The sequence below is a fragment of the Oncorhynchus clarkii genome, chromosome 7, assembly GCF_045791955.1.
Source record: "Oncorhynchus clarkii lewisi isolate Uvic-CL-2024 chromosome 7, UVic_Ocla_1.0, whole genome shotgun sequence".
NCBI lineage: Eukaryota > Metazoa > Chordata > Actinopteri > Salmoniformes > Salmonidae > Oncorhynchus > Oncorhynchus clarkii.
The window spans coordinates 51,154,466-51,261,670 of NC_092153.1; the positions used below are offsets into that span (position 1 = coordinate 51,154,466).

The window sequence follows — 107,205 nt, forward strand, 5'->3', positions numbered from 1 at the left end:
AGGATAAACTGGAGGGGAGGGGTGTGTGAATTATTTTAATATCAGAGCCAGTTCGAATATATACATGTTTTTACTGCATTCTCTATATAGCGATGTAAATGTCACATTTCCCTTTAAAACACTGACATCTGTAGGTTCATTGCTGCAACCACACTTGTTCAATTAACTATTTCGCCTTGCTTCTAATCAGACTAGTAGAGAGCATCCAGAATATCTCTTTTGAAAGTGTACATAAACTACCCTCAGAGGCAATTTTGTGAATAAGATAACATTTCTTGTGTAGTTATTCTGCTATAGACACAGCCTAGGAGAGGACATAACCAAACAATATTAACCAAATAGAGAATAAGGACACATTTTGAGGTAAAATCAACCATGGTTTAATTAACAAACAGGCAGTGGGTGCCATTGTATACACTTCAAAGTCAAACCCAGAGTGTCTTGACCAGAGAACTGCTTACATTGCTGAAAAGCTCAGAATGCCTTTCGGACAGTTTTCCTTGAGGCAGTAGCAGAGACTGTCAGTCGGCCAGCTGTCTGGCCCTCATTACCCAGCGGTTGACGATAGAGATGTCAGGCCCTCCTGGTGATGCTGAGCGGCCCCTAGGTGTTGAGCGGCCCCTAAGTGCTGAGCGGCCCCTAGGTGGCCAGTGGGCAGGCTGGGCTCCCCCACAGCAGTACAGATGGCAGGTACTCCCCCACTGGCCCACTCCAGGTGAACTAGCCAAGAGCCCCAATTACACAGAGAAAAACAGACAGACAGAGCACTCTAAAAACACAAAGGTTTCAGAACAGGAAGGAGTTGAACATATAACGAGTTATTCAGTACAAAGCTGGTTGGCAGAGTAACAAGAGAGTGAATGTAGGGAATAGAGAGAATAATAATAATCAAATTCAACCGCATCAATTGTGTACTGTCTGCCTATTTAAAATAACGTGAATATGAGCTGGACAGGACTGGTACGTGAGTTATTTTAGTCATTGTGTCTGAATATTCCATTGTTGTATTAAAAAACCATCATGGTGATGTGAGAGGTCTTTGAATTCAAAGGGGAAAAACATGGACAACAAGAAGTACATCTTGCATTTTCATCATGCCAGTTGCCCAGCAAAGTGATCATGTTGGTCATTAATACTGTTATTATGTGTCCGCCATACAAAGCATTGTTCAGATGTCTTTTCTTATGACCCCATTCACGTGTAGTGCCAGAATTGAACAGCTAGGTGCAATCTACTGCATGGAAATATATTATCATAAAAGAGAAAAGCGAAGGGGGTACAATGGAATTGTATTGAACTGACTGGCTGCTCAATCAAGCTGTCATAACAGATGGATAATAACAAGACAAACCTGAGCTGTTAAAATGAGCAAGACTAAGAGGACTGCTAAACCAACACACTGAATTAGTTTCATACTTTGTTCACTTCACATCCATCATTTTAGGATTATAACAAGACATTTATAAAAATGATACTTGAATCTTGGAAAACTGGAAAACAGCTGGAAAACAATTATCTATGGTCACTCAAACGTGCTGAGACTTACTTGAAAAGTAATCTACTTTAATAAACTTGATAACCTAATGAAATGCATGTACCAAGCAGGAAGCTGTACTGTACTGCCATGTTTGAAAATATTTGTACTGCGGTCATTGTGAAGGCAATTACAGGTAACTGCCAAAATAAAGGAAACACCAAGAAAGTGTCTTAATAGGGCATGGGCCACCACGAGCCACCAGAACGGCTTCAATGTACCTTGGCATAGATTCTACAAGTGTCTGGAACGTTATTGGAGGGATGCGAAACCATTCTTCTATGGGAAATTATGTCCCTTGGGGTTTTGTTGATGGTGGTGGAAAACGCTGTTTAGGGCATCACTCCAGAATATCCCGTAAGTGTTCAATTTGGTTGAGATCTGGCGACTGAGACACACACACACACTTTTAAACCCCCTATGCTACTTTGAGACCTCTCTTTCAAAGTCACTGAGATCTCTTCTTGTAGCCAAAATAATGGGCAACTGTCATAAGCATGATGAGATGATAATTGCTTAATTAACTCAGGAACCACACCTCTGTGGAAGAACCTGCTTTCAATATACTTTGTATCGCTCATTTAAGTGTTTTCTTAATTTTGGCAGTTACCTGTACCTTAAGGGGACACAGCGTTTTACTGTTGGCTGCCTAGTAAATGTGCACTGTGTTTTTATTTGTTTGCATGTCACGTTCGTCGATAGAAGGATCGGACCAAGGCGCAGCGTGCGTAGAGTTCCACATTATATTTAATAGTGAAACTTACAACAAAAACATCAACGAATATAACAAACGTGCAGTATTGCAGTGCTCAAGGCAACTATACAAAAACAAGATCCCACAAACAACAGGTGGGAAAAGGCTGCCAAGATATGATCCCCAATCAGAGACAACGATAGACAGCTGCCTCTGATTGGGAATCATACCAGGCCAACATAGAAAACTAAAAACTAGAATGCCCACCCTAATCACACCCTGACCTAACCAAATAGAGAATTGGCATTCCTGCCAGTGTCTATTCCACAAGTTACCACCAGCTAAATCTATGACGTTACAATGCCTATATACTCTGTTCCATCTGACTGCACAATCCACTGTCTCATCAGCCCAGCCAGGCAAGTTATAAACTTGATCTCCACTATAAAAAGCATCTAGACATTATTTCACGTCTTTTAGACTAACATTTAGTTTTCAACAGCAGAGATTTGTATAAACTTTGCTGTCTGTCTCTCCAACATTTGCAACATGTTTCGATATTCAAATTCGATCTCCAGCTGTTCCATAGTAATGAACATGTCGGGTGTCGGGACGAGACAGAAAGGCAGGCAACCTTTCTCATTCAGTCGAAATCATGAATCAGCTGGCATAATGTTTATGGATATATGGATAAAAAAGTATGAATAAATTCATCAAAATAAAGTTTTTAATTAAAATATGTCAATCATTATTTGAATGGTTGGTAACCCGTTATATAAAATTGATAATGCCCTGAAAGAGACAAACCCGTGCCAATATATCCTCCAAACATTATCGGGCATTATCACGTAAATAATGACTACTAAGAAAACTGCAGCTTGAGAATAAGACATTCTCAAGATTATTGACACTTTGTGGGAAACATACTGTACCTGCAGTAATAAGGTATTTTAGGATCCAGCATCTAATCCATCTTCATGTTACTACCCCCATGTCACGGATTCCCCCGGTACTGCTGCTCATTCCATTCACCAGCTCCAGAGGTCTACGTCTCCGCCCTTCTAGGCGTCAATGAATTGGATCATTACCACCAACTCCGGACTGTCTTGTCTCATTATGCACACCTGGTTCCCATTCCCCCGAGTATGTGTATATATATATGTGCCCTCTGTTCCCCATTGTCCTTGTTGATTATTGTTCCATGTCTGTTGGTCTTGTGAGTATCTGTACGGATTTCGTGTTACCGTGTTAGTGTGCACTTGTTATTACGGGTCTCGCCCTGTGTATTTATTAGAGGTTTACACCTCGTGCTTTGTTTGGGTTACAGCCCTGTGTTATAAATATACTTGTTTGTTTTGGGATTCATCCCCGTCATGTTCATGATGTACTCTATTTTGGGTAGAGAAATTTTAAAAACTATTTCGTATTCCTGCACCTGTGTCCTATCATTATACAACGTGACAGAATAATCAACCCATCTAATGGAGACAACGGGAAAGGCCGAGCTGGTGACCATCGTAGGGACAGTCCAGCATCACAAGGACTGTCTCTCCTGACTCGGCAGCGCCATGGACAGCGTACTGGCAACCATCCCGCGTTTGGAGGTGAATGTGCAGTCCCCTCAGTCTCCAGCACCGGTTCCGGCACCAGCCCCCACACCACCACTACCTGCCTCCGTCCCATCTGAGCCGGTTTGCGGAATACCCCTGTCCCTCCCAGAGCGCTTTGACTGCACTCCAGCGAGATGCAAGGGATTCCTTCTGCAATGCGACCTGTACCTCGCTCACTATGCCGAGGCTGTCTCCAGGAGAGACAGGGTTGCCACCATCATCTCGGCACTGGACTAGGAAACAGGAGGACCCGAGATCGAGTCCTACGAGCACTTCACCATCCTCTTCCACTCAGTGTTTGGAGGGCCGAGAGGGGGGTAAGCACCTACTCTGACTAAGCCAGGGATCTAGGACTGTCTCGGGAATTCACCCTGGAGTTTCGGACCATCGCGGCCTCCACCGAATGGAACTAGTCGGCTTTGGTCACCGTTTTCCACAGCGGACTGCGGGAGGAGGTACAGATGGAGTTAACCTGCTGGGATGACAACCTGTCACTCGACCAGCTCATCAGCATGGCGATCCGGTTGGACAACCTCCTGTGGTCCAGACAAAGACTTGCCCGGAATCCGGGGCCCATGGCTAGACCTGCTACGTGGCCAGAGCCGATGAAGGTGGGTTCTGCACGTTTGCCCGAGGCAGCATGTAGGAGAAGGAGGAATCTGGGCCTCTGCTCCTACGGTGGGGAAAATTGTAATTTCTCCCCGACCTGCCCTCTATTCACTAATAGGCGAGGAGGTGGCAAGCCAGGGAATTCCCCTGTTCCAACCCAGGGGGGGTGTCTCGCGGTGTCTGTCAACAGCACTATGGTGGAAAGTCCGGACGACGCCCCTCAAGTGGATTTACCAGAGGAACACCAGGATCTGCAACGAGTTTTCTCTAAGACCCAGGCTAAATGCCTGCCTCCTCATCGCCCCTGGGACTGTGCCATTGACCTGCTGTCTGACGCAGCCCTCCCGAGAGGACAAGTCTACCCCCTCTCCTATGTGGAGACTGAGGCCATGGAGATCTACGTACAGTAGAGCCTCCAGCAGGGTTTTATCAGCCACCTCTATGTCACCAGGCTCCTCAGGCTTATTTTTTGTTAAGAAGAAAGATGGGGCACTGCACTCCTGCATTGACTATAGAAAACTGAATAAAGCCACTATTGAGTTCAGCTATCTTTTACCCCTCATCCCAACCATCATCTAATGTTCCTTCAGTCCTCCAATCCTTTATCAACGAAGTGTTCCGGGACATGCTGGGATGGGCCTTGTGGTTTATATTACAACATTCTGCTGACCACACCCAGCATGTCTCGTTGGCCAGGTCTGTGCTGGGAAGACTGTTGGAGCGTTGTCTACATTTGAAGTCGGAAGTTTACATACTTAAACAAATACATTTAAACTCAGTTTTTCACAATTCCTGACAGTTAGGATTCTTTTTTTAAGAATGTAAAATGTCAGAATAATAGTTGAGAGAATTATTTATTTCAGATTTTGTTTCTTTCATCACATTCCCAGTGGGTCAGGAGCTTACATACACTCAATTAGTATTTGGTAGCATTGCCTTTAAATTGTTTCACTTGGGTCAAAAGTTTTGGGTAGCCTTCAATAAGCTTCCCACAATAAGTTGGGGGAATTTTGGCCCATTCCTCCTGACAGAGCTGGTGTAACTGAGTCAGGTTTGTAGGCCTCCTTGCTCGCACAAGCTTTTTCAGTTCTGCCCACAAATTTTCTATGGGATTGAAGCCAGGGCTTTGTGATGGCCACTCCAATACCTTGACTTTGTTGTCCTTAAGCCCTTTTGCCACAACTTTGGAAGTATGCTTGGGGTCATTGTCCTTTTGGAAGACCCATTTGCGACCAAGCTTTAACTTCCTGACTGATGTCTTGAGATGTTGCTTCAATATATCGACATAATTTTCCTACCTCATGATGCCATCTATTTTGTGAAGTGCACCAGTCCCTCCTGCAGCAAAGCACACCCACAACATGATGCTGCCACCCCCGTGCTTCACGGTTGGGATGGTGTTCTTCAGCTTGCAAACCTCCCCCTTTTCCTCCGAACATAACAATGGTCACTATGGCCAAACAGTTCTATTTTGGTTTCATCAGACCAGAGGACATTTCTCCAAAAAAGTATGATCTTTGTCCCCACGTGCAGTTGCCAACCGTAGTCTAGTTTTTAATGTCGGTTTTGGATCACTGTCACGGATTCCCACGGTACTGCCGCTCATTCCGTTCACCTGCTCCAGAGGTCTACGTCACCGGCCTTCTAGGCGTCACTGAACTGGATCATTACCACCAACCCCGGACTGTCTTGTCTCATTATGCACACCTGGTTCCCATTCCCCCCAGTATGTGTATATATGTGCCCTCTGTTCCCCATTGTCCTTGTGGATTATTGTTCCATGTCCATTGGTCTTGTGAGTATCTGTGCTCTGTTGTATCGGCTTTCGTGTTACCGTGTTAGTGTGCACTTGTTATTACGGGTCTCGTCCTGTGTACTTATTAGAGGTTTGAACCTCGCACTTGGTTTGGGTTACAGCCCTGTGTTATATTTATATATATATATATATATATATATATATATATATATATATATACAAGTGTTTGTTTTGGGCTTCATGTTCATGACGTCCTCTATTTTGGGTAGAGAATGAAAACAACTATTTCTTATTCCTGCTCCTGTCTCCTATCATTATATAACATGACACCCCATTGGCTCCAGAGAGGAAATAGAAAGAGAACCAATGATCTGTGAATGTGATATTCAAACAGCCTTCTCTACCGTCACTTGTGCATTTTCAACAGCAGAAATGTAGCTGATATTTTGTGCCTAGCAAAGGAGTAAATACAGATCTGGAGGAAGGTAATGAAACAGCAGATGCATTCATTCTGTTGAAAGTGTTTCTGAATGGCTGGAGTACTGGCATCAATGTCCTCCTGCCTTCATAATCCATGTATGTTACACAAACGTTCATCATTTCAGTAAATGTTGGGCAAAGCTGGCAATAAGCTAAGGTTGACTTTATACTTTAGAATACTTCTCCAGACAATTTTCCCCCGCTTCAACCTGTCTTCTATCCTTTCATCATTATTTTATCAGATGTTTCCTTTCCCCTCCTCTCATCTGGAATAGGCTCAAGATGCTGATGAGTCCTCCTGTGATCTGCTACCTGGGTCTGGAGGTAATTCCCTGGTGAACAGGTGGACTAGAACAGAGCAGCCAAGTCAGCACATCCTGCAGAGTGGTTTGTGATCAGAAGCCAAATAGTTTTGGTGACCTGCCTAATGTACATGGTTTAGTTCTGCCCATTTCATGGAATGGCCTCAGGGAAGATGTTGAAAAAGGTTTTTGAATACTTTATCATGTGCTTTCAGATAATATAAACTTTGGGATAATAAAATTACCTTTTTCTGTTTGTATGTCATGAGTTAGGAAAACACTTTTAAAATGTCCTCTTCCATTATAAACTAGCAACATCCAGATCTTTTCAAATGGGACTTAAATGCGATTGACCTTCTTTCCTGGAACTCATTTGCATCTTGCTTATTGGTTAAAAGCAAATGCGTCTGCCTGGTAAATTTGCCTTTTTTAAAATAAAATAAGTGTATTCTATAGGACTGAGGGAAAGATAGTCTGGTTTATAGAATATTGCCATGTTGGAAAGTAATGGAAGGGAAGCTGCTTTCTGTAAAGACTCATTTAACCTCCATCTCCCTTCATTGAGACTATAAATTGCTCCAATGCAAATTGTGACAAAGGTCATCCAGAGAAATCTGAAAGCAGAAGAGTTGGAGGAGATTTTAATTGTGTGTTGAATAAAAAACCTACAGTTTGACAATGGCTCTCTGATTGAAATGCTGTCTGTTATCGCCCACCTTCAGCCTTTTTATTAGATTATTTCATTGCTCCATAACTGAAGTCTACCCAACAGTGTTGACTATGTCCTAAAATAATGGAGAGAGGGAGAGAGTGAAAGAGACAGAAAGAGGGATCCATGGTCACTCTAAAGTTTGGCTTTAATACACCTGATTTTCGGTTGTCTTGTTTTGGAAGACATACATACCAATGTGTCTGTCATGGTCACATTTCTGCCATGAGGTAGAGAGCCTGACTCGCTCTGTGGCTCTAATTGTGTTTTGGTGAGGGAAAACAGTGCACTTAGCACATGTTCCCTTTCAGCACCATGGACAGCAGCTCACTTTGTCTGCATAACTTCCTGTTACTTTTGCTCTGAAATTACCTGTCTGTTCACAGTAATAATTGTCTATATATAATACCGGTACAGTGGCCAGAAACGTGAAATGTTTCACACAACATGTATTCACACACATAATGCTGTAGAAAGCTGAAGAAAATCCTCACTCCAGGGGTGCAAACACATATTTCCATTTCCCAAAAAAACATTATAGGCCTGAAATGCCTGTTCACCCCTCATTCCAAATTGCCCACCTTTCGCTCAGCTTTTTGAACTGACGTTTGAATTAGGTGGCATGGATGACCAGTCTGCCTAGTGGTTAGAGCGTTGAACCAGTAACTGAAGGGTTGCTGGATCGAATCCCTTAGCTGACAAGGTAAAAATCTGTCTTTCTACCACTGAGCAAGGCAGTTAACTCACTGTTCCCTGGGAGCTGAAGACGTGGATGTTGATTAAGGCAACCCCCCGCACCTCTCTGATTCAGAGGGGTTGGGTTAAATGTGAAGGACACATTTCAGTTGAAGGCATTCAGTTTTACAACTGACTAGGTATTCCCCTTTCCTTTAAGAAAAGGATGTCAATTTTTCAAAGGCAGCCAGCTTGTTTGCTGTCATCAAGAGAAGTCGGGGAGGGATGGAGGGAGGAAAGATAACCTATAGAAGAGGTTGAGATTTTGCCAGGCCGCTGCACATCTATTGACAGGCCTATTACCAGCTTCCACCGTCAGCCAAGGGAGGATGTGCAATATCAGCCGTCTGATCACCAGGGCACCTGGGATTACAGCCTGGGCCCTGTCTGATAAATGAATCATTTCCTCTCATCTGTCATTCAAAACACAATCTGTCCAGAGGCGCGTCTGGAGGACGTCAGATATGGAGGACGATGGGAGGGAAAACATATACGCAGTGTTGTCATGAATTTATAAAACCTCCCTTCGGGGGGAGGAAAACAAAGTTATGTTGGATGTGTTTTTACTGCAGTGGGCTAAATCAGGTTCACACAGATTGGTTTTGGTAGTCTTAAACAAATCTACTTTGAAACAAAAGTATACACCTCACACACATGATTATGGGCTTAAAAAAAGAAGACACCTGTACCATGTCAGATATAGAGTTGAAATGTATTCCATTTTGAGTTTACATCCAAATATTACACTTTATATACATCACAAAAAACGGAAATATAGTAAAACCGTTTGACATATAAACACCGGATTTTCAGCGGGTTTTAAAAAAAGAATGTCTATTAATTATGAAATTATGAAAAATATTAATAACATTCAACCAATGAGGCCACTAGGTCATTTGACTGCAGGAAAGGGCTACATGCACTTTTCAAAGAGTGCTTCTGGTTTACAGCCAGGAGACGCATTGTGATATAAACTTGACAATTTTTTCAGCTTTGCAATACATTTTCAGAGTTGTGTCTGTTCAACTGAATATGCATTGATACTTTTTGGACTTTTTTGGGGGGGGCTGATATGATATGTAGTTGACATCATGTAAAATCTGTGCACATTCACAGTCTTTTGCTGTAGCTATGAAGCCTTGTTGTTGCCCTACTCAGATTATGGTGTCTGCATACATGACATTGTACAGTTGCAACAATGGTTGTAAGTTGTAATATGTATTATGGATGCCAGTCTCTAAATAGCTCTAAATTGGCAGTTTCTCTGAGACATAATGCAATTTGCACTCTTGTTAATAAACATATGTTGAAATTGAATCAGACTACTGTTCTTCAAGCTTTCATTTCTCATTTGTTTGGGCTTGTGCATTTGTTTAAATTCCCTAAATAATGACCATCCTCTGATAAAACCTTTCTTTTACAATGGCTTTCATGAATCAACTAATCCTTTTTATGCCCTGAGATCTGCCAGAGCCTAATCAAAGGTTAAGCCACCCAACAGCGAGGGAACCATTTCAATGCATTATTGAGAGTAGGGATCATTAGTGTCACCGGCTATACCCATGTCAGATGAAGAGATTGGGGCATTAGGGGCTGAATTACAGTCCGATGACGGTAGAGCTGTCGGTCTGGAGGAACGACAGAGGCCTTGTAGAGATCTGGAGGGAAACATTGCAGACATACAGCAGCAGAGAACCAGTATCACGTGCTACACTCTGGGCACTCTGGTAATGCCTGGAAAGGTCCCAGAGATACCAACATTAAGCCTGCCTCTCTGTCTCCTCAGAGCTGTCATCTGTCAGAAGTATTTTCCCCAAGGCTATTACTGCATGACCTCCCACCCCACTGGTTTCATCTCCTTCTGTTTAAATGCTCCACTTATTTCACCTCTTGGGGAGGATGAGCAGCAGAGGAGAATCTCGCAAGCACTTTCCTACATACAGTAGGTATGATGATTGGTTAGGGTGCACTATAGTTTTATAGTTGCTCAAAGGAAAATTCCCATAGCAAAGATGATATCAGGAATTCAATTGAACAGACAGAAAGAAGACACTGTGCTGAATATGAATAGCTTTCTGTGACCTGAGAAATATATTGGATCTATTATATTGTAGTAGTGTGATACAATGCTGAAGCAATGTGTCCAAATCCTTGTAAATTGGTGTGTCATGTACAATTGCTACAGAGATTAACCGAAAATGCCAGAGACCACATTACATTATGAATGATGGGAATTATATTAACATTTAAATGAGACAGTCATGCTCTGCCAGTGTTTACGAGATGTAATACGGCAATAAAATCACAATGACTTTGTTTACTTCCTTCATTATTGACATGCTTGGGGTAGTATTTTACACAGTCACATCCTCTTGAAAACTTGTATCCTTTAGCTAATCTGCTCTACAGGCTATTTGCAGTTTGTTCCTTTTGACTTTGAGGATTAAAGTAAACATCAGGAAGAAAGAATGCAGATATGACACAGAGACAGGCCACAGACAGCACAGCAACAGAGGAATATGTGAACCTTATTTCAAACATGATAATTAATTATGGCTAATATCCACAACATGCATATGCCTACTGTAGTTCAACGAAACCAAGTGATTTTGAGATGCATTTATTTCGTATAAAATAATTTAATCAGCAATCTCTTTACAGTGTCTTCGTTCTACAGTGACCTTTCATATGAACAGGCTCACATAGAGGTAATAGTATAGTATGTGTGTGTTGCTGGCACCTAATATCCTTTCCCAGTGCAATAAGCTATTACAGCAAAATATGTCTTGAGGGGAGGGGGAAAGAAATTGAAAGAAACTGCTGTGTGCAGTGAACTTTGCATCTCCCTAGCATGATAAAAAGTCAAAGGTTCTCTGTTCTTAATTTGTCAACGTTTACAGAGAAAACGTACCTAGCCCTTTTCTCAGCCATGGTATTCTCATCAAAGCAGTCAGTGGACTGGCACTGCTGCAGCTACTCTATTACGGTTCCCATTGCCAAGTCTAGTGTCACTGCCGTCAGAGCTACAAATTAGCCTATTTGTAACCTTTCATAATGGATTCCAGCAGGGAGCATCATTTTTCTCTGAAAGGATGATGTTAGATGCAATGACACATAGTGAGAATGTAATATTAGAGACATGGTACATACTTTATTTTGCAATTTTTTGGCTGTCATTTTAATCTTGCTGTGCTATCCATAACATGCTGTTTCCAGACAGTTGGGAGTTTCTCTGGTATCTCTCATTGGTCTCTGGGCAGATTTTGGGCAGCTTTGAGATTTAACCCAGTTTGTGGTATTTTCCAAGGAAATATACTTTCATCCCTCTCCATTAAATATTATTTCAAATGGGAGCGTTGAGGTCTTCATCAGTGCAAACATATGAAGCACAAGATAGTGACACAATCAAAAGCTTAGTATCTCCAGTGAAAGAATAATCATCTCTCAATGTATTGTCTGTAACCAGGTCTAAGTGCCTGATCAATTGATGGTTTGTGACAATGAGAATACCTTCCAATCGATTAGTCTTTACACTTTATTATTCTAGTTTCTGCCTCTACTCACTCAGAGTTATCAGACAGCATTATGTAGTTCTGGTTTAGATTAGAAAACAGTACCTTACCTCAGATGTTTAGAGATTGCTTTCTTCTGCTAGAGAACAGTCAGTAAAATGTGTTCCATAAAATGCTTGTTTTAGATAGGTACTGTACTCAGCATGCAGTGAATATACCGTATGTTGACCTTCTATGTTGACCTTTAGTCACTATCTCGATCCTGAGCTGTGAAGGGGTCCTGATCTCTGCCTTGGCTCATTTACCATAACAGTGTCTGCTGGTGATTGCTGGGTCCTTACGGTAAAATGTTCACACAAAATGAAATCGCCCTGACAGATACACAAGAGCATTTCCCAAGTTGAATGTGATAAAGACAAAGTTACCTTGCCTAATTACTTGTGATTAAGAGCCTGCCATCATATTGATTGGAGTAGGAGTTCGTGATAAGGGACATAAAGACTGACGACTCAGTGGAGGTCACAACGGGCATCTGGAAGGCAGACATTAGTGCTGGTCTAACTGGTCAATAAATGAAGTGCTGACAAGGATTATGTGGGCATGGATTGAGGGTGTAATGGTATATGTGTCAGGGGAGTGAGGGGAGGAAATAAGAAGAAAAGCACCACTGACCCAAGAGGACTTGGGTCAAGTTTATAATAAGCGACTGTTGTGACAGTGGGTATTGTCTGACTGGAACACCTGAACTTTTGCTGCTGCTCATTGGACACCACATGGGGAATGTTCTCAACCGTTATAATTTGTGGCCTCTCCTCTCCCTTCAGTGAAAGAAAACCGCAATGTATGGTAGAGATTCGAAGCTTCAGGCAATCAATGTACCCTCATTACCAATAAGCTACCTACTGTGATTGTATGTATTTGTTGTATTTGCTGTATGTAACATTTACTGCTATAGCATATCAAATTCGCCAGATGATTCGCCAGATGCATACACATTTCATTTAGAAATGTCCTTGTTTTTGAAAGAAAATCAAAAACAAATGTTCATTAAAATAACATCAGACTCCGAGATGCTGGCCTTCTAGGCAGAGTTGCAAAGAAAAAAAAACATCTCAGACTGGCCAATAAAAATAAAACGTTAAGATGGGTTAAAGAACACATACACTGGACACAGGAACTCTGCCTAGAAGGCCAGCATCCCGGAGTAGCCTCTTCACTGTTGAAGTTGAGACTGGTGTTTTGCGGGTATTATTTAGTGAAGCTGCCAGTTGAGGACTTGTAAGGCGTCTGTTTCTCAAACTAGACTATCTAATGTACTTGTCCTCTTGCTCAGTTGTGCACCGGGGCCTCCCACTCCTCTTTCTATTCTTTTTAGAGACAGTTTGTGCTGTTCTGTGAAGGGAGTAGTACACAGATCTTCAGTTTCTTGGCAATTTCTCGCATGGAATAGCCTTAATTTCTCAGAACAAGGATAGACTGATGAGATTCAGAAGAAAGGTCTTTGTTTCTGGCCATTTTGAGCCTGTAATCGAACCCACAAATGCTGATGCTCCAGATACTCAACTAGTCTAAAGAAGGCCCGTTTTATTGCTTATTTAATCAGTACAACAGTTTTCAGCTGTGCTAACATATTTGCCAAAGGGTTTTCTAATGATCAATTAGCCTTTTAAAATTATAAACTTGGATTCGCTAACACGACGTGCCATTGGAACACAGGAGTGATGGTTGCTGATAATGGGCCTCTGTACGCCTGTGTAGATATTCCATAAAAAAATCAGCCATTTCCAGCTACAATAGTCATTTACAACATTAAAAATGTCTACACTGTATTTCTGATCAATTTGATGTTATTTAAATGGACAAAAAAATTGCTTTTTCTTCAAAAACAAGGACATTTCTAAGTGAGCCCAAACTTTTGAACGGTAGTGTACATTGGAGAAATATGATGTATCTTTGATGAAGAATGCTGTAAAATCCACAAACATCTTCATCTTTCCTTCCATTTCAACTAATGGGGTCTCTGAACATCACATGAGGGAGCCAATTCTCAAATTTTCTTCTGTCATTCATTTGGACTAATTAATCCATGGCTACATTGCAGATAAATTATGTAATAGTAATATTACAAGAGAGTGATCCTACAGACAGTGACTATACATTTTTAAGACTTTGACTCCATGCAGAGGAGAGCCTTTTAAACCTACAGCATTTGCCATACTCAATATCCACCACCACATCACATGTCATAATGGTGCCAATGGAGATGGCCGCCGTTTCACAATCCCATAACCAATTGTGCTATTGTGTGTTTTTTTGCGTTATTTGTAAATGATTTTGTACATAATGTTTCTGCCACCGCGTCTTATGACCGAAAATAGCTTATTGATGTCAAGGCAGCGATTACTCACCCCGTACTGGAGGAATTCTTCTTCTTCAACGAGTCGGACGGGAAGGATTTACTCCAGACACCTGACAAGGCCCTCATCCCTGTCATTCGCAGGAGGAAAAGACGGAGGTATCGTAGACGACGGTCCGGGTGCCTTGTAAGAATTCTGTCACCGAGAGGGTAATCTACCTTTATCATCGGTCCTATTAGCCAACTTACAATCAATCGATAATAAAATAGACAAACTACGAGCACGTATATCCTACCAACGGGACATTAAAAACTGTAATATCTTATGTTTTACCGAGTCGTGGCTGAGCAACGATATGATTAACATAAAGCAGTTTTTTTAAAGCTTTTTCAGCAAGATAGAACAGCGGCCTCTTGTAAGACAAGGGGTAGCTGGTGCCCGAAATCTAAGGAAGTCTCAAGGTTTTGCTCGCCTGAGGTAGAGTATCTCATGATAAGCTGTAGACCACACTATTTACCAAGAGAGTTTACATCTATATTTTCCGTAGTTGTCCATGTACGACCACAGACTGATGCTGGCACTAAGAGCTGTATAAGGGCTTAAGCAAACAGGAAAACGCTCATCCAGAGGCGGCGTTCCTAGTGGCCGGGGACTTTAATGCACGGAAACAAATCATTTTTACCTCATTTCTATCAGCATGTTAAATGTGCAACCAGGGGGAAAATAACTCTAGACCACCTTTACTCCACACACAGAGGTGCATACAAAGCTTTCCCTCACCCTCCATTTGGCAAATCTGACTATAATTCTATCCTCCTGATTCCTGATTACAAGCAAAAACTAAAGCAGGAAGTACCAGTGACTCGGTCGATAAGAAAGTGGTCAGATGAAACAGATGCCAAGCTACAGGACTGTTTTGCTAGCACAGACTGGAACATGTTCCGGGATTCTTCCGATGGCATTGAGGACTACACCACATCAGTCACTGGCTTCATCAATAAGTGCATTGATGACGTTGTCCCCACAGTGACCATACGTACATACCCAACCAGAAGCCATGGATTACAAGCAACATCCTCACTGAGCTAAAGGGTAGAGCTGCCGCCTTCAAGGAGCGGGACTCTAACCCGGAAGCCTATAAGAAATCCAATGCCCTCCGACGAACCATCAAACAGGCAAAGCGTCAATACAGGACTAAGACTGAATCTTACTATGCTGGCTCCGATGCTCATCGGATGTGGCAGGGCTTGCAAACTATTACAGACTACAAAGGGAAGCACAGCCACAAGCTGCCCAGTGACACGAACCTACCAGACGAGCTAAATAACGTCTATGCGGACTTCGAGGCAAGTAACACTGAAACATGCATGAGAGCACCAGCTGTTCCAGACTACTGTGTGATTACGCTCTCCGTAGCCAATGTGAGTAAGATCTTTAAACAGGTCCGCGTTCACAAGGCCGCAGGGCCAGACGGATTACCAGGACGTGTACTCCGAGCATGCGCTGACTAGCTGGCAAATGTCTTCACTGACATTTTCAACCTGTCACAGACTGAGTCTAATTCCCAAAAGTTTTGGGACACTGTGAAGTCCATGGAGAATATTAGCTTCTCCTCCCAGCTGCCCACTGCACTGAAGGTTGGAAACACTGTCACCACCGATAAATCTACGATTATCAATAATTTCAACAAGCATTTTTCCACGGCTGGCCCAAAAAAAACAGCCTCCAAACAATCTTCAATGCCATACAACATTCCTTCCGTGGCCTCCAACTGCTTTTAAATGCTAGTAAAACTATGTGCATGCTCTTCAACCGATTGCTGCCCACACCTGCCCGCCCGACTAGCATTACTACTCTGAACGGTTCTGACTTAGAATATGTCGACAACTACAAATACCTAGGTGTCTGGTTAGACTGTAAACTCTCCTTCTCCCTCACATCAAGCATCTCCAATCCAAAATGAAATCTAGAATTGGCTTCCTATTTCGCAACAAAGCCTCCTTCACTCATGCCGCCAAACATACCCTTGTAAAACGGACTATCCTACCGATCCTTGACTTCGGCGATGTCATTTACCAAATAGCCCCCAACACTCTACTCAGAAAACTAGATCTAGTCTATCACAGTGCCATCCGTTTTGTCACCAAAGCCCCATATACTACCCATCACTGTGACCTTTATGTTCTCGTCAGGCTGGCCCTTAATACATATCCGTCGCCAACCCACTGGCTCCAGGTCATCTATAAGTCTTTGCTAGGTAAAGCCTTGCCTTATCTCAGCTCACTGGTTACCATAGCAACACCCACCCACTGGTCATCCCCAAAGCCAACACTTACTTTGGCCGCCTTTCCTTCCAGTTCTCTGCTGCCAATGACTGGAACGAATTGCAAAAATATCTGAAGCTGGAATCTTATATCTTCCTCTCTAACTTTAAGAATCAGCTGTCTGAGCAGCTTACCAATCACTGTACATGTACACAGCCAAGCTGTAAATAGCACACCCAACTACCTCATCCCCATATTACTTACCCTCTTGCTCTTTTGCACCCCAGTATCTCTACTTGCACATCATCATCTGCAAATCTATCACTCCAGTATTTATTGCCTACCTCCCTACTCTTCTACATTTGCACACACTGTACATAGATTTTTCAATTTTTCTTTTATATTGTGTTATTGACTGTACATTCGTTTATGTGTAACTCTGTGTTTTTGTTTTTGTCACACCGCTTTGCTTTATCTTGGCCAGGGCGCAGTTGTAAATCAGGACTTGTTCTCAACTGACCTACCTGGTTAAATAAAGGTTAAAAAATAATAATACAATAAAAAATAAAAAACCTAGACCCACTCCAATTTGCACACCGTCCCAACATATCCACAGATGATGCAATCTCTACTACTCTCCACACTGCCCTTTCCCACCTGGACAAAAGGAACACCTATGTGAGAATGCTGTTTATTGACTACAGCTCAGCGTTCAACACCATAAGGCCCTCAAAGCTCATCACTAAGCTAAGGACCCTGGGACTAAACACCTCTCTCTGCAACTGGATCCTGGACTTCCTGACAGGCCACCCCCAGCTGGTAAGGGTAGGGAACAAGACATCCGCCACGCTGATCCTCAACACAGGGGCCCCTCAGGGGTGCGTGCTCAGTCCCCTCTGTACTCCCTGTTCACTCATGACTACATGACCAGTCACGACTCCAACACCATCATCAAGTTTGCCGATGACACAACAGTGGTAGGCCTGATCACCGACAACGATGAGACAGCCTATAGGGAGGAGGTCAGAGACCTGGTCATGTGGTGCCAGGACAACAACCTCTCCCTCAACGTGATCAAGACAAAGGAGATGATTGTGGACTACAGGAAAAGGAGGACCGAGCACGCCCACATTCTCATCGAAGGGGCTGTAGTGGAGCAGGTTGAGAGCTTCAAGTTCCTTGGTGTCCACATCACCAACAAACTATCATGGTCCATAACATACTAACAGTCGTGAAGAGGGCACGACAAGGCCTAATCCCCTTCAGGAGACTGAAAAGGTTTGACATGGGTCCTCAGATCCTCAAAAGGTTCTACAGCTGCACCATCGAGAGCATCCTGACTGGTTGCATCACTGCCTGGTATGGCAACTGCTCGGCCTCCAAACGCAAGGCACTACAGAGGATAGAGCGTACGGCCCAGTACATCAATGGGGCCAAGCTTCCTGCCACCCAGGACCTCTATACCAGGCAATGTCAAAAGAAGGCCCTAAAAACTGTCAAAGACTCCAGCCACCCTAGTCATAGCCGCACGGCAAGCGGTACCGGAGCGCCAAGTCGAGTTCCCAAAAAGCTTCTTAACAGCTTCTACCCCCAAGCCATAAGACTCCTTAACAGCTAATCAAAGGGCCACCCAGACCCCTCTATTACGCTGCTGTACTCTCTGTTTATAGTCTATGCATAGTCACTTTAACTCTACCTACATGTACATATTACCTCAATTACCTCAGCTAAATTGTGCCCCGCACATTGACTCTACCGGTACCCCCTGTATATAGCCTTGCTTTTATTTTACTGCTGCTGTTTAATTATTTGTTACTTTTATTTTCTATTTTCTATTTTTTTTTACTTACATTTTTTTTACTGAACACTTTAAAAATATTTTTTTTTACTTAAAGCACTGTAGATTAGGGGCTTGTAAGTAAGCTTATCACTGTAAGGTCTACACCTGTTGTGTTAGGCGCATGTGACAAACCAAATGTGATTTGATTTGACATTCTAACAAGATTCCCTCAAGTGTGTTTTATCTCTTTGTCTGCTGGAGTTCCTAGAAGTGCTTATATGCGCAACAACAAAACAGCGTGCTCTAAGCTTGTGTGTGAGGCTTTGCCATCATAAGGGGTAAGGAAGAGTACAAGCATATCTGGCACATAAACTAGAATTAGAATAGCAGTCATTATTTCAAGATCTGTCAGTCAAGCTCAGGATCTTCAACCCCACGCTGTTCATGGCTAATAGTGTAGCGTCTTGGTGAAGAGCGATTAGTGGGCCATCAAGATTAGTTAGGTTAGACACGCAGCACAAAGACAACCAAAACCAGTTAATAGAATCTATTATGTGTGGCTTAGCTCAGTTGGGATGGGCAAACACTGTACATGTAGGCCTACATGTCTCTATAACATGTTATTGCAAAGGTATCTGGATAATGGCGTCCAACTCATAGTGTTCACAATGCTTGACTTCAACAGAACATGACTGAGGTGTTTCCTACTCAGGTGTGTCCTAAAGACCGGATTGCGAAGACTATTGGTAATGTTTAGTTGCTGCACTGTTCTCGTGTACTCTGTCTCTCTTTCTTTTGAGTTATAGTAGGGAAAAATCACCTTGAATAAATAAGGTTTAAAACTCTCCCTCCACTGGGCAAGGTAGTGAGGTGGCAACTTTGGGATACATTTACATGCCTAACACTCTTCACACAGTCAACAAACCTATGAAGTGTGCATAATCATCTTGGGTTTCAAAGAAAACCTTCTGTGAATGCTCCTGTGAGTTCAGCCTTGGACTGAGTCAGAATAAGCCTCTTATGTAGAGACGCTATCAGAATGAGTCTGTTTAATGAAGCTGGCAGCCTTGGAACGGTGCAGGCTCTTTAGCTTTGTGCTCTTGTTTTTGTCCTCTACTTAATCTCCTGTAAAGCCTATTGGCAGGGAAGGTGTTCAACTAGACAACCTACAGCACTGTTTCAAAGGCACAGTGCTTAAGCGGCACATGAAAGTCCGGGTATGAAAAGGGTAAACATTAAAACCTGTTTAGTGAATCTGATTGGTTCTGGTACCTGTTCTGACTAACATGTTTGCTTATTAATCCATCTGTGGACACCATAGATTGAAATGGCTTGCATTGAGCGGTAGCCATGATTCTCACGACACGGGAGTATGTCTATTCTGCCTGTATGAAGCAGGATGTGAAATCTGACACCACTTGAAGCTGAGATGTCCCTCCTACCATTTAATTTGCTCTTCTGACTGTCCATCAACTCCTAGCTGGACCCTACATCACAACCACTAACAACACATATGCCTGGAGTCCTTACATCGTAACGCAGTGGGAGAGGGTGGTTTTGTTGCTGTAGCACATTCAGAGATTGATTTATAGCCAGTAATCTGAAATATTTAATAGATTTTAAATGGAAAACATGAAAGTCCTTTCTGTTTGTCATAGACATAGTTTCTAACGAATTCAGGAAGCCAAGCAAGACTCTGTGAGACATTCACAGCGATGGGGGCAGACGTTTTGATCAAGAGAGACCTTTAGAAAATACTTTAGTATGTACATTGTCTCTAACACTAAATATACAAATATGTATTTTACAGTGATAAGGAAGGTGAAATCTTACAGTTAGTCATTTTATAAATTGATTATACTACTGTATATTTGGAAAAAAAAGTCATTTCAAGACTTATTCATGCAGTTTTGTTGAATATGAAATACATCATATAAAGTTTTTCATATTTTTATCATAGTTGTACTGTGCACCTCAAACGTGAATACACCTCAGCAATTTATAACTATTTTTACCAGAAAGGTGAAATTTTAAACTTTCTTGGAGTATGTAGCATTACTAGTTACTGTTTATGGCCCTCTCATAATAAATCATTTGTTTAGGGGATTACTTAGATTACATTTTCGATTACATTTACTTACATTTAAGATGTTTTAGGTAACGCCTCCAGAATCTCACAGTGCAGATTAAATTCAATCTCCAAAGAGATGGTGATGTATGAGATGTGTGTTTATAAATGTATAACTCTTGTGTATTGCTGGTAGAACAACCTGTATATTATTCTGTACGTAAAACTGGGACACTCCAATTAGAATGATATGTTACATTTCGTATCGTATGTAGTAATTTGTGAACCCCACTCTGAATTTGCAGACAGACCAAGCTTGTGCTTTGTAGTTTTGAGCCATGCAAGGCAAGCATCTACATTATATATACAAAAGTATGTGGACACCCCTTCAAATTAGTGGAGTCGGCTATTTCAGCCACACCCGTTGCTGACAGGTGCATAAAATCCAGCACACAGCCATGCAATCGCCATAGACAAACATTGGCAGAAGAATGGCCTTACTGAAGAGCTCAGTGACTTTCAACGTGGCACCGTCATAGGACACCATCCAACAAGTCAGTTTGTCAAATTTCTGCTCTGCTGGAGCGGCCCCGGTCAACTTTAAGTGCTGTTATTGTGAAGTGGAAACATCTATTAGTTACAAAAATAGCCTGTCCTCGGTTGCAACACTCACTAGCGAGTTCCAAACTGCCTCTGGAAGCAACGTCAGGACAATAACTGTTTATCACGGAGCTTCATGAAATGGCTTTCCATGGCGTTGGCTGGAGTGATGTAGGACTCTGGAGCAGTGGAAATGTGTTTTCTGGAGTGACGAATCACCCTTCACCATCTGGAAGTCTGATGGACAAATCTGTGTTGGGCAGATTCCAGGAGAACTCTACCTGTAGGAATGCATAGTGCCCGCTACAGAATTATAGACGGTTCTGTACTTCCAACTTTGTGGCAACAGTTTGGGGAAGAACCTTTCCTGTTTCAGCATGAAAATGTCCCGTGCACAAAGCGAGGTCAGTACAGAAATGGTTTGTCGAGATCGGTGTGGAAGAACTTGACTGGCCTGCACGGAACCCTGACCTCAACCCTGTCGAACACCTTTGGGATTATTTGGAACGCCAACTTTGAACCAAGCCTAATCGGCCAACATCAGTGCCCAATCTCACTAATACTCTTGTGGCTCAATGGAAGCAAGTTCCCACAGCAATGTTCCAACATTTAGTGGAAAGCCTTCTCAGAAGAGTGGAGGCTGTTATAGAAGCAAAGGGGGGACCAACTCCATATTAATGGCCATGATTTTGGAATGAGATGTTCAACGAGCAAGTGTCCACATACTTTTAGTCATGTAGTGTATTTATGTGAGGCACTCCCTGAAGTAAAGTGAACTCACCAGGCTTGTACGTTGTGAGGACGTTGTATTAGCATTCTGAGCTCCTCTTGCCTTGGGTGTGCTGTGCATTCATTCCCCTCTGTTTACCAGACTGAACACAGATGTCACTGGTTCTCTGTTAACCTCCAAGTTTCAAGTTACCGTTGCACCTTAGAAGCCATACCAATGTTGGTCAGCAGGTGGTGTGTTCTCCTACCCCTTCATTTTATATCTTTGAGCCTCACTGCACAATACAGTGGTACTAATACTAGTAACAAGCCAAACTTTCCAAACTAAAGGTCATGTCACACTTTACTCAATGAAGCTTCAATATGTAACTTTTTGGACGACCCAAATAAAATGCACATAGAAATGTGAGATATAGATCTGTAATTCTCATTGAAAGCAAGTCTAAGAAGCAGTAGATCTGTTCTATGTGCTTCATAAGTTTAGTTTTTGCATCTTTTACATTCGGTACATTCGGTTACATTCGGTGTACACCAGCTTAAAACAGCTTAAAATAATATATTTTTGGTTGTTGAAAATATATCTCACAGCTGTTCAGATGGTACAATGATTCTCTACACTTGTTTTGTCACATAAACTTAAATTAGTTGAACTATTCTAATTTTAGCATATTGCAGTGATTTCTGCATATTGCACCTTTACTCAACATTAGAGCACATGGCATGTATGTGCTACACATTAAACTGCTGTGTTGTCTTGAAAACTGATGCTGTTTCATTCTTATGCTCCAGGGGCTCACAGGAGGTTTGGTGGCACCTTTATTGGGGATAATGGGCTCGTGGTAATGACTGGAGTGGAATAAAGGGAATGGTATCAAATAGACCAAACACATGGTTTCCAGGTGTTTGATGCCATTCCATTTGCTCCTTTCTGACCGTTACTAGTAATGAGACGGTCACCCCTGAGCAGCTTCCTGTGCAGGGGATGTAATATAATGTGCGACTGAGGACCCATCAGATATCCATTATTCAGGTTTGAGTGGGCAGAGTTGGCTCCTCTTGCTCTGGGACAACACTAGCAGATTCACTTTTCCATAACATCTTCATGTAAAGCTGTGTGAGGCTCTTAATCTCACCAACTCCTGGTGTGTTAATGTAGCCTAAAGTACCTGTACCAGTGATTACTGTGTATTTGTGTTAGAGAGCTGTGATTTAAAACACTTTCTTTGAAGAATCAAAGCTTCATATTACTTATGCTGGTCTAGTTCCACACTGTGTGTATATGCAACAGTAATATCTGAGAGGCACAGCGGTCTAAGGCTCTGCATCTCAGTGCTTGAGAAGTCACTACAGACCCTGGTTCGTTTCCAGGCTGTATCACAACCAGCTGTGATTGCGAGTCCTCAATTGGCCCAGTGTTGTCCAGGTTAGGGTTTGGCCAGGGTAGGCTGTCATTGTAAATAAGAAGTTGTTCTTGATTAAGGATCCACCCCCTTTTTTTCAATTTTCACCTAAAATGACATACCCAAATCTAACCGCCTGAAGCTCAGGCCCAGAAGCAAGGATATGAATACTCTTGGTACCATTTGAAAGGAAACACTTTGAATTTAGTGTAAATGCAAGAGAAAGCCCAGGTGCAGTTTAGATTTTGGCCACTAGATGTCAGCAGTGTTTATGCAAAGTTTTAGACTGATTCAATGAACAATTGCATTTCTGTTCAAAATTTTGTTTTCAAGACTGTCCAAATGTGCCTACTTTGTTTATTAATAACTTTTCATGTTCAAAATTGTGAACTCTCCTCAAACAATAGCATGGTATTATTTCACTGTAATAGCTACTGTAAATTGGATAGTGCAGTTAGATTAACAAGAATGTAAGCTTTCTGCCAATATAAGATATGTCTATGTCCTGGGAAATGTTCTTGTTACTTACAACCTCATGCTAATCGCATTAGCCTACATTAGCTCAACTGTCCCATGGACACCTATGCCGAAGAAGTTTCAACTGACTTGCCTAGTTAAATAAAGGAGAAATAAAATCACCACCCCCATGGGAGCAGCCTTACGGATGTACCGCTATGCCATCCTGACAATGTATTCCCATGCTTTACATAAAGCACTTTTCCATTTCTGTCTGGCAGTGGTGGAAAAAGTACTCAATAGAAAATGAAAAAAGTGAAAGTCACCCAGTAAAATACTACTTAAGTAAAGTGTAAAGTATCTGGTTTTAAATGTACTTAAGTACAGTGGTGGAAAAACTACTCAATTGTCATACTTGGATAAAAGTTCAAAATAACATTAAATGCTAGACATCAAATTCCTTATTTTAAGCAAACCAAACTACACTATTCTCTTGTTTTTTAAAATTATTTACAGACAGCTAGGGGCACACTCCAACACTCATAATTTACAAACGCAGTATTTGTGTTTAGTGAGTCCGCAAGACCAGAGGCAGTAGGGATGACAGCGCGTTATATTGATGAGTGCGTGAAATAGACCATATTGCTGTCCTGCCTGAGTATTCGAAATGTAACAAATACTTTAGGGTGTATAGGAGTAAAATGTACATATTTTCTTAAGGAATGTAGTGAAGTAAACGTAAAAAATAAATTACAGATACTCCAAAAAACTACTTGAGTAGTTCTCAGAGTATCTAACTGGAGGAAAATGTAATAGTCAAGATAGATATTCCAGCTGCAGCATACTTTTAGTGCCTCATGTTTTACATTTTGGCAAGTATGGTCTTGTTGTGCCACATTTCAGTCTGTTTAGGGGAAATAGTTTAGAATCTTTGATTCTGCTGCTTCTTTAAGGTCTCGACCTTTCCTTAAGGTCTTCCCTTTATTTACCTATAGGGGTGGTAGAGGAGGGGAGAGAGCGATGTGGTTTTTAAATGTATTAAATGTATTATTCCAATCCATTTAGTATGACATGTATTAATTTGTGGATGTCGATCATCCATTTCATATGATATGTCACGAATTGCAATTTGTACAATATGTTATGAATTTTTCAAAAACTACAATATGTTACGAATTTGCAAAATGTATGACATGTTACAAATTCCAGTTTGGTGTGACTAATATTAGCTAGGGGTGGCTAATGCTAACATTAGCTAGCTTGCTAAACTTAGCTAGGCTAGGGGTTAGGGGATAAGGTTAGGGTGAAGGTTAGGGTTAGGATTGATTAGTTTAAGTAGTTAAGGTCAGGGGAAGCTTAAAAGGTTAAGGTTAGGGTTAAAGGGTTAAGGTTAACAGGCTTAGTAGTTGCAAAAAAATTGTAAGTAGTTGTAAAGTTGATAATTAGCTAAAATGCTAAGGTTGTCCGTGATGAGGTTCAAACACACAACCTTTGGGTTGCTAGACATTCACGTTATATACACCCACCCATCCACCCCGACCAACCACCTTCCTAACATTCTGTCTTATATAACCATACCAAACTTAACATATCATACTAATTTGAGTGTCCTGGAGTTACGTTTACTATGTCATGTCTAGTCTATGAGACCAGTCTGGAGAGAGATAGAGAGAGTTGTGAGGCTGTTGCTATGTCTGCACATGCCCTGCCCATGATGTATAACTTTACAAGTTCAGATTTTTTGCTCCAAGGCAAAGATTACCATCTCTGACTGTTCATAGCGGAATCGTAAATGTCTGTATCAGCCCTGTACGTCAGCATATGTGTAGTGTAAAGACATCCTCTCATCTGTGTTTTCATGGTATTTGCAAGACCAATTCCTTGTGGTAAAAAAATGCTCCTCAGCAACTTGTTTTAACTAATATGGTACAGTAGTTGACTGCTGTAAGACCCTCTGGGCAACGAGTTAGTAGCCCCAGTGACTAGTGGATGTAGCCTACATTCTGAGTAATTGACCACCCCTTTGGAAAAGGATTCCCCTTTATCAGGCACTGGATATGATGTGCACAAGTAAAGTACTACACTACAACACAAGACTACCAGAATTCAGGACAGGTGCAGCGTGTTCCATCTTGTCTACATTCCACACCGGTCTATGGAGCTCCCATGGTGGAAAATTCCACCTCGGTGGATTGAAAGAGAAGAAGGGGTGGCCAAGGGACCACAATAACTCAACCTAGTACTGTGTGGAATAACCTGTTTCTGTACAACTGGCCTCTATAAAAGTTTTAGTTTCAAGAACATGCTGTATTTTATGGCTATTCCTCTCTTCTCACCACATTTGTTGCCATGGTGAAACACTATGTAGCCAATGTTATACATTTTGAACTTTATTTTTGTATTTTTCCATCTTTTTTGATCGTGTCTCATCGCTGCAACTCCCCAACAGGCTCGGGAGGCAAAGGACGAGTCATGTTTCCTGCAAAACATGACACACCAAACCATGCTTCTTAACACCCACTTGCCCGCTTAACCCGGAAGCCAGCAGCACCAATGTGTCAGAGGAACACCGTTCACCTGTGACTGAGGTCAGCCTGCAAGCTCGCGATCTGCCACAAGGAGTCACTAGAGCGCGATGAGCCAAGTAAAGCCCCCCCGGCCAAACCCTCACGACGGTAGGCCAATTGTGCGCCGACTTATGGGACTCCCGATCACGGCCGGTTGTGATACAGCCCGGGATCGAACCCAGGTCTGCAGTGATGCCTCTTGCACTGCGACGGAGGGCCTTAGACCGCTGCGCCTTAGACCGATCCTACATTTTGAACTTCTGACCATGCTGCCAGGCTGTGTCTCTTCTATGTCATAGCTGGAAGACAGATGAGGTGACATCCTAATCCCAAATAAAATAAACTTCAAACAGGGCCAGACTCAGGGTCCCTCAGGAGTTACAATCAACCCTCCCCAAGCTTCAGCCCTTCAGCCTTCAGCTCTTAACCACAATCATTAAATGAGATTAGAATCTTGGAGCTAGGATTTTGTATTCAAGGAGCACACAGCACGCCACAGTCACCCCCAAGGGAGAACACTGGATTGGCTCATTGGTTTTCATCAAAATAATTGATCTCTGTAAACTGACACCCTAATGTAGATCAGCCCTTCCAGATATTGATTAATTTCACTTCCCGGTTCCAAATAAACTGACCAAAAATGTTCCATACTCACAAGAAGCTTATTTCTCTCAAATTTAGTGTACATCTGCTAAATATGTGTATGTGACCCCCAAAAAAATATTTGATTAAACAGCATGATCATTACATAGGTACACATTGTGCTGGGGCCAATAAATGGCCACTCCTCACAGGTGCAGTTTTGTCACACAAAACAATGCCACAGAAATCTCAAGTTTTGATGGAGAGTGCAATTGGCATGCTGACTGCAGGAATGTCCACCAGAGCTGTTGCCAGAGAATTGATTGTTAATTTCTCCGCCATAAGCTGCCTCCAACGTAGTTTTAGAGAATTTGTCAGTACGTCCAACCAGCCTCACAACCAGAGAGCTTGTGTAACCATGCCAGCTCAGGACCTCCATATCCGGCTTCTTCACCTGAGGGATCTGAGGAGTATTTCTGTCTGTAATAAGCCCTTTTATGGGGGAAAAGTCATTCTGATTGGCTGAGCCTGGCTCCCCAGTGGGTGGGCCTGGCTGCCGAGTGGGTGGGCCTATGCCCTCGAAGGCCCACCCATGGCTGCGCCCCTGCCCAGTCATGTGAAATCCATAGATTAGGGCCTAATTAATTAATTAAAATTAACTGATTTCCTTATATGGACTGTGTGTTCATCTACTATACTGCCAGGTGGGCTTGTCACAAATTTTCACAAAGTGTCTTCTTGCCTCGTGATTGGGTTCTGCTTTGCTTCCCTGCCTTCCCCTTCTATTTTGTCTCTGCTTGATATTCTGCTACAATATTTGTCATTGAGTAATGTGTTGGCTAAAGGTGAAACTCAGAGCTGCACTCTCTCTGATCCAAAGCGTTTCTGGGGAAGATTACAGCCAGCCTTGAATGTTGTGCAAGTCCAGACAGAGCAGCACATATCTCACCTGAAAGTATGGGCTGGGAGGAGACTGTGGCTGTGGCTGGCCCCGGGCCCTCAGAGGGCTCTTGCAACTCCACATCCCTCTATCGACTGTGTGGCCTGTTTCACCCAGGGGCTCATCTGATATTCAGTCTCCTCAACTGGATCAGAGTAATATGCTCTCATCACATGGTTGCATTAAGACATTTGTCAATATCACTATTGTTTAGAGAATCCTGCATGATAGACATCAATGCGTTATTCGGGACTCTGGAATAGTCCTGTTAATATATTCAAACAGGGCATGAAGTCAAGATAGAGACAGCAATTTCTTTACACATTGCATGAGAACACACCAAATATAATACACTGACATTGCAAAAACTGTGCATTCATGTTGATATGATATCTACTATCACAGAATTGAAACATGTTCTCATTCAGGCAGGAAGCAGAATATAGAGGTGTTGCTGTATTCCTTTCCCGCATTGCAGCATTCCAGGCATGTTGAAACATTGTCCTCTCCTCTCCCTCTGGAACTGGGGAAGTGGAAATAGAGCTATGGGCCACATACGTACATTGGGGTCCAAAATTGTTGACACTCTTGATTAAGATGAGCAAAAATGACTGTGTGAAATATTGTAAATAATTCAAACACTGAGCTATATTGTATGGTCAATATTTTTTATTTTTTTATTTTAGACTAATACAATTGCTCAGAGAAAGATATTTTGTTTAACAAGTGATACAATTTTTCTCAAAAATGTAGGGGTCAATGGCACTGAGCCTCTTTCTAAAATGTTTTATGAGTTGGACAATACATTGGGAGGGATCTTAGACCATTCCTCCATACTTGTATTTATTTTATTTAACCTTTATTTAACTAGGCAAGTCAGTTAAGAACAAATTCTTATTAACAATGACGGCCTATCCCAGCCAAACCCGGACAATGCTGGGCCAATTGTGCGCCACCCTATGGGATACCCAAATATACAGAATCCTTCCAGATCCTTGATATCCTTTGTCTGTGCATATGGACTGCCATCTTCAATTCAAACCACATGGCCATTGCAAAATGTTGATTTTATGGTCAATTAATTATTTATTGGTGGACTTTAATGTGTTTTTGAGGTTATTTTCTTGCTGGAAGATCCACTTGCGGCCAAAGCAACTAGGTTTTTGGCACAACATTTCCTGGTACTGGGTAAAGTTCATGATGCCGTTTACCTTAGCAAAGGCCCGAAAACCAGTGGATGCAAAAAAGCCCCACAACATTAAAGTTCCACCACCATATTTTGCAGTAGTTATGGGGTTATTTTCTGTTCATGCATTCTCATTTCGACGCCAAACCCACCACGGGTGTGAGTGGCCAAAGAGCTCTATTTTCATGTCATCTGATCAAAGCACCTATTCCAATCAAAGTACCAATGCCGTTTAGCAAACACCAGACAATTACAATTGTTGGATGACATGAAAAAAGAGCTCTTTGGCCACGCACTCTTTAAGGGGCTACCTGTGTCTATTAAATTACTGTTATTTTGCATACAAGTTTGATGCATGCAGTTTCATTTTTTATCTCCATGTTCTCTCCCCTAGTTGCAGTCCTTCAGTAAACCAGTAAATTCCATTGCCAACCTGTCCAGACAGGTTCCACTCTGGTGAGAAGGTAAGGAAGGTAAGGGAGGGGAGGAGGGGTAGTTGAGGGATGAGAGGGAGGAGTGACGGGCTGGGTAGATGATATCACACACATTTCCATAGAATTTCTGACCAAGGATGCACAACTTACATCTATAGATGCACTGTTGTCAAGCATAAACAGTCAAAGACAAAGCTATTGAACAATCTACTGTATTGACCTATAATAGTAATAGTATAAAGCCAAAATGGTCTATCCATTTCAACAGTTTATGATTGTTAATGCTTTGAGTATGATAATGTGTTATTATAATTTCTTATACTGTATTGTACAAATGGATGTGGAAGGAACAATACTATTAACTAATGTTAGGTGTTTGTTGGTGGGATAGTTTGTTTCTCAAGGGAGGGGATACATTTTATTCGGTCATTAGAATTTGTCCAGGAGGGCTATATTAGGGCATTGGCCAGATTTAAAATAAAGGGGGCGAGGCTTGCCCTTTTTGCTGTAATGCCATTGGTCCATGCTGTAAGCTAAAATGCCTCTACATAGGGCAGGTAAAAAGACAGTGAGACTGACATTAGGCACTGCAGAAAAAGGATTCATCTGGATTACTTAATTTTATTTATCTTTCAATGCAAATTTACAGAAAACTCTCAGACACATCTTGACTTTTTTTGTCTTCAATGATTACTCTTAAATCAGTCCTCAAATATTTGTAACAATCTTTTGATGAAACTTGCTCATAGTGTTTGATGACTGTTGTTTGATGTTTTGTATTTGTATTTGTATTGTGTTTTGTTTTTAGGTATGGATCAAACAAGAACCAAGAGTTGAAAAGTCAATCTCCAGTAAGGTGAGTCAGATTTGAGATGTACAGTATCGATGTAAAGGGAGAGTATGCAGTGACCCAGACATTCAACCCGTTGATTGACAGGTAGCAGTCTTGATATTGAAATGTTATATTCTACTCAGTATTGCAAAAATAAAAAGACAATGTTCCTAGTCCAGGATTACATACAAAACTAAGTGATTCTGAGCCACAGAAGCATCAGTGCTGTCTCTACATGTCTAGCAGGGCTAAGGCATTCACCTGGGCCTGGAACACACTGGAGGAATGGAACAGAACAGGAGCAGGTCTCATCTTGTGCAGGGAGAGGCTGGCACACCCTTTACACACGCACAATAAACAGATACATGGAGTGAACTGGCTCTTGCACCCTCTATAAGTATGTCATTCTTCTCTCCTCAGTGTTTCCTCAGGGTTTTATGTTCCATTTTGACTCATTTTGTGTTTTGTTTTCTGATAAGGTTCCAAGGAGTACTCAGCTATGAATTGGGGCAAAGGAAAGGACTCATAGGCTGACTGGAATTAGCCATGCATTCTATCCTTCATTCCACCGGAGTCTGTGTCATGAACCATTCAGATTTCAGTGGTGTGAAGAGTAAGAAACATGGACTTTATCGTCAATAGAAAAGATTGGAGAATTGGATTCTCTACTCTGTGACTATGGACTCAAATCAGTAACTGAATTTAGTATTGTTTTCAGCATTGTACTGCAGACATACTGTATATTAAAAAACATTAGGAGTATTTTTTTTTTACATAGATCAATAAAGAATCAAAGCCTGATGGAGCGGTGCAAACATGAATAAAGTGTTACTACCTGCATTAGATTTCATTTATATTTCTGTTTATGGTTTGGTGTATGACACAGTTGCAATCTCTACAAGAACATGGTGGGTCAGATTCTTGGTCATTAATATGCGCAATTCATGACCATTTCTGTGACCTATGACCTACCAGGTCATAGGTCAGTTCAGGTTCATCAAAGCTGGGCCTGAGAGACTGAAAAACAGCTTCTATCTCAAAGCGATCAGACTGTTAAATAGCCATCACTAGCCGGCTTCCACCTGGTTACGCAACCCTGCACCTTAGAGGCTGCTGCCCTATGTACATAGACTTGGAATTACTGGCCACTTTAACAGTGGAACACTAGTCACTTTAATAATGTTACATACTGCTTTACTCATCTCATATGTATATACTGTAGTCTATTCTACTGTATTTTAGTCAATGCCACTCCGACATTGCTCAATCTAATATTTACATATTTCTTTATTCCTTTCTTTTACTTCTAGATGTGTGTATTGTTGTGAATTGTTAGATACTACTGCACTGTTGGAGCTAGGAACACAAGCATATCGCTACACCCACAATAACATTTGCTAAATATGTGTATATGACCAATACAATTTCATTTGATTTGATTTTTGATTTGCCATGCAGTACCTCCACTGATATAATGCATCTAAAAAACAAGTTGCATCTAAAATGAAAATATATGTGGCCAGGCACATAATACAAAGTACTTTAAGAATACTACAAATGTTTGTTGTAATTGCCATATAAAACTAATCACTCACTCTTTGTACATAAATGAGGTTGTGAAATCACAAGTTGTCATTCAGACACTCTTAACCCCACCCCTCCAGGTCCCTTTTACTCAGCCCTGGATTTTCCTGAAGTAGAATACAACTACATGCACATGGGAATATCACCCATAGTGAATAACTTTATCAAGGGCATATCTTTCCTCATGCAACTTCTTCTAACTTGATATGGCTTCATCTAAGTAGATACAAATGTCTACATGTATAATATCAACCAATCAGATACTTGTATCTTAGCCTTTAGTCTTTAGTATTTGGCCTTAATTGAAAACCATCCCTCTCTCACATTTCCATCAGATATTTCTATTCAGAGATTGAATGTATCATTCTTGTTCTAAAGATAGCTGGTTTTCCCATGAGACCATACCTGGGTCTCTGTGGGGCAATTAACTATCTTCATTAGCAATGAGACATTTTGCAGACCCTATTCAAAGTGTTAATTGCTTCGAAAGAGACTGCTGGAAGTCATTTGACAGCTATTGTGTGCTTTAGTCATCCAGTTATAATTCTTCCACCCAATTAAGATGAAGGAGCATAATGAATGAACAAACAAAACAATAACAGGACAAATCTGGAATGATTAATATCCTGGTAATTTCACTAATTGGACCGTGTGACAAAAAAGTCTCAAACTCCGCTTCGATGCATCTTTTTTTATTTTCTACACACGTTCATTTCTAGCAACATATTGGTTTCATGACCTTCCAGTTCTGTAATTCCAAGCATGCCAGTCAAAACAGCTCAAACAATAATGTTCTATGCTGAAAAATATTAACCAGGATAAAAATGTAATTTAAAAACTAGAGTACATGAGTTCAAGATACTTTTGCCACACATTTCACATTGTACAATGTTAGCTCTATATGTTTTATGATCCATATTCTAATAGCAACATAATTCATTAATAATCAACATTCCTCATCTTTGTAACCATATCTGACCACAATAATGTCCCTCACTCACACAGTAGATGCAGTAGTGGCGCTGTCCTGAACAGGCCTCTCCTGCACCACACACCTCTGCCTGCTGTTCATCTTCCTGTTGGTGGTTATGATCAGCAGGGGGCTGAGTTCTGCATACAGCGACAAGAATAATATGTGCACAGTCCATTATCCACCCCATAGAGGAACATGTACAGGGTCACCAAGGCCACTACAGCCTTAGCTGTCCGCTGCTCTGCCCCACCACTGGCCCCAAATCTGCTGCAGAGTCCCTTCACCTGCTGGCTGTGGCAGTACAGAAACACAAGGATAACCAGACTGGCCATCAGGGCCATGGGCACCACGTCCCTCCCCACCTGGACAGCCCCGTTCACCTGCGTGGACTGCATAGAAGGGAAGCGAACAAATTAATGCTGTGCTGCATGAGGCCCGAGTTGTTCCAGGAGCCCAGGGACAAGGCTATGGCTGCAGGAAGCTCGCCAGGGTCTCTAGCGGGCAGCACTCGCCAACCACAGGCAGGTTGGCACAGGCCAGGTACAGCACGATTGCATCAGCAGGAAGGAGCTAGTGCTCCTGGTACAGTGCCAGGAGGAATGCCAAGACGACAGCAGTGTTTCTTGGGACATCAACCACAGTGACAGGTACAGCACTCCCCAGACCACCTCCTGCAATTCTGTGGTTGCAGAGATAAAGGATATGAAAATATATGTCAAATCAGTATTTGTCAATATATACAATCATCTCAGAAGGCCGTTGCATACATCAGTTATTTTACCTGAGAGGAATTATGTATGTTGGAGTCTGATCACTAGTGTGTTTGTCAACCAGACCAAAGTCCCCTTGGCTAGTGAGTTTATTTGTGTACTTATACTCTCAGAGAGATTCAGTAACTGTAGGTGGTGATCAGCATGGTCCACTGACTTTAGGCTCCTCTTTCATCTCCCTCCAATTACCTGAGATCAATACAGATGACTGCATCTGTTCCAGCTGTGGCTATATGGCACCAGAACATGTAATCAGGACTGAGGACAGAATGACACCAAATAAAAGGAAATTGAGGTCTCAAGAAGTATCTATATGTCAAGTTATTGTGCAAAGAAAGCATTCGAATGGGGACAAAATCCTTTGTCTAATGCTCAATGTATTCCCAGCCATAATTATCACTTTAAATTCTCATAGACTAGGCATACTGTTCTATTTCGTTCTTTTTCTATGGTTTCTTTGAATCGCTTTCTGCTACAGTCCAGGTAAGGACTAACAACAAGCCTACAGTGCCCCCCTCTGGAGAATGATGTGACAAGACAAGTCTATCATTTTTGCCATTCAAAAAGGTCTGACATAGGAGTAAAATAGTTACCCCAAACTGAAAAATGAAGTATGAGCAATGTGTGTTTGTTTTACTTTGTGATTGATGTTTTATAATGAGATGCATAACAAGTCAGATAGACTTGAGCTTGTTTGATGTCATTGATGTGAAAAACGCCTCACTGTCACGCTGGCTCCTCTGTCGGAGATAAAAGTGCTGAAGCAAAGACCTTGGTCCATAAAAACAGACTGGAATTCCACTGAAAGGTATATTTACTCCTGAGAGAGTATACTTATTTAGATGTTCAACAGTCGTCTGTAGTTTTTTACAACCTGTTTGAGGCATTGAAATGAAAAATAAATCTATAAAGAAATTCGAAAGGGGAAAAAACAAGTCTAGTCTTTGGAGGAAACTTATTAAAAACCCTCTGCTTACTATGTAGAATACATGATAGAATCCCTAGAGAAGAACATGCATGAGCTTGTGCTCTAATTAGTCCTGTACTCATGTCAACATATTGATACTAACATGGGGAAATTACACCACTTCAATTTATTGATCTCATAGTGGGTTGAAAATGAGTAGCAAGTGAAATTCAAATGTCACCTTAGCCTATATCAAGGATCCTTCAGCATGAGTCGACTTTATTCCAAGTTCGACTTATAGTTAAGGGTGCTGTCTAAAATACACTGTTATGTCTTAAGCACAGCTAAACCACGATATTCCCATCTTTCATTCATATGTTGAGAATGGAGCAACGCTGGGTTAGAAATGTACACTGTCAGGATTGTTACTCCCCACTGTGCAGCAGAGGTTTTGCGAAACAGGATGATTGTTCTTGTACGTTAATAAAGAAGTGTGAAGAGTAGAAATCAGAATAGAAGGCTACTTTCCCAGTGCTCCGATTTAGACTAAACATGCGTTATTGCTAGATAATGACCTTTGCTGCTGTGGCCCTGAAGACATACTCCCAGGACAGGAGAGAACAGAAGTGAGCAGTGCAAGGCGCCAGCTGTGCACGTTGAATGACTTAATCAAGCTGCTTTTACATCAACAATAACAAAAACCACTGCTGGGTTATGGGTGCACTAATAATGAATATTACCCCATTGAACAGGCCATCCTAAAACATTACTGTTTGTTGCGTTATGCCATAGATTTTTTAATTGAGGTTTCTGTTGAATATGGCCATTATTTACATTAATGCTGTCATCTGAAAATAAAAAAACTCTTACTCTTGGTTACATTTTGTAGTGAGTCTTAAGAGGGGTGAAGTGAGTGTTCTAATGTTGTGCCCTAATAATCCCTACAGAGTACAACATGCTTTATACTGTAATTAACCACACTGAATGACCAATACTGTGTTCACGTTTCTTTATTAATAGTCACAGGTAAGGATATGCTTTCTGCAATCATTGTCCAATAACTAAGAGAGTGCAAGGTGGTCATTTACCCCTACTGCATCGCCCGGGCCCTGTCCACTTTCATCACTTGTATGCTCAGTGTGTTCCAGGCGGTGACCATCGCCCCTGCAGCTTTGTCCAGGCTTAAGTCCTGTCTTCCCAGCCTCATTGTGCCCACCTTAGCACGGCTGTGGCTCCTCAACATGGATGCATCACAGCAAGAATTTTCTCTATTGGCCCGCGCAATGGCACCATGCCTGCCTTCACCCTGAATGTTATATTCTTCCGCATAGACAATGTCATCTGGATTTACATGCTGACGGTAGCCAAGTTGTCTCCAATGGTGGCTGACAAGAGGGTCTTCTTCTCCTCCTGTTATGCCTCTCTCAGTCCCATCTTCATCATCAGCTCCAATAAGAAGGTCAAGAGCAAGTTGGTGTGTGCTGCAGCCGACCAAGAACAACCATCAGCCAACACCCAGGACTTCAGTGACAATATCTCAAATGTAACCCAAGCTCTGGATAAACGTTATTTCCTTCTGGGGCTATTATACCACATGGATGGTCTTCTTGTGATTATTTTGTGTAATTATGCCTGTGTAGTCTACTTGTTATAGGCCTTCTATTTATTTGTGTAAATCATTGCAGTTTTCAGGATTTTAGATTTAACTAATTTTAGATTTAACTAATTTAACTAGTGTGACATGGTGTTTGAAACAGTAAGGGATTTATCATTCTATTGGACAAGCAGGAACTGTGAGGATAGACGACAAATACAGTACAATATATTAATGTGGACAAAAAACAACAGTGACAAAAAACGTAAATAGTTATAAGTAATGCTATGGAAATCAACATAATGTAAAAATCTTTATTTTACTATGCATTGATGTTTATTCTACAAGTCTAGAGTGGTAAGGCCTACACTCTAGCCGAGCTGTAACAAGTTATTTATTATAATGTGGATTTTCCACAGACCACACGCGGCACAGATTTGACAGTTCTGAAAATTGTCAACAAGCAGGCTGAAATGAATCGGATTAACCCGGAAAAAAAATAATCGCAAGAGCCATGTCGGTGTGCATTCCTATGAATTCGACTTGAAATGCAACTGACAACGAAGTTTGCATTTGGAAAATCGTTTAAATAACTGAAATAAAATAAATTGCTCATAAATCTTTGCGATTCCCGCAGTCGAGATGCTGCTAGCTGGCTAGTTTACCCCGTCGAGCTGCGCGCCACTCCTGGGCTGAAGAAAAGCTGGCGAGCTAACTTTGCTTAATGGTAGCTAGCTAGCTTCTATTGCTAATATAGCACTACTGTACTGGTTTCTAGATTAGCTAAATGTGCCGCGAATCTGTTTACCTATTTTGAATGGTGGCAAATGTAGAAGTTGAAACGTGTTTTGTTCGAGTTGAAAAGTATAGCCTAGCTGAGGTTGCTTGAATGATGATGATGATGGCGAGGCAGAGCTAGCTAGTTTGCAATCCTACAACGTTACTGCGCCATCCCACTTGATACTGCTCCTGGATGATGGTTCTAAGAGGAATGATTGATCTTTTAATGTTTTTGGAATGATCTCTAGTAGAGTTTCACCCGAATACAGTAGGATCATTGTATCACCTTTCTTCAACCACATTATCCTTTGGCTTTGGGGTAAGTTTTAGTCAGTTGACTTTCTGTAGCCTATACAGCTAACAGTAGTTTTGTATTGAGTATAACACATGTACATGCAGCACAATTAAAAACAGTAAACTACAGTTATCAGTGATTATTTCTGGTATTGAGTGAACATGATATGTGTGAATGCTCTTTACTCCACAATGGCTTTGTTTTTGCTTTATCTCTAATGTTCTTTCCTTTCCTTTGTTTTGACAAGCCTGGGTTGCAGTCAGATCTTATCAGCCACTGTGGCCCCTGCAAAATGACTTGACACAATCTTCATCACAGTCATAAAACAACAATGGCAAGAATAGCTTGGTATCAAGAGAAGGTAAGGGCCTCTTTACACTACACTACTTTGACAACACAAGCTAGGTCCAGGAGAGATACTTGTGTAGTGTAAAGAGACAGATCTAGATTCAAATCTCTTTAAGAGATGTCTCCCACATTACCACAACCGGCTGTGATTTGAGAGTCCCATAGGGCGGAGCACAATTGGCCCAGCGTCGTCCAGGTTTGGCCGTTGTAGGCCGTCATTGTAAATAAGAATGTGTTCTTAACTGACTTGCCAAAATAAAACCTCCGGAGGTATGTAAAACCAGTAGATGATATGCCATGTTCAAAACATCTGGGAACTGGTAACTCGGAAATCTCAGACTTTTGACTTGAGTGCGTTCAAGACAACTGGGAACTCAAAAAAAAAGTGATAGCGCTGACGTCATCCACGTATTCCTATGGAAAACTCCCAATGGCGCCTGAAGTATTTGAATTTGAAGCTTGCCGTATTGGCAAAGATATTTATAACTAACCTAAGATGGTTCATCTGTGTTGTTTACAGTGGGCGCAAATGAAGCATAGTGGGCAGATAAAGCAAGGGGGTGGGCAAAGCCAAGCACGAGCTAGCGAGATCCTGTTGGCTCATTGTAGCATATATTTGCATATTTCCATTTGGGAACGCCTCCTCTGTGAAGTGCGCGTGTGCACAAACTCAATTCAACCTTGCACTTTTTCTAAACAATGCCATTTTTTAAAACTTTGGCAAAGTGTCAAGTTTATAAAGCTCAATGGGGAATTCAAACTTACACCGCAAGTGGCAGTAGATGTCAGGAACTCGCCGCCTTACCACTGTGAGCTAACTGTGCAGAGATGTATTTTCTCACGATGCACATTATTTTATTATCAGAGTGCCAGTGGACTTCTGGTAAGTAAGCTTTAGTGAGAACATGGTGGGATCAGGTACAACTATGTTTACCCACCCCCAAAATTAATATTCATGAGATATTCCCCCCGCCCACAACATCTCACCTGAATTAATATTTGTTACATTTGAACGGGTCAGGCAAAGGCTGAAATTGGGGTTGAGAGTTACCCTTTAAGAAAAAGTCTCTCCCACACCACATGTCCCTGCCCGAATTACCGTAATTGCCTTAATACAAGTACACAGCTTTCTTGCTCTGTTAGACAAATTGAAAATGAAAGGCTTTTAAAATATCCATATATGTGTGAATCATTGCATTAATCAAGTGTGCAACACTATGTGCAATATGGTTTAGATGAGAAGCTCCCGTATAGTTTCAATTTCTAGCCTTATTTTGATTGTCTAAATACTATGGTATTTACGATATGCTAATAGTTGCACTCACATGACGCAGGAATGTGGCTTTGGCCACACTACATCCCAGGCTGGTGTAAATAGAAAAGTTGCAAATCTGATGTTGAAGAGAGATCTCACTAGACATATTTTACTAATGTAAATGGCCCCTAAGACATGCTAGACTTACTGACAATGTAATGAGGGTCTAAAATCCCCTACATGAGATGATACAAACTGAAGTGTGTGCATGTGTCAACAGATTGGTGCATATGATCAGCAGGTCTGGGAGAAATCTCTGGAGCAAGCAGAATTTAATGTAAGTTCATGACATTTGGCCTAATATGCACACAATTCTTATATGATCAGCATTTGTCACTAAGATAAGTGTCACCCCCACAGGGTATTGACAGTAAACCAAAGAGGTCTGGCCACATCAAGACAGACCTCATTGATGTTGACTTAGTAAGAGGTGAGTATTCATTTATTACAAGGTGTTATATCTTATATCTTACACAATGTCGCTTATTGGATGGATATGGTGCATGCAACGCTATTGATTGGCTCTCTTCTATTCCAGGATCCACATTCAGCAAGGCAAAGCCAGATAGTCCATGGACAGCATTGACTCGTAAGGGTCTTGTCAGGGTGCTCCTCTTCCCCTTCTTTTTCCAATGGTGGATCCAGGTGACCTCCAGGTCCATCTCCACCTGTATCCTGGTGCTCTACTTGATGCAAGGTAAACTCACATCTCACATTAACATTGCTTTAGGCATGGGTCAGATCATGCTTGTTGTCTACTGTTAAGAAGTCATACGATATACTATTTATCGACTTAAAGTAAATAAGTCTGTCATTCACTAACTCTCTAAAGAGCAGGTTTCTACCATTTTTGGGTGGCCTGTTAACTTAATGGCTTTCTCTCTGCAGTGGCAGCATCAGTGTTGTACATGGAAGTTCCTGCAGCCAGTGCCAGTGAGCTATTTGGGCCCATGTGTCTGATGTTGTTGCTGGGGACAGTGCACTGCCAGATAGTGTCCACTGAGTCCAACCGGAGCCCCTCAGACAGCCCTGTGAGCAGCACCAGCCCTGCACGAAGGAGGAGGTTGGGCTCTTACAGCATGTAACACACACACACAGCTGTGTGCTCACCCTTTTATACACTCTTGCAAACTGCTCTCACACTGTATAACATGTTCCCTCATTTCTCAACATTCATTCAGGCCAAGGAAGGGTAGAGGATTGAAGAGAACAGAAGGACAGGGGAACGATGGGGACACTGAGCTGCAGCCTTGGCAGCTGGAGGAAAACCAGAGGTTATACAGATCAGAGGAGAGAAGGGTAAGGCCATACAGACAATGACCAGATCCTCTACCTGAACATATAGCAATAATTCATGTTTGTGAGTCAAGCAGTCGTTAACCCTTTACACTCTAGGAATTGTCCTGTATGGATGGGGCTAAAATGAATTGTTTCTTACTGAAGAAATATGAAATGCATAACCATGGAAGCAATAGAAAGGGAATAGTTTGAAGATAATGGGAAAATTATTACACCAAATTTGAGGACACAACAGTTCACCTGACACAAGACTGAATCCAAACATTACACTGTTGATTTTATGTGCATTTTACATTTACTGTACTTTTCGCCATATTTGTTGATAGCAAAGTATGAAAATACTCTTGATACATTCAGTAACATGATAAGAATATTCCTGCAAAATGTGTGGTAGGTGCAACATAAGACAACAAAAATGACAAGGGTTTGAATGAGAGGACTAACTGGTGTCTCCAAGTGGTCACACACCTCTCCAAAGTTCCTCAATTGAAATGCACTTTTATGACTCAAAGAAGAGTCTTCAACTACAAGGTGCTTTTTTGAGCTCTCCTAGCTGTGCCGTTGAGGAACTAGAACAAGCACACTTGTAGTTGTTTTGTTTGGAGCACAACGCTGCATCCCTGCCATCACACAATCACTGTTGTTGTTTCATGCAATACAAAAACGGCCCATTTATAAGTCGCAGTCTGGTTCAGTTGGGCATCATTTCAAAACGTGTTTTATTGCCAACGTGACTAGACTAGCTAAGTTGTAAAATACGATCTTACAGTGTTAGACTTTCACAAGGCATTTCAGAGAAATAGATCGTAATTTTGGTCCCCATAGAAAGGAGTAATGAGTGTATTCAGGTGCATCTCTTCACAATAGACAAACAGGCTCATTCTGTTCAGAACAACCCAGGGTATGACGCCATGTCATCTTGTAACTGAACATCAAACATAGTGATCATAAACGTTGACACTGTATTAGGGCTGACCCCATTTAGTCGACTGGTCGAATGTTTGGTCGATAGGCTGTTGGTCGACCGAGATTTCTTTAGTCGAGCGTTTGCAATTGTATTTTTTTTCAATGTGCACAAAACACCTGTCTAATTCATGCCTGTCTCAGTTGACTAATCCACTGCGGTGGTCGCACGGATGGCACAATCCATCATTCTAAGACGTGATACTGAAATTGTATATGATTATGTAAGAATAATGGAGCCACACTAATAAATCTAATTTTAGTCCTGTCCAAATCTGCCATGTCAATAATCTGTACATGACAGGAAAGTAACAATTCCAGCCACAATAACCGACTGTTTTTTGGTGAACTCCAAGGTCCTCTGACAATACTAGTCCCGTGCAAATCGGCATCCCTGTGTTTTGAGAGAAATGTTTGAGTTTGACAGGTGTTGCTCACGGTTTGAGCAAGAAAACAACTGTGCATAGGCTAAAAATGAAGGGCCTACATGTATCAACTTTCACAGTGAATGCTTTTGTTCATATGTTTTGTGCGTATGAATTGAATATTGCCAAATGCACCTGTGAAAAATATTGCACCTATTTAATGTAACCCTTGTGGTTAATAGATCGCAAAGCAGCATACAACTGACCTAAAAATTTGAGAATGATAAGTTCACTTTTACATCCATAGCCTTAAAACACATCTACAGTGCAAGTGCACTGTTCAGCTCACATCTGAAGGCTGGGGGGCATTTAGGAGGTCTACTGCAGATCGCTAAAATATCCTAATGATTATCACACTTCCTCAATTCAAATATTATGGCGACACTGTTATCACCTGGACTTGTTGAAATATCTTTGTGTAGAAAACAGGGGGCAGGCAGACGACAGCTCAAGGGCAGGCAGAGGTTGGTAATCCAGGGCAGAGTCAGACTGGTACAGAACAGCAGGCGGGTTCAGGGCAGGCAGAGTAGTCAAAACTGGAAAAACTAGAAAAGGGCTAGAGAGAAAAGTGAGTATGGAAAAACATGCTGGTAGGCTTGATGAGACCAGACAAACTGGCAACAGACAAACAGAAAACTCGGGTATAAATGCACAGGGGATAATGGGGAAAATGAGCGACACCTGGAGGGGAATGGAGACAAGCACAAGACCGGTGAAACGGATCAGGGTGTACCAGTACCAGTCAAACTTTTGGACACACCTACTCATTCAAGGGTTTTTCTTTATTTTTTTCTGTTTTCAACATTGTAGAATAATAGTAAAGACATCAAAACTATGAACTTACACATATGGAATCATATAGTAACCGACAATGTTAAGCAAATCAAAATACATTTTATATTAGAGATTCTTCAAAGTAGCCACCGTTTGCCTTGATGAAAGCTTTACACACTCTTGGCATTCTCTCAACCAGCTTCACCTTGAATGCTTTTCAACAGTCTTGAAGGAGTTCCCACATATGCTGAGCACTTGTTGGCTGCTTTTCCTTTACTCTGCGGTCCAACTCATCCCAAACCATCTCAATTGGGTTGAGGTTGGGTGATTGTGGAGGCCAGGTCATCTGATGCAGCACTTCATCACTCTCCTTCTTGGTCAAATAGCCCTTACACACCTACTCTGTTTCACAACGTCATGACTGTTGTAACCAAAAATCTCCAATTTGGATTTACCAGACCAAAGGACAGATTTCCACCAGTCTAATGTCCATTACTCGTGTTTCTTGGCCCAAGCAGGTCTCTTCTTATTATTGGTGTCCTTTAGTAGTGGTTTCTTTGCAGCAATTTGACCATGAAGGCCTGATTCACGTAATCTCCTCTGAACAGTTGATGTTGAGATGTGTCTGTTACTTGAACTTTGTGAAGCATTTATTGGGCTGTAGTCAGAGGTGCAGTTAACTAATGAACTTATCCTCTGCAGCAGAGGTAAATCTGGGTCTTACTTTCCTGTGGCGGTCCTCATGAGAGCCAGTTTCATCATAGCGCTTGATGGTTTTTGCGGCTGCACTTGAAGAAACTTTCAAAGTTCTTGAAATTTTACATATTGACTGACCTTCATGTCTTAAAGTAATTATTATTTTTTGCTTAATTGAGCGGTTCTTGCCATAATATGGACTTGGTCTTTAACCAAGTAGGGCTATCTTCTGTATACCACCTCTACCTTGTCACAACACAACTGATTGGTTCAAATGCATTGAGAAGAAAATACATTCCACAGATTAACTTTTAACAGGGCACATCTGTTAATTGAAATACATTCATGAAGCTGGTTGAGAGAATGCCATGAGTGTGCAAAGCTGTCATCAAGGCAAATGGTGGCTGCTTTTTGATTACTACATGATTCCAGATGTGTTATTTCATAGTTTTGATGTCTTCACTATTATTCTACAATGTAGAAAATAGTAAAAAATAAAGAAAAACCCTTGAATGAGTAAGTGTATTCAAACTTTTGACTGGTACTGTATATCTACAGAAATAAGGCAGATCGTTCTTCTGTTTGAGTGTTTGTTTAATAGCCTACTGATTCCGTGAGCACCAAGCCTCATACAACGGCAAAATGACGGATAAAGACATTTCACAGATTTGGCTGTTTTTAATAATTGCCATGCCGTAATAAAGGCTTTACAATTGTTTTCCGTTAGAACAGACTAGTATTACTTATAATTTATTTAGTGTTGTTTACACTGTTCCAACAGGCAGAAAATTAATATTGTAATCTAACAGCACCTGTTTGTCACACACAAATCCACGCAGCTCTTGCTCCTATACCCTCCTTTTTCTTGATTTCCTTCTAATTGTTATTATTACAATTATTATTATGATCATCTTTATAATAATAACTAATGTCGTTATCATTAGTAGGCTTTGTAAAGTAGCCTTGTATTCTCAGCCATCTATGTGTAGGCCTAAGACTGTGTCCGGTTTAGTCTTAATAGCGTAATTTACTTAGGCCTATATTTCAATACAGCCTACTGTATCAATCAGTCATGCTGTGTGATGGCATGAACAAATTAATATGAGACATTCATGCTTTGAAATGCAATCAAGCATTTTAGTTTTAAAATTGAATAACAAAGGGAGCTTTGAATAATTAGCATATGCAATAAATAAACCGCAATTCACGAATGCATGCAACTGTTTTTAGTCTGCTGTAATAAAGGCTTTGTATATCTTTTTTTCCTTAGAACAGACTCTCTGGTACACGTATTCATTTAGTGTTGTTTACATTGTTCCAAATGGTCAGAAAAAATATTGTAATCTAACAGCAAATTTTTGGCAATCCTAATACTCATGCAGCACTTGCTTCTATACCCTCCTTTTTCTTGATCTCCAGTAGTTTACATAACTACGTCAAATGTCTTCCACAGATCTGACTTCCCCTTTCCCTCCTGAGCAACCAGTAAACATTTGCTCGTTTCGAGTTTCTTTTTCACATTCTCTGCATCCATTTTGCTGTCGACATTACTGTGTTCAGAGTTTATAACCAATTTATTGATGTGATTATGATAGGCTATAGGTCAGGCACTATTGGTCACACGCATGTGATGCTTACATGCTTCATGTAAAGAGAGCAAGGATCCTAAACAAATTGGGATTTCGGGAAAGGAAATTTTAATTCAGAAACAAGTAAGAAACTAACACTTGCTGTGTTGTGGTGCCAGATTATTTCACTTATAATTCACTGTATCATAATTCCAGTGGGTCAGAAGTTTACATACACTAAGTTGACTCTGCCTTTAAACAGCTTGGAAAATTCCATGATACCATGGCTTTAGAAGCTTCTAATTGACATCATTTGAGTCAATTGGAGGAGTACCTGTGGATGTATTTCAAGGCCAACCTTCAAACTCAGTGCCTCTGCTTGACATTATGGAAAACTCCAAAGAAATTAGCAAAGACCTCAGAAAAAAATTGTAGACCTCCACGAGTATGGATCATCCTTGGGAGCAATTTCCAAATGCCTGAAGGTACCACATTCATCTGTACAAACAATAGTATGCAAGTATAAACACCATGGGACCACACAGCCGTCATACCGCTCAGGAAGGAGACGTGCTCTGTCTCCTAGAGATGAATGTACTTTGGTGCGAAAAGTGCAAATCAATCCCAAAACAACAGCAAAGGACCCTGTGAAGATTCTGGAGGAAACAGGTACAAAAGTATCTATATCCACAGTAAAACGAGTTCTATATCGACATAACCTAAAACGACACTCAGCAAGGAAGAAGCCACTGCTCCAAAACCGCCATAAAAAAAAAGCCAGACTACGGTTTGCAACTGCACATGGGGACAAAGATGGCACTTTTTGGAGAAATGTCCTCTGGTCTGATGAAACAAAAATAGAACTGTTTGGCCATAATGACCATCGTTATGTTTGGAAGAAAAAGGAGGATGCTTGCAAGCCGAAGAACACCATCCCAACCGTGAAGCACAGGGGTGGCAGCATCATGTTGTGGGAGTGCTTTGCTGCAGGAGGGACTGGTTTACTTCGCAAAATAGATGGATCATGAGGAAGGAAAATGTGGAAAATTATGTGGATATATTGAAGCAACATCTCAGGAAGTTAAAGCTTGGTCGCAAATGGGTCTTCCAAATGGACAATGACCACAAGCATACTTCCAAAGTTGTGGCAAATGGCTTAAGGACAACAAAGTCAAGGTATTGGAGTGGCCATCACAAAGCCCTGACCTCATCCTATAGAACATTTGTGGGCAGAACTGAAAAAGCGTGTGCGACCAAGGAGGCCTACAAACCTGACTCCGTTACACCAGCTCTGTCAGGAGGAATGTTCACCCAATTTATTGTGGAAGGCTGCCCGAAACGTTTAACCCAAGTGAAACAATTTAAAGGCAATGCTACCAAATACTAATTGAGTGTATGTAAACTTCTGACACACTGGGAATGTGATGAAAGAAATTAAATCTGAAATAAATAATTCTCTCTACTATTATTCTGACATTTCACATTCTTAAAATAAAGTGGTGATCCTAACTGACCTAAGACAGGGAATTTTTACTAGGATTAAATGTCAGGAATTGTGAAAAACTGAGTTTAAATGTATTTGGCTAAGGTGTATGTAAACTTCCGACTTCAACTGTATGTAGATGGTTTTAAAAAGAGTGGGAGGCCCCGGTGCACAACTGAGCAAGAGGACAAGTACATTTGAGTGTCTAGTTTGAGAAACAGACGCCTCACAAGTCCTCAACTGGCAGCTTCATTAAATAGTACCCGCAAACACCAGTCTCAACGTCAACAGTGAAGAGGTGACTCCGGGATGCTGGCCTTCTAGGCAGAGTTGCAAAGAAAAAGCCATATCTCAGACTGGCCAATAAAAATAAAAGATTAAGATGGGCAAAAGAACACAGACACTGGACAGCATCCCAGAGTCACCTCTTCACTGTTGACATTGAGACTGGTGTTTTGCGGGTAGTTTCTTGGCAAGTTCTCGCATGGAATAGCCTTTATTTCTCAGAACAAGAATAGAGTGACGAGTTTCCGAAGAAAGCTCTTTGTTTCTGGCCAATTTGAGCTTCAAACCCACAAATGCTGATGCTCCAGATACTCAACTAGTCTAGAGAAGGCCAGTTTCATTGCTTCTTTAATCAGCACAACACTTTTCAGCTGTGCTAACATAATTGCAAAAGTGTTTTCAAATGATCAATTAGCCTTTTAAAATGATCAACTTGGATTAGGTAACACAACGTGCCATTGGAACACAGGAGTGATGTTTGCTGATAATGGGCCTCTGTATGCCTATGTAGATATTCCATTAAAAATCAGCTGTTTCCAGCTACAATTGTCATTAATAATGTCTACACTGTATTTCTGATCAATTTGATATTATTTTATTGGACACAAAATGTGCTTTTCTTTCAAAAACAAGGACATTTCTAAGTAATCCCAAACCTTTGAACAGTAGTGTATATGGAAATATAAATTAAAACATTTTCAACCAATCGATTGGTCGAAAGAACAGGACGACTCTCGGGGACAGCCTTACACTGTATATGACATGAGTTTAAATTAAATGTAAATGTGAAGTGCACATTTGGATTCACGGGTGTTTGGCTTGCTTGTATGACATCAAAGCGGTATTAATGTAATTTATTAACATCTCATCAAGTCCTCTTAATTTACAGCATTTCCCTCACTCAGCAGGGAGGGATGTGTGCAACTTTTTGATGCACTAGGTGCTCAAGTTCAGAACAGCTGTCAGTCAAAACCTATAAAGCACTGTGAAGTGCTGAGCCTGAGCTCTGACATAATGTATAGCATGTTACTGTACAGCCACTGCATTAAAATTAAGGTGCTTATCACTGCCCAAATCTGCTATTTTACCCGTATAAGGTTCAAGTGTTAAGGGCTACCAGAGTTCCAAAAGTTCCTATTTTCATGTGTGTGGGGAATCTCAGAATGTATTTGTTACCTTTTGTGTTGCCTGAGCAAATTTGTTTAGCGGGTAGTAAGGCTGGGCGGGGCTTTTAAGATGGGGCTTTGTCTGTGATTGACATTTTGGCTACCAAGGTTGTGTTGCTGTTTATCCTGCGGATTCTATTGTTGATTGTGATGCTGTTCCAGAACAACCAGAGAAAGTCAGGCTTTGGGGCCTCTGACGAACTTTCAAGTGAGGAGGATGAGAAAGAAAAACTACCTACTGGTGTAGTTGGAACTATACCTGCCTCTGTCCTCAGGAAGAGACGCCTTCACTCCTTCTCTAACCCCTCATCACCTCAGGTAAACCTTAAGAGGCAGTGAGTCCTGCTCTGTTTATTGTAGCCAGAGTGAAAGGGGGACATTTAGTTTGACCTATTATTTGCACAGGAGGAAAGTAGTGGAGGTGCCATGGACACTAAGGTGAAACCTCGTGACGTGGAGCGCCTTAGGACCGAACTGGAGCGCCCGGCTTCTGACACAGATGACACAATATGGGAGGAGCTTCTTCAGGGGCCTGACACCGCCTCCACTGGCAGTAGTGACAGTGAGGGGGACGGGCGATACGGCCCTGGCCTGACCCTCCCCCCGTTCACCACTCTCAGCAGTGACGATGAGACCCTGCTGCAGGTTGGTCCGTCCACAAGGACTCACTTTAATCACAGAAAGGGTAAGTATATATCGGCTCACCAGCTTTCTCTCCCCACAGGGCCATCTATCATGGCTGCAGGCGTGCCACCCATCCAGAGACCGGGTCAGTGTCATCATCTGGGAGCAGGGGGAGTGCAAGAAAGCAGATATGTCAGTACTGGAGATCAGTGGGATCATCCTCACACGGGTACACCTCCTATGACCACTTCATTACACACTGATGCCTTTTTGGTAGAATTAACACACATCCAATACAGAGGGAATGCAGGTCTGTAATGCTTTAGGACTGGAAAGGGGTTCTGTCTGATTATATTTATAGAAACACTATTAGGGCTGTGTACTCTGTGCTCCATGCCACTGTCCTCCTAACAGAGGTAATTTCTTCTGTGTAGGTGAAGGTGGTGGAGCAAGGCATGGGTTACCTAGCCCTGGGGGGGTTGTTCACTGCCACACTGGCACTGCTTCCTTTTGTCTTCCGCCTGGCACAGCAGCTGGACATGAAGCGCCTGAGCTCCCTGTCCCTGGTAGAGCTGGCTGTCATGGTGGTGGGGCCGCCCAACACCCAGATCTACGCCTTCTTCTTCATCACCACCGTGGAGAGGCTTTGCCTCACCAGACTCTTCTTCTTCATGATGTGTGTGGCAGAGAGGACCTACAAACAGGTCAGCATGTTAGTCCCACTGTACTGTAGTAGACATACCACTACAAAACAAACATGCTGGAAATGGTGTGGTTGACATATGTTTTTGCGTGGTTCTCTTTCAACAACAGCGGCTTGTTTTCGCCAAACTCTTCAACCACATCACCTCAGCACGAAAGGCTAAGAAGTGGGAAATCCCCCATTTCAGGCTGAAGAATGTGCAGAACATAAAGATGTGGCTGTCGCTCCGCTCCTTCCTCAAGGTCTGACTTACTCTCACTACTCCTATGACTTTTTTAGGTATACTTCAGTGTATGGCTTTGACCAGTAGGGGGTGATTAATGTCTTACCCTAATTGATTAATGTCTTACCCTTTTTTTTCCCATCACAGAGACGTGGGCCCCAGCGTTCCGTTGATGTCATCGTCTCCTCCATCTTCCTCCTGGCCCTCTCCATCGCCTTCATCTTGTGTACACAGGTGAGACATATCTATAAGAAAGAGTGTCTGTATCTCTGATAAATACACAGGATTCCAGGAAACACCATGATTTACCTTTCCCTTGTTATGAATGGGCATTGGTTAAGGTCCAACCTGTAGAAACTCAATCGATGAAAGATTGAGTACTCTTTTTTTCTATCTCTAACTCCCAGCTCCTGAACAGTCACCACACCTTCCTGGACTCTGAGACCAACTGGGAGCTCATGGTGTGGGGTTCCTCTCTCATCCTCTTCCTGCTCCGCCTGGCCACCTTGGGCTCCGAGACCAACTGTAAATACAGCAACGTGTCAGTGCTGCTGACGGAACAGGTGAGGCTCCCTACAACACACACACACGTGCACACGCAGACAGACCACTTTAATACTTTCAGTAATGCATCTCCTCAATTCTTTCAGATCAACTTGTATCTTAAGATGGAAAAGAAGCCCAACAAGAAAGAAATGTTGAACATAGTGAACAATGTTCTGAAGCTTGCAACAAAATTAATGAAAGTAAGCATGTCTTTAAACTTTAGCCACATTATGAATATTTGGATTTAGTCTCGTCTTCTGGGCTGGTGGTAGTTTGTTCAGCATAACGTGCAGTGAAAGCATCTCTAACCTTTCATACCAACCCTTTTACAGGAGCTTGACACCCCCTTCCGACTGCTGGGTCTGACTGTGAACCCTCTTATCTACAACATCACACGTGTGGTCATCCTGTCTGCAGTCTCCGCTGTGATCAGCGATCTGCTCGGCTTCAACATCAGAGTGAGTGGAGACACTTCTAATACCACAATGCTGTAGCAGAACACTGAAATGTGGTGGAGCACAATTGGCCCAGCGTCGTCTGGTTTTGGCCGGGGTAGGCCGTCATTGTAAAAAATTACTTGTTGGGAGCCTCCGGGGGGCGCAGTGGTTAATGGCGCTGTACTGCAGCGCCAGCTGTGCCACCAGAGACTCTGGGTTCGCGCCCAGGCTCTGTCGTAACCGGCCGCGACTGGGAGGTCCGTGGGGCGACGCACAATTGGCCTAGCGTCGTCCGGGTTAGGGAGGGGTTGGTCGGTAGGGATATCCTTGTCTCATCGCGCACCAGCGACTCCTGTGGCGGGCCGGGCACAGTGCGCACTAACCAAGGTTGCCAGGTGCACAGTGTTTCCTCCGACACATTGGTGCGGCTGGCTTCCGGGTTGGATGGCGCTGTGTTAAGAAGCAGTGCGGCTTGGTTGGGTTGTGTATCGGAGGACGCATGACTTTCAACCTTCGTCTCTCCCAAGCCCGTACGGGAGTTTTAGCGATGAGACAAGATAGTAGCTACTAAAACAATTGGATACCACGAAATTGGGGTAACATTCCCCCCCCCCAAAAAAATAAATTAATAATAATACTTTTTTCTTAATTGACTTGCCTCTGTCAGTTGTTTTCCTCCTAGTACATTTATTTGTATTAACTTCCAAAAGTGAGTATATGTGCTGTGTTTTTAAATGCACCCTCCTTGTTGTCTCTTCTACAGCTGTGGAAGATCAAGCCTTAATGCTAAACCACTAACTGTTGGACAATGGAGACTGCCAACTCCTACCATCCACAGCTTGCTATCTGTGCAAAGTGTGCAATTCTACTGAGTGATCGCCTATGCATCTCAGTGCCTTTCCTCCCAGGAACATTGAACTTTCAATCACACAATACCATTGTGGTCATACACAAGCATGAACTCTTGACAATGAATGATATACACATCCTTGACTACTACATCTGCTGCAGCAGTTCCAGTAACCCAGTGCCTGAATCTGGAATGTCCCTGGACCTGACCACTTCCTGGCTCTCACATGGAGAAACAGTAGCCAATGGGTGCCTTCTGAACACTGATAAATTTGCTGGACATTTGAATGTAAACCATTTTAAGACATGGAGAAACTATGGAATAGGAAACGAAAATTAACTAATTCTTATAAAAGAATTGGACATTCCAGTGTGGTTTGATATGTACATGGAACAAAAATATAAACGCAACATGCAACAATTTCAAAGATATTACTGAGTTACAGTTCATATAAGGAAATCAGTCAATTGAAATAAATTCATTAGGCCCTAATCAATGGATTTCACATGACTGGGAATAGAGATATGCATCTGTTGGTCACAGTTACCTTAAAAAAAGGTTGGGGTGTGGATCAGAAAACCAGTCAGTATCAGGTGTGACCACCATTTGCCTCATGCAGCGCGACACATCTCCTTCGCATAAGAGTTGATCAGGCTGTTGATTGTGGCCTGTGGAATGTTGTCCCACTCCTCTTCAATGTCTGTGCGAAGTTGCTGGATATTGGCAGGAACTGGAACATGCTGTCGTACATGTCGATCCAGAGCATCCCAAACATGCTCAATGGGTGAAATGTCTGGTGAGTATGCAGGCCATGGAAGAACTGGGACATTTTTAGCTTCCAGGAATTGTGTACAGATCCTTGCGGCATGGGCCATGCATTATAACTCTGAAACACGAGGTGATGGCAGTGGATGAATGGCACGACAATGGGCCTCAGGATCGCATCATGGTATCTCTGTGCATTCAAATTGCCATTGATAATGTGCAATTGTGTTCGTTGTCCATAGCTTATACCTGCCCATACCATAACCCCACCGCCACCATGGATTTCACATGGTTTTCTCTCTGTTCACAACGTTGACATCAGCAAGAAACTCACCCACACAATACACGCTGTCTGCCATCTGCCCGGTACAGTTTAAACCGGGATTCATCTGTGAAGAGTACACTTTCCCAGTGTGCCAGTGGCCATCGAAAGTGAGCATTTGCCCACTGAAGTTGGTTAGGACGCCAAACTGCAATCAGGTCAAGACCCTGGTGAGGACGACGAGTTGTACAACTGATTGCATTCAGCTAAAATGTCTTCCGCATTTAACCCAACCCCTCTGAATCAGCGCTTCCGTGATACGGTTTCTGACAGTTTGTGCAGAAATTCTTTGGTTGTGCAAACCCACAGTTTCATCAGCTGTCCGGTGGCTAGTGTCAGACGATCCCGCAGGTGAAGAAACTGGATGTGGAGGTCCTGGGCTGTTGTGGTAATACATGGTTTACAGTTGGGAGGCCGGTTGGACATACTGCCAAATTCTCTAAAACGGCATTGGAGGCTTCTTATGGTAGAGGAATGAACATTAAATTCTCTGGCACCAGCTCTGGTGGACTTTCCTGCAGTCAGCATGACATTTCCTGGTCTTTAAATTGTCCCCAGCACAAGGTGTGTAATGATCATGCTGTTTAATCAGCTTCTTGATATGCCACACGTGTCAGGTGGATGGATTGTCTAGTTAAAGGAAAAATACTTACTAACAGGGATGTAAACAAATTTGTGCTCAAAATTTGAGAGAAATAAGCTTTTTGTGTTTTTTTTTATTTCAGATCATGAAACATGGGACCAACACTTTTGCGTGTTGCATTTATATTTTTGTTTAGCATACATGTACTCTCTCAAACATAGCTGTTAGATTATATAGAATACTTTTTCAATGAAAAATGTATAGATTTTAAAAATGGATTACTGAACTAACTTAATTACGTATTTTCTTTTCAATAGGATATATTAAACTCTACTCTAAATGTATTTTGTGATATTTAAGGGAATTTAATATAGATTTTATGGGGGCTTTATTTATTTATGGGTTTTCAGTGTTTCATTACTGACATACAGTGCATTCAAAAAGTATTCACAGGCTTTGACTTTTTCCACATGTTGTTGTGTAACAGCCTGAATTTAAAATAGTTTAAATTGAGATATTGTCACACTGGCCTACACACAATACCCCATACTGTCAAAGTGTAATTATGTTTGTAAACATTTTTACAAATTAACAAAACATTTAAACACTGGACTGTCTTGAGTACATAAGTATTCAACCCTTTTGTTATGGCAAGCATAAATACAAGGGCACCTATTGATAGATGGGTAAAAACCAAATGAAAAGCAGACATTGAATATCCCTTTGAGCATGGTGAAGTTATTGATTACACTTTGGATGGTGTATTAATACACCCAGTCACTACAAAGATACAGGTGTCCTTCCTAACTCAGTTGCCTGAGAGGAAGGAAACCGCTCAGGGATTTCACCATAAGCCCAATGGTAACTTAAAACCGTAAGCGTTGAATGGCTGCGACAGGACAAAACTGAGGATGGATCAACAACATTGTTTTTTTTAGGATAAAAGAAATGGAATAGAGGCTAGTTCAGTCTGCTTTCCACCAGACACTGGGAAACCAATTCACCCTTCAGCAGGACAATAACCTAAAGCACAAGGCCAAACAAACACTGGAGTTGCTTACCAATACCACATTCAGTGTTCTTGAGTGGCCTAGTTACAGTTTTGACTTAAATCGGCTTGAAAATCTATGGCAAGATTTGTAAATGGTTGTCTTGCAATGATCAACAACCAACTTGACAGTGTTTGAAGAAATGTAAAAAAATAATAATGTGCAAATATTCTACGATCCAGGTGTGCAAAGCTCTTAGAACCTTACCCAGAAAGACACAACTGTAATTGCTGCCAAAGGTGATTCTAACATGTATTGACTCAGGCAGTTGAATGCTTATGATGTAATCAAGTTACTTTTATATATCTAGTGTATGTGGACACGCCTTCAAATTAGTGGATTCGGCTATTTCAGCCACACCCGTTGCTGACAGGTGTAAAATCGAGCATGAGCCATGCAATCTACACAGACACACATTGGCAGTAAAATGGCCGTACTAAAGAGCTCCGTAACTTTCAACATGGCACCGTCATGGGATGCCCCGGTAAACTCGAAGTGCTGTTTTTGTGAAGTGGAAAGGTCTAGGAGCAATAACTGCTCAGCCGTGAAGTGGTAGGCCACACAAGCTCACAGAACGGGACCACCGAGTGCTGAAGCGCGTAGGGCATAAAAATCGTCTGTCCTCGGTTGCAACATTCATTACCGAGTTCCAAACTGCCTCTGGAAGCAACGTCAGCACAAGAACTGTTGGTCGGGAGCTTCATAAAATGGGTTTCCATGGCCAAGCAGCCGCACACAAGCCCAGATCACTATGCGTTGGCTGGAGTGGTGTAAATCTCGCCGCCATTGAATTCTGGAGCAGTGGACGCTTTCTCTGCAGTGATGAATCCCTTCACCCTCTGCATAGTATCAACTGTAAAGTGTGGTGGAGGAATAATGGTCTGGGGTTATTTTTCATGGTTCGGGCTAGGCCCCTTAGTTCCAGTGAAGGGAAATCTTAACGCTACAGCATACAATGACATTCTGGACAATTCTGTGCTTCCAACTTTGTATCAACAGTTGGGAAGGCCCTTTCTTGTATCAGCATGACAATGCCCCCATGCACAAAGTGAGGTCCACACACAAATGGTTTGTCGAGATCAGTGTGGAAGAAATTGACTGGCCTGCACAGAGCCCTGACCTTAACCCCTTTGGACCCCTTTGGGATGAATTGGAACGCCGACTGCGAGCCAGGCCTAATCGCCAGACATCTGTGCCCGACCTCACTAATGCTCTTGTGGCTGAGTATTTTTATTTTATTGTATTTAACTTTATTTAACTAGGCAACTAGAAGCAAGTCCCTGCAGCAATGTTCCAACATCTAGTGGAAAGCCATCCCAGAAGAGTAGAGGCTGCTATAGAAGCAAAGGGGGAACAACTCCATATTAATGCTCATGATTTTGGAATGAGATGTTTGACGAGCAGGTGTCCACATACACTGCATTACCAAAAGTATCTTTCCTCATGCAACTTCATCTAACTTGATATGGTTTCAAAATAGATTCAAATGTCCACATGTATAATATCAACCAATCAGATACTTTTATCTTAGCAGTCTCATCTTTAGTATTTGTCCTATAATTGAAAACCATCCCTCTCACATTTCCATCAGATATTTCTAGTCAGAGAAGGAATGTATCCTTCTAAAGAGAGCTGATTATCCCATGAGACTGTACTTGGATACTTTTGGTCATGTAGTGAATATTAGTTTTTAATTTTGCAATAATGTTTTGCAAATTTTTGAATTTTTCTTCCACTCTGACATTACAGAGTAGTTTGTGTAGGTCAGTGATCATCCCACCTTATTAACAACAACATGTAAAAAGTCAAGGGGTTTTAATGTCTAGGAATGGTACCCATAGATTGTACCCTTTGGACCGCCATCATCAGCAGTGTGCAACTGCAGCCCGCAATTCGGGGTGTTCCTGCATGTGGACATTCCTGCACAGTGGCGGTCAGTGCCGTTTGTGACGAGGGAGACCCATTTTTTTTTTACATGAGCATGACCTTATTTCTATTACAACATGTTGGATGACTGTCGTTCATATTCCATTAACCCTGTTCAATATAACATCGATAGGTTTAGGCTACTACATGATACTTTAATTTTTCCTACACCCATCATGAGGTTGCTACAACCTAGCCTATGAATGAAAGTTTACAACGTAGGTGCACACAGGTCGAGAGAGAAATTTGAGATGACAGACAGTGACACATTCAATACTGGTTTGCACACTCTTGCCTACATTTAGTTTATCTAGGGTGTAATAATTAGTCCAACAGTTGCAAACGAGAATTTCTATTGGACAATTTAATTTTTATCCGTTTTGTTTGCTTCCGTTTAAGAAACGTTTTTTCAACAGAATTGGCGGAATGAATACACAACTGATCACGCATAAACACAGTTCACTTTCATAGCAGCCACATTGTATTCCTTCTCGCCTCTATGCACTCTCCTCCTCTCACCTTTTCCCTTCGTTTTGTGGACTTCCATGAACAACTCATCAGCTGTATGTGACCAGGCGAATAAACCTTTCCAAGCCAAACCATGTCATAACCGCTACACACAGCCTACATAGTTGTCCCCATATTAGATAAAGTAACATCCTAGTCAACATAGCTAATAGAACTAATACATTAGTAAACCTGCTACAATCATTCAGTAAAGTTAGTGTATAGTCAGTAAGCAGTTACACCGGCGGCCCCTGGTGGCAGTACATTAATAAAACCAAAAGCTTACCTTGACTTGGTAGAGTTCCAGTGTTGTGTTGGATAGACATAGCCAGCTAGCTAACATAGCATCCCGCTGTTTGAGCAGAGTGTTTGAGTAACTAAACTAGCCAGCTGCCTTTGCTAGCTAAGTAAGTGAAAGTGAAAAAATGTACTCCCTCTCTCTCTTGCTTCTTCATTTTTTAAGAAATTCATTTGTTGAAAACTGTTCAACTACTGTCTTTCTCTCTTTGAGTCAACTACTCACCACATTTTATGCACTGCAGGGCTAGCTAGCTGTAGCTTATGCGTTCAGTACTAGATTCATTCTCTGATCCTTTGATTGGGTGGACAACATGTCAGTTCATGCTGCAAGAGCTCTGATAGGTTGGAGGATGTCCTCCGGAACCTGTCATAATTACTGTGTAAGTCTATGGAAGGGGGTGAGAACCAAGAGCCTACTAGGTTTTGTATTGAAGTCAATGTACCAAGAAGAGGTTGGAAGCTAGCTGTCCCCTGGCTACACCAAGGTGCTACCCAAGAGTGCTGTTGAGGCTACTGTAGACCTTTATTGCAAAACAGTGTGTTTTAATCATTTATTTGGTGACATGAATATGTTTAGTATAGTTTTATCTAACTTTTTCAATGTTTTACAATTTTTATAAAATTCACTGAGGAGGATAGTCCTCCCCTTCCTCTGAGGAGCCTCCACTGTTCCTGCAGGAACTCCCCCCTCGAGCATCCCACTTTCTACTAAGCAAATGCACAAATAGTATAGTTTGATAAAGACCTTCAATAGGCTGATGATTGTATTATTACTGCTATCTGGTCAATGCATATAATCAGATTTTTACTGCCTATGCGCTTCAGAGGTCTGTATATTATGAAGATTACGGTAAGGAAATTGTGACTCAGGCACACCTCATGCTTTTCTGGTTTGGAAGGTGTAGTCAATAGTTACCACAGCCACAAAGTAATAAACCCCGCTTATTTCTACAATGTATCTTAAAATGTGATTTCAAACCTAATGTTAACGACACTTCTAGTCTTTTTCCTAACTCTATCTTTAAATTAAGACCAAAAAGCACATTTTTGTTTACATGAATTACAATATATTTGAACTGTGTGGCTGTGGTAATTAGTGGAGGGGCATCAACCGGGTCCGCGACACCAACATACGAAGGACAGCGTCGACCTCGACCAGACCTTCGCAACAACGCAGGCTGTAGTGGGACAGAAACCTCGTAGAGCCAAAGATCGCGTATCCGTCGTCAGATTAAAATTTTCAGTTCTAATTGCCTCATCGTCTCGTACATTGCAGGTAAATTGCAATAGCTTTGGTGAGTGTATGTGTGCGAAACAACCAATAAGCCTATTATCAGTGTTCCAGACAGACATTTTAAGACCCCGGCCCGAGACTACCATTGCACTACAGTAGTGTCGTCGCTTAATAATATTGCATAACGTGCTGCGGTAAATGGCTTCCTTTAGCATAATTTAGTGATGTCCGTTTTTAGTGCGTGCCCTATTTTTGATGATAGCCTCGGATATGGTCGCCCAGTAGGCTACATACAGTGCAGTGGCTGTGAAGATCAGATGTCAGTATCCCTCACTTTGCTGTGTTACTATGTTCTTGAAGGCTGTGGGCAGAATATAAAAGTAGCCTATATTACAGCAATATGTCAAGTCGTATACCATTACTTTGTCATATATTTGAAAGTTAATATCAAACTCATATTACTTAATGTATTTAAGTGCTTTTACATTTTATACCAGTACATCAACTTTAATTGAATTGAATATTGTTCAGATAGTGAATATATTAGTAATTCTTATTCAGGGAATAGACATGAAAATGTTATGAGTTACTAAGAAATGAAATACTAAAATACTCAGTTACTAGGCCTAGACCTACTGCTACAATAAATCAACCTTCTGTTTCTGATTGTCTGGGGTGATGCTCCTCTAGAGCCTTTGGAAACCTGGCTCAACGACACAACTTCACCATGTCAGCAACCATTCAGAGAAAGACTGGCTTGGCCGACTCTGCTGAAGCCAAGAAAACAGAGCTCAGAATGAATGAGAAGAAATGCTGTAAGTACTGATAAGTCTCCCAGAGAAAAATCTTCAATGCAGGAGAGCTGTGTACAGGCAAGGTCATGAGCAGGACGGGCATCAATTCCTCTGCAGTCTGTGTGATTGCCTCAGGTTGTTTTGACCGGCACAGAATGAGTCTGCAGGTGTTGTTTTGGCTTTATCTCTGAAAGCTGTCCCTATGCCTGACATGCAACACATGTAGCTGATGCACACATTCTCAAGCAAATGAGTTTCAAAGAAATACAAGTGCATCAATAATATTGTGAGAGATTAGTCTTCTCTGAAAATGATTCCTTTGGCATATTTTGGACAAATTATTCATTCTCTTTCCACAACATATTTGTATAATGCATATTATAGTGAATATGATTATAATTAGCCCATATTCTGAACAGTATTCAGCCTATCTGCAGTCCTGTTGTGTCCGTAATTGATATGAGAATAGCAAACTATGGCTTGCCAGTGCACTTTGATCTATCCCTTTTCATCTGAGTATACAGTACATGGGAAATCAAGGACAAGAAATGAATCCAGTGATGTTTGATCACACCAACCAACCACTTTGATAGTTCAATTGTTTTGCCTTATCTACTGTATCTCATTTCATTGTCAGGGATGTGTATCATTTGTAGGTATACTGTATAGACAGTATACAGTAGTATCTGATTTAGTCCAATGTGAATACACTATAGTATGTATGTCTGTCTGTCTTTTTGTTCAGCATGGGCATCCTACATGACAAACTCTCCCACAGTGATTGTAATGATCGGCCTACCTGCCAGGGGAAAGACCTACATGTCTAAGAAACTGACACGGTACCTCAACTGGATAGGGGTGCCAACCAAAGGTGAGTGGGGAAAGAGCCTCTCTACAACGTTACTTTTGAAGACATTAGACATGTCCATTTAAGTCTTCCATTATGACAGCCTATTGACTATTAACCCTCTGGTTTTTGAGAGATCTTTAAATAAGCACGACTCAACTTTAAATCACAAGTGTATTGTGGCCTACGAAGTAAGGTACTTTCATTAGTTAGGCAACTGTCAAGTTTTAAAGCTCCTGAGAACTGAGACGCCCCATGTTGAAAAAGATCCTACTTTAAACCAGTCCCATTTCTATGAAAGGAGACAGTAGACACTGATAAAAGCTAGTCATAACTCTATTGTTGATGCCATTTTGTTTGTTTTGTAGTGTTTAACTTGGGTGTCTACCGCCGAGAGGCCGTCAAAGCTTACAAGTCCTACGACTTCTTCAGGCACGACAACAAGGAAGCCATGGAAATAAGGAAGTAAGTTACATTTGTTTTATTCATATGCATGAGTCATACTGAAAAAGAAGTCAGAACTGCATTGCACACTTTAGTTCACAGATGAGAGCCAAAGTTTTGTATAAATGGTCAAATGTTAGGAAGAAAATCATTAATCAAGTATTGTGTCTCCATCAGCATGGTCAGATCTGAGTCAATCTCATTACTCCAGCAGTACACCAGGTTCTCTCATGCTTGATTTCACCCATTTACTTTGCAGCGTTGGCTGCTGCGTCAATGGCTAATGCGTTTCTGAATCAACACACTGTCTGCTGTGCAAGCAGTTATTCAGTGTACAAAATACTCATATTCTATTAACAGAATACAGTGGACTCAAAGTATTCAGACCCCTTCCTTTTTTCCACATTTTGCTATGTTACAGCCTTATTCTAAAATTGATTTATGAGGAAAACATTTATTCAATGTATCAAATACCCCATAAAAACAAAGCAAAAACACATTTTTAGATTTTTTTTTGCAAATTTATTGCAAATAAAAACAGAAATACCTTATTTACATAAGTATTCAGACCCTTTGCTATGAGACTTAAAATTGAGCTCAGATGCATCCTTTTTCCATTGATTATTCTTGAGATGTTTCTACAACTTGATTGGAGTCCACAAGGGGGGAAATTCAATTGATTGGACATGATTGGACATGACCTCTATATAAGGTCCCACAGTTGATAGTGCATGTCAAAGCAAAGACCAAGCCATGAGGTCATAGGAGTTGCCCATAGAGCTCAGAGACAGGATTGTGTATAGGCACATATCCAGGGAAGGGTACCAAAAAAATTCTGCAGCATTGAAGTTCCCCAAGAACACAGTGGCCTCCATCATTCTTAAAAGGAAGAAGTTTGAAACCACCAAAACTCTTCCTAGAGCTGACCACCAGGCCAAACTGAGCAATTGGGGGAGAAGGGCCTTGGTCAGGGCCTCGATGGTCACTCTGACAGAGCTCCAGAGTTCCTCTGTGGAGATGGAAGAATCTTCCAGAAGGACAACCATCTCTGCAGCACTCCACCAATCAGGCCTTTATGGTAGAGTGGCTAGATGGAAGCCACTCCTCAGTAAAAGACACATGCCAACCTGCTTGGAGTTTGCCAAAAGGCACCTAAAGGACTCTCAGACCATGAGAAACAATATTCTCTGATCTGATAAAACCAAGATTGAACTCTTTGGCCTGAATGCCAATGTGGAGGAAACCAGGCACCATCCCTATAGTGAAGCATGGTGGTGGCAGCATCATGCTGTGGGGATGTTTTTCAGTGGCAGGGACTGTGAGACTTGTCATGATCGAGGGAAAGATGAACGGCGCAAAGCACAGAGAGATCCTTGAAAACCTTCTCCAGAGCGCACAGGACCTCAGACTGGGGCGAAGGTTCACCTTCTAACAGGACAACGACGCTAAACACACAGCCAAGACAACGCAGGAGTGGCTTCGGGACAAGTTTCATTGTCCTTGAGTGGCCCAGCAGAGCCCGGACTTGTACCCGATCGAAACATCTCTGGACAGACCTGAAAATAGCTGTGCAGCAACGCTCCCCATCCAACCTGACAGAGCTTGAGAGGATATGCAAAGAAGAATGGGAGAAACTCCCCAAATACAGCTGTGCCAAACTTGTAGCGTCATACCCAAGAAGATTCGAGGCTGTAATCGCTGCCAAAGGTCCTTCAACAAAGTACTGAGTAATTGTGATGTTTTTTTTTTTTATACATTTGCAAACATTTCTAAAAACCTGTTTTTGCTTTGTCATTATGGGGTATTGTGTGTAGATCCATGAGGGGGGGGAAAACAATTCAATCCATTTTAGAATAAGGCTGTAACAAAATGTGGAAAAAGTCAAGGGGTCTGAATATTTCTGTGTGTGTGTGTGTGTGTGTGTGTGTGTGTGTGTGTGTGTGTGTGTGTGTGTGTGTGTGTGTGTGTGTGTGTGTGTGTGTGTGTGTGTGTGTGTGTGTGTGTGTGTGTGTGTGTGTGTGTGTGTGTGTGTGTGTGTGTGTGTGTGTGTGTACACACACACACACACCAGCTGCAGGATTCAAACTGAAATTTGCTTCGTTTTTCATAGTAATTTGTGATGGATTACTATTTTCCAACTAGCTGAACGTTTTCTAAGCAAGCACAAAAATGTATCCAGTATAATCACTGAATGAGAACAGCATCCAAATAGGCTCAGAAAGTGAATGTATTTGTCTGTGTAGAGAATTGCCCTTTATGGACCTGTAAACGGCTTTACTGTTCTTGACATCACAGAATGCTGATCTAAAATATACTGCTGCTGCTGTCACTCTTCTGCTCGTATGAGCCGTGCAAAATGTTGAATCGGTATGTTCTGTCACTGTTCCGTCAGTGTCACTATTCAGGTGTCGGTACAGAAGAAAGATAGGCATACAGTAGATCACTCTGGTCTTCTGGCCCGCTTCCCTTACAATCAAACACGAAATTAGCAAATAAATGATACAGGGGCCGTTAAGATAAAGTATCTAAATAAAAAAGAGTATAGTAGTTTGGATTGCATACCTGCCCCCTTTGCTGCAGACAACTGTAACTGTATTTCCCTCCTCTCCCACAGACAGTGTGCCCTGGTAGCCCTGGAGGATGTGAAGGGATATCTAACTGAAGAAGGTGGACAAATCGCTGTACGGCATTTACTCTCTCATTTTGGTTCTTTTTTTGTCTGCTCAATATATTTGACATTTTATCCACCAGTTTTGTGATGTTTGCTTTGCTTTGATTAGGTATTTGATGCAACAAACACAACAAGGGAGAGGAGAGACCTCATTCTTGATTTTGGGAAAGAGAATGCATTCAAGGTAACGTGCAATGTGCTAAATTTCCAAATATAGTTTTGTGTTTGAATTGTATCTCCATATAACATTACTGTATTATGGACCGGCATTTAATATTGAGAATCTGATAGTTTGTGGTCATGGGACTCTGCATCCAGCCCTGTGGTGAGACAGTATATTGTTGTAGTCTGAGCTATTTTCTTTCCAACAGGTGTTCTTTGTGGAGTCAGTGTGTGACGACCCAGAAGTCATTGCTGCTAATATTCTGGTATGTTCCGATGTGAGATTGTAATGCTTTACTATGACCCCACGCCACGGTCAAAACTATAACCTATTTATACACTGACTATATCCCTGCTATGTGACTGACGACTTAAATTGTTTCTTTGCCCACATTCTAATGTGTTATCTCTATACAGGAAGTGAAGGTATCCAGTCCAGACTACCCAGAGAGGCACAGAGAGAGAGTGATGGATGACTTTCTCAAACGCATAGAGTGCTATAAGGTTACATACCAACCTTTGGATCCCGATGATTATGACAAGTAAGAATGACCAAAGCATATTGTCTATCTCAGTGTTTTGCATTTGAATAGGAGTTTGCCAGGGGGGCTCCGTAGCCTTTTTTGTTTGGGGGCCCCCGACCTCGTGGCAACAAAATATAGCGGCTCCCCCTCTTGATGGTGGAGAGATAAATGTACTATTTAAAGTTAATTTCCTACAATTCTACCCATTTTGCCTTGGGTGGAGAGAATTGTTTGCAATTGTATAACACATTTAATCTAATTATACTCTTCTTTTTTTTAATGGGGAAGAGAGAAAAACAGTGCAGTTTTAAAGCTAATACCCTGCAATTCTACACATGTTGCCATCATTTATGCCATGTTAATATATCTGAGTGGGAGTGACTAACAAAATCAATGAGTGCCCCCTGGCGGTCAGGGCACGTGCCCTGCGTGGTATTCGGCCATGATTACTGCAAGTTTAGATTGCTGTCTATGTAACCGATGTGAAATGGCTAGCTAGTTAGCGGTGGTGCGCGCTAATAGCGTTTCAATCGGTGACGTCACTCGCTCTGAGACCTTGAAGTAGTAGTTCCCCTTGCTCTGCAAGGGCCGCGGCTTTTGTGGAGTGATGGGTAACGATTCTTCGTGGGTGACTTGTCTGTGTGCAGAGGGTCCCTGGTTCGAGCCCGGGTATGGGCGAAGGGACGGATGTAAAGTTATACTGTTACATCTAGACTAACTACAAATTCAAAAATTGATAGCTGACATGGCTGAGTGACGTAAGAGAGAAACTGCTGATGCATAACCAATTTCATATATTTCACCTGGTGTTTTTCTACAATTTCTCTCAGTTGAAACCATAACCAAGTTTTTTTGTTTTTTTGAGTTAGGGCCCACTAGCGGCCGGGCCCCTAAGCGACCTCTTGCCTCAATTAGAGGCAAGAACTGTTCATACGGATCATTTGTTATACCTAGTAGGCGTTAACAGTAATTCTCCAGAATTCCTGCAAATTTGCTGCAACAGTTCAGATGTAAGCCGCCAGGTGGATACAGAATACAGACAATTGTGTTACTGTGTATCCCGTAGGGACCTATCCTTCATCAAGGTGGAGAACGTGGGCCGGCGTTTCCTGGTGAACCGGGTGCAGGACTACATCCAGAGTAAGATAGTGTACTACCTCATGAACATCCAAGTGCACTCTCACTCCCTCTACCTGTGCCGGCATGGAGAGAGCAATCACAACATGGAGGGCCGTATCGGAGGCGACTCGGAGCTCTCCCCAGGAGGAAAACAGGTATGTGCCATAACGGTTAAGCCCGCTCTGGAGAACAGACAGCATGACACTGACCCCTGTATTTGAGTCAGTGGACCCTACCAGTTTCTATTTCGATTTAGTTACAGCTAATGGAAAATACTAATTAAAGCTCCTGTACTTTGAATTTGAGTAAACACTGGTAATCTGATCATGTACTCTTAAATAGTTAATAGCATGTTTACGACCATGTACAGTAAATCGTACCCTGATGGATGGGCTTGTTATTGAAACTAATCTCTCTTCACTAGTTTTACTGTATCTTTCCCATTTGCCCCCTCTGGTCCAGTTTGCTCATGCCTTGCACAGCTTCATTGAGGAGCACAAACTGTCTGACTTGAAGGTATGGACTAGCCAGCTGAGGCGCACCATCCAGACTGCTGAGGAGCTGATTGTGCCCTACGAACAGTGGAAGATCCTCAATGAGATTGATGCTGTCAGTGCTGACTTCACCTCTGATCTCTCACTTATCACTGGTCTAACATAATTAATACCATGGGGGTTTCATTTAGGTAGACACCTTTTGTGATGAAAACGAACTTGTTCTGTGATAAAGGACTTGTAATATTCCATGTTTGTATAATAATGAATGATTTATCATTACCTGTCAACTCAACTGACAAGGCACATTTTCCAGAGTTTTCTCTTTCCTGTCTGTTAGGGTGTGTGTGAGGAGATGACCTATGATGTGATCCAGAAATCCTTCCCAGAGGAGTTTGCCCTGAGGGACCAGGACAAGTACCACTACCGCTACCCAGGGGGAGAGGTAAAGTCCTACCCTCTTACCACTTTTCTGGGGCCCTGTTCTTGGCAGGGTGAGGAATCACTAAGGCTCAGTGTGTCCCCTCTCCCTCCCTGTAGTCCTACCAGGACCTGGTGCAGCGGTTAGAGCCTGTCATCATGGAGCTAGAGAGACAGGGCAACGTGCTGGTTATCTGTCACCAGGCTGTCATGCGCTGCCTGCTGGCCTACTTCTTGGATAAGAGTGCAGGTGGGTGAGCACACACCGCACAGTACACTTTTACTGACAGTTTCACAAACACCAGAGGTAATGACACTTTATTTTGTCTTTCATAGATGACCTGCCCTACCTGAAATGTCCACTGCACACAGTGCTCAAACTCACTCCTGTTGCGTATGGTAAGTCTTTGTGTTCATTAGACTAAATTCTGAACAAATTGTTCTGACAATTATTTTATGCATGTTCACATCTGAGTTCCTGTTCCTCTATCACCACGTGTCGTTTGTATTGCAATTAGGAACGGGTCACATCAATTTCTCTGCAACTTTCCCCAGGCTGTAAAGTGGAAATGTTTTATCTTAATGTGAAGGCAGTGAACACACATCGCGACCGACCACTTGTGAGTAACATTGCACGTTATCCTCAGTGGCAAGGCTCTGCTCTGTTCTGCTCACATATCACATGCTTCACTGAACATATTTTTTGTTATTTTTCCTCTTTAACCAAACTAGCTCAAGCTACAGTATGTCTGGTTAAATGAGTAGTTAGTGTGACTTTATATTTAACTTGGAGGCAGTTATAACTGATCACATTTCCCTGCTTGCAAACACCACCACCAATGCTCTGGGCCCCTTTAATAACTGACTTGTATTGATTGGTATACAACACAGTGTGGTGCAAAGGACAACAGTCTTTGCACCATAACCTTTGCCCCCTGAAGTTGCTTTTAGATTGTCTTTTTTTTGCAGAATCACCTTTTTCTTGTCTAATAGCATTTTTTTTTTGTGTGTGTGGTGGTTGGTCAAGGAAAACTATCGTTTGATTGCTGTGTTTTGGGGAATTGTCCCAGTAACGCTGGGTGTGCCCGGGTCTCTTTCTTTAATGCACCTGGTGTTTCCCCATCTCCAACCAGGATAATGTCCCAAGGGACCCAGCTCCCATGCTGCTCCGACGGAATAGTTATACCCCCCTGTCCAGTCTCGACCAGTTCAAGCGGCCCAGGCTCTACAGTGCCGGCAACCGGCCCTGGCTCCCTGAGATGCCAGAGGGGATGCTGCAGCAAAGCCAAGTTAGTGTCAAAAATTGGCGCCCACTTAATGAATCACTCTTAATTCAACTCGGTCACCTCCCTCTTCCCATCTGCCACCCCCACCCCAAGCCAATCCCTCTTTATCCTTAGCATCCCCTCACCCTTAAATCCCCTTGATAATCCAGACATGTTGTGGTCTTGTTGGTGGCTTCTCCTCTTTATATTATGTCTGTCTCTCCTCCAACATTAGCTGTTTGTCTTGCATGGTCTCCCCTTTTCTTCATAGGCTGTATGTCTCCAGCTTGAATATGCATAGCACTATTCCTATCCCAAACAAACTGCACCTCTTATACTCATTTACGTCTTCTGAATACCATTCCAGAAGATACACAGTTAAAACGTCTTCCAGTAAGCAGGTGTTATACATTAGTCAGTTAAATCCAGCTGGTGATCCTAGGAGAAGCATGCTCTGTACAACAATTAGCTTCAGAGCTCAATACCACACAAGGACAGTAAATATAGACATGTTGATGTTTTGAGATGCATATTCAACGTTTCTTGTTGTGGTGCAAGTGTGTTGGTTCAATTTGGTTTGTTGTGAGTTCAGTACTATAGCTAGTCCCCCCATTTGTGTCTCTTCCTTTTGTCCTGTCTGTCTGTCATTACAGCCTCGTATAGGAAGCTGTTTTCTGTGAGTATTTTAGATATATTCCTGCAGAAGGTTTCTGTTTAAGCAATAGGGCCCAAGGGGGTGTGGTATATGGCCAATATACCACAGTTAAGGGCTGTTCTTAAGTACGACGCAACGTAGAGTGCCTGGATATATCACTTAGCCATATATTGGCCATATATCACAAACCCCAGAGGTGCCTTATTGCTATTATAAACTGGGTAGCAACATAATTATAACAGTAGACAAGTCATTTTGCTTCTACGCATGGTATATTGTCTGATATACCACAGCTTTTAGCCAATCAGCATTCAGGGTGCTAATTACCCAGTTTATAATTTCATTTATTCACATGAGACGTAATCTCAAACAATGGATTATGTATCACCTTTAAATAATATCGACATATAGTATGATGGGATGCTGTATCAAAATGTTCAGTTACTGATAGTACTAATAATTTTGTTCCCTATTTGTAGTATAATGATGATGGTGTATCATGAGAGATTTTCCCTAGCAGAGATCTCTGTGCGTTGGTTTTTCTGAAGCAAACCTCTAGTAGTAATGGAAGACCTGTCTTTTCTTTTTAAGACAATGATTAATCAGACTGCTCTGAAACGCGTTAAGACAGTGATAGAAAAGAGACCAGGAATATTATATGAGTCATGTCTGTTCTGTTTGAAGGACTCCCTGTGTGAAGGAGTCGACTATGACAGCCCAGAAACTAGTGGCTGTTTCCGCTTCTGAGTGACTACGAAGTCACCTTCATGTTCAGCTGGTGCCTCAGTTTCTCCCTGTGACCTGAAGCTCATCATCATCCTCTCCTCCATTTTTCTGCATGCCAAACCTCTGGAACAACTGGTGGAATACTGTAACAAAAAAAAAGCAGTTGTAGAAACATCTCATGGATGATCATTGGAAACAGGATGCACCTGAGCTCAATTTCGATTCTCATAGCAAAAGTCTGAATACTTATGTAAATAAGGTGTTTCAACCTGTTTTCGCTTTGTCATTATGGGGTATTGTGTGTAGATTGCTGAGGATTATTTATTTATTTAATTCGTTTTAGAATAAGGCTGTAACGTAACAAAATGTGGAAAAAAATCTAGTGGGCTGAATAATTTCCGAAGGCACTGTGTGTATATATATATATATTATATATAATTTTAGATTAGAAGTTAGTCCAGTGTTCTTTAAAATTGTAATTATTGTATACTGAAATGGTCACATTTCTTAATGTTGCAAGTTATTTCCTGTGCCTTTTGGGGCATGCTGCATAATACATATGTGTATAATCATACACATGAAGGTTCCAAATAAATGTCAAGAGGTATGACTATATATTTGATAGTTTTCCAAGGATAGCCTGCTCTGCTCAAGAATGTACTGTATTCAATACTCGGCTGCGTGAATTTTAACATGCCAAATGTTGCCTGTTGATATGGACTTCATTGCATCAATCAGCTAGTTTAGCATTGTTGAATTGTATTTAAGACGTTTCTCCAGTAATTGTATTAAAGAATCAATGAAGATATAAAACAGATGTAATTGTTCTCTCCTTTTTTGTGTGTGAGTTTTGGGGAAGGAGGTGTCAGGTTTCAAGTTCATTCCCTAGGGCTCAAGATAACTTTCAAGCACTACACACAAAACTCATGTCATGTCACTTCAAATACATTATCAGAATATTAACTATATGAGGCTTTAGTATTTCACTGTACTTTGTATTTGACAGATGTATGTACTTGACATACAGACTGTACAGACAGTGAGTCACGTGGCCGTGGCTTGCTGTATAAAGCAGGCAGACAGGCATTGGGGCATACAGTTACTGTTCGATCGAACTTTAGAATGGTCAAAATTAGTGACCTAGGCAATTTTGAGTGTGGTATGAGTGTCGGTACCAGGCGTCCAGGTTCCAGTATCTCAGAAACGGCCGGCCTGCTGGGCTTTTCATGCATGACAGTGTCTAGGGTTTACTGAGAATGTTGTGACAAACAAAAAACTTGACGGCTTGATGAGAGAGGTCGAAGAAGAACGCTAACAGCGGGCTGCAAATAGGCAAATAACATCTCAGTACAACAGTGCTTTGCAGAACGGAATCTCAGAATGCACAACTCGTTGGTCCATCTCACGGATGGGCTATTGCAGCAAATCAAATAACATTTAATTTGTCACATGGGCCGAGTACAACAGGTGTAGGTTAAGGGTTGACCTTACCGTTAAATGCTTACTTACAAGCCCCTAACCAACAACGTAGTTCAAAAAATAGACTTAAGAAAATATTTAATAAATAAACTAAAGTCCAAAAAGAAAATTAAAAACTAACAAAGTTACATAACAATAACGAGGCTATATAAAGGGGGTACCAGTACCGAGTCAATGTGTGTGGGTACAGGTTCGTCGAGGTAATTTGTAAAGTAGCAGCAGTGTAATAACAAAGGGGGTGGGGGTCAATGTAAATAGTCTAGGTGGCTATTTGATTAATTGTTCAGCAGTCTTATGGCTTGGGGGGTAGAAGCTGTTAAGGACACTTTTGGTCCAAGACTTGGCGCTACTGTACCACTTGCCGTGCGGTATCAGAGAGAACAGTCTATGACTTGGGTGACTGGAGTCATTGACAATTTTTTGGGGCCTTCCTCTGACACCGCCAGGTCTATAGGTCCTGAATGTCAGGAAGCTTGGCCCCAGGATGTACTGGGAGATACGCACTACCCTCTGTAGCACCTTACGGTCAGATGCCGAGCAGTTGCCATACCAGGCGTGATGCAACCGGTCAGGATGATTCATCTGTTTGAAACATGTAGGTATTACAGACTCGGTCAGGGAGAGGTTGAAAATGTCATTGAAGACACTTGCCAGTTGGTCCGTGCATGCTTTGAGCACACGTACTGGTAATCCGTCTGGACCCGCGGCTTTGTGAATGTTGACCTGTTTAAAGGTCTCGGCTACAGAGAACGTGATCACTCAGTCGTCCGGAACAGTTGGTGCTCTCATGCATGCTTTACTGTTTCTTGCCTTGAAGCTAGCATGAAAGGCATTTAGCTCGTCTGGTAGGCTCTCTTCACTGGGCAGCTCGTGGCTGAGTTTCCCTTTGTAGTCCGTAAAAATGTTCAAGCCCTGCCACATCCAACGAGTGTCAGAGCCGGTGTAGTAGAATTCAATCTTAGTCCTGTATTGACACTTTGCCTGTTTGATGGTTCGTCTGCGGTCATAGCAAGATTTCTAATAAGCGTACGGATTAGTGTCCCGCTCCTTGAACGCGGCAGCTCTAGCCTTTAGCTCGGTGCGGATTTACCTGTAATCCATGATGACCAGTCCTATCAGCTAAAAACAATAAGTAGTTCCAGTGGGCACGCAATCGAGGAGTGGAAAAACATTGCCTGGTCCGACCAATCCTGGTTCATGATGCATAACACTGATGGCAGAGTCAGGATTTGTCTTAAACAGCACCAGCCCATGGCCCCATCCTGCCTAGTGTCAATGGTACAGGCTGGTGGCGATGTAATGGTAATGGTGTGTGGAATGTTTTCCTGGCACATGTTAGGTCCCTTGATACTAATTGTGCAACATTACTATTCCTTGAAAAACTCAGGCTGTTCTGGAGGCGAAGGGGGTTCCGACCTGGTACTAGATGGATGTACCTAATAAACTGTCACAGTTAATGTCACAGTTTATGTCTATGTCACAGTTAACATTTATTTTTAAAAGAGACTTGGTATCATAGCTGGATCCATCCACAATGGAAACAAGTCTCTGACTTTGAAGTGATATCCCTGTCACGTTTTAGAAATGTTAAACTGTGTGAATACTTTTTTTTCTCACTAATTGGTCTTATGACGAATCAGATCAGCTCTGAAAAAGTGAAAAGATCTAATATGATTGTTCAAAAGACTAATTAGTGGAACAAATATCAGAATTGGTCTGCCTGTGTTATCGCAGCCTGTGTGTTCTCAATGTCAACACAACTAAAGAGCTGATCGTGGACTTCAGGAGACAACAGAGAGAGCACGCCCCCAATGGGGCTGCAGTGGAGAAGATGAAACTTTCCTCGGCATACGAATCACTAACAATCTGAAATGGAACGGAGTCTTATCAACCGCAAGAGGCTGAAGAAATTTGGCTTGGTCCCTAGACCCTCACTTGCTCCTACAGAACCACCATTGAGACCATTCTGTGAGGCTGTATCACCGCCTGATATGGCAACTGCACTGTCCGCAACGGCAGGGCTCTCCAGAGGGTGGTGCGGTCTGCCCAACGCATCCCCGGGGGCACACTGCGTGCCCTCCAGGACATCTACAACACCTGGTGTCACAGGAAGGCCAAGAAGATCATCAAGGGCCTCAGCCACCCAAGCCTCAGCCTGTTTACCCCGCTACCATTGAGAAGGCGAGGTCAGTACGGATGCATCAAAGCTGGGACTAAGAGACTGAAAAACAGCTTCCATCTCAAGGACATCAGACTGTTAAATCGTTACCACTAGCCGGCCTCCGCAAAGTATCCTGCCCTGAACTTTAGTCACTGTCACTAGCCAGCTACCACCCAGTTACTCAACCCTGCACCTTCGAAGCTGCTGCCCTATGAACAAAGTCATGGAATACTTTAATAATGAAACACTGGTGACTTTTGTCTACATACTGTTTTACCCACTTAATATGTACTGTATGTACTGTATAGTCAGATTTCTAGTCGAGGCCTATCCTATTTAACTATTGCTGTATACTATTCTACTCTACGTGTTCTTCAGATATACTACATATTCTATCCATATACTGTCTATAATGTCTATAAATCCCATCATATACTGTGTATATATATACAGTACCAGTCAAAAGTTTGGACACACCTACTAATTCAAGGGTTTTTCATTATTTTTTTTACTATTTTGTACATTGTAGAATAATAGTGAAGACATCAAAACTATGAAATAACACATGGAATCATGTAGTAACCAAAAAGTGAATAAATATTTGTATAAAATATATATTTTATATTTGAGATTCTTCAAAGTAGCCAGCCTTCACACACTCTTGGCATTCTCTCAACCAGCTTCACCTGGAATGCTTTTCCAACAGTCTTGAAGGAGTTCCCACATATGCTGAGTACTTGTTGGCTGCTTTACCTTCACTCTGCAGTTCAACTCATCCCAAACCATCTCAATTGGGTTGAGGTCAGGTGATTGTGGAGGCCAGGTCATCTGATACAACACTCCATCACTCTCTTTCTTGGTCAAATAGCCCTTACAGAGCCTGGAGGTGTTTTGGATCATCATCCTGTTGAAAAACAAATGATAGTCCCACTAAGTGCAAACCAGATGGGATGGCGTATCGCTGCAGAATGCTGTGGTAGCCATGCTGGTTAAGTGTGCCTTGAATTCTAATTAAATCACAGACCGTGTAACCAGCAAAGCACCCCCACACCATTACAACTCCTTCTCCATGCTTTACAGTGGGAACCACACATGCGGAGATCATCTGTTCACCTACTCTGCGTCTCACAAAGACATGGCGGTTGGAACCAAAAATCGCAAATTTGGACTCATCAGACCAAAGGACAGATTTCCACCGGTTTAATGTCTATTGATCGTGTTTCTTGGCCCAAGCAAGTCTCTTCTTATTATTGGTGTCCTTTAGTAGGTTTTTTTGCAGAAATTTCGACCATGAAGACCGGATTCACGCAGTCTGGTCTGAACAGTTGATGTTGAGATGTGTCTGTTACTTGAACACTGTGAAGCATTTATTTGGGCTGCAATCTGAGGTGCAGTTGAACTAATGAACTTATCCTCTGCAGCAGAGGTAACTCTGGGTTTTACTTTCCTGTGGCGGTCCTCATAAGAACCAGTTTCATCATATCGCTTGATGGTTTTTGCGACTGCAATTGAAGAAACTTTCAAAGTTCTTGAAATGTTTCCATATTGACTGACCTTCATGTCTTAAAGTAATGATGGACTGTAATTTCTCTTTGCTTATTTAAGCTGTTCTTGCCATAATATGGACTTGGTATTTTACCAAATAGGGCTATCTTCTGTATACCACCATTACCTTCTATATTTCTTAATTCAATTTTTTTACTTTTTAGATTTGTGTGTATTGTTGTGTGTTGTTAGATATGACTACACTGTTGGAGCTAGGAGCACAAGCATGTCCCTACTCCCGCAACAACATCTACTAAATACTGTATGTATGTGTATGCGTCCAATAGGATTTGATTTGATTATATTTTTAATTGATAATAAAATGAATCAATCATCTCTTCATGCCAAAAGAAAACAAGCTTGTGTACACGTCATATTTGTGTAGAGTAACAACGTTACGAACGACACAGTTGTGATGTTATACACATTAGAGACTGTCATTGGATATTGATTGTTCGCGCCGCCGCAGGGTAACACTTTTCATCAGGTAAGCAAATAAATAAAGGTCAAATTATTAATTAAACAGGTTCATTACGTAGCATTGGTATCTATGAAGCTAGTTATGTAAAGCAAGGCTGCAATGTCGTTAGTTAGTGTAAAGTACCATATTTATATATTTCTTAATTCCATTATTTTACTTTTAGATGTGTGTGTATTGTTGTGAGTTGTAGATACTTCACTGTTGAAGCTAGGAACACAAGCATTTCGCTACACCCGCAATAACATTGATAAATATATGTGACCAATACAATTTGATTTGAACAGTTTAGCCAGCTAGCTTAGTAACGTTAGCTGTTTATGGTAGCTAGTTGTCAAGCTAGCTAGCTAACTACCAATCAGTTCATCAATGATATTGCATAAATATTTGTGCTTGTGTGTAGCTAGACAGTTTGAGTTTACCATTTTAATTGAAGCCAGATAGCCAGCTCGTCTAGTATTGTAGCTAGCAGAAGAAGAAGGTGTCCATAACATGCTAGCTAGCTAGCTTGCTAACTGGTGACTGCTGCTAAAACAGAAATACTCTTGGGAGTGGCAGGACAAAGAAATTGTTGCAGTCAGTTGTTTTGCTCTCACTGCTGTGATCAGCAGTTTAGCCACTTGTTTAGCTCCACCAAAGTGTCATCAGCATGGTGTGATCTGAAACAAATAACTTTTTCATTAGAAATGTAAGTAAGTCTAGCTTTAAGGTTCCTTGGCCTGAATAAACTAGCATACACTTCACAGGCTTGTAGGTGACTAACAACTGAAGATGATCCCTTGTTGAATGCTGTTTTTTCCTCCCACAGTTTAAGGACCCCCAGGATGTTGCGTCTGCGTTGTAAGACCAAAAATGGGAGCCACATAATGCAGGGCCTGACCCACCAGTCCAGTGTGCAGGAGCTGAAGAGCAAGGTAGAGGAGCTGACTGGTATTCCCTGTGATGTACAGAAGATCATGATTGGCTACCCTCCCTCCAGCTTGGACCTCCGAAACGGAGATGCTCACCTAAGGGACTACCCTATCAAATCAGGTAGGCTATGGTGTCTCTTCTTACTTGAATAAATCAAATGTTACTTTCACACAGCTGGATAGACTTCACCCTGCTATGTCATGGCTGCATTTGATTAAAAGAATGACACATTTGTTGCAGGAGACACTCTCATTGTTGAGGAGGAGAAGAACAAGATGAAGACCCAGACCACAAATTCAGCTGTAACCAAGGGACCCCGTCTGGAGTTTCCCCCGGTGCTGGCCAGACGGGTCGTTCCAGCAGACAACTCCTGCCTGTTCACCAGTGTCTCCTACGTGGTAGAGGGAGGGGTATACGACCCAGCTTGTGCCCCCGAGATGCGAGGCCTCATCACCCAGATTGTGTCCAGCAACCCCATGGCTTACTCTGAGGCGGTGTTGGGAAAGACCAACGAGGAGTACTGCACCTGGATCAGACGTGACGACACCTGGGGTGGAGCCATCGAGGTGTCCATCCTGTCTAAGTTCCACCAATGTGAGATCTGTGTAGTGGACACGCAGACTGTGCGTGTGGATCGATTTGGTGAGGACGCTGGCTACCACAAACGCGTGCTGCTCATCTACGACGGCATCCACTATGACCCACTGCAAAAGGAGACGCCCGGCTCCGACGCTCCACCCCAGACCATCTTCTCCACCACAGACGACATCATCCTGGCCCAGGCCCTGGAGCTGGCGGATGAGGCTCGAAGGAAGCGGCAGTTTACGGACGTCAACCGCTTTGCCCTGCGCTGCCTGGTGTGTCAGACAGGCCTAGTAGGACAGAAGGAGGCCCGGGAACATGCCAAGGAGACGGGCCATGCCAATTTTGGAGAGGTGTGAGTCAGAGCACTACCTCACAACCACCACAAACCCCCATATCTTACAACGCTGTGTGTCTGTATGATCCTCTACCTCACTTGATCCAGCATCAGACACTGTGTTCAGTCTTACCCGTTCAGTATTACAACTACAGCTGTCAGCTCACAGGCTACTTTACTGCAAGGTTATGAGCTCATGAATAATATTCTGTACAATTGTTTTGGGGACATTTTTAGTCTCACCCAATACACAGTGGGTGATTGTTCGTTGAAGTGTTGTTGCTCAGCAATGTAGCATGTGTTCAGTTTGTTGACACTAATGGAGCAGAAAGCTTTCTTAACAGAACTGGAGATGCCTGAAAATGCCTTACTTTGACAGTTGACTTGTGGCATAAAAGGTTTAGTATGGCTAGACTCTTCAGTACTACCACAGAAATCAGAAATCTTTTTCTGGGGCCATTGTGGCATGATACACGTTTGGTTTTACACATCAATAACAATATTCATTTAAAAGGTTTTATTTGTAGATGCCTCACCAGTACTTGAAAAAAGTGAAAACGGCAAAAGATCAAATATAAACCCAGTTACTTGGTAGAAAAGGTGTTCTTTCATTGTTTTACAGTGGCAATGTCTTTAATATTAGATAATAGCGGAGTTTAGTTAGATTCCTTATAGGTCAATACAACCCTAAATTCTTCAATGGTGCTGTGACAAGCTTATTTTCCAAATGTAGGCTATTGCTGAATTAGTTATTTTATACAGTGTGAGGTGTCTGCATCTTGGTGTGAAACATAAATATTTAATGCAATTATTATTATGCCATGACACTGCCATTAAAAGGCCTTGGCATTACCTATAGTGAGATTGGTTTTTCTTTATTTTTTTGTGTATTCTATATGGTGTAATTCTTTTTAATGAACATAACCTTTGAATTGTTGTATTTTGGAGCTTTTAATCTTGAAATTGATAGATGAATAGACTTTATGATGTATAATGTAAATCTAAGGGATGAATCCTCTTACATTTGCAGTTCAGGTACTGTCTACACAATGTGCTTTGCATCTCAACATTCACTTCATGATTGTGTTTTTTGTTTTTTATCCCCCATTACCCTCACTCATATTGTTGGACTATTGTGAGGACCACCAAGTGTTGTCATGTTGAACTATGTATGTTAAATCTAAATGCATGTCAGAGGAAGACTGAGACTATTATACTTTCACCAATGAAAGCTCTTGCCTGGAAACCCGATGTTGAGTTGCATTGAATTCTACGTTGGTCAGAAATGACTGTTTTAATCAGGAATGTTTCTTCCCACGACCTCTACCAGCCAGAATGTTGAATAAAATGATATTTTTACATACTTTACTGGTTGTCCATGCGGTTGGTCCTTTTGGCGGTAAGAATGTGAGACTATATTCCACAGTAAAGTATAATTACATAAACTTTTCAAAGCACTGGTAGTGGGTTCAGATTTCTATCACCTGAAGCATGCGCACAAAATAAAAATGCATGTACAAGATGCATGCATACTTGCCAAGCTCATGCATGTGTTTACATGGTTCTGTGCATGCTTCAGGTGATAGATATCTGAACCCACTACCAGTGCTTTGAAAAGCTTATGTAATAATACAGTCCTGTGGATATATATTGTCTCACATTCCTACCACCAAAGAACAAATCGCACCGACAACCGGTAAAGTACGTTAAAATATCATTTTATTCAACATTCTGGCTTATAGATGTCGTGAGAGGAAACTTTCCTGATTCAAATGCTCATTTTTGCCCGACGTAGAATTCATTGCAATTCAATGTTGGGTTTCTTGGCAACCCTTGCTATTGAAACGGAGTGTAGAAGACGTTGATATAGATAATTGAACCCTTTAAACATGAATTCTGACTTTTCTTCAAGTGGTTGGTAATGTTACTGGCAAAAAGATTCATCCCATTCTTTTTGTTGGCAGAGACCAGTGTAATGGTGAAATGCTGGTGATTTGGGTTTTTTCCCCCATCAGACTACTAGTACAGTCTAAAAGCTCTCACACATCTATTCCCATTTTTCTAAACAAAATTTTAAAAAATTTGCTTTTGTCAGCTGGTCATAAACAGATACCAAAGTGTCCCTTTCAGAAAACTTGTGACTTGTTATTTATAGAAAATGTATCAGCACTAGAAATCTTGTCTTACAATGAAATACTCTGGGTCAAGGCCGAGTTTGTGTGGTAGCCTATACTGCCCTACAAAGGCAAAATGCAGTAACTATGAAGTTGGTCAAAAATCTTTGATCTATTGTAATGGCCAGGTATGTTTTCTGATTAATGTGGTATTTTGTTTCCTGACACAAGAACAAGTCAATTGATCAGAATATATAATGGTGTATCAGAAATTGCTGTCTCTAGACAGAAAAATACTGAAGACAGATTTTGCAGTAAGAAAAATACATAGTTTCTGCATTTTTCCTTTGACATGTACGAGGTATGGGTCTGGGGCATGGTTTTAGTGCAGAGCTCTCCAACCCTGTTCCAGGAGAGCTACCTTCCTGTAGGTTTTCACTCCAACCCCAGTTGTAACTCACCTGATTCAGTTTATCAACCAGCTAATTATTAAAATCAGATTAGGTATCGAGTGAAAACCTACAGGACAGTAAGTAGCTCTCCATGAACAGGGTTGGAGAGCCCTGTTCTATTGGGTGTTGATGTGACTAAAATATGGCTTCTCCCACGTTCTATTACATGGATGTTCAAGGACACTTTCAATGAATGTTGCACACAAAGCACTACAGAGAAACTGGGTTTACTTGATTTTTCACAATAAAAGTCACCATTTAGGAGATTATTTGAGTGAATGTGTTTTTGTATTTAGTTTCAGATTCTAATGTGCTTTGAGCCCTGCAAATTGATACCATGTTGTCAACCAATGAATGATCTCTCTTAGCAATAGTACCGCTGCCATTCACTGTTAACCTTTTGCGATGTAGGCTACTCTGTTCTAACAGTGTATGAGGATCTCTGTTAGGCTTTAGTTTCATGTTTAAAGCATATCTCTCTGATGGGAGAATGTAATGTGGAGCTAGCTATATGACAGTAACCCGAGACACCATCAGTAACTGAATACAGTAATGCATATATCTGTTTTCCTTATGATAAACTGCACAATACAGATGGGATTTATTTGCAGGATGTCAGCAAAAAGACCTAGCCTAGGCCACCTCTAGTGGGCGTTAGATATCGGAGAACTAGTGGCTGCCTAGGGAACAAAAATGGTAATGCTATTGTAGTATACTTAAAAAATATATATTGCACAATTTAGGGCTCTATTCACTCTGTAAAATTGAAGCATCACAGATTCTGCGATATAAATTTAAAGGTCATTTCAAATTGAGCCAACATATGCCGTGTTTACCGTGAATACTGTCTCTGCAAAAGCTGAAACATTGCCTTTAAATTTCAATCACGTAAAGCTGAATTTCTGCAATGCGGATTGAATAGAGCCCTAAATCTTGCTCAATTTAGTTAGTAGACTAACTTTATAATTATACAGAACAAAAATATAAATGCAACAATTTCAATGATTTTCATATAAGGAAATCAGTCAATTCAAAAAAATTATATGGATTTGGGACTTAAGGTTCATGTGACTGGGCAGGGGCGTAAACCTGGGAAGGCATAGGCCCACCCACTGGGGAACCAGGCCCAGCCAATTAGAATGGAGTTTTCCCCCACAAAAAGGCTTCATTACAGACAGAAATAGTCCTCTTTTTCATCAGCTGTACGGGTGGCTGGTCTCAGACGATCCTGCAGGTGACGAAGCCGGATGTGGAGGTCCTGGGCTGGCATGGTTACACGTGGTCTGCGGTTGTGAGGCTGGTCGGACGTACTGCCAAATTCTCTAAAGTGATGTTGGAGGTGGCTTATGGTAGAGAAATTAACTTTCAATTATCTGGCAATAGCTCTGGTAGACATTCCTGCAGTCAGCATTCCAATTGCACGCTCCCTCAACCTGAGATATGTGGCATTGTGTTGTGTGACAAAACTGCACATTTTAGAGTGGCCTTTTATTGTCCTAAGCACAAGGTGCACCTATGTAATGATCATGCTGTTTAATCAACTTCTTGATATGCCACACCTGTCAGGTGGATTGATTATCTTGGCAAAGCAGAAATGCTGACTAACAGGGATGTAAACAAATTTGTACACACCATTTGAAAGAAATAATATTTTTGTGCCTGTGGAACATTTTGGGGATATTTTATTTCAGCTCATGAAACATGGGGCCAGGGTTCAGTGACCAAAAGCAGCTATAATGAATCCCAATCCTGCAAACAGGATTAAATCAATTGAATCATTGCCAATTCACTGGATTAGACATGTTATTTTAAAAGAACCTTCAACCTCCAATAATAGGATTGGAAACCTGTGCATGACTACAGTGACACACGTCTACACTCATTTTCAAACAGGTATTCTGTGAATATCAAATCAAATCAAATTTATTTATATAGCCCTTCGTACATCAGCTGATATCTCAAAGTGCTGTACAGAAACCCAGCCTAAAACCCCAAACAGCAAGCAATGCAGGTGTAGAAGCACGGTGGCTAGGAAAAACTCCCTAGAAAGGCCAAAACCTAGGAAGAAACCTAGAGAGGAACCAGGCTATGTGGGGTGGCCAGTCCTCTTCTGGCTGTGCCTGGTGGAGATTATAACAAAACATGGTCAAGATGTTCAAATGTTCATAGATGACCAGCATGGTCGAATAATAATAAGGCAGAATAGTTGAAACTGGAGCAGCAGCACAGTCAGGTGGACTGGGGACAGCAAGGAGTCATCATGTCAGGTATTCCTGGGGCATGGTCCTAGGGCTCAAGTCCTCCGAGAGAGAGAAAGAAAGAGAGAATTAGAGAGAGCATATGTGGGATGGCCAGTCCTCTTCTGGCTGTGCCGGGTGGAGATTATAACAAAACATGGTCAAGATGTTCAAATGTTCATAAATGAATATAAGACATTAGTGGTAGGCATTATTTTAAATACTGTAACAAAATTGCTTACTGCTTCCAGGATCAAGGTTAGCAGCCCTAAAACATGTAGTACACCCAGTGACGGAAGAGAAAGTGATGCACCCCACTCGCTGTTCAATTAATGTCAATGGGCTTCTTCGTCATTGCAGGCGACTGCCTACTGACTGATCTACAAATCAACTTCCATCATCAATAATGTTAGGGTTGCGTCAATTCGAATCTGGTATCAGGATAAGTATGACACTGAGTCACCGATTGTATACTATGTATTTTTTATTAGCTAAGCAATAAGTGGTAAATGCAATTTTCGTATATACTGTCCCACCTCGCAGGGCAAACAGAGAACTGACTTGTTCTTGACAAAGATAATATAAATATACTCTTGACAGAAATAGTTCCTGCTTCCGAGCCGGCCTGTCAGAGTAGAGACTGGGCGTGGTTTAGACTCACCCAGCCTATCGTTGATTGTTGGCGCAGAGCTGGTCCCGGCCTCCGGGCGCTCCAGTTGATAGATGTAACTGTTGCTGTGAAGAATATCTATGCGCTCATGCTTGATACCGTTATCTCGCACCTGGCTCCTGTTATCTAACAAAAGACTGTTTGTTCTCGCAACGCTACGTTCTGAATGTGCCCCCCCCAACTCATTGCACAGTTCCTGTCTTGATGTTATTCTGTATTTTTCCATCATGAGACAGGCCCATGGCCCTGAAACTGTTAACACTGTTTCAAGTCAGCTATGTTGCATAACACATACATACATCCACACAAGCCAACAGCAGATAATATTCAATCACATATATGGTAACGGGCTATAGTGCATAACACATAATCCTCATAATCCCCCTTTTTACACCCCTGTGTGGTGTAACTACACCATCCGATAAACTAGGTTGCTGATGAACCCAGGAACTTTAAACCTTTATTTTGTGAATATATGAAGTGATGCACATCCCTTTGTTGATTAACATATATATAAACTGAAGTTTTTGATTCCCCCTTTTGACACCCACAAGGGTGTCACTCATTATCCTTTATTTCAGTGGTCCCAACATAGTAATATGTTAATAGCATTTCATGAAAATAATACAAAGTTTATTATTAATAAAACTTTTTTTATTTTTATTATTTTACAGAAGAAAAAAAAAATCAACAAGTGATATATGCTTTTGTCTCCCCCTTTTGACACCCATAAGGGTGTCACTTATCAAAAACAGGATACAACTTTATTGTTTATTGACATGTAAGATATAGAATAAAACTTTGGTCATGGAAAACAGAGTAAAGCAGAGCAAAGCATTATTATAAACCATCTGGTCCTCTCAGCTACTCCTATCCTGTACCAGGTGGGCTCCATGCCACCCAGGGACTCCAAACCTTCACAACAGGGAGAACAAACATACTGGAAAGAAAACTTATCATAAAACAAAAATGTAAAAGAAGGAACTGTGGTGGTGTAATATTTATTCTACTACCTCACCCACAGCATACCATAGGTCATCCTCAGTCAGTCCCATCCTCCCCTGAAAGCTTGATTCAGTATCTCCAACTGGAGCATCAAGCAAAGGCATCATGCCTGAAGCCTTCACCACATCTGTAACAGACTTCTTAAAACACGGTATGATGCAAGCAGCACAACACATCAATAATAAAAATACAAGAATTAGGGTCAGAAATCCAGTAATCACCATACCAGTGTACTTACCAAACCAGGCTCCCAACCAAGAGAACAGTCCAGACTCCTCCACCCCCGCCATGGTCCTCATCTCAGCAGATAGTGCATCAAGCCCACTAAGGGCCTTAGATATACTACCATCAGGACTGGTGTTATTAGGAATAAACGTGCAACATTGTTCACCGAACATCTTACAGACACCCCTCTTACTGGCAAGAAGCATATCCAAAGCAGGTCTATTCTGGCTGGCAACCCTAGATGTGGCCTCCAGCTGTTCAGACATACCAGTGAGTGCATCATGAGAGTCATTCACAAAACGCTGTTGATTATAGTAGATATAATTAATCCATGCAGTCTGTCTTGCATCCACTATGGCTGGACCTATAATAGGTAGTAAGTGCCAGAGTCCGTCATTCCTACCCAAGGCCTGAAACTCATGAGTAACCCCCACTGGCACCCCCAACAGATTAGTGTGTATGTCAACTACATCCTCCGTCCATGGAGCACTACGTCTATGTGTCCCATGGGATGGAATGTTTTCAGGCCCCCTGGATACAGAACCCAACAGCTGTTCAGCAGCAACATCAACAATGGTCAGTGGAATTATCAGACTGGTCAGAGCACACGCACCTTGCCAGTCTCCTCTAAGAATGGATCTCAGTATTCTTTTGGGTCCACATATCCACCACACATCGGCCAGACCACTAGTTTGGTTTAGGCCTGCAACTGGCCAAGTGGCATTGATGGTCCTGTTACTACTGCAATCAGCTTCAGGCAATCTCCCATAGTCTATGCCATTACCTGTACCCGTGATGCAACTGTAATTGCCTCCATATGCCTTAACACCCCAAGGGGCCCGATGAGGAGGTATTGTAGGAAACACAAGGCTCAAAGAAGAACAGAGGGTTGAATTGGGCTTAACCTGGTAAAAACTTCTCAGAATACACAACCACCCCTCTCCTTCTCCTATAACAAATGGGTGTGTAGCCAGAACAGGTCAAGCATGACCACATATAATGCAGTCCTTTCTTTTCAGGGTCTTAGCTGTATACCTCATATAAGACAGCCACAAATTGTCCCTACCATCAAAACCAGTCTCAGTGCCTAATTGATCAATAGCTGAATAGTCTCTAACGTTAATTACCTGAATGGGATTTGACACAGTGGTGGTGGGTGGCAGGCTCGGTCCAGGGGTGGTAGAGGAGTGTGTCTGGCTCTGGTTCGTCTGGGACCTCTATGGTTTTGGCAGCACCTTCATAGAAAACACACCCATCGTGTCTGTCCCGGTCCTTTGTAGTCCGAGGGTGTAAGTGCCTGCATCAGAGAGCTTAATGGTTTTGATGGTTAGTAGGATTTCATCACCTTTACAGAGTTCAACAGTGCTCCCAGGTTTCCCCCATATCATGGAAAACCTATCCACCTTTGTGGGATCCCCTATGCTATAAGGATACCCACTTCTCCAATCCCAGAACTGTCCCAAGTTGGTTATCATGTAATTCCCATATGGACACCCTCCCCCATTACACAGGTACACTGGCACTCCTGTACACAGGTGTTAAAACCAAACACAAATATCTCAATTTCTTCCCTGCCCTGTTGGCTCAAAATATGTCCCAAATACTTAACATGAGTCTACCATAATTAAAACTTATCCTAGCTAATTTTCACACCACATTCATCAGAGAAAATATAATGACACTATAATGTAAATTTCACTGCCTTTTTGTATTAAATTACCTTAATATCAGTATTACAAATGACCCTAGATTCTCCATCCAAATGGCTTTCCACTGAGGCTGATCAGACAACAAAGGAAAGTTACAATGGAGGTCATAAGTCATACCACCCCTCCAAAGAAGTGTTTCTTACTATATTAAACAACATTCCTTTATCAAAAGATTTCACCTATTTAATTAAGACTCAGAAAATAAAAACGTATAATATTTCACATGTGAGTGTACTTACTATATTTAAGATATCATGTCTCTGGGAAATGGAAATGTACTCCCTCCAATCATTAGTTTTAAATTTACTCGATGTTTCATGTAACCCATTCAATCTTTCTCCAAATTGTCTCCCCAAAATACTTCTTAAAAACCCTGCCATTAGACACACACAACTGTGATAAACGTGCACTGTCCCTTTAACATAAAATAAACTCAGCCTGCAATCCACTTTGCGGGCCTTTCATCATTCCCCATGATGCAAATCCTATAAATATTTGAATTGCAATCAGAATGAATTTGAGTCTATGTTTTTCGTTATGTCACCAGTATTTAACCAGGCTCCCCGTCGACTGGGAGCCCGTTGGGCGCGGCAATACTGCCCTCTTCTATCCATCGTCTGTATAATTTCTCCTTTCTTTCTCCAATCTTTTCCCTCTTTTCCTCCATTGGTCTCTAATACTGATTTCAATGTTTTCAACACATTCTCTGCTTCCTGATTAGCCATTGTCTAATGTATTTCAATTACTTGTTTAATTTGAATACAATATAAATTATCAGGTTCAATTGTGTGCTGCCTTGGAATGTGTCCCAATCTAGCCACTGTCTAGTAAACACCGTGCACTTCTCCTTTACCGTTTCAAAACATAACCTAGGTCTCACACCTGTTATTTACCCGAAGGTCATACAAACTTGGTATTAGTACATCGACTTAATACCTAATGTACCACAATCATACGGTTCGACTCTCTCAAACCTTCAAACATACGTCAGTTCGAATCACTCAAACTTGCAAACATACATCAGTTCGAATCACTCCAACCTGCAAACATATACGGTTGAATCACTCCAACCTGCAAACATATACGGTTGAATCACTCCAACCTGCAAACATATACGGTTGAATCACTCAAACATACAACAGTTCGAATCACTCAAACCTGCAAACATATACGGTTGAATCACTCAAACATACAACAGTTCGAATCACTCAAACCTGCAAACATATACGGTTGAATCACTCCAACATACAACAGTTCGAATCACTCAAACCTGCAAACATATACGGTTGAATCACTCCAACCTGCAAACATATACGGTTGAATCACTCAAACATACAACAGTTCGAATCACTCAAACCTGCAAACATATACGGTTGAATCACTCAAACATACGTCAGTTCGAATCACTCAATTTAAATAATAAAAATGCGCAGTTATTTATCCTCCCTTACTCTTATGCAATATAACCAGGTACTATAACCCTTATAAGGATCTATAAATCTTTCATTCAAACTTGATACCAGCTACAACTGAAATATCTAATGTACTACATATGCTTCCGCAACCATCCAATGTAACACAGGTCTTTTTAATTTGTTGGCCTGCAAATTCTATCCGTAGATCATTCACTCTGATACAGCGCGCCCACTTATATCCCAGTGTTACTGCACTCACTCTAAATTTACCCAAAGTAAATATCCATTTATACTATAAAAATGTCCTCATGCATACCAGTACACAGCATTCATTGTTACGTTGCGATCCTGCTCACACACACACACTAGTGAATTCCTTTAACCAATCCGATTCACCGTCATTCAAACAACGGTACGCGTTACACCAACCGACCCATTTAGTATTACATTCGTTGTTATACCATAAGAGCGATCGGTCAGTTCAAAATTGCATTTACCACTATGTATTCCTCATGATCCTTTAACGATATTAATTAATAGAATTTTGTTATTTACATCAAACAGGTGTCTCACAAAACTAAATTCAGCTATGTTACATAACACATACATACATCCACACAAGCCAACAGCAGATAATATTCAATCACATATATGGTAACGGGCTATAGTGCATAACACAGAATCCTCATAATAACTACTTGTTAAAATTCGTAGATCAGTCAGTCCTTTACAATTGACCAATAATAAATACGGTTTTGATCCTTTCGAATTTGGCAATTGAACTAACAAGACCAGCCTCGATGAATCTATGGAAGACACACCAGTTAAGAAGACCAGAACTGACCATTTTTTTTCAACGGTAAACGGCATCAGTGAACTATCTTCATTTATCCACCATCTTTGGTAGACCTCCAAATAAACTGGCAGCATTTAGACAGGCAGCAACAAATGTTCTTATTATTTATTTATTTTTACACTAATTGGTCTACACTAATTGGTCTAAAAGACCAATATCAGAATTGGGTTGCCTGTCTAAACGCAGCCATAGATGTGCAGCTTGAACGAAGCCTTAACGGCTAGGTGTACTGTGCTCTGATTGGTTAATAATGTGTGGCACATGGTATATTTTCACCTGTAGTAGCGAAGTTCTGAACAGAAGCGCGAACGGAACAGGCAACAGGTCAGATGGACTAGACCTGCGCGATTAATGGAATGTGGTGTTACTAGCACAAGCCTGTAAAATTACAGGTAAGCGAAATTATAAAACAATAGTGAATAGATTACTTGTATATTTTATTTGATATTAAACTGAACGATTCTTGAAATTAAAACAAATGTATAGCCTTCATATTTTGCTGAAAACTATTTGCATGGCTACTGTATTTTGCCAAGATTGTATGGTTACTGTTAATAAGACACAATACCATCATTTACTCATATGAGTTATATCCTCATTACAATTGCCTTTGTTAAAACATCACTGAAATAGTCCTATGGGAGTGGCAAGATCAGAAAAATACTTTGACCCTGGTGTTGAATATCAGCTAGCAAATCTTAACCTGCCTTATGACAATGAAGTGTTATTGCCCATGTTACTTTAATGCCCCCAGCGTATGTGTATGTCTGAACAATTCCTGCAACAATGTTTACAGTGCAGTTTGTCCTAAATGGATTGGGAATGACACATTTGTTTTTCATTGTGTGTCAGGTGACTCACCATCAAAGTCATACTTCTATGTCAGAAGTGGTGAGCTGAAGTAATGATTAACTAGATGATCTGTGGTCTGTCATTCTGAGGAAACGTCAGCAGGTTTTTACCCCACCGGCACAATAGCTATTAAAGCTTTGTACACGCAGTACAGCAACTGAATATACTGTGTGGTGATAACCTGCATATATTTATTTTCCCTTCTTGTGAACCCTCAAACAATATTTTCCAAGACTTTGCTTTCAGCCATAGAGCAGGCGGATCACACACATTGGCATGCTAGGGGTATGAGGGTTCAAGTATTTTGTGTCTCTTAGTTAAACATCTGTGAAATACATAGTACAAGACACAATGGAGGTTATTAATTTAATATATTAAGCACTTGGGACTGGAAGGTTCTATCTGCAAAAAGCAGATTCTGAGATAAGATAATTGACTTAAAAGTGGCGGCCGGTAGCCTAGCAGTTAGAGCCAGTAACCGAATGGTTTCTGGTTCAAATACCCGAGTTGACAAGATGAAAAATCGATCGATGTGCCATTGAGCAAGGCACTTAACAATAATTTGCTCCAGGGGTGCCATACTACTATGGCTGACCCTGTAAAATAACAAATTTCAGTACACCTATCCGGTGTATGTGACAAAAATATTTTTGCCAGTAAAGTAACTGAGTCGTTAAAAGTGTTAGGCCAGTAACCGCAAGGTTGCTGGTTCAAATCCCCTAGCTGACTAGGTGAAAAAAGTATGTGCCCTTGAGCAAGGCACTTAACCCTAATTGCTCCTGTATGTTGCTCCTAATTGCTCCTGTATGTTGCTCTGGATGAGAGTGTCTGCTAAATGACGTAAATGTAAAAGGTTCTGTATCCTCATTGGTTTGAATGGTGTCAGCAATTTTTATATTGTATTTCTTTGAATTTAACATGAATTGGGGGGTATTTACAGTATCATATAGGTGACAAATATGCAGGTAGAATCTTAAGTCCTAATCTCTCAATATTGTGCATATCTCACATCTAGTGAATCATACATTGGAACATGCTATACAGTAGGAGACTGATAACCACTGATAAGGCATTTTATTACTTTTCTATCCAGTATCGACTGTATTGTTATTCCCCTTTAGAACACTTGTCTTTTGAACCAGAATAGATGGTGTCGTGTACTATCCATTGTCTGAATGACCTGCTACTGCCCTGCTATTTGCATGAGATCAGTCTAGATTGTGCCAGGTTGAAAGACAACAAACGTTATCACGAACTTCACATTCAAATTCAGAGCTCAAGAGCTGAAGATTGCAGGTTGGATGTATACTTTACATAAATGCTTGTGGATAGGGGACTTAACTTCCACAGGGAAATGGCCTGGTCAGGATGGAGCACTGTAACGTGACAAAGCCTCAGCAGTGAACAGAACAAGACTGCTATTGTGTATACTGACCTACTTAGTAGCCCCACTCAGGTGTTGAAACCAGAGTAGAGGCATTTCTTATAAATCAGGTATTACTTTATTATGGTCTCAGTCAAAACACCACAAGAGCTACTTCAATATAATATTTGAGGTTTTTTGTTAGTTGTGCATTCATTCACACAATATGGAAAAAGGTGTGAAGAGGGATGTTCAACAACATCGTTACCTACATTATTTTACATTTTTCAAATACATACAGGAGAGGCTACTCTATCTATACCAACAGGTATATGGTTAAGTAGGATGCAGCGGTAAGGAGGGATATCATTTGTATTGTCTATTATTCTCGCTGAAATTGATCCTGCTGAAGGAGATTAGAGTAGCGTGCTGTAATCTGAGTCACGTGTGGCCAGGAGAGTAGTTAGCTAAGATATCGCACAGAACATTACTTAGCTACGATACCCTGTTATTCTCCACTAGCTCTGCTACCCATTCATCAGGTCCGTGTGAATCTGACTGTCATATAAAAAGGTTTAGAAAAGTGTGTGTGTGTGTGTGTGTGTGTGTGTGTGTGTGTGTGTGTGTGTGTGTGTGTGTGTGTGTGTGTGTGTGTGTGTGTGTGTGTGTGTGTGTGTGTGTGTGTGTGTGTGTGTGTGTGTGTGTGTGGAATCAAATTATATTTGATTAGCTAAGTTTTATTTGTGGACAATTAGATATAGTAATTAGAAATAGTAACGAGTGATATATTCAAAGTTCCAAGTTTAGTTAATGATTTTATTCGTACATCAAGTTGTTTGTATTTCTTTTTGACAGGGAAAGAACGGTTCTCCACTACCAACTTATTTTATTACCTTGGACTTGAGAAACCTTAATCTTTACAATGCCAAAGAGTGACACATGGCCCGGTGGGGTCACCATAGGGACGATCACTGGCATGGACAGTGCGGGCAGCTGTGACAGTGTTTTCAGTATGAACTCTGGATTTGTAAGTACATTTGGTCATCCTCACATTTCTCAAGTTGTATTCCTGAACCTGCAGCAAGCTGTCCCAACAAGAAATAGATTTTGTGACAAATGACTGCATCTCAGAATGAACTGAATTGACAATAGCTTCAGGGATTTGTGGGGGACAGTTTGACATTTTGGCAATGAAGCCCCTTTTTCTACTCACTCAGAGTCAGATGAACTCATGGCAACGATTTGTTTGTCTTTTAAGTTGGTCTGGTGTATCTTACAGAGTGACAATAGCCTCAAGCACCTGTCTGCTGAGGAGAGGGCATGTCTCATGTTCTTGGAGGAGACCATAGAGTCCCTAGAGACTGAGGAGGACAATGGACTGTCCAATGATGAGCCTGACTGCCTGCCCACCACCGGCAACGTGGCCACCAAGATGGCCCACCTCTCTGCCTCCATGGGCCAAAACAAGCTCAACAGTGAGTGACCTGCCCAGGAGGGAATTACATCCTCTTAAATATCAACATACTGTATTTTAGTGGTGTGCATTCATGGATGCCAAAGGAAGCCAGTCTTTCCTAAAAAATGGACCAAGAAAAAGATATACAATTAATTATCTTTCATCTCTCTGTGTTTTCATAATTTCCCTTTAATTCGGAATAGGCTTAATGTACACTATATATACAAAAGTATGTGGACACCACTTCATATTAGTAGATTCGGCTATTTCAGCCACACCCATTGCTGACAGGCGTATAACGTTGAGCACACAGCCATGCAATCTTCAGAGATTGACTTTCAACGTGGCACCGTCATAGGATGCCACCTTTCCAACAACAATTTCTGCCCTGCTAGAGCTGCCCCAGTCAACTGTAAGTACTTTTATTGTGAAGTGGAAACGTCTAGGAGCAACAACGGCTCAGCCACGAAGTGGTAGGCCACACAAGCTCAAAAAACGGGACCACAGAGTGCTGATGCCCATAGCGGGTAAAAATTGTCTGTCCTCGTTTGCAAGACTAACTACCGAGTAACAAACTGCCTCTGAAAGCAATGTCAGCACAATAACTGTTGGTCAGGATGAAATGGGTTTCCATGGTCGAGCAGCCGCACACAAGCCTAAGATCACCATGTGCTATGCCAAGCGTCGGCTGGAGTGATGTAAGGCTTTGGCGGATGCCAGGAGAGCGTTGCCTGCCCCAAAGCATAGTGCCAACTGTAGAGTTTGGTGGAGGAGGAATAATGGTCTGGGGATGCTTTTCCTGATTCAGGTTAGGCCCCTTAGTGGCAGTGAAGAGAAATCTTAACGTTACAGCATACAATGACATTCTAGATGATTCTGTGCTTCCAACTTTGTGGCAACCGTTTGAGGAAGGCCCTTTCCTGTTTCAGCATGACAATGCCCCTGTGCACAAAGCGAGGTCCATACAGGAATGGTTTGTCGAGATCAGTGTGGAAGAACTTGACTGGCCTGCACAGAGCCCTGACCTCAACCCTATCGAACACCTTTGGGCTGAATTGGAACACCGACTGCAACCCAGGCCTAATCGCCAAACATCAGTGCCCAACCTCACTAATGCTCTTGTGGCTGAATGGAAGCAAGTCCCCGCAGCAAGGTTCCAACATCTAGTGGAAAGCTTTCCCAGAAGAGTGGAGGCTGTTATAGCAGCAAAGGGGGACCAACTCCATATTAGTAATCATGATTTTGGAATGAGATGTTCAATGAGCCGGTGTCCACATACTTTTGGTCATGTAGTGTATCACGGTCACTAGGCAAATTAACTAACAGGTTATAGAGCAAACAACACAATTATCACAACACACAGGTTGTGATATGGCTTTTTTTCCTGGCTTCCATAGTGATTTTTACCCACGCACCACTACTGTAGTACATTCATCCATTTCAGCAGGGGAAAAAAGCATCTAATGATCATTTTGTTTGTCTTTTAGATGTATCAAAATATCCCAGTGATGAGTACGGTTACCTGGTTCCTACTCCGTTCATCCTGGCCAACAGCACCTCCTGCATCCTGTCCAAGCCCAGGCCAGGAATACCCCCAAATAATGAGAACTCTCACCCAAAGCCCCAGGTCATTGCCTTGGACAACACGCCATCTCAGAGCCATCACCCTTGTGTACCCCCTGAGGTCAATGTTGTGGTGATACCCCCTCCATCAAAGCCCAAAGACTACCCTTGTCAGAGACCACCCTCTTCACCCAGGGGCCCTCTGTCCTATGAGGCCCTAGTGCAGCTGAGGAAGAGTGCGTCCATGAAGAGAACCCTTCAAAGTGCCACAGCTGAGACCAGAGACTGGAACAGGCAGCCCTCTTCATCAGCCGTTCCCATTGGCCTGCACCATGGGAGCACACCCAGAGACCCGTCAGTCACCCCAGCCCAGGTCACACTCCCCCAAGAGCCCAGCAAGCAGAATGACAGTCCTCCAGTAGTGTTCCCAAAACCCCCCAAAATACCCTCCCACATTGCCCTGAATACCCAAAAGGTTACAGCCAACCCCACCACAGACTCCAGTGCCCCTTCCTTGAGCTCATCACCCACTGACAGGCATTTGTCGGACTCCCAAAAGGTGAGAAAGGAGGCCCTGCAGAAGCTGGGGCTCCTGAGAGACAATAATGAGTCCCAACCTAAGTCTGTTACGCCACTGTGCTCCTCCAAATTTCACTCCACCTGTGACCCAACTTCAGCCAGTGTGGGAGTTAAAGCTCAACCCCACGGTAACTCAACAAGAAGCCAGCCCTCATCCACCTCCCAAGGACCCAGAGAACCTAGCAGCAGGCCGGTACAAAGCAGCAGCTTCCTACATCGCTCTAGGAGTGAGGAGCAGCCCCCCATACCGCCCTCACACCTTACCAAACCCAGTGGGGTCAAAGCTGTCACCCTAGAGCGTTCTGGGGTGGGGCTTGGGACCTACGTGGCCGACCACCGGAAACCTCCCCAGGGTGGACGTTGCACCCCACCTGCTCCCACCAAAGCCCCAGAGCAGGAGAAAACAACCCTCGCTGCCCAGCCAGTGTCCACCCACAAGACCCCGCACTGCCCGGGCTTCAGTGTGGTGATGGTGCCCAGCATGGGAGAAGACAGACGAGAGGCTCTTAGGAAGCTGGGGCTGCTGAAAGACTAGGCCTGGAGAGAAGGTATCTCTTCCCAGTGGTTAAATGGATATATAAAAGGGGTATCAAATGGAACAGACTTCCAGCACCGTAGGCAGAGAAGCAGCATAAAGGGAATTTTATGGATTTCTGTAAATATTTTTTAGCACTGAACGTGCTGGTTTATCAGGAAAATACCTTCTTTCTTCCTTTTCTGTCTGTAAAACCTCTTACTGCAGGTTAGTTTTCATGTCAGTTGTTTGTTAACATGATATTTGCAAATTGTTTTTAAAGGATTTTGCTGTTACAGAATCAGTCACTGCACACTCATACAGTAGATCAGAGGAATGAAAGCAACAGGCTTATTCAGAGAGGTTGGGTTAAATGCGGAAGACACATTTCAGTTGAATGCATTCAGTTGTACAACTGACTGGATATCCCCCTTTCCTATTCATCATATTTTTGGTATAATTGCTGTGTAACAGACTGCGTTCATGGTATGCTTGAGATGAGAACATGTATTTGACCATACATATTTTGTCTTCTCTAATGCATATTTGTTTTTGGTCCATATCTCTAAAGGCCATACATGCAATTGTGTTAGGGCCCATTGTACATTTGAGAGGACATTCTGGGCTTTTCAATGATATCACTTGTGGGGGTGTGACTTGATTTTTTTTCTGCCTGGTTCTTCAAAAATGGCAACCATCACAATTAGCACATTTTATAGTAAGGGTAGCATTTTTGTGATTTTGATATTCAAATTGTTTCTAATAGGTAAATATAATTTCTTCACATTAAATAAGACATTGTTAATAAAGTGGACATCAAGATGCGCTGTTTTTCACGTACTGTCCCCATTTACTGTAATGTTTTTTTTATTTTTAAATTGACTATAAACAGAGTCCCAAAGAAACATTTATTCACCCAAAACACCTTTCCACCTGCCTTACCTTTCTCCCCCTCGATGCACCCTCCTCTCTTACAGACTACTCATTTTACACATGCCACTTTCGCAATGAGAAAGCCTACTCAGCTATCTGCGTGTTATCAGATTATCTTGGACTGCACCTCTATGAACTTGTCCTACTGAACAGACCGACCAGTGCTTTCTTTTCTGTGCTGGTCATTCTTGATGTCCAAAGAACTCTTTCTTTTCATTTAACGGTATAAGAGAAAGGTCAGTGTCTTATATATTGTTGGAATGCTCTCTGGTAATTGTCATATCATCAGTGGTACCACTGCAGTTCTCTCTCAGTGAGGTATTATTATAGTGGAGCCGTATCCATGTCTGAGCTGAGTACTTTGTATACGATGGTGTCACATCTCGCAACTGAAAGAACCGCGGTCGGTCAAGTCGTATTGAACAATAGATGAAAAAAATCTAGCCTTTGCCTAAGTGGGAAACACGATACGGAGAAAGAAGAGATGGTTTGATTCATCGATATTCAGATGAAAGGGACACACAACCCTGAATGATTTTCCATTGTGATGGTAATGTACGTGGTTAGGGACATTAACTTAAATGTCATATTCAGAATTGTCAGAGGTACTGGAATTTGTCATTTTCTGGAATGCTAAATAAAAAAAATTGCAGAGGAAGCCGGGCTCAGATTGCTTGTAAAAACCAATTCAAGTTGGCTGTGTCACTCAGCTCCCTGGAGATCACAAGGTCACTCCACACTTGTCTTTTTTGCAGACAACAGGGAGGTTTGTCTTTGACACATTTTTTCAGAGGCCAGGAAACCGGAGGCTAACCTACACGGTCATCTGTGGCCTGTTAACACTCTGCTTATATGACAACACCACCCTGGCCGCAGAGCACTCCTTGAGTCATCCATCTGATGTCACATTGAAACTGGTCTAACATGTTTGGCTCTCGGATCTAATTTCTTCCCTGATGGTGAAGATGACCTTCCTATTACTGATGCTCACTGCTAAATATTTTACAAACAGACACATTCTGTGAAGTGATTGAGAACTAGACATGAAATGAACAAGATCTACAGAAAATATATTGTATTAACAGTTAATCCAAAAACCACAACAGTGATAAATAATACATTCAGGGTTGGATAAACCATATCACAGCATTAAGAGTGAATGCAAGCACTATGGTGTGTGGCATTAGGTAGTAGCATAATGTTAGCTAACATTTAAAAAGGTACTAAAAAACAAACACACCAGTAACATCACATTGCCAGACCAAGTGTCCATGTAAATGTGACATTATATTGCTGGTTAGCAAAAGTTCAATAGTTCACCAACACCACAGGGTCAATCACAGTGAATTAACGAGATACTCTACCTAAACAAGTCAACAAATAGTGAGGTATCTAGGAGTCAAAAAGGGTGGCAGGTAAAAATTGAGAGGTTGCAGAAGAGTTCCCCTCTAGCCCAGCTCTCTCAGTTCCCCTCATAGGGGATGTGCGTTTTGCTTTTCTTCCTCTTCACCTTGCCATTGGATGGGGTGATCCCCAGTGACTCGAGGCGGAAGGGGCGAGGGAGAAGGGATTCAGTGCTGAGTGAGGGGACGATGTTGGAGCCGCTGGAGGTCAGGTGAGGCGTCCCGTTCCCCTGGGGTGCTGAGTGAACTGCTGCAGGGGAAGAGGTCATCAGTGGGACAACAGCAAATATAGGGCAAAGGATCTGTTGAAGTTAAGTGGATAGCAGGCTAGATCTTTTTAATGTTTCCAGTAACTGACTTGGACCCTTATAAAACAATTGTATACTAGCAAGCAGTATGTTGGTATTATATGTGGTGCTATAATTGTCACATTTTATTTGAATGTTCATTCCAAAAGTATCTGAATTGTATTATTTTCTTATAATTTCAGGCACCTCCCCCTTCGACCTGCACACCTTATTAAATACCAATTCATAGTTTGCCTGTTTTTATGTTAACATTAACTACACCTCAGTCACAGTTGTGCTTCTACATCTGCATTGCTTGCTGTTTGGGGTTTTAGACTGGGTTTCTGTATAAGCACTTTATGACATCTGCGGATGTAAAAAAGGGCTTTATAAATACATTTGATTTGAGTTGTAACTCCAGTGACAGTTGAACTCAGATAAGAGTGCCCTCTGCAGTTTTCCGTAAGAAAAAAACCCTATCCATGTATAACATTTACAGTAAGAGCAGTGAAAATGCACTGGGCTGGGCGAGGCTAACATAGTTTATTTGTGTAAATACAGTACATTTTTAGTGAGCAGATCTGCTCTCCCTCCTGTAGCCTGGGCTGTGGGGTCAGGGGAAGGGCCTGTAGCGCCTGGTCTTACCCAGTCCCTTCAGTGGCTCACCGCCCAGCAGCTGGTTGGCTCTCTTAGGCTTGAAGTAGTTGCTGGCGAAGTTCTCGCTGTCGCTGCGGTTCAACATCTCCTTATATCGGTCCTCGTCATCCTGCACAAAACATAGGCAACAATGAGGGACAATAGACATTTTATGTTTTAATTCTCATATCCCATTTGGAACGTTTTTAAAAAGATGAGTACCCACCTGAAAGGACTCTCCTGTGTCAGCCACTGAGCTCCTGCGTACAGAGAGCCTCTGAGCTGAAGGAGCTACTGCTGAAAGAGAGACGGGACAGAGGATCCACGCAATCTCAACATATAAATCTACACAAAAAGTCCATCCACTAAAAATGTGAACATTAATCCTATCTTCAAAGAAATCCTCACAACATCATTTCTCCCGGTCCTACACTCACCTGATGGCAGGGCCATTTTCTGCACCACCACCTCAGGCAGCCTCCAGGTGGCACCGTCTTCATCCCAGGTGGCCTCCTTCCGCAGGCGGTCCAGGTTGCTGTAGTTGCAGTCACGGCGGACCAGAGGGGCCATGCGCTCCAGCAGTGCCTGCAGCAAATGGCCCTCTCTCTCCAGCCTGCGGACGGTGGCCAGGTAGTCGTTTCTCTCTAGTTCAAACTCCGCCTGCAGGTCCCGGATCTCCAGCTTGGCCGCCTTCAGCTGTGAAATCACATCAGGAGAACACCACTTAAAACTAGACCATACAGGCTTAGGTTTACTCTTAAATCTTATATCTATATCACAGTTCATAATGTATTCTTAACAGAATCAGCAATCAGAATCAATAATAAAAATGTGCATAAGAAATCTAGTACAGGAACATGCGTGCTAGTAGATAAATCATTAATCTGGCATTTATTTGCCATGAAGATGTCCCACCTTGCCCTGGGTGTTCTCTAGGAGCCGACTCTTAGCATGGACCTCCTCCTGGATGGAGTCATAGACATTGAGCATCACATTGTCACTCTCCTCACGGTTCTCTGCCAGAGCCTCAATCAGCTGCTTCTTCCTCTGGTCTGCCAGGGTCTTCCTCTGTCGGTGTCTCTGCTGTAACTCCTTGTTCCGAGCCTGCTCCCCTCCCACCACTTCCTGCTCCAACTGCTGCAGCCTGGAGACAGGACAGGGCACCAAGTCACACTATCACACCACTGGACATGATGTTATACAAAGGGTATATTGTGGGTGTGTGGTCACTCACCTCTCGAGGACATGCTTCTGGTCCAGAGGGCCTGGGGTGCCAATGGGAGGGGAGTCTGCATTCTCCTCCCCCTCAGACTCTGTCTGAACACTGGTCACCTGGCGAGATGTCTGTGTCTGGCTCACCTACAAGAAGAGAAGTTACACACGTCATTAAAGGGACCGCTCCATTCTGATGTGTACTACTACAAAATGCATGCATAACCTGTTATCCACAAGTACTGGGAACTTGAGGCATGTGTACCTTGGCCAGGGCTGGTTCCAAATCCGCATGCTCATGTGGGGCAGCAGTGACACAGCATGATTCCTCCTCAAGAGCTTGTTTCATTAGAATGGGGATCTCTGACTCTAGGCAATGAGAAAACAAGGCATAGTATCATGTAAAGTACTAGAGCAACATCTATACACTTGAGTGCTAAAGGTATTTATCTTAATAAAATATATTATTAAAATCCTTGGCTATGGTTGTCTAACTGTGTGATAATGAATTGGTTGGTTATTCTAATGTAGACAGGAATGTTGTAACGGTACCAGCCGTGGTAATATTGTGCCCTCTGCTGGCCCTAGACTTCTCTAGACTGGACAGCTTGGTCTCATATGAAGAGCGCAGAACAGCTATGTCCTCCTGTAGCTTGGCCTTGGACTCCTGCTCAGCGTTATACTCAGCCTGAAGCCTGGCCAGCTTCTCCTCGTATTCCTGGAGGTCACAATTAGGTCAGTTCATCTACCCCTCCCACTCAACAGCCTCTCAGTCAACTAACCCAGTGGAAGAGTACCCTACCCACCTCTTTAATCTTCTCCTTCTCCCCCTCAGTACTGCTAGACTGTGGCCTTGATGGACCAGCAGAAGGCCCCGCAGACAACTGACCAGCCAGAAGCGCTGATGAAAATGGTACAATTGAGAATAATCCAATTTTAGACTAGACATAATAACCTAGCAGTTTGATCTTCTATGTGAAAACTCTTACTCTCAATGGTAAGACAAAGTGTGGAGAAAAACATGGTTCTCACATGACAGGTTGCCACTGCCCAGCTGGCCAGAGATGAGGGCGCGTAGTTGCTTGATTTCTTCCTGATACTCTCGGAGCAGGGCATCCTTGGGGTCCTCATTGATGCGGGGCCTGTTCTGGATGTTCTTGGCCCTGTTGGCGTAGCGCAGGGTGCTCAGGCTCTCCTCATAGTTGTTGTCTGCAGGCGAGAGGCAGGCCACCATCAGGGTGCGAGTGTTCCCTCCCAGGGAGTCTTGCAGCAGCCGGGTCAGCTTGGAGTCTCGGTAGGGGATGTGTTTGGAGCGGCCATCCACCAGGGCAGAGATGACGTTGCCCAGAGCCGACAGGGACAGATTGATCTTGGTGGCCTCACGGAGCCGCTCCCCGGTGGCACCAGTCTTAGACTGCCTCTCACTGCCTGCCAGGTCCACCAGGTTCAGTTTTCCAGCACGCAGGTGGTCCTCGCCAGCTGAATCTGAGACCACAGGACACAGACAGTGAATGTTTGGCCTCAAAGCCAAGTGCTAACACAGACAAGAACACGCATTATGGTTGAGTTAGCTGTCATAATCTGCCATACTAGTTCCTCTCCCTTTTTTTGGACCCTGAGATCTAGTGCAGTGCATTCGGAAAGTATTCAGACCCCTTCTCCTTTTCCACATTTTGTTACATTACAGCCTTATTCTAAATTTGATTAAATTAACTTTTTTCCTCATCAATCTACACACAATGCGCCATAATGACAAAGCAAAAACAGGTTTTTTGGAATTCTTGCAAATGTTATAAAATAAAAAACAGAAATACCTTATAAGTATAAGTATTCAGATCCTTTGCTATGAGGCTCAAAATTGAGCTCAGGTGCATCCTGTTTCCATTGATCACCCTTGAGATGTTTCCACAACTTGATTGGCGTCCGTCCACCTGTGGTAAATTCCATTGATTGGACATGATTTGGAATGGCACAAACCTGTCTATATACGCCCCCACAGTTGACAGTGCATGTCAAAGCAAAAACTATGCCATGAGGATGAAGGAATTGTCCAAAGACCCCCGAGACAGGAGTGTGTCAAGGCACAGATCTGGGGAAGGATACTGGAGCACTGAAGGTCCCCAAGAACACAGTGGCCTCCATCATTCTTAAATGGAAGAAGTTTGGAACCACCGAGACTCTTCCTTGAGCTGGCTGCCCAGCCAAACTGAGCAATCAGGGGAGAAGGGCCTGAGTCAGGGAGGTGACCAAGAACCCGATGGTCACTCTGACAGTGCTCCAGAGGGACAACCATCTCTGCAGCAGTTCACCAATCAGGCCTTTATGGAGAGTGACCAAACGGAAGTTTGCAAAAATGTCTAAAAACATGTTTTTGCTTTGTCACTAAAGGGTATTTATTGTATGTCGATTGATGAGGGGGAAAAACTATTTAATAAATTTTAGAATAAGTCTTTAACATAACAAAATGTTGAAAAAGTCAAGGGGACTGAATACTTTCCAAATGCACTGTATATAAGGTTTAGCTTGTCAATCATTGTGTACAACATTGGCAGCTAACAGCTGAATTGCAGCCCATAGGGTGGAAGTCGGAAGTTTACAAACACTTATTTTGGAGTCATTAAAATTTGTTTTCAACCACTGCACAAATTTCTTGTTAACAAACAATAGTTATGGCAAGTCGGTTAGGACATCTACTTCGTGCATGACACAAGTAATTTTTCCAACAACTGTTTACAGACAGATTATTTCACTTATAATTCACTGTATCACAATTCCAGTGGGTCAGACGTTTACATACATTAAGTTGACTGTGCCTTTAAACAGCTTGGAAAATTCCAGAAAATTATGTCATGGCTTTAGAAGCATTTGAGTCATTTGGAGGTGTACCTGTGGATGCATTTCAAGGCCTACCTTTAAACTCTGTGCCTCTTTGCTTGACATCATGGGAAAATCAAAAGAAATCAGCCAAGACCTCAGAAAAATAACTGTAGACCTCCACAAGTCTGGTTCATCCTTGGGAGCAATTTCCAAACGCCTGAAGGTACCATGTTCATCTGTACAAACAATAGTATGCAAGTACAAACACCATGGGACCACGCAGCCGTCATACCACTCAGGAAGGAGACGTGTTCTGTCTCCTAGAGATGAACGTACTTTGGTGTGAAAAGTGCAAATCAATCCCAGAATAACAGCAAAGAACCTTCTGAAGACGCTCGAGGAAACAGGTACAAAAGTATCTATATCCACAGTAAAACGAGTCCTATATCAACATAACCTGAAAGGCCCCTCAGTAGGGAAGAAGAAACTGTTCCAAAACCGCCATAAAAAAGCCAGACTACGGTTTGCAACTGCACATGGGGACAAAGATCATACTTTGTGGAGAAATGTCCTCTGGTCCGATGAAACAAAAATAGAACTGTTTGGTCATAATGACCATCGTTATGTTTGGAGGAAAAAGGGGGAGGCTTGCAAGCCGAAGAACACCATCCAAACCGTGAAGCACGGGGGTGGCAGCATCATGTTGTGGGTGTGCTTTGCTGCAGGAGGGATTGGTGCACTTCACAAAATAGATGGCATCATGAGGAAAGAAAATGATGTGGATATATTGAAGCAACATCTCAAGACATCAGTCAGGAAGGTAAAGTTTGGTCGCAAATGTGTCTTCCAAATGGACAATGACGACAGGCATACTTCCAAAGTTGTGGCAAAATGGCTTAAGGACAACAAAGTCAAGGTATTGGAGTGGCCATCACAAAGCCCTGACCTCAATCCTATAGAAAATGTGTGGGGAGAACTGAAAAAGCTTGTGCGAGCAAGAAGGCCTACAAACCTGACTCAGTTACAGCTCTGTCAGGAGGAATGGGCCAAAATTCACCCAACTTATTGTGGGAAGCTTGTGGAAGGCTACCCGAAACGTTTGACCCATGTTAAACAATTTAAAGGCAATGCTACCAAATTCTAATTGAGTTTATGTAAACTTCTGACCCACTGGGAATGTGATGACAGAAATAAAGCTGAAATAAATCATTCTCTCTAATATTATTTCATTTCACATTCTTAAAATAAAGTGGTGATCCTAACTGACCTAAGCCAGGGACTTTTTACTAGGATTAAATGTCAGGAATTGTGAAAAACTGAGTTTAAATGTATTTGGCTAAGGTGTATGTAAACTTCCGACTTCAACTGTATGTAAATATACAGTACCAGTCAAAAGTTTGGACACACCTACTCATTCCAGGGTTTTTCTTTATTTTTACTATTTTCTACATTGTAGAATAATAGTGAAGACATCAAAACTATGAAATAACACATTTGGAATCATGTAGTAATCAAAAAAGTGTTAATCAAACCAAAAGTCAATCTGGAAAATGTCAAGAACTTTTAAAGTTTCTTCAAGTTCAGTCGCAAAAACCATCAGGCGCGATGATGAAACTGGCTCCCATGAGGACTGCCACAGGAAAGGAAGACCCAGAGTTACCTCTGTCGCATAGGATAAGTTAGAGTTAACTGTACTTCAGACTGCAGCCCAAATACATGCTTCACAGCATTCAAGTAACAGACACATCTCAACATCAACTGTTCAGAGGAGACTGCGTGAATCAGGCCTTCATGGTCAAATTGCTGGAAAGAAACCACTACTAAAGGACACCAATAATAAGAAGAGACTTGCTTGGGCCAAGAAACACAAGCAATGGACATTAGACCGGTGGAAATCTGTCCTTTGGTCTGATGAGTCTGAATAAGAGATTTTTGGTTCCAACCGCAATGTCTTTGTGAGATGCAGAGAAGGTGAGCGGATGACCTCCGTGTGTGTGGTTCCCACCATGAAGCATAGAGGAGGAGGTGTGATGGTGCTTTGCTGGTGACACTGTCTGTGATGTATTTAGAATTCAAGGCACACTTAACCAGCATGGCTACCACTGCATTCTGCAGCGATACACCATCCCATCTGGTTTGCGCTTTGTAGGACTATCCTTTGTTTTTCAACAGGAAAATGATCCAACACACCTCCAGGCTGTGTAAGGGCTATTTGACCAAGAAGGAGAGTGATGGGAGTGCTCCATCAGATGACCTGGTCTCCACAAACGACCGACCTCAACCCAATTGAGATGGTTTGGGATGAGTTGGACCACAGAGTGAAGGAAAAGCAGCCAACATGTGCTCAGCATATGTGGGAACTCCTTCAAGACGGTTGGAAAAGCGTTCCAGGTGAAGCTGGTTGAGAGAATGCCAAAAGTGCAAAGCTTTTATCAGCAAAGGGTGGCTACTTTGAAAAATCTAAAACATAAAATATATTTGGATATATTTAACACTTTTTTGGTTAGTACATGATTCCATCTGTGTTATTTTATAGTTTTGATGTCATCACTATTATTCTACAATGTAGAAAATAGTAAAAAATAAAGAAAAACCCTTGAATGAGTAGGTGTGTCCAAACTTTTGATTGGTACTGTAGCTAAATTAAGAAATTAAGAAATGTGATAGTTAATAGTCATTGAGAGAGGGAGGGAATATGATGTCACATCCAGGGGGAAGCCTTTGAGACTAGGTCAGAGTAAAATACATGTCCTCTGAGAGTAATTGAACAAGGCACCTTGCAGCAACTGGTCTCCATTGGTAGTACGCCAGCTACTCCACGATCACAACCAATATGCAGAATAGTATGTTATGTACACTGAGTGTACAAAACATTAGGAACACCTTCCTAATTTTGAGTTGCATCCCCTTTTGCACTCAGAACAACCTCAATTCGTCAGGGCATGGACTCCACAAGGTGTCGAAAGAATTCGACATGGATGCTGCCCCATGTTGATGCCGATGCTTCCCACAGTTGTGTCAAGTTGGCTGGCGGTCCTTTGGGTGGTGGACCATTCTTGACACACATGGGAAACTGTTGAGCATGAAAAACCTACCAGCTTTGCAGTTCTTGACACTATGAAACCGGTGTGCCTGGCAGCTGCTACCATACCTGTTCAAAGGCGCTTAAATCTTTTGTCTTGCCCTTTCACCCTCTGAATGGCACATATACACAATCCATGTCTCAATTGTCTTAAGACTTATACACCCTTCTTTAACTGGTCTCCTCCCCTTCATCTACACTGATTGAAGTGGATTTAACAAGTGATTTAAGAGATCATAGGTTTCACCTGTTCAGTCTCATGGAAAGAGCCAATGTTCCTAATGTTTCACTCACTGAACAGTTTATTAGGTACACTAATCTAGTACTGGGTCGGACCCCCCTTAACTCATAACAGGATGCAGCCACCACTATGCTTGAAAATATGGAGAGTGGTACTCAGTAATGTGTTGTATTGGAATTGCCCCAAACATAACACTTGTTATACCATGAAATTGTTGAATACTCCTTTCTGATTAGCTTGAAGGGCATTCTAGGGCGTGCATTATTTCCCACAGTAGAATTGAATGGCTATAGTTCATTTTTACATGTTTTGTTTGAGCTGCTTTTGAAAGCAAGTCGGATTGAAAACAGTATTGGTATTGTTGAATTCGGATTTTCATAATAGCAAGCTAGGACTGATGATTTGTTTAGCTAAACTAACAAGTCTCTTTGTTTGGTTACCACAGCAACTAGTACTATAGTTATCTAGTAAACTTGCTAGCCACTTCAATGGACTTTGAACACATTTCTACAGGCAAATTAACACATTTCTAGTGGCAAATGTGTTAATAGTATAAAAGGGATAATCAACTCGGGGCTCTATGCGTTCCCTGGAAAATAATGCAACTCCTTGGAAGCTCAGTTCCTCTCCGTTTGCGCGTCATGGAACACACCTCAGTTTTTTTCTATCACAGCCATTAAACTCTGTAATGGTTTTAAAGTCACCATTAGCAACATGGTGAAATCCCTGAGACGTTTTCTTCCTCTCCGGCACCTGAGTGCCTGGGTGTATTGAGACACCATCTAAAGTGTAAATAATAACTTCACAATGCTCAAAGGGACATTCAATGTCAGCTTCTTTTACCAATCTACCAATAGGTGCCCTTCTTTGTGAGGCATTGGAAAACCTCCCTGGTCTTTGTGGTTGAATATGTGTTTGAAATTCACTGCTTGACTGAGGAACCTTACAGATAATTGTATGTGTGGGGTACAGAGATTAGGTACTCATTAAAAAAATAATGTTAAACACTATTATTGCACACAGAGTGAGTCCATGCAACTTATTGTTACTTGTTTTGCAAATGTTTACTGCTGAATTTATTGAGGATTGCCATAACAAAGGGGTTGAATACTTATTGACTCAAGACATTTCATCTTTTCATTTGTTATTCATTTGTAAAAATGTGTGTACATTTTTTCCCCACTATGACATTATGGGGTATTGTGTGTAGGCCAGTGACCAAACATCTAAATTGGATCCATTTTAAATTCAGGCTGTAACAACAAAATGTGGAAAAAGTCAAGGGGTGTGAATACTTTCTGAAGGCTCTGTATATGGTTTTTGAGGTTATTTATGCAGCTGATAGGTCTGTTTTAGTTCCATGGATTGCAAAGAGACAGAAACATTCCAGCCTCCTCACTAGTTTCTGTTTAACTCACTGAATATGTGTGTATTAGTGACACATCTGTAGAGGCAGGTTGTGAATGACTGAGTTTGTGTGTGTTGATGCACAGACAGAGGGGTGATCTCACCTGTGTTGCAGATCTCCATGTGAATGGTAAAGATTGAGTGGGAGCGGGAGGAGTCCTTGTTCATCAGGGTGTAGCCCACAGATCGATTCCCCCAGCCCTGCACCATAATGCGCTCACACTCCCCCACGCTGTGCACTGTGTGCAAGGAGAGGTCTCGCACATATACACCATGCTCTGGGTGCTCCTTCAGCTGACATCCGACAACAAGCACATGCACACAAACAACAAACCTGTCATCATATGAGGACACATTAACAAACTCACAAACAGGCACACACTTCCCTGTCCTGTCGCCATGGTAACAACCATTGTGCCGGAAATACAAATGCCCACTGCACAATGAAGCGGTTCCTTTCCTATCATCCCATGGCAAGAAACAACCTCTATGTCAGAAACATAAATGTGCACTACTTAAAAAATGAATACCCCTCTAATATTCTGGTACTATGCTTTCTTACCTCCATTTTCTGTTTGGTGTCATTTCCCAAAAGGTCTCGGATTTCTTCATTGTAGATCTCTAAGTAGGAAGCCCTCACCAGGAACTTTGTATTTTCTGCACACTATCTTACACAGAAGACAACTAATGAATAAGAACCTATTCTTGAGAGGAAACACTTGATAATGAAGCACATTCATGTGACCTACAGTAATACAACCTGGCCACTCAAATAGGCCCTGCCAGTCATACAAAGGCCTTGTCTGAGGTCAGCTTTTCCAACCACAGCAATTCTAAAAATAATGATCCCCACCAACTTATCCTTGGTGGCATTACAATATTGAAGGTGAAGACTGTACCTGAATGCTCTCGAAGATGTGCTCAAAGGCCCTTGGGATGACCCCTCTCTGGGCTGCTGGCTCAGATACCCCCTGCATGGTGAAGGACTTGCCACTTCCAGTCTGGCCATATGCAAAAATTGTTCCATTGTACCCTTCAGTCACCCCCTGTCAGTAGAAAGAACAGTCTGTTTGCATCAACCATCACATTTTCATCACATTCAGTGCAAAGACAAATGTACATGCTTGTAGACTTTTTTAAGCAATATATGCCGATATGCTTACAATTAATTTCAGCAGTAGATTGATAGCAGCCTCTTCTCTAAATGATGAGCTCCAAGGTCATTAGCAAGGGGATATACTGTAGCTTAGGTGGCAGTGGCACACTTGGTTTCCTAACTGTGACATGTATTTCGTTTCACATCTCTACTGGAGGTGTCCAATAACCTAAGAGCTGGTGCTTCTGCTTGAAATCCACCAAAATCAAGTTGTGGAAATGTAGTAGGATTTATTGTAGGCCTACCTCAACCAAAGGGTAGGCGATCTCGTTGTACATCTGCTCAGTGGTTTGGCCAATGAAGTAGGTTCCATCAAAGGTGAATTGTTTTGGTGGCTCCTCCTTCGCCCCTGGCTTCTTGATCAAACACTGACACCTACTCGTCTCTACTGATACTACCATCTTACAATTCAGGATTTGCTCCCTATCATTCATCGGCCGACACCTGACCACTACCTTCACTGCCTCTGAAGCCATTTTTGCCTCTGTCTTCTTGGTATGTCTGATATCAGGCAAGCACTGGTGACAAGTTAGCAAGGCAGTCTGACACCAATGTTTGTCTATAAGAATTATCTCTTGATATTGGCAACAAACGTCAATATCATCATTGATATTATTGGCTACCAATGTCAATATCAATCATCAGTTGTTGAATCCATTTCAGGCATTGTGCAAGCTAGCGGCAAGAAACAATAATTGTCGTTACAATAGTTTAGATTACTGTTCATTTGTAGCTAAACAATTAATCTCACTGGCAGCTATGACATACTTCATGCAGCTGACATACTATCTGATCAAAATAGTAAAGTCTAACATCAACCTGTTGATCTGGTCACAGAAGCAGGATAGCAAATCAGCATGATATAGTCAGTAGCTAAACTAGCTATTTCACATTGACCAAGTATCAAAGCAAACACAACCTGTAACATTACCGACGTTAGCTAACATATCAGGCCGCTTATCGGTTGGATTGGCAGATGACATGTCCTTCAATGAATACAATCCGTGCACAAAAACAAAACAAAACTGCTAAACAGAGACTATTAGATCGCCCGCTCGCTCTGTCTGTCTGTCTTCCCACGGCGTTCCAAGTTGCTAGGCAACCACACACTTCTGCGCTCAAACCACGTCATGTTATAAGTGCCCAGAAGAATCGTCCAATCTTCCAAATCTACCCAAACAACAGATTTAGATCAAGTTCATAGAAATATGTGTTCATTTATGCATATGTACAGTACCCGTCACACCTACGTTCTACATTGTAAAAAAAAATTGTGAATACATCAAAACTATAAAATAGCACATATGGAATCATGTACCAACCAAACAAGTGTTAAACAAATCAAATATTTTAGATTCTTCTAAGTAGCTGCCCTTTGCCTTGATGACAGCTTTGCACACTCTTGGCATTCTCCCAACCAGCTTCATTAAGAATGCTTTTCCAACAGTCTTGAAGGAGTTCTCACATATGCATATGCATATGCTGAGTACTTGTTGGCTGCTTTTCCTTCACTCTGCGGTCCAACTCATCCCAAACCATCATCTCAATTAGGTTGAGGTCGGGTGACTGTGGAGGCCAGGTCATCTGATGCAGCACTCCATCACTCTCCTTGTTGATTATATAGCCCTTACACAGACTGGAGGTGGGTTTTTGGTCATTGTCCTGTTGAAAACAAATGATAGTCCCACTAAGCGCAAACCAGATGGGATGGCGTATCGCTGCAGATTGCTGTGGTAACCATACTGGTTAAGTGTGCCTTGAATTCTAAGTAAATCACTGACAGTGTCACCCCCACACCATAGTAGTAGTTTATTTGCAGCAATTCAACCATGAAGGCCTGATTCACGCGGTCTCCTCTGAACAGTTGATGTTGAGATATGTCTGTTACTTGAACTCTGTGAAATATATATTTGGTTTGTATTCTGAGGTGCAGTTAACTCTAATGATATCCTCTGCTGCGGGAGGTAACTCTGGGT

General features: G+C 42.0%; 5 protein-coding genes across 13 annotated transcripts; 4 read left to right on the top strand and 1 right to left on the bottom strand.

Annotated features, from left to right (window-relative positions):
- Window positions 1-36,386: 36,386 nt before the first annotated feature.
- LOC139413440 (protein PHTF1-like) lies at window positions 36,387-52,758 on the top strand. Of its 2 annotated transcripts, none has more exons than XM_071160828.1 (18): window positions 36,387-36,691; window positions 36,993-37,063; window positions 37,287-37,400; window positions 38,923-38,979; window positions 39,063-39,132; window positions 39,241-39,399; window positions 39,591-39,765; window positions 39,884-40,001; window positions 47,524-47,679; window positions 47,767-48,006; window positions 48,086-48,214; window positions 48,420-48,689; window positions 48,799-48,930; window positions 49,059-49,145; window positions 49,319-49,474; window positions 49,562-49,657; window positions 49,790-49,915; window positions 50,658-52,758. In XM_071160828.1, exons 3-18 carry the CDS (start codon window positions 37,371-37,373, stop codon window positions 50,676-50,678), a joined length of 2,022 nt encoding a protein of 673 aa, XP_071016929.1. In that variant the 5' UTR covers window positions 36,387-36,691; window positions 36,993-37,063; window positions 37,287-37,370; the 3' UTR covers window positions 50,679-52,758. The 2 variants fall into 2 exon arrangements, with proteins under 2 accessions (XP_071016929.1, XP_071016928.1); XM_071160827.1 differs by having other exon boundaries at window positions 36,450-36,691; window positions 36,996-37,063.
- A 4,343-nt stretch (window positions 52,759-57,101) lies between these two features.
- Window positions 57,102-68,368, top strand: LOC139413441 (6-phosphofructo-2-kinase/fructose-2,6-bisphosphatase 2-like). 7 transcript variants are annotated; one of them, XM_071160831.1, is made up of 17 exons: window positions 57,327-57,472; window positions 58,121-58,245; window positions 58,970-59,095; window positions 59,440-59,536; window positions 62,130-62,196; window positions 62,296-62,370; window positions 62,558-62,614; window positions 62,766-62,890; window positions 63,939-64,146; window positions 64,454-64,600; window positions 64,826-64,930; window positions 65,026-65,155; window positions 65,242-65,304; window positions 65,461-65,525; window positions 66,039-66,194; window positions 66,824-66,846; window positions 67,510-68,368. In XM_071160831.1, exons 2-17 carry the CDS (start codon window positions 58,158-58,160, stop codon window positions 67,574-67,576), a joined length of 1,599 nt encoding a protein of 532 aa, XP_071016932.1. In that variant the 5' UTR covers window positions 57,327-57,472; window positions 58,121-58,157; the 3' UTR covers window positions 67,577-68,368. The 7 variants fall into 7 exon arrangements, 6 of the variants coding, with proteins under 6 accessions (XP_071016934.1, XP_071016932.1, XP_071016931.1 ...); XM_071160833.1 differs by lacking the exon at window positions 66,824-66,846 and having other exon boundaries at window positions 57,102-57,472; XM_071160834.1 differs by lacking the exon at window positions 66,824-66,846 and having other exon boundaries at window positions 57,351-57,491.
- Window positions 68,369-73,201: 4,833 nt separating this feature from the next.
- Window positions 73,202-76,413, top strand: LOC139414292 (ubiquitin thioesterase OTU1-like). Its single transcript, XM_071162203.1, has 3 exons — window positions 73,202-73,223; window positions 74,023-74,246; window positions 74,367-76,413. Exons 2-3 carry the CDS (start codon window positions 74,039-74,041, stop codon window positions 75,065-75,067), a joined length of 909 nt encoding a protein of 302 aa, XP_071018304.1. The 5' UTR covers window positions 73,202-73,223; window positions 74,023-74,038; the 3' UTR covers window positions 75,068-76,413.
- Window positions 76,414-86,039: 9,626 nt separating this feature from the next.
- Window positions 86,040-93,307, top strand: LOC139414293 (specifically androgen-regulated gene protein-like). The gene is made up of 4 exons (XM_071162204.1): window positions 86,040-86,120; window positions 88,799-88,970; window positions 89,223-89,418; window positions 90,887-93,307. The coding sequence occupies exons 2-4, from the start codon at window positions 88,866-88,868 to the stop codon at window positions 92,074-92,076; spliced, it is 1,491 nt and encodes a 496-aa protein (XP_071018305.1). The 5' UTR covers window positions 86,040-86,120; window positions 88,799-88,865; the 3' UTR covers window positions 92,077-93,307.
- A 1,143-nt stretch (window positions 93,308-94,450) lies between these two features.
- LOC139414295 (kinesin family member 17) lies at window positions 94,451-105,714 on the bottom strand. 2 transcript variants are annotated; one of them, XM_071162206.1, is made up of 14 exons: window positions 105,475-105,714; window positions 104,973-105,119; window positions 104,636-104,737; window positions 104,178-104,367; window positions 97,559-98,011; window positions 97,333-97,427; window positions 97,079-97,244; window positions 96,792-96,895; window positions 96,549-96,673; window positions 96,230-96,458; window positions 95,752-96,010; window positions 95,541-95,611; window positions 95,324-95,444; window positions 94,451-94,641 (listed from the first exon to the last, which is right to left on the bottom strand). In XM_071162206.1, the coding sequence occupies exons 1-14, from the start codon at window positions 105,703-105,705 to the stop codon at window positions 94,451-94,453; spliced, it is 2,484 nt and encodes an 827-aa protein (XP_071018307.1). In that variant the 5' UTR covers window positions 105,706-105,714. The 2 variants fall into 2 exon arrangements, with proteins under 2 accessions (XP_071018307.1, XP_071018306.1); XM_071162205.1 differs by having other exon boundaries at window positions 96,792-96,887; window positions 97,074-97,244; window positions 105,475-105,705.
- Between the last annotated feature and the right edge of the window lie 1,491 nt (window positions 105,715-107,205).

Bases quoted from the DNA above. Each gene is read 5' to 3' on its own strand.
- LOC139413441 (XM_071160830.1), top strand. From the start codon at position 58,158: ATGTCAGCAACCATTCAGAGAAAGACTGGCTTGGCCGACTCTGCTGAA. The intron at 62,371-62,557 runs GTAACGTGCAAT...TCTTTCCAACAG, and splicing joins GGAAAGAGAATGCATTCAAG to GTGTTCTTTGTGGAGTCAGT. The intron at 62,891-63,938 runs GTAAGAATGACC...TGTATCCCGTAG, and splicing joins GATCCCGATGATTATGACAA to GGACCTATCCTTCATCAAGG.
- LOC139414295 (XM_071162206.1), bottom strand. From the start codon at position 105,705: ATGGCTTCAGAGGCAGTGAAGGTAGTGGTCAGGTGTCGGCCGATGAAT. The intron at 96,459-96,548 runs GTGAGTGACCAC...TCCTGTCTCCAG, and splicing joins CAGAAGCATGTCCTCGAGAG to GCTGCAGCAGTTGGAGCAGG. The intron at 95,612-95,751 runs GTGAGTGTAGGA...TCTCTCTTTCAG, and splicing joins GAAAATGGCCCTGCCATCAG to CAGTAGCTCCTTCAGCTCAG.
- LOC139413440 (XM_071160828.1), top strand. From the start codon at position 37,371: ATGGCAAGAATAGCTTGGTATCAAGAGAAG. The intron at 38,980-39,062 runs GTAAGTTCATGA...TCACCCCCACAG, and splicing joins TGGAGCAAGCAGAATTTAAT to GGTATTGACAGTAAACCAAA. The intron at 49,146-49,318 runs GTGAGACATATC...TCTAACTCCCAG, and splicing joins CCTTCATCTTGTGTACACAG to CTCCTGAACAGTCACCACAC.
- LOC139414292 (XM_071162203.1), top strand. From the start codon at position 74,039: ATGTTGCGTCTGCGTTGTAAGACCAAAAATGGGAGCCACATAATGCAG. The intron at 74,247-74,366 runs GTAGGCTATGGT...CATTTGTTGCAG, and splicing joins GGACTACCCTATCAAATCAG to GAGACACTCTCATTGTTGAG.
- LOC139414293 (XM_071162204.1), top strand. From the start codon at position 88,866: ATGCCAAAGAGTGACACATGGCCCGGTGGGGTCACCATAGGGACGATC. The intron at 88,971-89,222 runs GTAAGTACATTT...TGTATCTTACAG, and splicing joins TCAGTATGAACTCTGGATTT to AGTGACAATAGCCTCAAGCA. The intron at 89,419-90,886 runs GTGAGTGACCTG...TTTGTCTTTTAG, and splicing joins GGGCCAAAACAAGCTCAACA to ATGTATCAAAATATCCCAGT.